Source organism: Aquarana catesbeiana, linkage group LG01 (assembly GCF_042186555.1).
Source record: "Aquarana catesbeiana isolate 2022-GZ linkage group LG01, ASM4218655v1, whole genome shotgun sequence".
NCBI classification, from domain to species: domain Eukaryota; kingdom Metazoa; phylum Chordata; class Amphibia; order Anura; family Ranidae; genus Aquarana; species Aquarana catesbeiana.
The window spans coordinates 945,879,124-946,023,302 of record NC_133324.1 but is presented as its reverse complement, the minus strand read 5'-3'; the positions used below and the strand labels follow the sequence as shown (position 1 = coordinate 946,023,302).

The 144,179-nt window shown below is 44.0% G+C and overlaps 1 protein-coding gene across 2 annotated transcripts; it reads right to left on the bottom strand.

Moving 5' to 3' along the window:
- Positions 1-32,596: 32,596 nt before the first annotated feature.
- On the bottom strand, positions 32,597-110,529 carry LOC141121233 (uncharacterized). 2 transcript variants are annotated; one of them, XM_073611070.1, is made up of 9 exons: positions 110,388-110,529; positions 66,886-67,179; positions 64,856-64,966; positions 60,528-60,605; positions 54,752-54,850; positions 47,201-47,296; positions 45,362-45,478; positions 37,492-37,575; positions 32,597-34,796 (listed from the first exon to the last, which is right to left on the bottom strand). In XM_073611070.1, the coding sequence occupies exons 2-9, from the start codon at positions 67,160-67,162 to the stop codon at positions 34,732-34,734; spliced, it is 927 nt and encodes a 308-aa protein (XP_073467171.1). In that variant the 5' UTR covers positions 67,163-67,179; positions 110,388-110,529; the 3' UTR covers positions 32,597-34,731. The 2 variants fall into 2 exon arrangements, with proteins under 2 accessions (XP_073467171.1, XP_073467170.1); XM_073611069.1 differs by lacking the exon at positions 110,388-110,529 and adding an exon at positions 74,737-74,860.
- Between the last annotated feature and the right edge of the window lie 33,650 nt (positions 110,530-144,179).

Below are 144,179 nucleotides of genomic sequence, written 5' to 3'. Positions count from 1 at the left end.
GTGGTATCCCCATACTCAGGAGAAGCAGCTAAATGTATTTTGGGGTGCAATTCCACATATGCCCATGGCCTGTGTGAGCAATATATCATTTAGTGACAACTTTATGAAAAAAAAAAAAAAAAAAAGTGTCACTTTCCCGCAACTTGTGTCAAAATATAAAATATTCCATGGACTCAATATGCCTCTCAGCAAATAGCTTGGGGTGTCTACTTTCCAAAATGGGGTCATTTTGGGGGGTTTTGTGCCACCTGGGCATTCCATGGCCTCCGAAACTGTGATAGGCAGTGAAGAGTGAAAGCAAAAATTTACACCCTTAGAAATCCTGAAGGCGGTGATTGGTTTTCGGGGCCCCGTATGCGGCTAGGCTCCCAAAAAGTCCCACACATGTGGTATCCCCATACTCAGGAGAAGCAGCTGAATGTATTTTGGGGTGCAATTCCACATAGGCCCATGGCCTGTGTGAGCAATATATCATTTAGTGACAACTTTTTGTAAATATTTTTTTTTTTTTTTGTCATTTTTCAATCACTTGGGACAAAAAAAATAAATATTCAATGGGTTCAACATGCCTCTCAGCAATTTCCTTGGGGTGTCTACTTTCCAAAATGGGGTCATTTGGGGGGGGGTTTGTACTGCCCTGTCATTTTAGCACCTCAAGAAATGACATAGGCAGTCATAAACTAAAAGCTGTGTAAATTCCAGAAAATGTACCCTAGTTTGTAGACGCTATAACTTTTGCGCAAACCAATAAATATACGCTTATTGACATTTTTTTTACCAAGGACATGTGGCCGAATACATTTTGGCCTAAATGTATGACTAAAATTTAGTTTATTGGATTTTTTTTATAACAAAAAGTAGAAAATATCATTTTTTTTTCAAAATTTTCGGTCTTTTTCCGTTTATAGCGCAAAAAATAAAAACCGCAGAGGTGATCAAATACCATCAAAAGAAAGCTCTATTTGTGGGAAGAAAAGGACGCAAATTTCGTTTGGGTGCAGCATTGCATGACCGCGCAATTAGCAGTTAAAGCGACGCAGTGCCAAATTGGAAAAAGACCTCTGGTCCTTAGGCAGCATAATGGTCCGGGGCTCAAGTGGTTAAATATGCATAACATATTGTATACACGACTAAACATAATAATAAAGGCTTACTTCAACCTATAATGTATGAACAAAAGGTTTTTTTTTTCTTCAACCAAGAGGAATATCACTGTATTATATTATAATATATATATATATATATATATATATATATATATATATATATATATATATTTACACACACACATATATCACTAAATAGCACAGACATCTTCAACAATTCTACACATTACTCATCTTTAATAACATTCAGACCCAGAAACATAGATTATCATGTGTATGCAGCCTTTCTTCAAAATTATGTTTATCCTTGAAAATCTAAGGGAGTGTCCAGAGAGAAAACAGGGAAAGAACCCAACACCCAGAGATCAACAAACAGCAGCTACAGGCCTGATATTCCTCCACGCCTTTATCCAGACCCTTTGCCACCATCTGTCTTTCTCGAGACCCCGAATTTTCCCTACCTCACCAAGAATCTCACCACCACCAGAACAGGAAGGACTTTCTGCCGAAGGGATACCTGACACCGTGCATTCCAGGTGTAATATCGGACTACTAAGCTGACTAGAAAAAGAGTGTCCAAATCAAATCTCTTGCGATTCTGCAATGCTCCATACACCCACTCAGCATAAGACATGCAAGGCAGGAAAGGAATATTCAGAGCCCTCCCCACCTTTTTATAGACTTCTATATTGAAAGGGCACTGAAGCAAGAAGTGGTCCATGGTTTCCACTTCACCCTGACACTCCGCTCTTGGACAACCAGGATTGTCCAAAGAGCGGCATTTCACATTCCCCCTCACATAGAGCCTACTGTGGAAAGCGAGCCAGGCCTGGTCCCTAAATTTCAAGGGAATCCGCTCAGAATTTATTAAACGTAAACCCTCCCTCATAATATGACCTGGGCAAACCCTTAAGGCCAGTGGCGCATGAAAGACAGTACCCACGATCTTCTCACCCAGGAGTCTCCTAGGAAGGGACCTGATATCCTCCGCTGTCACATGCCACTGTTTAAGAATTTTCAGGCACAGGGCAACATAAGCCGGGAGCTTACCATGCTTGATCCTTAGGCTTTTCACTGGCCTGTCACTCTCCCAACAGCCCAGAAAAGGTCTAAACCAGATCTGGAAAATACCTACCCATCCAGGCGGTCTCTCTGCTAGCATGTTACCAAAATTGTGTTTCAAAAAACATCAGAGAGAAGAACACAACTTGGTTGACCATCCCTAGGCCACCCTTCCACCTAGATAGGTAAGTCACATTCCGCTTCACAAGATTCAGCCTGTTCCCCCATAATACCGCATTTATCGGCGTATAACACGCACCGGCGTATAACACGCACCCCAATTTAGGAGGGAATTTTAAGGGAGAAAAAACTTTTAGGAGGGAACTTGAAGGGAAAAAAACTTACATTTAAATGCCCATCATTGCAGCCTTCTCAGTGCAGCCTTGCCCCAGTGCAGCCATGTCAGTGCAGCCATGTCAGTGCAGCCTTGCCAGTGCAGCCATGTCAGTGCAGCCTTGCCAGTGCAGCCATGTCAGTGCAACCATGTCAGTGCAGCCATGTCAGTGCAGCCATGTCAGTGCAGCCTTCCCCAGTGTCCATTGCAGCCTTGCCCCAGTCCAGCCTTGCCCCAGTCCAGCCTTGCCCCAGTCCAGCCTTGCCCCAGTCCAGCCTTGCTGAAGCCTCTGAGCTTCAAAATCGCCGACCGCGATTTGAAAATGGCGCCGCCGGCGCCAAAATACACAGAGCCGGTCCTCGGCTCTTCTCGGCGGCTCTCGTTCACGTTCTGCTCCACTCAGACGGTGAGCGGAGCTATCCGAAACTAGCCGAGTATACTCGGCTAAGTTCGGGCGGCGCTCAAGTGAAACCGAAAGTGGCCGAGAAGAGCCGAGGACCGGCACTGTGTATTTTGGCGCCGGCGGCGCCATTTTCAAATCGCGGTCGGCGATTTTTTAGTTCTGACAGGTCAGGATCGCAGGGGATCGGTGTATAACACGCACCCGCGATTTTCCCCTGATTTTAAGGGGAAAAAAGTGCGTGTTATACGCCGATAAATACGGTAATTGGAAGAAACAACTATAAATCCAGGTATAGCAAGACTCTGGCAAGATGCAAACAAAGCTGACATACAGAAAGGTAGGAATCAGGTAGGCCTTAATCAAGTCCACCCTTTCCCTCAAGGAGAGCCACCACCCTTTCCAGCATTTCACCTTGACATCAGCATCATTCAGCCTGGCTTCCCAATTTGACTTACTGTAATCATCAGGGCCAAACTCGATGCCTAATACTTTGACTTTTTGCTGAGGCCTCGGGAAGGTGTCCGGAAGTGCAAAGCTCTCACCTCCCTCGCTCATCCAAAAAACTTTTATCACGGTTGACCTTGGAGCCTGATGCCTCAGAATACTGCTCTAGTAACTGAAACCACCTCCTGCGCCTCCTCTGTCCCAGAGATAAAGACAGAAGCATAGGCTACAACCCTCAAGGGCGGCTCACCAGTAATGCCCACCGACACCACGCACAACGGTCCGCTCTCTAGTCTTCTGATGAAGGGGTCGATTGTGAACACGTATACCAAAGCGCAAAGGGCTCAGTGGACACCCCTGGCGCACCCCCGATCCAACCCCGAAGGGCCGTCCAACCCAACCGTTAACAAGCATGAAGCTCTCTGCCTCTCTGTATAAAGTCTTAAGCCATCCAATAAACCCACCCTTCAGGCCATACTTGTCAAGGAGAAGCCAGAGGTACTCATGATTGACACGATCAAAAGCCTTCGCCTGATCCAGTGCCAGCAAATACTTTCCCCAGCCTTCAGCCCTGCAATGTTCCAGAGCCTCCCGGACAGCTAACACCACTGAAAAAGTGCTTCTGCCCTGGACCGAACAGTGCTGCTGACGAAAAAGCAATCTGTCTGCTACTGACGACAAGCGCCAGAAAATTATCTTCGCCAGAATCTTTCTATCGACATTGAGAAGGCTAATGGGGCGCCAATTCTCAATAATCGAGGGATCCTTGCCTTTTGACAACAGAATCACAGCAGATTGTCTCATGGAGGGAGGGAGCGAACCCTCTTGCAGACAGCCGTTAAATACCTCCACAAGATAAGGTACCAAGCTGGATTTGAATGTCTTATAAAATTCAGCCGTCAATCCATCTGGCCCAGGGGTTTTCTTAATAGCCAGACCATCTATAGCTTTGACTACCTCTTCTGCTGTGATTCCCCCTGTCAAACTTGCAAACGGAATGTTATTTCCCAGACATGGTGTAGAATCCAGAAAACTCGACATCTTTGCCCGATCAAGGTACTTCTCCCCCAGAAGATCCACATAAAAAGACCTCGAGACCTCTAGGATCCCTGACCTGGATTTCGTCAAAGAGCCCGTACTATCCCTTAGCCCAACAACTGTCTTAACTGCTGCGCTTTGTTTGCAGTTCTAATAAGGGTCGGGTGAGTGATATTTCCCGAAGTCCCTTTCCAGAACCAAAGAAGCTTGCCGGTCATACTGATACTTCCTAAGGACAAGTTTCACCTCAGAGATTGCCCCGGAATCTCCACCACTCGAGACAATGCAATCAAGTTTTCTCCGCAGCTGCTGGTAGGCAATGTACTTACCAAGCTGTTTCCTTTTTCCTATGGCCTTGAAAAACCCACTAATCCAGCTTTTGGCAAGCTCCCACCACTCCGAATTACTGCTGCAGAAATCCAGGATGGTTACCTGAGCCTGAAAAAAATCCTCAAAAGATTGTCTTACCTCCTCATCATCCAGCAGAGCCGAATTCATCCTCCAAATACCCTTTCCTTTAAGTGGTATATCTGAAGCATTGAGAATAACAGACAGCAAAAGGTGATCAGAAAACTCCACCATACGACACTCAGGAGCTGAAAAGGAGTCCCCTTTTTAAAAAAAACCTATCTATCCTGCTCTCACAACTGCCTCGCCTAAATGTGTACCCCGTGCTGTCTGGGCAACGCTTAATATGTGCATCTTCCAGACCTGCTTCCCTGACTATCATATTAAGAAAAACGCTATCATATCTCAGGCTGTCAGTGGAGCCTTTCCTGTCTTTGGGCCTAGTAACGGTGTTAAAATCACCTCCAAAGACAACTCCGAGATGTAAAAAGGAAAGGCTTAATCTTTGTAAAGAGGCATTACCTCTCCCATCTAGTTTGTGGTCCATAAATATTTATTAAACGCAGATCATGCCCCTTCACAGAGACGTCCAGGACCATACACCTTCCAATCTCTACCTCGATAACCCGCCGACACGTTACCATGCCAGTAAAAAGTACTGCAACTCCGCTGTAAGGCTCAGCTGCAAGAGACCAGAAGGAGGGCCCACACCTCTACTCCCTCTTTGCCAGGTGGACATCGGCAAGTCTATTTAGCTGGGTCTCTTGCAAAAATAAAATATCAGCATCCATCTCACTGAGCAATAATAAGGCCATATTACGAGCCCTTACAGATTTTATGCTGGCAACATTAATCGTTGCCAACTTTATCGGAGTGGGAACTGCCATCAGGATGATTGAGGTAGGTGTTTCTTAGCCTGAGCTCCCTCCCCCCTTACTGGAGACCTTGACCTCTTTAGAGAACACTCTACCTCATCCTCCTCCATCTGAGATACGGAATTAGAAGACTCCTCCTCCCCCTCAGATAAGGACCCAAACTTGTTTCCCAGCGGTAGATCATCTACCTCTAAGGATGAAACCGAGGAGGCAGAGGTCAGGACTACCTTATTCCTTCTTCTCCCCACCTTGGTCCACTCTCCCTCCTGCCCTGAAGCATTACCCTGAAAAGCCTCATCTACATTATTAGCAGTGGCAACTTCCCCCTTCTTCACCTTAGAACCTCCACTAGAGGTTTTACGCTGCCTTAGGGAAGGCCCTGATGAAGCTGCCACCTCAGATCTGCACGAATCTGCCCCTTTGGCAGCCTCAGCCAATCTGGATGACTTATTTTGGAACAACGGGCACCTGAAACACTGGGGAAGAACACACAACAGAAGTAGGCACAGTAGGGAGCACAGACTGGGGAGCAGACACAATAGGGATCACACCTTCAGGTTGGGAAACTGACACCTGGGGGGGGGGCCTCAGGACTAGCTGAAACAGCTCCACCAACCCCTTGCTGACCCCACGTTCCTGCTCCTCCATCCTCAGAAGTTCTTCCACCACCTCTGGCTGATTATGGAGGGCTTCAGGGCAAAGGCTATAGGGGTGACCTAACTTGTTACAAAGATTACAACAAATCTTTTGCAATATGCCCTGAGCCCTGACAGAGGGAACATTTCTGCACAGAACAATAGCATGAAAAATGCCCCTTTTCACCACAGCGATGACACAACTTTGGTTGCCCTGCATAAAAAGTAATAATCCTGTCACGACCTATAAAGGCAGACGAAGGGATGTGCTTAACAACATTACCCATGACATGCAGTTTTACCAACATCATCCATCCTCCTGTCCAAATCCCCCTATCATCTACAACTTTCCTCAAGGGTGCTTGGACATCAGCATATCTCCCCAACCACACCGCCAGATCCGCAGCAGGAATGGACTCCTTGCGTACCAGAATGGTGACGTTCTTATATACTGGCTGGCGAGAGACTACTTTGGGTGACAAACCTGCCCATTTTGGGGACTCCTTCCACCTCTGCTCATACCTCTCCCAAAAGACATCTAATCCTTCCACCTTGACAAAGGAGAGGTCATACTCATATGACCCAACTGGGCTGATAAGGGCAAAAATCTCCTCCCCTTTAAAACCTATCCCCAGAATACGGTCCACCACATCTCTCCTATTTGGGGGGGGGCCTTCTCCAGTCCACCTCAATTGGACCACATTGCGGCGTTTAAAGGAGCTACCAGATGGTGTCAGATTGGCCTGACCTTCACTCACATCAGTCCTAGTGACCGCAGAATAACTGGCCCTACTCACCCTTGGGACAGGTGCAGCCAGTGCTGCAGCCTAGGAAATAACCGCACTCCTTGCAAAATCCCGCACATCACTTTTAGTTACAGACCCCTCTTTAGAAACAACATTATCCTCAACAGATGGAACAGAGACTTCTGACACAGAAATATCATCTACATTACCCTTGGTAATTCTTACTTCATTACCAGTAACTAAAGGGTTACCAACAGTGGAGATGTCCTTATCAGCACTCTTCACAGCAGAGTCTGCACACCCCTCACTGGCTCTCTGTACACAGGTGGTAGTCTCAGCCAGGAGATGAGCTTGCTCTCCACTGCCCTCTACAGCACCATCTATAGGAATTACAACTCCATTATGTTGTATAGGCAAGTCTTTAACAAAAACAGCTTTTTCAGCCAACCAATGTTTCAAAGGTTTTGGGGGGACATCACTATCCTCTTCTTCATCCTCAGATGATCCAGACACGGCAAACTTGCGACCATGCAAAGGGGATTCCATTTCTGTGATTAACTTTAGGATACCTTCTCCCTTCACAGGCTCAGATGGATCATCTTGCTCCATAGCCTCCTGCTGCGGTGACAAGGGCACAGAACTTCCTTGGCCCGATGACATACTGGCAGTCAAAACACCTGACTGCTGATCACCCGCAGCCTGTGTGCCAGAGCTTTCCCCACTTTCTGCAGGCATACTGATACTTGGCTCAGAATGTAAAGATTTTCCAGCGTGCTGGCCAGAAACACAGTCCAAGCCCTTTGCTTTGCACTGACCTTTCTTTCTTGCACTCTGGTGATGCTTCTCCTCCACTGGACTCTATGGTCCCTCTGCGCATTGTACGGAAGCGATCCTCATTGCCATATTTCTCCTTAAAAGCTCCGCTGGTTTCTTTCAATGCGGCCACCAGCCATTAACGCAGGTCGCATCTGTCTTCTCTTGGAACTGTGAAGCCGGTCATTTGCAATTTTTTTATGTTTGAAGTCAAACTTCAACTTCGCCAGTACTTCCTCCTCCTTGGCAATTCTCGCAATCCTCGCACAAACCTTCTTTCTGTAGGCTGACAGGCTTTCACCTTTAGCTGGGCCATTTCCCAGGTCCTCAAACACTGGTATGGGAGGACCGCTACTCTGGCCATCCGGGGGATCCTCCCCTGGGTCCACCCCAGATTCCTGCATCCACTCTGGGTATAGGGAGTAATCAAGCACCCTGGATCAGTAGGCCTCTCTGGAGCTTAGGAGATCAGCAGTAGTGCAGCCCAGTGGCGTAGCGTGGGGGGTGCAGGGGGTGCCGTGGCCCCGGGCGCGAAATTTAGGGGGGCGCCAGTATGTGTCACTGGCTGCCTCCTCCTAATTCCTCGATCCTGTGTCCCCGGCCCGGCCGCCATGTTAAGTGCCCGGCGCCCTGTAATTGGGCGTATGGGGGTCATGTGAGGCGTTGGGCTGGCCTGTCCTTGATCGCTCCTGAAGTCCCGCCTCCGCACATGACCCCCCATACGCCCAATCACAGGGCGCCGGGCACTGAACATGGCAGCAAGCAGAGCGCAGGGGAGAGAAGAAACAATGTGAGCCGCCGCTGTGTTCTCCTCCTCCTCCGGATCGATGCAGCCAGGATAAGAAGGTGAGTGAGAGTCATGTTACTGGCTGGGGGGGGCGAGAGAGACTATAGGCAGGACAGTATAGTGTAGTATAGTGGTCAGTATAGTGTAGTTTAGTATGGAGGTCAGTGTAGTGTAGTGGTCAGTATGGGGGGCAGTGTAGTGTAGTGTAGTGTAGTGTAGTATAGTATAGTGGTCAGTATAGTGTAGTTTAGTATGGAGGTCAGTGTAGTATAGTGGTCAGTATAATGTAGTATAGTGGACAGTGTAGTATGGTGGTCAGTATAGTGTAGTTTAGTATAGTGGACAGTGTAGTATGGTGGTCAGTATAATGTAGTATAGTGGTCAGTATAGTGGTTAGTGTAGTACAGTATAGTGGTCAGTATAGTGTAGTTTAATATGGAGGTCAGTGTAGTATAGTGGACAGTGTAGTATAGTGGTCAGTGTAGTATGGTTGTCAGTGTAGTATAGTGGTCAGTGTAGTATAGTGGTCAGTATAATGTAGTATAGTGGACAGTGTAGTATGGTGGTCAGTATAGTGTAGTATGGTGGTTAGTATAGTGTAGTATGGTGGACAGTTTAGTATGGTGGTCAGTATAGTGTAGTATAGTGGACAGTGTAGTATAGTGGTCAGTGTAGTATGGTTGTCAGTATAGTATAGTATGGTGGTCAGTGTAGTATAGTGGACAGTGTAGTATGGTGGTCAGTATAGTGTAGTATGGTGGTCAGTGTAGTGTAGTATAGTGGTCAGTGTAGTGTAGTATAGTGGTCAGTGTAGTGTAGTATAGTGGTCAGTGTAGTGTAGTATAGTATAGTGGTCAGTGTAGTGTAGTATAGTGGTCAGTGTAGTGTAGTATAGTGGTCAGTGTAGTGTAGTATAGTATAGTGGTCAGTATAGTGTAGTATAGTGGTCAGTATAGTGTAGTATAGTGGACAGTATAGTGTAGTATGGTGGACAGTGTAGTATTGAGGTCAGTATAGTGTAGTATGGTGGTCAGTATAGTGTAGTATGGTGGTCAGTATAGTGTAGTATGGTGGTCAGTGTAGTGTAGTATGGTGGTCAGTGTAGTTTAGTATGGTGGTCAGTATAGTGTAGTATAGTGGTCAGTGTAGTGTAGTATAGTGGACAGTGTAGTGTAGTATGGTGGACAGTGTAGTATGGTGGACAGTATAGTGTAGGTAGTATGGTGGTCAGTATAGTGTAGTATAGTGGTCAGTGTAGTGTAGTATAGTGTAGTATAGTGGTCAGTGTAGTGTAGTATGGTGGTCAGTATAGTGTAGTATAGTGGACAGTGTAGTGTAGTATGGTGGACAGTGTAGTATGGTGGTCAGTATAGTGTAGTATGGTGGACAGTGTAGTTTAGTATGGTGGTCAGTGTAGTTTAGTATGGTGGTCAGTATAGTGTAGTATGGTGGTCAGTGTAGTGTAGTATGGTGGTCAGTAGGGATGAGCTTCGTGTTCGAGTCGAACCCATGTTCGACTCGAACATCGGCTGTTCGATCGTTCGCCGAATTGCGAACGTTATGGGCCGTTCGCGCTAAATTCGTGTGGCGCGTCACGGCCCATAATTCACTGCGGCATCGCAGTGCATTGCTGGCTGATGATTGGCCAAGCATGCACTATGACCCGCATGCTTGGCCAATCACAGCGCCGTCAGTAGAGAGAGCTGTAATTGGCCAAAGCCAGGGTGGCTTTGGCCAATTATGGCTCAGGGGATTTAGTACACACCCCACACTATATAAGGCCGCCTGCACGGCGGCCCTGTGTAGTGTGTGTTCCGGTGTGCTGAGAGATAGAGAGAGAGAGAGAGAGTGTCATTTGATTTGAGTTAGATAGATTAGGCAGAACAGTCAGTCAGTTAGCTGCACTTACAGTGTATTGTGTATATATATGCATCCCAGGTGTTGCATATATATATATACACTGTATTCAGTTTAGCTAGATCCGTTCCTGTTATCTTCTATCTAGACTATTTACATTTAATGCAGTGCGTCCTGCTCACAGTGTTCAGCTAGATCCGTTCCTGCTATTTACATTTAGTGCAGTGCGTCCTGCTCACAGTGTTCAGCTAGATCCGTTCCTGTTATCTTCTAGACTATTTACATTTAGTGCAGTGCGTCCTGCTCACAGTGTTCAGCTAGATCCGTTCCTGCAATTTACATTTAGTGCAGTGCGTCCTGCTCACAGTGTTCAGCTAGATCCGTTCCTGCTATTTACATTTAGTGCAGTGCGTCCTGCTCACAGTGTTCAGCTAGATCCGTTCCTGCTATTTACATTTAGTGCAGTGCGTCCTGCTCACAGTGTTCAGCTAGATCCGTTCCTGCTATTTACATTTAGTGCAGTGCGTCCTGCTCACAGTGTTCAGCTAGATCCGTTCCTGTTATCTTCTAGACTATTTACATTTAGTGCAGTGCGTCCTGCTCACAGTGTTCAGCTAGATCCGTTCCTGCAATTTACATTTAGTGCAGTGCGTCCTGCTCACAGTGTTCAGCTAGATCCGTTCCTGCTATTTACATTTAGTGCAGTGCGTCCTGCTCACAGTGTTCAGCTAGATCCGTTCCTGCTATTTACATTTAGTGCAGTGCGTCCTGCTCACAGTGTTCAGCTAGATCCGTTCCTGCTATTTACATTTAGTGCAGTGCGTCCTGCTCACAGTGTTCAGCTAGATCCGTTCCTGCTATTTACATTTAGTGCAGTGCGTCCTGCGCACAGTGTTCAGCTAGAGCCGTTCCTGCTATTTACATTTAGTGCAGTGCGTCCTGCTCACAGTGTTCAGCTAGATCCGTTCCTGTTATCTTCTAGACTATTTACATTTAGTGCAGTGCGTCCTGCTCACAGTGTTCAGCTAGATCCGTTCCTGCTATTTACATTTAGTGCAGTGCGTCCTGCTCACAGTGTTCAGCTAGATCCGTTCCTGTTATCTTCTAGACTATTTACATTTAGTGCAGTGCGTCCTGCTCACAGTGTTCAGCTAGATCCGTTCCTGTTATCTTCTAGACTATTTACATTTAGTGCAGTGCGTCCTGCTCACAGTGTTCAGCTAGATCCGTTCCTGCTATTTACATTTAGTGCAGTGCGTCCTGCTCACAGTGTTCAGCTAGATCCGTTCCTGTTAAATTCCTACTGACCGGCAGGCTTGTCTGGTTACAGTATATAAAGCTACCTGAAGAAAATTACAGGTGTTCTATTTGATCCTATTAGTACCACGGTCAGGCAGCTAGACTATTTACATTTAGTACAGTGCGTCCTGCTCACAGTGTTCAGCTAGATCCGTTCCTGTTATCTTCCTACTGACAGGCAGGCTTGTCTGGTTACAGTATATAAAGCTACTTGAAGAAAATTACAGGTGTTCTATCCCAGCTTAGTGCAGCTACAGGCCATTAGTATGTCTGGAAGGCCAAGAAGGAGAGGCAGACAGTCACAAGCCAATAAGAGAGGGCAAGCAGGCTCTGTGTCTAGTGCTGGTCGTGGAGACGGTGCATCCTCATCAGCACGTGGCCATGGGACACGCTTGGCCTTTTTTTCGGCAGCTGGCCATGTTGAGCCGCAACATGCGGAAGACTTGGTCGAGTGGATGACCAAGCCGTCCTCATCCTCCTCATCCTCTCTCACCCATGCCCAGGGTGCTTTGTCTGGCAAAGCAGCGGCCTCTTCCCTCAGCTCAATGTCATCAGTGACTCCTTCCCTAGCTCCACCATGTCCTCATGAGGATTCCCTCGAACTGTTTGACCACAGTGTTGGGAACATGCTCCAGGAGGATGCCCAGCGTTTGGAAGGCTCTGATGACGATACTGAGCTCGATGAAGGCAGTAACATGAGCGCGGACAGAGGGGGTGCCCAAGAAGGACAGCAATCTGGCAGTCATGCTCCCCCTGCTGCAGCATACTGCCAGGTTTGCTCCAGTGATGAGGAGGGAGGGGATGATGAGGTCACTGACTCAACGTGGGTGCCTGATAGGAGAGAGGAGGAGGAGGAGGAGGAGGAGGCGGCAGCACATCACCAACGAGGCAGGATGCCCTCCAGGGGCCAGCCTAAGGGCAGCACATTGACTGCATCACACCCCAAAGCTCCACATGTGCAGGGCGCTGCAGTCTCTGCGCGTTATTCAAAAAGTTCTTTGGTGTGGGCCTTTTTTGAGACGAGTGCATCAGATCGCACCGCTGCTATTTGCAACATATGTCTCAAGCGTATCTCGCGTGGCCAAAATATCTCCCGCTTGGGTACCACATGCTTGACCAGACATATGTTGACCTGCCATGCAGTTCGTTGGCAAGCGTATCTAAAAGACCCACACCAAAGAACAAAGAGGATCTCTCCTTGCTCCTCATCAGCTGAGATTTCCAACCCCACTAGACCTTCAGTCCTCTCTGAGACCTGCAGTGAGAGGAATGAAGGTGTAAAATTAGGTGTGTCACAGCCAAGTACTTGTGGGCAATCTGCTTTTGGTACACCGACGTCAGATTGTACCAGGCAAATTTCCCTGCCCCAGCTGCTGCACCGCCGAAAGAAGTTTGCTCCCAGCCATCCACATGCCCAGCGGTTGAATGCTAGCTTGGCAAAATTGCTAGCACTTCAACTGCTGCCTTTTCAGTTGGTAGACTCTGCCCCCTTCCGTGAGTTTGTGGAATGTGCGGTTCCTCAGTGGCAGGTACCCAAACGCCACTTTTTCTCACGGAAGGCGATTCCGGCTCTCTACCGGCATGTGGAAGGCAATGTCCATGCCTCGCTGGACAGGGCGGTCAGCGGTAAGGTGCATATTACCGCTGACTCATGGTCCAGCAGGCATGGACAGGGACGTTACCTAAGCTTCACGGCGCATTGGGTGACTCTGCTGGCAGCTGGGAAGGATGCAGGACAAGGTGCAGTAGTGTTGGAGGTTGTTCCGCCACCACGCCTCCAAAATGCTGATTGTGACACACCTCTCTCCTCCACCCCCTCCTCTTCTTCTTCCTCCATGGCCTCTTCCTCGGAACCAGCGGTGCTCCGTAGGCGTTCAAGGGGCTACGCAAGTACGCAGGCCAAAAGATGCCATGCGGTGCTTGAGCTGGTGTGCTTGGGGGACAGGAGCCACACTGGGGCAGAGGTTCTGTCAGCTCTGCAGGGGCAGGTTCAGAGGTGGTTGACGCCACGCCAACTTAAGGCAGGAATGGTGGTTTGCGACAATGGCACCAACCTCCTCTCTGCCCTCCGACAGGGACAAATGACCCATGTGCCCTGTTTGGCTCACGTCCTTAACTTGGTGGTGCAGCGGTTCTTGGGCAGGTACCCGGGCTTACAGGATGTCCTGAGGCAGGCCAGGAAAGTCTGTGTGCATTTCCGCCGGTCATATAATGCCAGTGCTCGGCTGACGGACCTCCAAAAGGAGTTTAACCTGCCCAAGAACCGCCTAATCTGTGACATGCCCACCAGGTGGAACTCAACGTTGGCCATGCTGCAGCGGCTGCACACGCAGCAGAGGGCCATCAATGAGTACCTGTGCGACTATGGCACCAGGACAGGGTCAGGGGAGCTTGGTTTTTTTTCCCCACGCCAGTGGGCCATGATCAGGGATGCATGCACTGTCCTGTCACCATTCGAGGAGGCCACGAGGATGGTGAGTAGTGACAGTGCATGCATCAGTGACACTGTCCCCCTTGTCCACCTGTTGGAGCACACGCTGCGTGGAATAATGGACAGGGCACTTGAGGCAGAACAGAGGCAGGAAGAGGAGGACTTCCTTAGCTCTCAAGGCCCCCTTTATCCAGACAGTGTTCCTGCGTGCCCGCCGATCACACAGGAAGAGGACGAGGAGGAAGAGGAGGAGGAGGAAGATTGTGTCAGTATGGAGGTGGAGCCTGGCACTCAGCATCAGCAGCAGTCTTTAAGGGATCAGTCCCAAGAAACACATGGACTTGTACGTGGCTGGGAGGAGGTGGCTGCGGACCATGTCGTTCTTAGTGACCCAGAGGACTCCGGACCGAATGCCTCAGCAAACCTACGCTGCATGGCCTCCCTGATCCTGCAAAGCCTGCGTAAGGATCCTCGTATTCGTGGTATCAAGGAGAAGGACCAATACTGGCTGGCAACCCTCCTTGATCCACGTTACAAGGGTAAGGTTGCGGACCTTATCTTGCCATCGCAGAGGGAGCAGAGGATGAAACATCTTCGGGAGGCCTTGCAGAAAGGTCTGTGCAACGCGTTCCCAGAGACTGGGAGGTTACAAACTCCTGTTTCTGGACAACGTGTTGCTGAGGCTTCGGTCAGTCAAAGAAGGAGCGGTGGAGAAGGTGGCCGTCTGACCGATGCGTTCAGACAATTTTTTGGTCCGCAGCCCCAAGGTATGATCGGTTCCAGCAACCATCGCCAGCGTCTGTTTTACATGGTGCAGGAATACCTAGGGGCAAGATCAGACTTGGACACCTTTCCCACCGAAAATCCTCTGGGTTACTGGGTCTTGAGTATGGATCACTGGCCAGAGCTTGCACAGTATGCAATTGAGCTACTGGCCTGTCCTGCATCCAGCGTTCTTTCGGAACGCACATTCAGTGCTGCTGGAGGCGTGGTAACCGATCACAGGGTGCGTCTGTCCACCGACTCGGTCGATCGGCTGACCTTCATAAAAATGAATGAGTCTTGGATCACCACCAGCTACCAAGCACCTGATGCTGATGTAACCGAATAATTTTTTTTGAAATCTCAGATCCCTTCAAAGACTGCCTATGCTGATGCTGAGTGACTATCCCTGAGTAATTATCCTCTTCCTCCTCAATCATCACGCTGATAGCTTGTAAGAACATTTTTGGTTCTGGGCGCCACCACCAGTGCCTAAGGCACAATTTTTCAGCCCCTGTTTAACAGGGGCGTGTAATTACAATTTTTGATGTAATACTTTGCAGCAGGGCTCGTTCCTGCATTCCAACTAGAGTGTCTGTGAGGGGTTGCAGTGTTGTGGCACCAGCACCAGTGCCTAGGGCCCAATTTTTCTGCCCCTGTCTAACAGGGGCGTGTAATTACAATTTTTGATGCAATACTTTGCAGCAGGGCTCGTTCCTGCGTTCCAACTAGAGTGTCTGTGAGGGGTTGCAGTGTTGTGGCACCAGCACCAGTGCCTAAGGCCCAATTTTTCTGCCCCTGTCTAACAGGGGCGTGTAATTACAATTTTTGATGCAATACTTTGCAGCAGGGCTCGTTCCTGCGTTCCAACTAGAGTGTCTGTGAGGGGTTGCAGTGTTGTGGCACCAGCACCAGTGCCTAAGGCCCAATTTTTCTGCCCCTGTCTAACAGGGGCGTGTAATTACAATTTTTGAAGCAATACTTTGCAGCAGGGCTCGTTCCTGCGTTCCAACTAGAGTGTCTGTGAGGGGTTGCAGTGTTGTGGCACCAGCACCAGTGCCTAAGGCCTAATTTTTCAGCTCCTGTTCAACAGGGGCATGTAATTACAATTCTTGATCTAATATTTCACAGCAGGGCCCTGTGAGGGCTTACAGTGTTGTGGCCACAGCAACACCTAAGGCCCAAATTTCTGCTGAGTATATAGGGCAGGACCCTACTTTCAAACATCTAACTTACAAACGACTCCTACTTGCAAACGGAAGGAGACAACAGGAAGTGAGATGAAATCTACCCCTAGGAAGGGAAATTCTCTCCTGTAAGAGTTAATATGGGAAAACAATTTCTCCTTTCCACTGATGCTTTCCAATCCTTGTTCCACAAAAAAACCCAAATTTTCAAAAAACATTTTTCATTGGGACAAAAAAGTGAGGTGAAATCTTCTGAAGAGGAGGAAAGACAGCAAAACAAATGTCACAGGGGTGATAACCCTTCCCTATGTTTTCCAAAAAGCTTAGAAAAGATTTTTTGGCTGGAGCTAAACACGTTAAAAATGTTCAAAATTACAAACAGATTCTACTTAACAACAAACCTACAGTCCCTGTCTTGTTTGCACCGCCTGTATACTGCTGTTCAGAGTATATAGGGCCTGGTGGCCCCACACCTTTCCTTATTTTAATTTGGGTGCGGGGTTCCCCTTAATATCCATACAAGACCCAAAGGGCCTGGTAATGGACTGGGGGGTACCCATGCCGTTTGTCTCACTGATTTTCATCCATATTGCCATGACCCGACATGACATTAAACCCGCAAGCAGTTTTAAATGAGATTTTTTCCTTTAAAAATGACATTTGGTGCAGGGACTGTTCTAAACATGGGAAACACGCGTCACTTTACAGGCATACTATAGACACCCCCCAGGTACGATATTTAAAGGAATATTTCACTTTTTTTTTTTTACTTTAAGCATCATTAAAATCACTGCTCCCGAAAAAACGGCCGTTTTTAAAAGTTTTTTTTGCATTGATACATGTCCCCTGGGGTAGGACCCGGGTCCCCAAACCCTTTTTAGGACAATACCATGCAAATTAGCCTTTAAAATGAGCACTTTTGATTTCGAACGTTCGAGTCCCATAGACGTCAATGGGGTTCTAACGTTCGTGCGAACTTTCGGTCCGTTCGCGGGTTCTGGTGCGAACCGAACCGGGGGGTGTTCGGCTCATCCCTAGTGGTCAGTATAGTGTAGTATGGTGGTCAGTATAGTGTAGTATGGTGGTCAGTATAGTGTAGTATAGTGGTCAGTGTAGTGTAGTATAGTGGTCAGTGTAGTGTAGTATAGTGGTCAGTATAGTGTAGTATAGTGGTCAGTGTAGTGTAGTATAGTGGTCAGTGTAGTGTAGTATAGTAGTCAGTGTAGTGTAGTATAGTGGTCAGTGTAGTATAGTGGTCAGTGTAGTATAGTGTAGTATAGTGGTCAGTGTAGTATAGTGGTCAGTGTAGTGTAGTATAGTGGTCAGTGTAGTATAGTGTAGTATAGTGGTCAGTGTAGTATAGTATAGTGGTCAGTGTAGTGTAGTATAGTATAGTGGTCAGTATAGTGCAGTATAGTGGTCAGTATAGTGTAGTATAGTGTTTAGTGTAGTGTAGTGTAGTATAGTGGTCAGTGTAGTGTAGTATAGTGTAGTATAGTGTAGTATAGTGGTCAGTGTAGTGTAGTATAGTGTAGTATAGTGGTCAGTGTAGTGTAGTATAGTGTAGTATAATGGTCAGTGAAGTGTAGTATAGTGGACAGTGTAGTGTAGTATAGTGGTCAGTGTAGTGTAGTATAGTGGTCAGTGTAGTGTAGTATAGTGGTCAGTGTAGTGTAGTATAGTGGTCAGTGTAGTGTAGTATAGTGGTCAGTGTAGTATAGTGTAGTATAGTGGTCAGTGTAGTATAGTGTAGTATAGTGGTCAGTGTAGTGTAGTATAGTGGTCAGTGTAGTGTAGTATAGTGGTCAGTGTAGTATAGTGTAGTATAGTGGTCAGTGTAGTGTAGTATGGTGGTCAGTGTAGTATAGTATAGTGGTCAGTGTAGTGCAGTATAGTATAGTGGTCAGTATAGTGCAGTATAGTGGTCAGTATGGTGTAGTATAGTGGTTAGTGTAGTGTAGTGTAGTATAGTGGTCAGTATAGTGTAGTATAGTGGTCAGTGTAGTGTAGTATAGTGTAGTATAGTGGTCAGTGTAGTGTAGTATAGTGTAGTATAGTGGTCAGTGTAGTGTAGTATAGTGTAGTATAGTGGTCAGTGTAGTGTAGTATAGTGTAGTATAGTGGTCAGTGTAGTGTAGTATAGTGGACAGTATAGTGTAGTATAGTGGACAGTATAGTGTAGTATAGTGGACAGTGTAGTGTAGTGGTCAGTATAGGAATCAGGTAGGTCAGTACTATTGTATTTGAAGGGACTCAGGAGTGCTAAAAGTCCGCAGGTTGGGGGGGGGGGCGCAAATTACTTGCCTTGCCCCAGGTGCTGACAACCCACGCTACGCCACTGGTGCAGCCACACCCTTTGCAGCTATAACAGCTTCAACTCTTCTGGGAAGGCCGTCCACAAGGTTTAGGAGTGTGTCTATGGGAATGTTTGACCATGGGATTGCAGGCTGCAATATTCCAATAAAAACAAAAAACACCATAAGAAATGGAGTAAACATGGCCCCGGCACTTTATTGCTTTAAATAATTAACAAAATTAATTGATCAAATCTTTGATCTAAGATATGCATTCGAAGCAATAAATCTGCTCAGTCCTCATGACTCAAGCATAAATTAATCAAAATGATTAACCACTTCCCTACCCAGCCATAGACATATGACGTCCACAGATGGGATCTCCCGGCCGCCTAGGGGGGCGCGTGCTCGGGACCCGGTGCGTGTGCCCGGCGGCCGCGATGTCCGCCGGGCACCCGTGATTGCTCATTGACTGGGCCGGACCGTGGATCTGTGTGTGTAAACACACAGATCCACGTCCTGTCAGTTGTGAGGAGAGCGATCTGTGTTCCCAGAACGGAGGAACACCGATCGGTCTCCTCCCCTTGTGCGTCCCCTCCCCCTACAGTTAGAATCATTCCCTAGGAAACATATTAACCCCTCCCCGCCCCCTACTGGTTAACCCCTTCACTGCCTGTCACATTTACACAGTAATCAATGCAATTTTATAGCATTGATCGCTGTATAAATGTGAATGGCCCCAAAAATGTGTCAAAAGTGTCCGATGTGTCCGCCATAATGTTGCAGTCACGAAAAAAAATCGCGATCGCCGCTAAAAAAATACATAAATTTTTTTTTTTTAAAATGCCATAAATCTATCCCGTATTTTGTAGATGCTATAACTTTTGCGCAAACCAATCAATATACGCTTATTGCGATTTTTTTTTAACCAAAAATATGTAGAAGAATACGTATCGGCCGAAACTGAGGAAAAAATTTGTTTTTTTTAAAAAAAAATTGGGATATTTATTATAGCAAAAAGTAAAAAATATTGTGTTGTCGCTCTTCTTTTGTTTATAGCGCAAAAAATAAAAACCGCAGAGGCGATCAAATACCACCAAAAGAAAGCTCTATTTGTGGGGAAAAAAGGACGTCAATATTTTTTTTGGGTACAACGTTGCACGACCGCGCAATTGTCGTTTAAAGTGCGACAGCGCTAAAAACTAAAAATTGGCCTAGGAAGGAAGGGGGTGAAAATGCCCAGTATTGAACCGGTTAAACAACAGTCCCCCTTAAGACAAGCTGACAATCCTCTTAAAGTGCCAGCGATGAAGTGTGGGAGGGGTGGAAGCTCGCAGTGTTGCTGCCGACCACTCTGGGTGAAGACTGCTGAGAGAAAAACCCCTTTTATAGGGGATTTCAAGATTCTGGAAGGTCCTGGAAAAAAACTAGAACTTTCTTAAAAGGGCAATAAAATAATATAGTTCAACTGAGGCAGAAATTGTTGCCGCCTTAAGCATTAGAAGGCATACTTAAAGGGGCAATCTAAAATACACTGATGCTGAGGCGAAATGCTGTTGCCATTTTAAGCAACAGGAAAGCAGCCGCAAGCCCATGAAAAGTGGGCCCAAATGAACTGAGCCTCCTTTTTCCCATTCTTCCAGAAGCACATTGTGAGGTCAGGCATTGATGTTGGATGAGAAGGCCTAGTTCGCGGTCCCCACTCTAATTTATCCCAAAGGTATTCTATCGGGTTGAGGTCAGGACGCTGTGCAGGCCAGTCAAGTTCCTCCACCCCAAACTCGTTCATCCATGTCTTTATGGACCTTGCTTTGTGCACTGGTCCAAATCATTTGGTGGTGGGGGGATTATGGTGTGGGGTTGTTTTCAGGGGTTGGGCTTGGCCCCTTAGTTCCCGCCGCTTTGTTATTTTTACCTACAGGTAAGAGTATAATAAAGCTTACCTGTAGGTAAAATTAATATCTCCTACATGTGCACCGTTTAGGAGATATTCACCCAGCATGCAGCCGCTGACATCTATGGCGTATGCGCTATGAAGGTCCGGCATACTGGAAGGGCATCGTTCTCAATGCGCATTCCTTTGTGCGATGACTTTTGACGTGTATTTGGATTTAGAGTTTGGACTGGATTAGGTTAGTGACCATTGACCAGGGCTTGTTAATACCTGCTGACAATGCAGAAAAACACACTGGAGGAGATTTTACTAAAACTGGAGCACTCAGAATCTGGCAATGGTAACTAATCAGCTTCCAATTTCAGCTTGTTCAATGAGGCTTTGACAATCAGGCCTTGTTCACATTGGGGCGATTTGTCATGCGATTTGACAAGTCAAATTGCATGATAAGTCACAGCCTATAGCTGGCAATGGCACCGTTCCAATGGGTGCAACGCCGAATTTTTGATGCCCCACCGATTGCAAAAGTAGTTCCTATACAACTTTTTGGCAATTTTGGATGCAACTTCAACAGACATCTGTGCATGAAGTCGCACAAATCTCTTTTAAGTCACACCTGAAGTTGCACTAAAATGCAGCTTTGAAATTGTGCGATTTCAGATGAAGTTGCACAATTTCAAACAATTTCGGTCAGTGTGAATGAGGGCTAAAATCTGGAAGATGGTTGGTTACCATGCACAGTTACACCAGATTCTGTGTGCTCCAGTTTTGGTAAATCTCCCCCATTACATGCATTTTAATGCACTGCTATTGACTTCTATAGGACTCCCAAAGCAAAACATGCAGAAAAAAATGGACATATACTTTTCAAAACCTACTGAGATGGGTATACACTATTTTTAACGCGTTACAAAGTGTGCGCTAAAGCGGAACTTCAGTCCCCCCCCTTTTGGCACTAAGATTACTGGGCATGTGCAAATGTGCCAAAGGGCTTTTCCCGGCTTTTGGTTCCTGGCAGAGCTCTTTGGTGCATCTTCACATGTGCAAAGACATGGAAGGTCTAGTGCATAAGTAGCACCCTCTACCAATAGGTAGGTGCTAGTATGGGATTTTACTAGTGAGACAGTCGGCACAGGTAAATTTAGGCAGGCCTATGCTGCAAGCTAGGCCTGTGTGTTTTGATCTGGGAGCTGGGAGTGGTTAGAGTAGCAGTGGGTGTGACCACCTGTGCTCTAGTTCTGAGGCGCCTCCCTTGCTTCCAGGGAGAATGTTCTGGAAGAGGGGCTGGGCTTAGAACTGGAGTGGCAGGCAGCTCATATGGGAGCCCTGGCCAATCCCCAACTGGTATTGGCAGGGGGCAGGCCTCCCATATAAGCTGAGGTAACAATGCCACTGAGGGGAGTTGTCGGCCGGATGAAGTGGAGAATGGAGTACTATACAGCAGCAGGAGGGAGCCAGTTCACACATCTCCGTGCGAATTGCACAGGAGTCCTGTGTGTCTCCTGGTCCATTTCAAGTCCGAATTCAGACCAAAATTTGGCTTAAAATCGGACCTGAAACAGCGAACAGGGACGCACCAGACCCCCTGCTGTGACCCGGAGCGTGCTGCGCTGAGAACCCATCCCTAGGGAGAGGCTCCCTTTAAACTCTTTCCCATACATACAGAAACCCCTAGGTTTGATCTAAATATCTAATGTCTTGCATGACATGTAGTACAACATTAGCTGTCATGGGTAACCCTGTCGTATGACTCTTGAATTATGACTGTTGTAATTTTTGTATGCCACAAAGAATTTTGAACAAATACAGTATCTCACAAAAGTGAGTACACCCCTCACATTTTTGTAAATATTTTATTCTATCTTTTCATGTGACAACACTGAAGAAATGACACTTTGCTACAATGTAAAGTAGTGAGTGTACAGCTTGTATAACGGTGTAAATTTGATGTCCCCTCAAAATAACTCAACACACAGCCATTAATGTCTAAACCTCTGGCAACAAAAGTGAGTACACCCCTAAGTGAAAATTTCCAAATTGGGCCCAATTAGCCATTTTCCCTTCCCAGTGTCATGTGACTTGTTTGTGTTACACGGTCTCAGGTGTGAATGGGGAGCAGGTGTGTTAAATTTGTTGTTATCGTTCTTAGTCTCCCATACTGGTCCCTGGAAGTTCAACATGGCACCTCATGGCAAAGAACTCTCCGAGGATCTGAAAAAAAAAGAATTGTTGCTCTACATAAAGATGGCCTAGGCTATAAGAAGATTGCCAAGACCCTGAAACTGAGCTGCAGCACGGTGGCCAAGACCACACAGCGGTTTAACAGGACAGGTTCCACTCAGAACAGGCCTCGCCATGGTCGACTAAAGAGGTAGCGTGCACGTGATCACCATCATATCCAGAGGTTGTCTTTGGGAAATAGACGTATGAGTGCTGCCAGCATTGCTGCAGAGGTTGAAGGGGTGGGGAGTCAGCCTGTCAGTGCTCAGACAATGCGCCATACACTGCATCAAATTGCTCTGCATGGCTGTCATCCCAGAAGAAAGCCTCTTCTAAAGATGATGCACAAGAAATCCTGCAAACAGTTTGCTGAAGACAAGCAGACTAAGGACATGGATTACTGGAACCATGTTCTGTGGTCTGATGACCAACTTATTTGGTTCAGATGGTGTCAAGGGTGTGTGGCAGCAACCAGGTGAGGAGTACAAAGACAAGTGTGTCTTGCCTACTGTCAAGCATGGTGGTGGGAGTGTCATGGTCTGGGGCTGCATGAGTGCTGCCTGCACTGGGGAGCTACAGATCATTGAGGGAACCATGAATGCCAACATGTACTGTGACATACTGAAGCAGAGCATGATCTCCTCCCTTCGGAGACTGGGCCGCAGGGCTGTATTCCAACATGATCAAACATATCTCCAAGATGACCACTGCTTTGCTAAAGAAGCTGAGGGTAAAGGTGATGGACTGGCCAAGCATGTCTCCAGACCTAAACCCTATTGAGCATCTGTGGGGCATCCTCAAATGGAAGGTGGAGAAGCACAAGGTCTCTAACATCCACCAGCTCCGTGATGTCGCCATGGAGGAGTGGAAGAGGACTTCAGTGCCAACCTGTGAAGCTCTGGTGAACTCCATGCCCAAGAGGGTTAAGGCAGTGCTGGAAAATTATGGTGGCCACACAAAATATTGACACTTTGGGCATCAATTGGGACATTTTCACTTAGGGGTGTACTCACTTTTGTTGCCAGCAGTTTAGACATTAATGGCTGTGTGTTGAGTTATTTTGAGGGGACAGCAAATTTACACTGTTATACAAGCTGTACACTCACTACTTTACATTGTAGCAATGTGTCATTTCTTCAGTGTTGTCACATGAAAAGATAGAATAAAATATTTACAAAAATGTGAGGGATGTACTCACTTTTGTGAGATACTGTATGCCAACTAAGTCCATCCAACAGGTAAAACAAAGTGATTTATATGCAATATCAAACAATATGGGGATTATTATTCTCCAAAGTTGCATTATTCTTTATTATCAATTAATTCATTATCAATTAATTTGCTGCAAATATGAATAAAGATGTACCTTTAATGTCATCTACCTTTCTCATATTCCTCGGTAATGATCTATATCGCTACCCGCGGAAAATCCACTTAATAGAGTTACTGCAGGTGGAGTGGGTGTTGGAGTTGCAGTGGTTGCACTTGCTGTCATGTGGAGACAGAGCCCTGTCAGCAGAGTTGGTGGTGCCTTTCAGAGACTACAAGAACCAAAAAGGGTATGTGCCCCAAAGGGGATATTATGGGCAGTACATCACCAGGAAATAAATGCATGGTGCAGAGATAGAGTACAACATTATTTAAAAAGATTATCACAAAGTTTTTATTGTTTACAAAAGTATGCAAAATATATACAACATAAAGTCAATATAAGATCAAAATGATAGAAGAGACAACAAACAATTGTATTCTAACTGCTAGAGTGTTGTAATAGATCATTCCAGTAGGTACAATAGTCAACTCACTGGAGTGAGAATACAACAACACATAACACTCTACATGTTTCGGAATAGCATAGAAAGATTCAGTTCTTTTTATAGTGTATATTTCCTTCCTCGAGAGTTTCAAAGAAGCAGTTTTGACATGTTTCTAAAAGGGAAAAAATATATATAGGTATGTGTGAATAAATATGTTTCACACCAGCATGTAACATGAAATAGTTTCATCTGAACTCCAGTGAGTTGACTATTGTACCTACTGGAATGATCTATTACAACACTATAGCAGTTAGAATACAATTGTTTGTTGTCTCTTCTATCCTTTTGATCTTATATTGACTTTATGTTGTATATATTTTGCATACTTTTGTAAACAATAAAAACTTTGTGATAATCTTTTTAAATAATATTGTTGTACTCTATCTCTGCACCATACATTTATTTCCTGGTGATGTACTGCCCATAATATCCCCTTTGGGGCACATACCCTTTTTGGTTCTCTTCCTTATATATGGGATGTGGCAGAGATCCCCGGAAATACTCGAACACTGGTTCCTCCCTATTTCTTTATCTCCTTTCAGAGACTACATCCCTTGCCAAGGGACTGGGGGAGCCGGGACAGTTATGTAGGCTTGGGAGACCGAGAGAGGGTCCAGGAAGTTTGGAGGACTCTGAGATAGTGAGTGAATCTGGGTGGGCTGTTTGAGATCAGAGGTAGACTTGTGCAGCGAGGGACTGCAAACCGAGGCTAAGTACGTTGGAAAAGTCAGTGTTCTAGCTAACAGTCGGGCTGCCAAACAATAGCCAGGTCGATTTGCATTTTTTTGCTACTGTCATTATTTAGATTTGGCCGATGAAGGACCCCTGCGTGGGCTACCTAGTTTTGTTTGACTTTGTTTTGCCTTTTCTTTAAAAAAAAAAAAAGTGGGCTACCCAGCCTTTAACCACTTCCTGGACCTTTGTCGTTCCAGGTTGATGTCACATAACATCCTCCTGGAACGCGCCTTGTACGCGCCCCTAGGGCCGTGCTGTGTTGCAATCTGTCACTGGCTGTGTCCACCTGACACAGCAGATGAAGGATCCATGATGATTTGGGGAACCATGTCATCTGCTAGTGTTTCATCAAGTTCAAAGTCAGAGCAGCCCTCTACCAATTCTAGAGCACTTCATGCTTCCCTCTGCTGACCAGCTTTATGGAGATGCTGATTTCATTTTCCAGCAGGACTTGGCATTTGCCCACACTGCCAAAAGGACCAATACCTGGTTTAATGATCATGGTATCACTGTGCTTGATTGGCCAGCAAACTCGCCTGACCAAAACCCCATAGAGAATCTGTGGGGTATTGTCAAGAGGAAGATGAGAGACACCAGAGCCAACAATGCAGACAAGCTTAAGGCCACTATCAAAGCAACCTGGGCTTCCATTACACCTCAGCAGTGCCACAGGCTGATCGCCTTCATGCCATGCCGCATTCATGCAGTAATTCATGCAAAAGGAGCCCCGACCAAGTATTGAGTGTAGAGAATAGGGCGCTCTGGATAACAAGGAGACTTTAACAAATAGTACATGACTGGCTCTTGAAATGTGATTAATGCACCACAGCAGAACTTCAAAAGAGGGAAGCACACTCTATATGAAAGAAAAAAAAATCAGAGAAGGCACTTACAAGATGGAAGTGAAAAACAGGCATATCAACAAATCCATAATGTCCAGCGGGAACTTCCACCTGCAGCTGTCTTTACTCCCAGGAGGCTTCCCGCTGGACATTATGGATTCATTGATATGCCTGTTTTTCACTTTCATCTTGAAAGTGTTTTTAACCCTTCCTTGTCCTAAAATTGTTTTATTAGTTCACTTAGAAGCGCCTTCTTCTTTGCTTTTTTTGAAGTATCGAGTGCATACTATACTGTACAGGGACATACTTTTCACTAAGCCAACATTTCTGTATTAAAAATTCTTTTTTTTATTGGTCTTACGTAATAGTCTTTTCTGAGACACTGAATTTTGGGTTTTCACTAGCTGTAAGCCATAATCATCAAAATTAAATCAAAGAAATGCTTGAAATATATCACTCTGTGTGTAAAGCATCTATATACAGTGCCTTGCAAAAGTATTCACCCCCCCTTGGCATTTTTCGTGTTTTGTTGCCTCACAACCTGGAATTAACATGGATTGTTTGAGGATTTGCATCATTTAATTTACAGAGCCCACAACTTTGAAGAGGTTTTTTTTTTTTATTGTGAATTAAACAACAAATAGGACAAAATAACAGAAAAAAGTCAATGTGCATAACTATTCACCCCCCTAAAGTCAATACTTTGTAGAGACACCTTTTGCGGCTATCACAGTTCCAAGTCGCTTTGAATAAGTCTCTATGAGCTTGCCACATCTTACCACTGGGATTTTTGCCCATTCCTCCTTGCAAAACAGCTCCAGCTCCTTCAAGTTGGATGGTTTGCCCTTGTGAACAGCAATCTTTAAGTCTGACCACAGATTTTATATTGGACTGAGGTCTGGGCTTTGACTAGGCCATTCCAACACATTTACATGTTTCCCCTTAAACCACTCTAGTGTTGGTTTAGCAGTGTGTTTGGGGTCATTGTCCTGATGGAAGGTGAACCTTCATCCTAGCCTCAAATTACACACAATGTGGTACAGGTTTTGCTCAAGAATATCCCTGTATTTAGCACCATCCATCTTTCCCTCAACTCTGACTAGTTTCCCAGTCCCGACTGCTGAAAAACATCCCCACAGCATGATGCTGCCACCACCATGTTTCACAGTGGGGATGGTGTTCTTTGGGTGATGTGATGTGTTGGGTTTGCACCAGACATAGCATTTTCTTTGATGGCCAAAAAGTTCAATCTTAGTCCCATCAGACCAGAGCACCTTCCTCCATACATTTTGGGAGTCTCCCACATGCCTTTTCACAAACCCAAAACGTGCCATTTTGTTTTTTGCTGAAAGTAACGGCTTTCTTCTGGCCACTCTGCCATAAAGCCCAACTCTATGGAGCGTCATCCTATGTACAGTTACTCCAGTCTCTGCTGTGGAACTCTGCAGCTCCTCTAGGGTTACCTTAGGTCTCTGTGCTGCCTCTCTGATTAATGCCCTCCTTGCCCGCTCCGTGAGTTTTGGTGTGCGGCCGTCTCTTGGCAGGTTTGCTGTTGTGCCATGTTCTTTCCATTTGGTTATGATAGATTTGATGGTGCTCCTAGGGATCATCAAAGATTTGGTTATTTATTTATAACCTAACCCTGACTTGTACTTCTCAACAACATTGTCCCTTACTTGTTTGGAGAGTTCCTTGGTCTTCATGGCAGTGTTTGGTTAGTGGTGCCTCTTGCTTAGGTGTTACAGCCTCTGGGGCCTTTCAAAAAGGTGTGTCTATGTAATGACAGATCATGTGACACTTAGATTGCACACAGGTGGACATCATTTCACTAATTATGTGACTTCTGAAGGTAATTGGTTGCACCAGAGCTTTTTATGGGCTTCATAACAAAGGGGGTGAATACATACGCACATGCCAATTATCAGTTTTTTATTTCTGAAAAATTGTTTTATGTATATATTTTTATAATTTTACTTCACCAACTTAGACTATTGTGTTCTGATCCATCACATATAATTCAGATTAAAAAAACATTGAACTAAAGGCTGTAATGTAACAAAATAGGTAAAAAGCCAAGGGGGGTGAATACTTTTGCAAGGCACTGTAAAATATATGAGTTTCACTTTTTGAATTGAATTACTAAAATAAATTTAACTTTTTGATGATATTCTAATTTTACTGATTCACAAAAGTTTTAGCAGAATATTAAAATGTTAAAAGAAAAAAAAAAACACTATCTCTGAGGGAAAGGGGGGGGGGGGGGGTGGAGATTGTGTTTTGTTTTTTTAACGTTCTAACATTCTGCTAAAACTTTTGTGAAATCAGATACCCCGGAAGCTTGTCCTGAAAAATTGTTAGTGCAAATAAAAAAAGTATCACGGACAGCACTCAATTTTCTCTGTCACAATTGCACTAATACAGCTACAATTACCTCAAGGATTTTTTTCACCAAAAAAATGGAGCAGAATACATTTTGGCCTAAATTCATGAAGAAAGATTATTTATTTGCAAAATAAATGAAGAAAAAAACGCTTATTTTTTTTTTTCATTTTTGGTCTTTCTTCATTTATTTAGAAAAAAATTGACGTCCTTTTTTCCCCACAAATGGTGGTATTTGATCACCTCTGCGGTTTTTATTGTTTGCGCTATAAACAAAAAAAGAGCGACAATTTTGAAAAAAAGCAATATTTTTTGCTATAATAAATATCCCCCAAAAATATATTAAAAAAAACATTTTTTTTTCTTCAGTTTAGGCCGATATGTATTCTTCTACATATTTTTGGTAAAAAAAAAAAAAAAAAAATTGCAATAAGCGTATACTGATTGGTTTGCGCAAAAGTTCTAGCGTCTACAAAATAGAGGATAGTTTTATGGCATTTTTATTATTACTATTTTTTTTTATTAGTAATGGTGGGGATCTGCGATTTTTATCATGACTGCGACATTATCGGACACTTTTGACACTATTTTGGGACCATTGTCATTTATACAGCCATCAGTGCTATAAAAATGCACTGATTACTGTGTAGATGACACTGGCAGGGAAGGGGTTAACACTAGGGGGCGATCAAGGGGTTAAGTGTGTCCTAGGGAGTGATTCTAACTGTGGGGGGGATGGTCTACCTAGGACATGACAGCGATCACTGCTCCCGATGGCAAGGAGCAGTAGATCTCTGTCATGTCACAAGGCAGAACGGGGAAATGCCTTGTTTACATAGGCATCTCCCCGTTCTGCCGCTCCGTGACACGATCGCGGTACGCCGGCGGACGTTGAGTCCGCGGGACCCGCGGGAAAGTTCACGCTGTACGCGGCGGGCGCGCGCCTGCTAGCCCCGCCAATTAAAGGGGACATACAGGTACGCCCATTTGCGTTAAATACCACTAAAAGAAAGAAATCTTGTGGGGAAAAAATGATAAAAATGTCATATGGGTACAGTTTTACATGACCGCGAAATTGTCATTCAAAGTGCGACAGCACTGAAAGCTGAAAATTGTTCTGGGCAGGAGGGGGGTGGGGGGGGCGGGGAGTACCCGGTATTGAAGCGGTTAAACACAGTTCGGAGTGATGTGAACTCCCATGAAAAACGCATCTACCATTGAGCTAAAACACCCCTAGTTTACACTGTAATGTGGTCAGGATGCATACACTGGGATCAATACACTACTCTTACATTTTTTTATCTGAGTGTTGCGCTGCATTCACACTACAGCTCCTGAACTATTATTGGGGCGGCATGCGTCCCGCGGGTTGCCGCGACTACAGCACACTTTAATGGCGCTTCTGCTTCTTGCTCTGCAGTTGGACACAGCACGAGTTCATCAGCAGGCTTGCAGCCAATGATTTTGGCTGTAAACCTGCTGATGGGTGTGACCAATCACAGCACAGATCTGTGTGTGTGTTAGTAAGCACAACCCAGATCTGCTCTTTCTTTCTCCCTGATTTCACTCACTGTTCAGAGCTGAAATCAGGAACCAAAGCCTTGTGAGTACATTCAGCACGCATACACTTGTTAGGCACACCATTAACCCTTTGATTGCCCTCGTGTCACCCAGCCAGTGTCGTCTGTTCTGCCTCCAGCAGGGATAATTATTAAAGTATAACTAAAGGCCAAACTTCTTTTTTTTTTCGTTTTGGATGAAGTGCAGAGAGATTAGAACGATTGACGGATTTTATTGCTGTCTGTGTCACCATTAAGGAGATTCACTCTCTCTATTTGTCCTGTTTACCATTATAATTCAAAATGAAAGGAGAAAAAAATTCCAAATTTTGAGTTGTCCCCAGAAAACTTATAGAGGGACAATCTTCCAATGGGGACTCTAGTTCTGGTGATCTAGGTGTCTCCAAGGAATTCCCTTAACTCGCAGGGATTTCCTCTCACTTGCTGTTTGGCTATGGGACAGGTAGTAAAGGGAAATCTCCACAATGGGACACAGATGCCCCCCCCCCCCCCAAAAAAAACTGACACGGGTTATAATCCTCCCTTGCTCTATCCAAAATCCAACAAAAAACATTGCTGTTCTGCCTGCAATATTAAATTCGGCCACTAGATGGACCCAGTGACACATACGGTTTTGCAGAAAGTAGAAACTGTTCAGCTTTAACCACTTTGATACCGGGCACTTTCCCCCCTTCCTGCCCAATTTTCAGCCTTCAGCGCTGTCACATTTTGAATGACAATTGCGCGGTCATGCAACACAAAATGTTTACAATCCCCCCCCCACAAACAGAGCTTTCTTTTGGTGGTATTTGATCACCTCTGGGTTCTTTATTTTTTGCACTACAAATAAAAAAAATATTGAAAATGTTGAAAAAAAAAAGTTTTTCTTCGTTTTCTGTTACAAAACTTTGTAAAAAAGTCATTTTTCTCCTTCACTGATTAGTACTGATGAGGCAGTATTGATTGGCACTGATGATGAGGCACTTATATGCAGCACTAATAGGCGGCACTGATAAGCAGCATTGATGGGCACTGATATACAGCACTGATGGGCACTCATAGGTGGCACTGATATACAGCACTGATGGGCACTCATAGGTGGCACTGATATACAGCACTGATGGGCACTCATAGGTGGCACTGATGGGCAATCATAGGCGGCACTGATGGACACTTAAAGGCAGCACTGATCAGGAGGCACTGGCAGGCATCACTGATGGGCACAGGGTGCCATCCCTAATGGGCACTGATTGGCAACTCTGGTGGGCTCCACTGGGCTTACCTGGTGGTCATGGTTGGGCATCACTGGTGGCCATGGGTTGGCATCCTCAGGGGAGCTGCACTGATAATCAGCGCACACCCCCCCTGTCAGGAGAGAAGCCAGTCGGCTCTCCTCTACTCGCACTTGTCAGTGCTAGTAGAGGAAAAGACGATACATGTTTTTTCCTGTTTACACTGTGATTGGACACAGCTGATCGTGTGATAAAGAGCCTACATCATAGGCTCTTTACCTATATTGGAGATGAGGTGTGTCAGACTGACACACCACACCACCGATCGCCATGCTGCATGCCCCCCACGGGTGCGCGATCGCGGCTTATCTTGCTGGACATCATATGACGCCCAGTTAGTATATCAGAACCGCTTTCTGCCCGTCATTCTGCTATATTCTGTGGGAAGTGGTTAATAAAAGTTCCCATTATCATTCAGTCTAAGAAAAGGAAACAGGTGCATCCTGGGAGCTCAGACTCCATCTTAGAAACTGAAAGAAGCAACCAGTTATCAGAGCACATGTTGGACTCAAACTTGCATCGTCTGCATTCCCTAAACGCAGAATCGCTGGCGCCATCTACAACCTAGGTCGGGGGGTCAGCAACCTGTAGATCGCAGACAGGTGACTGGTAGATCGCGGTCTGGGCTTGCTGACCTGCCATTCCAGAGCATCAAACAGTCCAATTCAGAGGAACTGTAAAGTTGGAGGGGTAGTAGGGAGCAAGAATTACATAACCCTTGCCTCCACTGTAGTGCCGGCTCCTGTCCCATGCGGAGTGATACCAACTGCACTCCACCTCTAATCCCAGCTAGAGGTCTCCAGAGTGGTGCCAGCAGCAGGAAAGAAGAGATCTTCAGGTCAGTGTGAAGCAATACACCGGGCATAATAGTATAGGGCTGCTTTCACACTGATGTGCTGTGGCTTACCCACACCGTGGGTGCAGTGCAGTGTACCTGCAGCTTTTCTGCGGGTTTGCTGCTCTTAGCTATAGACTTCTATTATCTATATCCTGCTGTTTTACAACCCCCAACTTTGTTTGAATGAGCCCTAAGCATGCCGCTTCATGAATGCAACTAAGGGCTCATTCACAAGTGCAGCAAGTACGGCTGCTCCTCTGAAAAGTGATCCAAGTGTGTGTTGACAGGTGGTGACGTGGCTGTGACGCAACACGTAGGGGTGTGAGCCCTAAAAAAGAAAAACCCAGTGGTGATCAAATACCACCAAAAGAAAGCTCTATTTGTGTGGAATAAAATTATATAAATGTAATTTGGGTACATTGTTGAATGACAGTGCAATTGCCAGTTAAAGTAGCACAGTTCTGGATAGCAGAAAAAGATAAAAATCCTGGTCATGAAGGGGGTAAAACCTTCCAGAAGTCAAGTGCAACAGAGGACAGAGTGGTTAGCTGGAAAAAGAGGGTTAACATTAAAAAAAAACACAAAAAACAAAACAAAAATTGAAATCTTTCAAAAGCGTATTTATTTAACAAATGTAAAATTCACAGTTATAATAAATACAGTAAAAAGGCAACAGTCATTTAGCTCATAAACCCTTTCCTAAAGCTAAAAATATAAAAAAAAGGCAGTAAGAATGTGGGGTTTACATCAAGTGTCTACCAGGTCAAGGGCTATAAGGTAACAAAATATAAAATAAAACAAATGACAGAAGTAAATAAACATAAATTAAGTTAGAATAATAAATTAAAGTTAAATAAGTAAAACAAAATATTTTCATACGTAGCAATTGACCTGGGTTTTTCCTGGACAGTCTCGCTTTTTTTTGGAGTTTTGTGACATCTGTGTCCTGGGATTAAAGGCCAAGGCATGGGGAGGGGGGGCAGGAGGAGAATTAAATAACGGATATTAAATAAAGCTGCCCCTTCTCCACCCCTCCTCTACACAAATAGGCCCTTTTTTCTGCCTATTTAACTTTTTTATGTAAAGTCTCCGGCCTGCCCTCCCCAAGCAAGTCACTCGCCTAGACGAATGATCTGCACAGTTGACAAAAGATATCTCCCATGGGACTTTGTTGCAGCAATAGAAATCACACAATTACAAGTTGGTGTATAAAAAGTAGAAAAACTTTTATTGGACAACAGGTCCTCACCTTAATCCATTTCTACAATGTACATATACTGCAGGGATAAGTGGAATTATTAAAATAACCACCAAGTCAATCCAACGCGTTTCAACTTGTAAAAAGTCTTCATCAGGGAATAAGGACATGGAGGCAGTCAAAGATATGAACATGACTGGATGTCCAGACTGTCAGACAATGGCTCAGTTGGGTCTCAGCCCAACCCAGACCTCAAGCTCCACAGAAGATCAATGGCTATCAAGGAGAAGGCAACAGAGGTGGCTTGTTCCCATTCACTAATGGAAGAGTAAGAGGCCACAAAACATATATGTATAAGGCTGGATGGTAGACAACCGCAGCAAAAGGAGAGCAATCTCTTTTAAAGCCATCCAGCATGGGTTGACAGTATAGACTCTACTGGCTCCACATGACAGATGTAAATAAACATAAATTAAGTTAGAATAATAAATTAAAGTTAAATAAGTAAAGCAAAATATCTTCATACTTAGCAATTGACCTGGGTTTATTTCGTCTTGATTTTTTTGGTGTTTTGTGACATCTGTGTCCTGGGCTGTGTCCTGGAAATGAAAGGCCAAGGCATGGGGAGGAGGGGGGCAGGAGGAGCATTGGAATAATGGATATTAAATAAAGTTACACCTTCTCCACCCCTCCACTACACAAATAGGCCCTTTTTTCTGCTTATTTAACTTTTATGTAAAGTCTCTGGCCTCCCCCCCCCCCCTCAAGCAAGTCACTCGCCTAGACCAGTGTTTCTCAACTCCAGTCCTCAAGACGCACCAGCAGGTCATGTTTTCAGGCTGTCCATTATTTTGCACAGGTGATTTGATCAGTTTCACTGCCTTAGTAATTACCACAGTCGTTTCATCTGAGGGAAATCCTGAAAACATGACCTGTCGGGGCGCCTTGAGGACTGGAGTTGAGAAACACTGGCCTAGACGAATGATCCACACAGTGCTTGCTGTGCCCTCTTGGATATGCACATCACATATTCCAGCAAATTTAATCCTTCATTCACAAAGGAGGAGAGGGGGCGAGTCTAGGAGTCGGGAGGCCCACCGGTTCTTTCGGGCTCAGCCACTGATAACGTCACAAAGAACATGAAGGTATGGGACCGAGCAGTGGCAGAAGACAAAAGGATCTCAGTGGGACAATGCCGGATCTGCTAGGTGGGTGAGCTTTGCAGAACACACCACCCGGTAAGCAGGGGTACAAAAAAGAAAAGAAATGGGGTGGGGTGGGGTGAAGATCCACTTTAAATTTCCCAGAGGGCCCTCTAGTGGCTACTTTCCCCAATGCGTCACTACCTGCAACCTCTCACCAGCTATGGGAATGCAGAGGAAGAGAGTCTGGAGACCCTCACCGAACACAAGAGGATCCTGTAGGTGGGCACAGGAAACTTGCAGTAAGATGCCGGGGGGGGGGGGGGGATTCAGGTGGACTAATATAAGGATTTTCTTCTTTTGACCCTCCGAGTCCTCCTCCACTGATGTCATTTCATAACGGACCTCCAGCATCCAATGTGGACTCTTCACTCGTGTTAGCATTCCTTTTCTTCCAGCCTAAGCAACAAAATACATAAAGATATTAAATGTTAAAGTGGAACTCCAAGAGGTTTGCTGCATAGATTAGACATGTGCACTGACAAAAAATTTGTTTTTTTGCTTTTTTCGGAAATTTGAAAAATCTGAAAAAAAGAAAGAAAATCAGTAAATTCGAAATAACTAACTAATAATGAATAATAAATTATAGGTATTGGAATTTTCTTTCAAATTTAGCTGTGAATGTAACGAATACAAATTTATCTTTAGTTACAATCTATCCGAAATAACGAATGCCGCATCTAAACAAATGGAATGGAACAAATTAATAATAAATAATAATAATAAAAAGGTTTTATTATTATTATTGTTAATTATTATTAGATCGTTACGTCGTTCCATTTGTTTAGCTGCGGCATTCGTTATTTCAGATAATACGTAACTTTGGATAAATTCGTACTCGTTACGTTCAATAACAGCCAACTTTGAAAGGAAATTCCAATACCTATAATTTAATATTTATTATTAGTTAGTTATTTCAGATTTTCGGGTTTTTTGAATTTTCAGATTTTCATTCTTTTGAATTTTCAGATTTTCATTCTTTTGAATTTTCAGATTTTCATTCTTATTTTTGGATTTTCAAATTTTAAAATTTTCACATTTTGGAATTTCCGAAATTTTGGAATTTCCAATTTCCGAATTTCTGCATTTCCAATTTCCGAATTTTCCAATTTCTTAAATTTAGAATTTTAGAATTTCCAAATTCCTGAAATTCCGAAATTTGAAAATTCGGAAATTGAAAAATTCGGAAATTTCGGAATTAACGTATTTGTCAAAATTCGTTAAAAAACGAATTCGGAACTAAACGAATTGCACATGTCTAGTACAGATACGTTTTCTATAACGATGGTTATCATTCATACTGGATATTACTGTCAGCCCTGAACTTCTGGCATTGCGGCTCTCATATATTGAAGAGAGACTGGTCGTTTACCCTTCCTTTCCCTGTATCCATTCGCAGAACACCTTGTATTCTTTCACAAAATACAAAGATTTCTATGAATGGACAAGGGAAGAGGGAAGGGAGGGTAAATGGCAGGATCTTTCCTTGTCTCTTAAGAGAATGTTTTGTATTTTGTGATTAGAATTAAAGGCAATTTCTTAGTGGACAAGGGAAGAGGAAAGGTAGGGTAAATGACAGGATCTTGCCTTGTCTATTAAGAGAATGTCGTCTATATTGGGAACAGAATTCATGACAATTTGTGAATGGACAAGGGTAAAGAAAGGTAAGGGTAACTGACAGAATCTCCCCTTGTCTATAAAGAGAACAAAGAAATTATTCATCACAGCAAAATAGTGTTCCTAAAACAAAGAGAACATCTGGTTAACAGTACTCAAGATGATTTGTGAATTGGCAGGGGAAGAGGAAAGGGAAGGTAAACCATAGAATCTCCTCTTGTCTCTTCAGTATTTTGTGAACAGAATCCAAAGAAGAGGAAAGGGAGGCTAAACAACAGGATCTACCCATGTCCATTCACAGAACACCTTCTAATCTTTCACAAAATACAAAGCTTTCTGTGAATGGACAAGGGAAGAGGGACGGGAGGATAAATGGCAGGATCTTTCCTTGTGTATTAAGAGAATGTTTTGTACTTTGTGAACAGAATTAAAGGCAATTTCTGAGTGGACAAGGGTAAGGGTAACTGACAGGATCTTGCCTTGTCTAATAGAACAAAAAAATAATTTGCTCTGCCAAACAAAGAGAACATCCGGTTAATAGTGCTCAAGGTGATTTATGAATTGACAAGGGAAGAGGAAAGGGAGGGTAAACCATAGCATTCTGAGAATGTCTAGTAGCTTGTCAATAGGATTCAAGGCGATTTGTAAATAGACAAGAAAAGATGAAAGGGAGGATAAATCCCAGTACCTTCCCTTATCTATTCACAGAACATCTTGTATTTTGTGAACAGAAATCAAGAATTTTTGATTGGACAAGGGTAAAGAATGACCAGGGTAAAGGACATGATCTTCCCTTGTCTAACGAAGAACTTATTCACACACCAAAATAGTGTTCCTAAAACAAAGAGAACATCCGGTTAATAGTGCTCAAGGTGATTTGTGAATTGACAAGGGAAGAGGAAAGGGGAGGTAAACCATAGAATCTCCTCTTGTCTCTTCAGAGAGACTCTAGTATTTTGTGAACATAATTCCAAAGAAGAGGAAAGGAAGGGTAAACAATAGGATCTACCCTTGTCACAGAACACCTTGTAATCTTTCACAAAATATAAAGCTTTCTGTGAATGGAATAGGGTAGCGGGAAGGGAAGGTAAATGGCAGGACCTTGCTTTGTCTATTAAGATAACTTCTTCTATTTTGGGAACCAAATTCAATATAATTTGTATTGAGAAGAGAAGAAGCAAGGGAAGGTAAATGACAGGATCTCCCCCTTGTCTATTCTGAGAATGTCTAGTAGCTTGTAAGCAAAATTCAAGACGATTTGTGAATAGACAAGGAAAGATGAAATGGTGGATAAACTATAGGATCTTCGCTTGTCTATTCACAGAACATCTTGTATTTTGTGACTATAATTCAAGACAGTTTCTGAATGGACAAGGGTAAAGGAAGGTAAGGGTAAATGACAAGATCTCCCCTTGTCTAATAAAACAAAGAAATAATTGTGCCAAAATAGTGTTCCTAAAACAAATACAGTACTTACGCCATAGAATGAAGATCCCGATTTTCAAAATCACAAGCACTGGAGGGAAGGCAATCAGGGCCCAAAGAGTGACATTTGCCGTGTCTGGAAAACAGATATCATGACTATTGATTAAGAAATCACGATGATGATCTTTTAGTATTTTTATTGCTGCTGAACCCGGCCAAGATTTAAGTTAGCAAAAATCTGCCTACCAGCTAGAGCTACACGATTTTGGATACATTTTTTTTTTTGCTTAGGATAAAGATCACCATTCTCTGCGTAATCTTTTACATTATACCAAATAATTTCAGCTAGCTTTACTGTTTTTTTTTTTCATTTTTATTAATTGAAGTATATTTTCTCCCAAAAAATTGCGTTTGAAAGGCACGAATACAGTGTGACATAAAATATTGCAACGACCGCCATTTTATTCTCTAGGGTCTCTGCTAAAAAAAAAAAATTAAAAAATGTAATATATATATATATATATATATATATATATATATATATATATATATATAATGTTTGGGGGTTCTAAGTCATTTTCTAGCAAACAAATACTGATTTTTAATTTGCAAACAACAAATATCAGAAAAAGGCCTGGTCCTAAATCACTTGCCGACCAGCGCACGACTATGTACGTCAGCTGGGCAAATGGGAGTACAGGTACGTCTCCTTTAAATCACGCCATTGTGTGCGCGCGCCCGCCGCATACTCCATGACCGTGCCTGCGGGTCCCGTGGACTCGCTGTTCGCCAGGGGCCGGCGATCATGTCACGGAGTGGCAGAATGGGGAGATGCCTTTGTAAACTAGGGATTTCCCTGTTCTGCCGAGTGACAGGACAGAGATCACTGCTCCCTGTCATCAGGAGCAGTGATCTCCGTCATGTTGTAGTGAGCCCATACTCTCACAGTTAGAATCACTCCCTAGGACACACACAACCCCTTGATTGCCCCTAGTGTTTAACCCCTTCCCTGCCAGTGTCATTTACACAGTAATCAGTGCATTTTTATAGCACTGATCGCTGTATGTCAATGGTTCCAAAATAGTGTCCAATGTGTCCGCCACAATGTCGCAGTCACGATAAAAAATGCAGATCGCCGCCATTACTAAAAAAAAAAAATAATAAAAATGCCATAAATCTATCCCCTATTTTGTAGACTGTGATAACTTTTATGCAAACCAATCAATATATGCTTATTGTGATTTTTTTAAACAAAAATATGTAGAAGAATACAGTAGGTGACCGCGATATTGTGTCAATCTCGCCGCTGTTATCGGCGAGATTTGACACCTGCGAGCCCCATCACGGGAGCCAGCGCCGAGCTGGCTCGCTCATCGGGAAAGGAAAACTGTTTTTTCCTTTCCCGATGAACGACAAGCATTGCTGACAGGTGTCTGGTTTGAATCATGAGGGGGAACACCGGCCAAATTTTAAATTAAAAAACGACTAGGTTCCCCCTCCAAGAGCATACCAGGCCCTTAGGTTTGGTATGGATTTTAAGGGGAACCCCCTACGCCGAAAAAATGGTGTGGGGGTTCCCCCCAAAATCCATACCAGACCCTTATCCAAGCAAGCAGCCCGGCTGATCAGGAAGGGGGGTGGGGACGAGCGAGCGCCCCCCCCTCCTTAACCGTACCAGGCCGCATGCCCTCAACATGGGGGGGTGGGTGCTTTGGGGCAGGAGGGCGGCCTGCGGCCCCCCCCACCCCCAGGCACCTTGTCCCCATGTTGATGAGGACAAGGGCCTCTTCCCGACAACCCTAGCCATTGGTTGTCTGGGTCTGCGGGTGGGGGCTTATCAGAATCGGGTAGCCCCCTTTAATTTAATAAGGGGGCCCCCAGATCCCGGCCCCCCCACCCTCTTCACCATTCACTTGGGGGAAAAAGTGTCAATAAAAAAAACACACTAAACAGGTTTTTAAAGTAAAGTAAAAAACCCAAAAAAGGGTTAATGCTGCGCTAGAAAAGTGTATATTGAAAAGTGAGTTGTAAAAGCCGCCAGCACTAAAAGTCTAATACTAAACTCCAATACATTAAAAAACAAAATAAGTGCAGCGCTGAAACTAAATATGAGTTGTATATCATACTAAAAATAACCATAAAGAGTGATTGACCCACCAAAAATAAATGAAGAAAAATATAAGAAATAAAAAACAAGTATCCCATAGAAGACAAAGACAGATGTCTCACCATATACAACAAGTGAAAAAATAAAAAAATAAAAAATTATATGTAAGGAGGTGAATTAAGTCCCAGTTATAAACAATGCAAAAACTCAAAAAAGTCCATAAACAAGGTGAGTTGATGACCAGAGTGCATATGTTCAGAGGAAATGTGACATAGGTGAGTCCATCATCCTAAGTGATTCACACCCAAGTGAGATATGAGGCTCCTTACCAGCTCGAGGTGACCACCATAACAGTGATCTCACCAGGCATTTGGGAAATTATCAGGTCACCCACAAACCTATACCGATATTCACAGTTGTAAACGTGGTACTCAAAAGACAAAAACAAGAAAGGCTCCCATAGTGTAAAATTGCAATATAGTGTGGTTTATTGAGCTAAAGGATTGCACTTACAAGCATCTTCATCCATTAACAGCGTGTAGCCAAACATAAGGATCGCGGCGTCTCCACGAGCTTCCGCCTGCTTACTGTGTATGTCCCATCAATCACAGAGAAAAACGTAATGACGTCAGCGTCACAGGCTCCTCCCTACGCGTTTCGTCACGATAGGACGTCGTCTGGGGATTGGCCGAGAATAAGATTCTTGTAAGTGCAATCCTTTAGCTCAATAAACCACACTATATTGCAATTTTACACTATGGGAGCCTTTCTTGTTTTTGTCTTTTGAGTACCACGTTTACAACTGTGAATATCGGCATAGGTTTGTGGGTGACCTGATAATTTCCCAAATGCCTGGTGAGACCACTGTTATGGTGGTCACCTCGAGCTGGTAAGGAGCCTCATATCTCACTTGGGTGTAAATCTCTTTGGATGCTGGACTCACTTATGTCACATTTCCTCTGAACATATGCACTCTGGTCATCAACTCACCTTGTTTATGGACTTTTTTGAGCTTTTGCATTGTTTATAACTGGGACTTAATTCACCTCCTTACATATAATTTTTTATTTTTTTATTTTTTCACTTGTTGTATATGGTGAGACATCTGTCTTTGTCTTCTATGGGAGACTTGTTTTTTATTTCTTATATTTTTCTTCATTTATTTTTGGTGGGTCAATCACTCTTTATGGTTATTTTTAGTATGATATACAACTCATATTTAGTTTCAGCGCTGCACTTATTTTGTTTTTTGAGGTTTTTAAAGTAATTTATTAGGCAGCTCCAGGGGTTCTTCTTCCGACTTTGGGGGTCTCTTCCGACTTCGCGGGAGAAGAACCGGACACCGGGAGAAGAGGCCGGAGAGAGCGGAGAAGTCGGAAAAAGACCCCCGGAGCTACCTAATAAATTACTTTAAAAACCTGTCTAGTGTGTTTTTTTTATTGACACTTTTTCCCCCAGGTGAATGGGTAGGGGTACGATGTACCCCATACTCATTCACATAGGGTGGGGGGGGCCGGGATCTGGGGGCCCCCTTATTAAAGGGGGGCTCCCGGAATCCGATAAGCCCTCCGCCCGCAGACCCCGACAACCAACGGCCAGGGTTGTCGGGAAGAGGCCCTTGTCCTCATCAACATTGGGACAAGGTGCTTTGGGGTGGGGGGGCCGCAGGGCGCCCCCCTGCCCCAAAGCACCCACCCCCCATGTTGAGGGCATGCGGCCTGGTACGGTTCAGAAGGGGGGGGGCACTTGCTCGTCCCCACCCCCTTCCTGACCGGCCGGGCTGCATGATCGGTTAAGGGTCTGGTATGGATTCTGGGGGGGACCCCCACACCGTTTTTTCGGTGTAGGGGGTTCCCCTTCAAATCCATACCAGACCTAAGGGCCTGGTTTACTCTTGGAGGGGGAACCCATGCCTGGTTTTTATTTAAAATTTGGCGCGGTGTTCCCCCTCATGATTAACACCAGACACTGTCAGCAGTGCTTGTCGCTCATCGGGAAAGGAAAAAACACATTCTCGCAGTCAGGTACTGTACATATCGGCCTAAACTGAGAAAGAAATTAGTCTTTTTATATATTTTTGGGGATATTTATTATAGCAAAAAATATTGCTTTTTTTTCAAAATTGTCGCTTTTATTTTGTTTATAGCACAAAAAATAAAAACCGCAGAGGTGATCAAATACCACCAAAAGAAAGCTCTATTTGTGGGAAAAAAAGGACTTCAATTTTTTTTCGGTACAACGTCACATGACCGCGCAATTGTCAGTGCCGAATCGCAAAAAGTGCTCTGGTCAGGAAGGGGGTAAAATCTTCTGGGGCTGAAGCGGTTAATCACTTGCCGACCAGCCACAGTACATATACTGCAGCAGGTCAGCTCTATTGCGCGAAACAACGTATCTGTATGACATTTTGTGAAATAGACAGCGGGGGGCGCCAATCAGCGGGTCCGGTGGACATGATGTCCGCCGGCCATCCACAAACTCTTAAACAAGGCAGATCCCCGTTTTGACAGGGAAGAACACAGTGATCTTGTGTTCCTGCTAAGCAGAAACACCGATCTCTGTGTTCATCCAGTCAGTCCATCCCCCACACAGTTAGCAAGCACCCCCTAAGGAATCAGTTAACCCTATGATCGCCCCTGATGTTAACCCCTTCACTGCCAGAGTCATTAGTACAGTGACAGTACATATTTTTAGCACTGATTACTGTATTAGTGTCACTTAGATATGTGCAATTAGTTTAGTTCCGAATTTGTTTAACGAATTTAAACAAATTCGTTAATTTGGAAATATCCGAATTAACGAAAACACGTTTAACAAATTTTTCAGAATATTCGAAAATTCGTAAATTCTAAAATCCGAAAATAAGAAAGTTATTCTTTTGAATTTTCAGATTTTTCTGGAGGCGATCAGCGATTTTTAGCAGGACTGCGACATTGCGGTGGACAAATCTGACACCTGACACTTTTGACACTTTTTTGGGAACCAGTAACACTAGACACGTGCACTGCCGAAAAATGTGTTCGTTTTCGTTTCATTCGTTTTTTTTGTTTTTTTTTTTCCTTCGGGTCATTCGTTGTGATCGCAAGTCTTAAATTCATAAATGCAAAAATCTGAAAATAAGAAAGAAAATCTGAAAATTCTAAAGAATAACTAACTATTATTAACTAACTATTAAATTATAGGTATTGGAATTGGTATTTCCTCTCAAATCTGGCTGTTAGTGAACGTAGCGAATACGAATTTATCGGAAGTTACGAATTATCTGAAATAACGAATGCCGCATCTAAACAAATGGAACGTAACAAATTAATAATAAATAACAGTAATAATAAAAACTTTATTATTATTATTATTATTATTATATACTATTGATTTGTTCCCTTCCATTTGTTTAGATGCGGCATTCGTTATTTCGGATATTTTGTAACTTCCGATAAATTCGTATTCGCTACGTTCACTAACAGCCAGATTTAAAAAGAAATTCCAATACCTATAATTTAAATAGTTAATTAATATTAGTTATTCTTTAGAATTTTCAGATTTTCTTTCTTATTTTCAGATTTTCGAATTTATGAATTTATGAATTGCGATCATAATGAATGACCCGAAACCCCCCCCCCCCCCCCAAAAAAAATGAATGAAATGAAAACGAACACATTTTTCAGCAGTGCACATGTCTAGTGTCACTGGTTCCCAAAAAAGTGTTAAAAGTGTCGGATAGGTGTCAGATTTGTCCGCCGCAATGTCGCAGTCCTGCTATAAATCTCTGATCGCCTCCATTGCTAGTTAAAAAAAAAAAAAAAAAAAAAAAAAAAAAAGGCCAGAAAAATATCCCATCGTTTGTAGAGGCGATAACTTTTGTGCAAACCAATCAATATACGCTTATTGGGTTTTTCTTTTACCAAACACATGTAGCAGAATACATATTGGCCTAAATTGATCAAGAAACTCTTTTTTTTTTTTATTTTATTGTAGGTGTTTTATAGCAGAAAGAAGTTAAAAAATATTGTTTTGGGTTTTTTTTTCAAAATTGTCGCTCTTTTCTTGTCTATAGCTCAAAAAATAAAAACCGCAGAGGTGATTAAATACCACCAAAAGAAAGCTCAATTTTTTTGGGAAAAAAAAAGACATCAATTTTGGGTACAGCGTCGTACGACCGCGCAATTGTCAGTTAAAGCGACGCAGTGCCGTATCGCAAAAAATGGCCTGGTCATAAAGGGGGTAAAACCTTCCGGGGCTAAAGTGGTTAAGTGTTTAAAAATGACCTCATTTGCAGACCGAAGTTCATCTCTTTGATCACTAAAAGAACCGAATGATACAATGTTTCTTTTTATCTCTCAGTGCTGAGCAATGTTGTGATAAACTTTGTCAGCTTTTTTTTTTTTTTTTTTTTTTGACAGCTGTGAGCAGAGAAAGGCTCTGCACTTGTTACATAGAATTGTGGAAATGCTGGATTAAGATCGTGAGGGGGTTGAATTAGGATTTTTTTAACGATTATTCGTGCAGCTCTACTACCAGCCTTTTAGACATCTGCAAACACTCTATAGGGCTAGTTTAGGAAAAAAACAAAATAATCTAACATATGGGGTGACAACCTTGGCCAGGATTTCATTGCTATCTGTGTTCCCATGAGAAAGAGGTCCCCTCACTTCCTGTCCAGTTAATGAATATTAAAGTTGTGGTAACCCTTCCATACACCCAGTGAAGTGACTGGTCTCAGGGGATACACAGAGATGAAACAAATCCTCCTACGTAAGTTGTACCTGTTTATCTGCAGCAATCTTTCCCCTAAATCAGGGATATGCAATTAGCGGACCTCCAGCTGTTGCAAAACTACAAGTCCCATCATGCCTCTGCCTCTGGGTGTCATGCTTGTGGCTGTCAGAGTCTTGATATGCCTCATGGGACTTGTAGTTCTACAACAGCTGAAAGTCCGCTAATTGCATATCCCTGCCCTAAATCCTCTCAAAGTGCAGAATTTACACAGGACCTCTCAGGTCTGTAAAGCAGGGGGCGGGGAGCTGATGTTACACTCAGTGTGGAGAGTTCTGAGAGCTGATTGGAGGGAAGGGACACAACCCCCGTTCACACAGGAACAGAGCTGAGGCTATCAATCAGCTGGAGCTCCCTCCCCTGTCACCATGTTTCTCTTGGTGTCAGGAAAACTTGTCAGAAGTGACTCATGCTGATAGCAGAGGAAGGAGGCAGCAGACAGAAATGACACTCAGTGCTCTGGACTGTGACAAGTACACACTATAGAGGGATATGCTTTGTTCATATCTGAGGTTTACCACCACTTTCAGTTGGCCATATATAGTTTACAATTCAGCAGCTTCAGCAGGGACTGGCCAAATTTAGAACCATGTATGGGCAGGCTGGTTGTACACATCTACCCATCAACTTGCGTACAACCAGCCTGTCTGTTTTTTCCCCAAACAATCAGCACCGCCGGCTATAGCTGGAGACACTGATCATTGTATTCTGACGGTGGGGAATGTTCCCTACAATATCACAGCAGCAGGGATTCCCCCATCCACATTGTATGTATGGATGGGGGAAGAAGATCATTTTTTTTTCATTCAACCAGCTGGTTAAACAAAAGAAAATGAACCATGTATAGTAGACAGAACAGGAAGAGGGATAAGTCTCCTTTATGGGTACACAGGAAGCACTTAAAATGGGAAATTCCAGCCATGTGCCACTCTATCCAATACTAGAAAAAGGGGTTCTGGTCGAAGTAAGCCTTTAATTACATTTCACCCATCAACTGAAATTGTTCCCACATCCCTTGTGGAAAGTTGAAAGTTCTACTTACACACAGAGAAATACAAGAAGTATATGCAAAACGGAAATGCCAGCGACTGCGCCCACCCCAGAACATAGCAGCATCGGGCCAGATATTTCTTCACAAGATTCATGTTTCCTCCATCACCTGGAAAATAATATTTGTACTAAGCCTAGATAGACAGATATGATAGATAGACAGATATGATAGATAGACAGGAATGATAGATAGACAGGAATGATAGATAGACAGGAATGATAGATAGACAGAATGATAGATAGACAGAATGATAGATAGACAGATAGACAGATAGATACTGTAGATACAGTGCCTTGAAAAAGTATTTACACCCCTTCCACATTTTGTCATGTTACAACCAAATATGTAGTGAATTGGAAGGAAAATGATAAATGGTTTTCAACATTTTTTTTTTACAAATAAATATGTGAAACGTGTGGTGTGTATTTGTATTCAGCCCCCTTTACTCTGATACCCCCAATTAAAACCTAGTGGAACCAATTGCCTTCAGAAGTCACCTAAATAGAGTCCACCTGTGTGTAATTTAATCTCAGTATAAATACAGCTGTTCTGTCAAGCCCTCAGTGGTTTGCTAGAGAAGCCTAGTGAACAAAAGCATCATGAAGGCCAAGGAACAGACCAGACAGGTCAAAGATAAAGTTGTGGAGAAGTTTCAAGCAGGGTTAGGTTATAAAAAAAAAAATATCCCAAGCTTTGAACATCTCACAGAGCACTGTTCAATTCAATCAAACCCGATAATGGAAAGAGTATGGCACAACTGCAAACCTACCAAGACATGGCCGTCCACCTAAACTGACCGGCCGGGCAAGGAGAACATTCATCAGAGAAGCAGCCAAGAGGTCCATGGTAACTCTGGAGGAGCTGCAGAGATCCACAGCTCAGGTGGGAGAATCTGTCCACAGGACAACTATTAGTCGTGCACTCCACAAATCTGACCTTTATGGAAGAGTGGCAAGAAGAAAGCTATTGTTGGAAGAAAGCCATAAGAAGTCCCGTTTGTAGTTTGCGAGAAGCCATGTGGGGGACACAGCAAACATGTGGAAGAAGGTTCTCTGGTCAGATGAAACCAAAATTGAACTTTTTGGCCTAAAAGCAAAACACTATGTGTGCCGGAAAACTAACACTGCACATCACCCTGAACACACCGACCTCACCGTGAAACATGGTGGTGGCAGCATCAGATTGTGGGGATGCTTTTCTTCAGCAGGGACAGGGAAGCTGGTCAGAGCTGATGGAAGGATGGATGGAGACAAATACAGGGCAATCTTAGAAGAAAACTTGTTAGAGTCTGCAAAAGACTTGATACTGGGGCGGAGGTTCACCTTCCAGCAGGACAACGACCCTAAACATACAGCCAGAGCTACAATGGAATGGTTTAGATCAAAGCATAATCATGTGTTAGAATGGCCCAGTCACAGTCCAGACCTAAATCCAATTGAGAATCTGTGGCAAGACTTGAAAATTGCTGTTCACAGACGCTCTCCATCCAATCGGACAGAGCTTGAGATATTTTGCAAAGAAGAATGGGCAAAAATGTCACTCTCTAGAAGCTGGTAGAGACATCCCCAAAAAGACTTGTAGTAGTAATTGCAAAGAAAGGTGGTTCTACAAAGTATTGACTCCGGGGGGCGCCATACAAATGTACACCACACTTTTCATATGTTTATTTCTAAAACATTTTGAAAACCATTTTCATTTTCCTTCCACTTGACAATTATGAGCCAGTTTGTGTTGGTCTATCACATGAAATCCCAATAAAATACATTTACGTTTTTGTTTGTAACATGACAAAATGTGGAAGATTTTGATAGATAGATATTGGTAACTCACATTTCCATGCAAAATATATCCAAACACCAGTAAAAAACATTTCCATTACTGTAAATGATGTAGCAGCTATGAACCATTTTGTTTCATATATATCCCCTGGAGAGAGAGAGAGAGACATTACAGTTACCTTGTGCTTAGAGGCCACCTTATGCAACTGACAAGAGCTATACAGAGGATATTATACCGTTCACATCAGTCTCCACACCAGAGGAGCTTAGACTCTAATGTCTTAGATTTTAGATTTTTATATAAGATTGTATTTTGAAAAAAGGCTGCATGCATGGATTTAATGTGTAATGGTTTCTTAACCTGATGGTGTGTTTAGGCGGAAGTTAGGGCTTTGTTTAGGTTGGTATATTTTATTTTCTTTATGTTTTTGCTATGCTGATGTAAGCTATTTTTGTTTATATATTTTTATTTATTTTGTATATATGTAATTATGTTTTTATTATGTTTGTAAGATTTTTAATATACACAAATTTACACTCTAATGTCCTCCCACCGTCACACACTATTATTATACATTTACATAGCTCTGACATATACAGAGAACAATGAGCCAGTCACATCAGTATCTGTACCAGAGGAGCTTCTCCATCAGGGGGTGCTGTTCTGCAGGGTGCTGTTGGCTCATTCTGCTTTGGTCTCAGCTGGGAGAAGCTGCAAGCCTGGGACTTCTCCTAGAGGCTTTTCCCCAGCAAGCATGGACCATGATGAGGAAGACGAAGGTGGAGGCTCTCCAGAGGCACCGAGGCGTACACCATGTGCTCAAGCTGCATTGGATCCTGGGCTTGTCCCTATGCAAGGAGAGTCCATACCATACTTCCAGGATAGAGTGGCGAAGAGACTTTGCCACATTACTAAGGAGGAACAGAAGCTTGCTGTCCTGAAAGAAGATCTCAGGAAAAAGAAATCCCTGCATAGTAAGTCTGGAAGTAGTAAGAGGGAAGTATCCAAGCTGAAGTCTCTGGAGGAGGCATTGAAAAAGCCTCTCTGAAACAAAGCAGCGGTGTGTTCAAGTATGAGAAGTATGAGAATGAGGAGAGATTCCAACAGATGAAGGAGAGTGCCTGCGTGAGTACAAGCCAGAGGGTGGATACCACAGCAATGGTGACAATATGGATGCAGGGTAAGAAAGTGGCTTCACATGGTGGCCCCAGTACTACCCCTGACTCAGGATCTGTTGCACCTGAGTCACTATCGGCCCCCCTCCATTCCTAGCAGCCTAGGTCATCTCAGGAGGAGGTTGAGGAAAATGGAAGATTGCTGCAGGCCATAACAGAAAAAGAATCTCCCTTGAGTGGCACCGACTCATCAGATTAAGATCTTGGTAAAGGAGTGCTTGCTGAAAATCTCAGTGTGTGGAGGACTTTCCTGAGATTGCTGCTACAAAGAAAGAGATCACACCTGCCAACAGATCCTTGCAATCGGCAGGGAATGCAGGAGGAGGTGGCATGTATCCAGACAGAGAAGTTTTTACTGGCTACGAGAAGCAGTCTCACATTGACAATAAGACTACAGTGCAGGAATGTTGTATGAACATTGAAACTGCAGAGCAGGAGTGCCGTATAAATGCTAAAATAGCTGTTTTTTTTTTTCTAAACGGAAGACTTTACTTGATGACGGGACTGATCGTAACTGTGGTACTTCTGGGAGTATGGTGAGCGGGACTGCTGTGCTGGAGGGGAGGAGGGAGGATCAGGTGGTGGGTAATTTACCAAATCAGATTTCAGCCAGTTAATATTCCTATGCAGCCAGTTAATGTGTCATCTGTCCCAGTTAGGAACTATGCTAAGGCTGTGTTGGGACAAAGTCATGCTACTGGTGGAAGGGATCCAGTTGTGGGACTTTCACCTAACGCACCTTCCTCCATTAAACGCAGAAATGTGGTACAGCTCAGGTGTGAAGGAGGAGATATTCCAACTATCAGGAGGGTGGTTGTGGATAAGATCCTAGCCATGGGATTTAAGGCGGTGGATTTTTATGCTCTTATCAGTCCGGTTGGTTCCTATGAATATGACTTGTCATTTGTGCATCCAGAGTTCACTAGATCTGTTTTGGCAGCGGTTTGAGCACATATATAGGAGCCAGCCGGACTGGAAGGGACTTGTCCCAAGGTAATCTCACGACAGCCCTTGATAAAAAAATCTGACTATCCTGACAAGGAATGAGTCTATACCCCCCGAGGATTTATTGGTCTGGTTGAGGAGGTTTGCTGAAACGTCGTGTACCCTAAAAAGATTATGGATGATAGAGGAATCTGGACAGGTGGGTGGTTGGTGTCAATAAGGTTGTGAGTGTATGAAAATGTGGTCAAGTATTTGCCCTCCTCTGCCTTTATTGGTAGTGATAGTATTATTGTCTTCTACCCTGGTCAACCTAAACTGTGCCATAAATGTGGAGCCAAGGGACATTTCTCCTCTTCCTGTCCAAAACAGATGTGCTCTTTGTGTCAGGAACTGGGGCATCTGGCAAGGGACTGTAACATCATTAAATGTAACCTATGTGATAAGGTTGGTCACTCTTATAGCCAGTGCCCTAAGGCTTTGTACAATAAGCCATTGCTAGTGGAGGAATTTTCTGTCTTGATAGAGAAGAGTCTGGGTTGGCAGTTTCAGGGCTGGGCTCAGGCCTTCCTTTTCTGAGCTGGCCGCTCAGGTGTCGGCTAATTGCCAGCTCCTATCTCTCCACAGTGACTCACCTGTTGATGATATCCTGCTCGTCAGTCCTGCTTACTTAAGCCGTCCAGCCCAGATGATCTCTGCCTTCGCCTTGATCAACATCACAGAGACTTTCCCCTGCGCTCCTGTTAACCACTAAGCCACCGCCCACCGTCATATGACGGCGGGACGAGACTTCTGTTGTTCTGGGCGGACGTCATATGACATGATCGCCCTCCCGAGCCACTAGGGGACCCGGTGCGCGTGCCCGGCGGCCGCGATGTCCACCGGGCACCCGCGATTGCTGGGTAACAGAGCAGGACCGTGGATCTGTGCATGTAAACACAGATCCACGTCCTGTCAGAGAGGAGAGGAGACCGATGGCGTGTCCCTTGTACATAGGGACACCGATTGGTCACCTCCCCCAATCAGTCCCCTCCCCCCACAGTTAGAATCACCTCCTTAGGTCATACATTAACCCCTCGAGCGCCCCCTAGTGTTAACCCCTTCCCTGCCAGTCACATTTACACAGTAATCAATGCAATTTTATAGCATTGATCGCTGTATAAATGTGAATGGTCCCAAAAATGTGTCAAAAGTGTCCGATATGTCCGCCGCAATATCGCAGTCACAATAAAAATCGCAGATCGCCGCCATTACTAGTAAAAAATAAATAAATAAATAAAAATGCTATAAATCTATCCCCTATTTTGTAGACGCTATAACTTTTGCGCAAACCAATCAATATACGCTTATCGCGATTTTTTTTACCAAAAATATGTAGAAGAATATATATCGGCCTAAACTGAGGAAAAAATTTGTTAAAAAAAAAAAAATTGGATATTTATTATAGCAAAAAGTAAAAAAATATTGTGTTTTTTTCAAAATTGTCGTTCTTCTTTTGTTTATAGCGCAAAAAATAAAAACCGCAGAGGTGATCAAATACCACCAAAAGAAAGCTCTATTTGTGGGGAAAAAATGATAAAAATTTCATTAGGGTGCAGTGTAACATGACCGCGCAATTGTCATTCAAAGTGCGACAGCGCTGAAAACTTAAAAATGGCTTGGGCAGGAAGGGGGTGAAAGTGCCCTGTATTGTGGTGGTTAAAGACTTGCTTGGCTGACATTTTCTGGTTCCAGATTCTGCTTGCTGTTCCACTATGCTCCTATCTGTTCCGGTTACCGAACTTTGGCTATGTTTTGACTACGCTTGTTCTATTTACTTTTATTATTAAACTAGTGTGATTTAACTGTCTCGGTCTGATTCATGGTTTCTGACAGGCGGAGGTTGTACTAGGGGATCCTAGTGTCTCTGTCTCTTCATAATCTGTGTCTGTGAGGCCCTCTGTGGTGTCAGTGTCCCCCCAGTCTGTGGTTCCCCAGTCAGTGTCCAAAAGTGCGGTTTTCAAGTCTGTGTCTGCACCTATTGTTTCTCCTAAAGTAGTGGAGGGTATTGGACCAGCATGTATGGTTGTACCAACTCCTCCTCCTTGGCTTGGCAGAAGTGCAGCTGGAGGTCAGCAGACACTGGGGGGTGGAGTGGGTGATGAATTGGATGATGGTGAGGGGAAGGTGAAAAGGAAATGAGGGAGGCTGGTGCATAATGTAAAGTGAATGATGTGGAAGTCGGGGTGGAAGATGTGGAATTTGGGGTGAAAGATGTGGAAGTCGGGGGGGGGGTTGGGGGTTGGTGAGGGTATCAAATACGTTTGAGGCGTTTTCTGAGGTGGAGGGTTCATCTTCTGAGGAGTCGGTGACTTCTATGGAGGAGGGATCGCAGAGAATATTAAAACGTGTAGGGTTTCCGAGTAGCGAGGGGGGTGAGCAAGCTAAGAAACGTGTATCTAAAGCATCCTGATGGCAGGTAAATCTTAAAATGTTTCTTAGCCTGGATTGTGTTTAAGTTGAGGTTCAGAGTTTGTAGTCTTTTTTGTTTCTTTCTATGTTATCTTGTCAGGAAACTGTTTTCTTTACTTGCTGATGTAAGCACGCTTGTTTTTGTTTAGTTAATATTACATTATATTATTATTGTTTAGTTAATATTTATTTTTTATGTAAATATGTTTTTATTAATAAGTTGTATGTTTGTATGATTTTTTTAATAAACAAAATTTACACTCTAATGTCCTCACTTCTTCCACAAAATATATTAATTAATGGCAGGGAAGGTGGGAGCCATTGCTCTTAGACCCCTTTCACACTGGGGGGCTTTTCAGGCGTTTTAGCCCTAAAAATAGCTCTTGTAAAGAGCCTGAAAAGCGCCTCTCATGTCTCCCCAGTGTGAAAACCTGAGTGCTTTCACACTGGGGCGGTGTGCTTGCAGGACGGTAAAAAAAGTCCTGCAAGCAGCATCTTTGGGGCGGTGCGGGAGCAGTATATACACCGCTCCTCCACCGCCCCAACAGCGGTAAAGCGGCGCTAACACTAGCGCCGCTTTACCGCTACCGCCCACACCGCCCCAGTGTGAAAGGGCTCTTACAACTTTTGTTGTTCTTGAGATATATATATAATATGCTTTTCCCCACCAAGGCAGGTAAGTTTCGACTGGAAAACATATCGGAATGAGCCTGGAGACCACTACATGATCATTCTTTCATTCAAGATACTCTCTTTGAGAAATGCTTCACCTATTTAAGTTTCTTTTGCTTTGCCTTATTATCTTGTTAAAATTATGGTAAAAAGTAACAGTGCCCCCCCCCATGCCAATATCTTTCTTTTGCCTTTGATTGTTAATATACATAGTGACTTTCATGTAGTGGTGTGGCTAGGGGGTGGCTAATGGGGCTATAGCCTGAAATCTAGGGCCCATAGCCCCGAGTCTCATACCGGGTGCAGCGATGTGCTCTGGAAATTTTTTTTTTACAAGAGCAGTGGCTGGAGCCACCTACTCCATTGATAGGCTTTGCAGTGCAGCACCCGCACTCAGAGGGCAGGGCTATCCAGTGCGGGCGAACTGAAGGCTGAAGAAGTGAACTAACCCCTGCCTGCAGTCACTACCAAGCCTTACACAGACACACTGTGCTTCACCAGCTGCAGTAAGTAGGCACCTGCTAGTAAAAGAAATGAGGCATGCTTTCCTCTCTCTCCACAGCCCATGTCATCTCCTTTACCATGTTCGCAGCCCATGTTCTCTTCTACCATGTCCACAGCCCATGATCTCCTGTACCATGTCCACAGCCAATGTCATCTCCTGTACCATGTCCGCACAGCCCATGATCTCCTGTACCATGTCCACAGCCCATGATCTCTGTACCATGTCCACAGCCCATGATCTCCTGTACCGTGTCCACAGCCCATGATCTCCTGTAACATGTCCACAGCCTATGTCATCTCCTGTACCATGTCCACAGCCCATGATCTCCTGTACCATATCCGCACAGCCCATGATCCCCTGTACCATGTCCGCACAGCCCATGATCTCCTGTACCATGTCCGCACAGCCCATGATCCCCTGTACCATGTCCGCACAGCCCATGATCTCCTGTACCATGTCCGCACAGCCCATGATCTCCTGTACCATGTCCGCACAGCCCATGATCTCCTGTACTATATCCACAGCCCATGATTTCTGTACCATTTCCACAGCCCATGCTATCTCCTGTACCATGTCCACAACCCATGTCATCTCCTGTACCATGTCCACAGCCCATGCTATCTCCTGTACCATGTCCACAGCCCATGTCATCTCCTGTACCATGTCCACAGCCCATGCTATCTCATGTACCATGTCCACAGCCCATGATCTCTGTACCATGTCCACAGCCCATGATCTCTGTACCATGTCCACAGCCCATGATCTCCTGTACCATGTTCACAGCCAGTCCACATGTCTCTTAGGAGGCTTATATTTAATGCTAGAGGAGTAACAGCTGTGGGGAACCTTAAGGGGTGGCTCTCTGGGGACCCTGAAGTAAGGGGGGCTCTCTGGGGACCCTGAAGTAAGGGGGGCTCTCTGGGGACCCTGAAGTAAGGGGGGCTCTCTGGGGACCCTGAAGTAAGGGGGGCTCTCTGGGGACCCTGAAGTAAGGGGGGCTCTCTGGGGACCCTGAAGTAAAGGGGGCTCTCTGGGGACCCTGATGTAAGGGGAAGCTCTCTGGGGACCCTGGTGTAAGGGGAGGCTCTCGGGGGACCCTGATGTAAGGGGAGGTTCTCTGGGGACCCTGATGTAAGTAGGGAGGCTCTCTGGGGACCCTAGTGTAAGGGGGGGCTCTCTGAGGACCGTAGTATTAGGGGGGCTCACTGGGGACCCTGATGTAAGGAGGGGCTCTCTGGGGACCCTGATGTAAGTAGGGAGGCTCTCTGGGGACCCTAGTGTAAGGGGGGGGCTCTCTGGGGACCGTAGTATTAGGGAGGCTCACTGGGGACCCTGATGTAAGGAGGGGCTCTCTGGGGACCCTGATGTAAGTAGGGAGGCTCTCTGGGGACCCTAGTGTAAGAGGGGGACTCTCTGAGGACTCTGACCCTGATGTAAGGAGGGGCTCTCTGGGGACCCTGATGTAAGTAGGGAGGCCATCTGGGGACCCTAATGTAATAAGGGGAGCTCTGGGGACTCTGATGTAACAAACCATGGGATCTGCACTCTGCATCTCAGATATGTAACGATATTGTATATATATATATATATATATATATATATACACACATACATATACACACACACACATATATACATGCACACATATATTATATACATCTGTATGCCTGTCCAAGCGTATAACTTTCTTTACTTCGCTGCTATGGGTTCTACCCCTAGATCTTTTGTAGACCTAACAATGACCATGCTTTCATGAATATTTATACAATCTAGTTGTCCAGAAGATGGGTGCCTTCATTAAATATGAATTCCGAAGACATTCTGCAGTCTAATAAATGGCGTTTTTGGTCTACTCACCACAACAGGCCAGTGAGATGAGGCTGATGATCTGGAAGACCAGAGAAAAGACTTTAATGGAGATACAAGCGGTGTTTATCCAGTTCCAATCCTGTTTACCTAAAGGTAACAAGACAAAGATTCATTCTAACACACCTATTTTATAAAATACTATTAATATAAAAATGTATTATAGTCTACTTTTTTTTTAAAGTGAACCTCTACTTACAATTGTATCAATTATTGATCCTCCAAAATAAACTTTATTGAGAAGTCAAGTCACCCATAAAACAGATACAGCTTACGCATTTCAAACGAAGGCCCTTTTGGCTGAAACGCGTAAACTATATCTCTTTTATGGGTGACTTGTCTCTTTAATAAAGTTTATGTCAGAGGATCATTTTGAGCAATAGCTTTTTTTGTATTCTTGGTCTAGATGCAGTTTGGCAAAAGGACTGTTACTGGGAACCAGTAGGGTAGAGTGGAGTAGAGTAGAGCGTGAGCTGGATGTGGGGTTAGAGCCTCAGTCCCTCTGTCATTTGTATCTATTATGTTGAGCTAAGGGAAGTCTTTACATAAATATGTATTGCCTCCAACAGAACAGGGCTTTTTTTAGCTACCAAAGGAATGGTATCTCCATGCATCCAGTCCTGAGATATACACAGCTCTGCCACACAGCACAGTGAAAAATAGCAAGGTCCCCTCCCTGCCCCCAGCCTGTGACTGGACAGTGAGCAGCAGGATATTAATGAGGTCACTTTGTGCTCTCCATCTATCACTGTAAAGGTCAGGTTTGGAAATCAGTAACTATTGCAGTAGAGAGGCTCCCACTGACCAGAAGGATAGGTACAGTATCAGGTTACCCTGGCAGATGACACGGGCTCACCCGAGGTGCGGGGTCTAAACACTAACCAGTGCTCACCAGAGCTCCTGATGGTGGAGGTGGGTTTTGCTGCATGTTAGTACCAGGTCGCGGTCCTTTATAGGGATACACTTATATATCGGCTGGCGAAAATTATCGGCTGAAAATAGGGCTTTCAGGATTTTGCCGATAGAAAAAAAAAAGCTGTCAATATTGGCATGCTGCGTCCCATTGACTTCAATGTAAAATCATGTATCATTGACTTCAATGCAAAATCACGTCCTATTGACTTCAATGCAAAAACGCCCCCTAGTGACTTCAATGCAAAATTGTTTTTTATTGATGTCACAGACCTAGCCGGGACAGAGGCTGTTGGAGAGGACTGTATGCAAGCCTGTTGCCCACCGATTATGGGCCCTAGCATTTGGGGGAATGGTGCTCTCTGTGAGCTGTATGCCTGGGGACCCTGGGGTTGGTGTTACTATGGATTCAGCTCCATGTCCCCCCAAAACACACAGACTCTGGAACCCTTTATATGCCATATTAGAATGGTGACTGATTTATACCATTGGGACTCGTACTGTTAAATGCTAATGTCATCAATTCTGCTATAATGTGTTTAGTGTGGCTCTAAGAGTCTTTTCACCCATTGTTGTTTATGTTAATTGAGAGAGCTGATCACATTAGCCACCAGCACTGGCTAATAGACGAATGGTCTGGGCTGAGGAGGGGGGAGATTGTTGTTTGTATTGTTAGTTGTAATTATCTCCAGCTATTGTGTTTATATTAATGTGTGAAGCTCGGTGCCCACAAGACTGTCATCTGGTCTGGATACATTTTGTAGTAAATTAGCTCATGTTAATTAGGTTAGCTTTGAGTCATCCCTGCTGTATAAAGGTCTGTGAAATCTCAAAATAAAAGTTAGTTCTGAGGTACTCCAAGACTGGTGTTGCCTAGTTCTTGGGGGTTCCTATAGCCAGATCCATTGGACTCGTGTTCCAGAACTTAGGAAGCGGTATATGACGGAAGCACTGAAGCGGAGTGTGGGGCGTTCCGTGACATTGGTGGCAAGCAGCGGGAAAGCTTCCTGAAGTCTGAAGTCTGGGACATCCAAACCTCCAACTGGATCCAAGATCAGCATAGCAGACTTCAGTCACCCCAGCGGAGATATGGACCTGGCATCAGAATTCCCGGGGCTGCTGCGGATCATCCTTTCAACGTACACCAGGACTGTGTCTGAGGATGAATACCTGGAGCTCAGGCAGCTGATTCGGGTGGAGCTCTGGATTGCAGCCCTCCATCTCGCTGGTATAAAACAGGGCAAGTGCTTTCCAACCCAAGAGCAACGGGCCAGTGACCAACGGGCATTGCGGATGGCATTCCTGGGAGAGCAGCCCCAGGAGCAATGGGTGACTGAGTTGGACAGGTTGGTCCAGCAGGAGATAGAGCTGGACAATCGTTATCGGGCTCTGCAATGGCACGCAGAGGAGGGATATTTAGGGGAGACAACAAAATGCTCTCCGGAGGGATATGACTTTGGCGGCCCTGGATTGCTGTGGGAGAACCTTACAGATCTTTTTATGTTTGGCGATGAGGGGGAACCTGACCTTGAGGACATGAGAGACTATAGAGAGTCTATGCTCTGTCTTGCAGGGGTCTCAGAGCTCAAAACTGATCTGGACCATTTGCTAAGGAAGGAACAGCATCTGGAAAGGGCATACAGGAAACTGCTAGAACAAGTTCAGCAGCATGCCAGAGGATCGGCAGTGGAAAATCCGGAGATTGCCGTCCCCAAACCTGAAGTGCTGACAACAGGGCAGAGCTCTGCTAACCTCTGTCCAGAAATGATAGCATCTTCTGGGTTCCATGGACAGGAGATGGTGAACCTCTATTCCCAGACATCAGTTGCAGAGACATGGGATTTGATAGACTTTTCTGCTGAGGAAGAACAACCTGATGAGCCTCCAGCAGAAGAGCTGCTATCAGGGCCAAAGTTCACTGTGTTCTGCCCAGCACCAACAGTGGCTTCGGCCTTCCTGAGAGAAGAGGTAGTCGGCCTTTCTCCCACAACACTGACAGGGACATGTGATTTTCTGCCAGCAGCATCTATGGAGTTAAAACAAACTTCTCCAGCTGAAGATCTGGTAACTGAACAGAGGGTCCAAGACCTCTGTCCCACACTTTTACCACTTCCAGAGACTGGGGATTTAATAGACATTTCTGTAGAGGAGGAACCACCTAGCAAACCCCCAGCAGAAGTGCTGGTAACCGGACAGAGGGTCCAAGACCTCTGCCCCACACCTGCAGCAATTGTGGAGGCTCAGGGTGAGAAGATGGCAATCACTTCCCAGCAGCAGATACAGGGGGAGAAGGGAGAGGAGGTGTGTGTTGTCCCTCCCCAACAGTTGGCCAGGGTGGAGGAAGTGGGCTTTCCTCCCCAGCAAAGATCCGTGTACCTGGGAGACAGTACCATCGACATGTCGTCCCAGCAGCCAGATGAGGGAATGGAAAAGGAAGCAGCCGGCTCACCTCCCCAATGGCAGCTACACAGTTTGGGAGGGGAGGAAGCCAGCTGCCTGCCCCAACAGTTAGCTGGAGCAGAGGATGCGGAGTCCCCAGCAGAAGTGCTGGCAACAGGGCAGAGTGCTACCAACCTCTGCCCAGCACCGGCAACAACTACAGAGTTCCAGGGAGGCGGGGCAGTCGGCCTCCCTCTCCAACAGTTAGCCGGAACAGATGGTGTGGGGTTTCCAGCAGAAGGGCTGGCAACAGGGCCGAGGACTGCTGGACTCTGCCCTCAACTAACAGAGGATGGATTTCCTGTGAAGGTGGATGGGACTTCAGTCTCCACCTGTATACCCCAGGGATGCTGGGCAGTGGGCCCAGATCCCCAACAGCATGACAGAGTGAGCCCAGTCACCCTGTCTTCTCTTCAGCGGCAGAAAGGATTCCAGGGAGAAGAGCCAGTCCAGGCCTCTCCCCAGCGGCAGATATGTTCTCTGAGAGAGGTAGAGGTTGGCTGGGTGAGTGATACTCTGTTTGGAACAATTTATTTGGGGTACGGTGTGGGTACAGGCAGTAGAGGACTGGAGCTGTTTACTAACTTCGGAGTCAACCCGTCTGGGGTCTCCTCCTGTGTTAGTCTCCTGCCGAAAGGGGAGAAATGTCACAGACCTAGCCGGGACAGAGGCTGTTGGAGAGGACTGTATGCAAGCCTGTTGCCCACCGATTATGGGCCCTAGCATTTGGGGGAATGGTGCTCTCTGTGAGCTGTATGCCTGGGGACCCTGGGGTTGGTGTTACTATGGATTCAGCTCCATGTCCCCCCAAAACACACAGACTCTGGAACCCTTTATATGCCATATTAGAATGGTGACTGATTTATACCATTGGGACTCGTACTGTTAAATGCTAATGTCATCAATTCTGCTATAATGTGTTTAGTGTGGCTCTAAGAGTCTTTTCACCCATTGTTGTTTATGTTAATTGAGAGAGCTGATCACATTAGCCACCAGCACTGGCTAATAGACGAATGGTCTGGGCTGAGGAGGGGGGAGATTGTTGTTTGTATTGTTAGTTGTAATTATCTCCAGCTATTGTGTTTATATTAATGTGTGAAGCTCGGTGCCCACAAGACTGTCATCTGGTCTGGATACATTTTTTAGTAAATTAGCTCATGTTAATTAGGTTAGCTTTGAGTCATCCCTGCTGTATAAAGGTCTGTGAAATCTCAAAATAAAAGTTAGTTCTGATGTACTCCAAGACTGGTGTTGCCTAGTTCTTGGGGGTTCCTATAGCCAGATCCATTGGACTCGTGTTCCAGAACTTAGGAAGCGGTATATGACGGAAGCACTCAAGCGGAGTGTGGGGCGTTCCGTGACAATTGACTTCAAAGAAAAATCTCATACCATTGAATTCAAAGCTAAAAAAGCCCCCTAGTGACTTAAATACAAAATTGCGCCCCAATGACCACAATGCAAAATCGTGTCCCATTGACTTCAATGCAAAAACGCCTCCTATTGACTTTAATGCAAAATCGTGTCCCATTGACTTCAATGCAAAGACGTCAGCCACATTAATTAAATTATTATTATTATTTTTTTTTTAAACTGTCTGTTTCGATGCATCCTGAATTTTCGGTTTCGGCACTGGAATTTTCATTTTGGTGCACCACCAACCCTTTGGGATTGCCCACCAGGAGGTGGGCAAGCCAGGGTCCAGTAGCAGATATGGATGGCAGCAGGAGTGACAAGAGCGAGATATTGGCTGGAGAGAGCACAATAATCTAGCAAACAGGAAGTACAAACACATTGCTAAAATAGGATGTTCATGGGAGGAGTAAAAAGTTCAAGGGTCAAAAGAAACAAGGTTCAAAGCAAGATCATTGGCAGGCACAGCAGAGGTCACAGGTTCAGACGCTCCTGACAGTCAGTATGTTTGTTGTGAGCACATGTGCATGCAAGGCCCCCTGATTGGCTCTAAATGCTAATCAAGGTCACAGTGGGAAAGGATTAGAGCCTCTCTCAGGTTTTTATTGCTGTTTGTGTTTTTTTTACTGGGCAGATTTTTTCATTTATTCCAGGTAAAAAGTGAAAACCGTATTTTATGAAAAAGAAATAAAGAAATTGCAGTTGTTTACTATACGCGGTTCTTTATCAGTGCCTCACTGTTAGGGATTAGATCTACCTTGAAGTGAATAAGCATAATCCACACATATAGTAAGTCTTTTAACCTTTGTAACAACTGTGAAGCATGGTGTGAAAATGATAAGTTGGGGGGAGGGGTAAGAAAATGCCTGGGAGTGACTTGTTCACAAATTAAATTTGAGAATTAAGGGGACGGGAGGGTTTACTTTTTCCACATGAAGTACAAAAAAAAATCTAATACACAAGTAGTCCTAAAACAGAGAAATATAATGTTTTATGTTCCTCTTACCCAAGAAAAAGGCAACAACCTTCTGTGTGGGAGAAACAGTCTCACCATGAGTCCAGCGTTTTTTCTTCGCGGTTTTAGCTGAAATACAGGAAAGCGGGTTACAGGCCAGTACTATAGCAAAAGCAAAATATATTGAGTCAGATTCATTTTTTTTTAATTTGTATATTATTTATTCAAGTTTTAAGCTACTTGTTGTAAATGAATCCCGGAGCACTGTGGTTTAGCTAAAGACACAGCAGGTGCTTTCTTTCAGGCATTCTGTCTCTGATTAAAACCTCAGATGAAGCTGTATGGAGTAAAGACAGGTAAGCAGCGGCGGCTGGTGGGTTCTTCTTTGGGGGGGCAGCAAACAAACACCCCACCCTGGCAGCATGGCGGCAATGAAACAGAACCCCCCGCAGTCCAGCACTTACCCGGTCGTGAGGCGGGGCTGTGGTCTCCTCTTCTGGGGTGCGGGCAGTGGTCGCCACGGCTCCGGTGTCCGCTCCTCCAGCTTCTTTCACCACGTGTCTCCTCTTCCGCCAAAGCGCTAGGCATCTAATAGGATCTCCTGACGCTTTGGCCAATCGGGAAACAGGTCTCACAGACCTGCCTCCTGATTGTCGGGGAGGAACTTTAGTGTGATAATAGCGAAAATTAATTTGCTTATTGTCACACAACTGGGTGGGCTCGCAGTGCAATGCTCTGTGCTCCGAGCCAGCCCTTTTTTGAAGCCTGTTAGAGCCTCTGGCTCCAATCAGGTGCTTAAAAAAAAAACACCACGCCCCGCATTGGAATCCATGGTGCGGCACCACTGATATGTAGATCAGGGGGCTGGACGCATAGATAGGGGAGGCGGCGCCTGTGTGCCCTCTATGGATGGGTCGCCACTGCAGGTAAGGGTCTAATCACATGTGTAATCTTATTATGAATTACTGAGATCTAGCAAAAGCAGGAGGTAAGGTGGATTGGAAAATCTATTAAAAAGGAGACAAGAGTGCCACCTGCTGGCTGAAAGGGAGCATACAAAGCTTTCATATCCAATATTTCATATTTACTCACTTTTTTTGTAAATTATATTTTTTAAAGTCCTGATCATAATGACACCATCAAGCTTCTAATTCACTCCCTGGTCATCTCTCGCCTCAACTACTGCAACTCCCTCCCCATTGGATTACCTTTACATAGACTATCCCCCCTTCAGTCCATAATGAATGCCGCTGCAAGACTCATCCACCTTACCAACCATTCAGTATCCTCCACCCCTCTCTGCCAATCCCTCCACTGGCCTCCACTCACCCAACGAATAAAATTCAAAGTACTAACAATAATTTACAAAGCCATCCATAACTCTGCCCCCAGCTACATCACTAACCTAGTCCCAAAATACCAACCAAGCCACTGTCTTCAGTCATCCCAAGACCTCCTGCTCCCTAGCTCCCTTGTCACCTCCTCCCATGCTCGCCTCCAGGATTTCTTCAGAGCTTCTCCCATCCTTTGGAACTCCCTACCCAAATCTATCCGACTGTCCCCTAATCTATCTCCATCTTTAGGCGATCCCTGAAAACCCTTCTCTTCAAAGAAGCCTATCCTGCTTCTAACTAACACGGTTTTGCTTCCTCCATCGGCTCATCCCCCCACAGCTATTAACTTTTGTATCAATTGACCCTTCCTTTTTAGATTGTAAGCTCCAACGAGCAGGGCTCTCTGATTCCTCTTGTACCAAATTGTAATGTAACTGTAATGTCTGCCCTCGTTATTATGATTACTATACAGGATTTATATAGCGCCAACAGTTTACGCAGTGCTTTGCAACATGAGGGCAGACAGTACACATACACTTATGTTGTAAAGCGCAGCGCAAACTGTTGGCGCTATATAAAACCTGTATAGTAATAATAATAGTAATCATTAAAAAAAAAAAAAAATATGAAGATATGTAGAAAAAAATTGCAATTTCTTAAAGCTGCATTCTACTTTTTTCAACCCTAATATTTTAAGCTTTCACTTGGCTAAATGCCTTATTAAGGCCGGGTTCACACATGCGGCAGGTTCTACCACCCACTAAGAAGCTTTTTATTGGGCGGTAGAGTAAGGGCTTCCATGCATTCAGGAGGGGATCTTGCCACATCCTGAATGTTTTTTTTTTTTGTTGAGCGGCTATTTTCTATTTGCTTGCGATTATGGCATGGTCCCATTGACTTCCATGGGCAAGTTATAGAGGGGCTCAATTGTCCCAAAAAAAAAAAAAACCCCAGCTGAGTTCTTCCTCTTGATGCTGAATGAACCGATGAGAGCACATCTGCTGAATATTGACCAGACTGCTGAGAGGCCAGACCAGCAGACTGCAGTAATCGCAGCTGCACTGTTACCGCAAGGAGACCAGAGCATCCTCTCACCCTGTACCTCCCACTTCTAAATTTTTAGAGGTATTCTGTGGGAGAGGCTAAGGAGGCCCCCCTTTCTACAGCAATAGTTCACAGCCGCACCACAGGGACTGGTGAGAGGGCACTGCCCATTGTTCACACTGCTAGCAGATACTGAGTTACTTGAGGCGAGTCATTGAGTATACTTCATCCTTTCACTTATACTGCATGCTTGTTTACTAAACTGTTGTTAAATGCACCAACTCTTCTTAAAGGGCCCCAACGATAGCAGGCAGAAGAAAAACATAAAGGACTTCCCCTCCCATAAAACCATTCTGCAAATCCCCTTTGTTGCCTTCTCCCCCTTCCTTCATTTCGATGTAAACCTAAAATACTGTACAAGAGTCAAAGTGGAACTGTTTTCTAGTTTTAGAGTAGGTGAGAGTTTATTCTTGTGTCTATTCACCTGAACTGAGTGTGTTAAAAAAAAAAAAATCAAATTATAGTATATCCACCTAATAGAAGTAGAAACAAAATCTCCCAATGGGAACATCTGATCTGGTAACAACAGTCAAAGGTGGGTTTTCCTATTTCTGTTGGGAATTTTGTTGTTTCTCCAGGATAGGAATTGAGAATAAAGCTCCCCAGTGGAGACACAATAATACCAGAAAGAACTTCTAATAACCATCCCCTACTCAATCCAAAGCTATGCAAAAGATCTGACTGAAGATCCACTATAACCACTTGAAGATTTTGAATGCAAGAGAGAAATTCTAAAAAATATTTTTTAGGAGCCATCTTGTCCAGCTCCTCTCCCCCTGCTGCCCTGCCTCCCCCATTGTGTCACCTTTGTAAAATAATGCCCCGTATACACGGTCAGATTTTCTGACGGAAAATGTGTTATAGGACCTTGTTGTCGGAAATTCCGACCATGTGTAGGCTCCATCACACATTTTCCATCGGATTTTCCGACACACAAAGTTTGAGAGCTTGCTATAAAATTTTCCGACAACAAAATCCGTTGTCGGAATTTCCGATCGTGTGTACACAAATCCGACGGACAAAGTGCCACGCATGCTCAGAATAAATAAAGAGATGAAAGCTATTGGCCACTGCCCCGTTTATAGTCCCGACGTACGTGTTTTATGTCACTGCGTTCAGAATGATCGGATTTTCCGACAACTTTGTGTGACCGTGTGTATGCAAGACAAGTTTGAGCCAACATCCGTTGGAAAAAATCCTAGGATTTTGTTGTCAGAATATCCGAACAAAGTCCGACCGTGTGTACGGGGCATAACACTTGCAGACAGTCTTGACGTGTCATTGAGTAAGTATAATTAATCAATGCATTGTTTCAATTTTGCTATTTCATTCATATGTAAATCACATTTCTGATTTAAATATGACATTAGTTAAAAAACCTACAAGCAAAAAACAGGTAAAAATAAAAAAATAAAATGTATTCCTATTTAACCACTTATTATGCTTATCCTTAGGTAACCCTAATCAAACCTAATTAACTTCTTCCGCCTCTTTTCCCCTTAGCTTTTTTATTATTATTATTTTTTCTTTTCTGATTATCTTTTTTTATTTCTATTTTTTCATTATTATTTAATCATTTTTATTTTTTTTCAGTGTCATGTAAAAAATTAAAAAAGTGCAAAGACCTTTGTATCAGAAACATAATTTGTGTGTAATTTTAAATGGAACAAAATATTGAATAAAATATATACTTTTATTTTGTATTTAAAGCATTTTTTTTAAGACTAGTTAAAATAGAAAAAAAAATGTTGTCTTTTTGTCTATTGATAACAAGACAATAATGCCCAAAAAAGCTAGTTTGTCCCAAAAAACAATGTGCGTGTTATCTAAAGTAATGACAGTTATAGCTGAATAATCAAGCCCATAATGAAGGTGTAATAATTGCTCTGGGGTGTACAGGTACGAGAGATGAAGTGGTGAAGAGCGATTGACCAAACTCACCCAAAATGATGAAGATAAGGCAGATAATCGGATCCATTGAGAAGCCAAGAGACAAGAGCCCCGAGGTACATTCTTTAGAGGTGTATTCTTTAGTGGTGTATTCAGATGTGTCTGTAACAATTAGGAAAGATAAAGTTGCATACCCCAATCAGTACATAATATTCTCATATAAGCAGCGGCCTGGGTCCAATGTAACCTGTCATTAAAGTTGATGTAGATTCTATATGTGTATCTATAGAGAAAGAAGAACTCCCCATGAATGACCACTTCCTGTCTGGGCCGTTTTTTTGGCACTTTTTGTTTCCATGTAACAAACAGTAATTTTTTTTTCTTAGAACTCACAAACTTTATATAAATTTTTTTTTAAAGCAGAGGCCCTAGAGAATAAATTGGTGGGTTTTGCAATTTGTTACGTCACACAGTATTTGCGCAGTGGTTTTTCAAACACAATTCTTTGGGAAAAAATACACTGTTTTTAATTTTAATTAAAAAAAAAACAAAAAACAAAAAAAACACAATACATATACATCTGAAAAGTTAAATGTTTTGACAGTACAAAAAAATCATCCTCATTTTTTCAATTTACTATAGTAATAGAGTAATACTATATAGGTGACAAATGCTGTGATAAGCCTTTAAATATATAGGGTGACACTATGTACTTTCAGCGCTGTCACACTTTGAATGACAATTGCGCGGTCATGTAACACTGTACCCAGACACACACAAATAGAGCTTTCTTTTGGTGGTATTTAATCACCACTGAGGTTTTTATTTTTTGCTAAACAAACAAAACAAAAAAAGAAAATTTTGAAACAAAAAAACGTTTTTCATAGTTTGTGAAAACATTTTGCAAACAGGTAATTTTTCTCCTTCACTGATATGCGCTGATGAGGTGGCACTGATGAGCACTGATGAGGTGGCACTGATGTGCACTGATAAGTGGCACTGATGAGCACTGATAAGTGGCACTGATGAGCACTGATAGGTGGCACTGATGAGCACTGATGAGGCGGCACTGATGAGGCGGCATTGATAGGTGGCACTGATGAGGCGGCACTGATGAGGCGGCACTGATAGGTGGCACTGATGAGCACTGATGAGGTGGCACTGATGAGGCGGCACTGATGAGGCGGCACTGATGAGGTGGCACTGATAGGTGGCACTGATGAGGCAGCACTGATAGGCAGCACTGATGGGCACTAATTGGCAGCACTGATGGGCACTGGATAGGTGACACTGATAGGCAGCACTGATAGGTGACACTGATGAGGCACTGATTGGCAGCGCTGGTGGGCAATGATTCGCAGCGCTGATGGGCACTGATTGGCAGCACTGATGGGCACTGTATAGGTGACACTGATAGGCAGCACAGATAGGTGACACTGATGATGAGGCACTGATAGGCTCTAATTGGCAGCACTGATTGGCAGCACTGATGGGCACTGATAGGTGCCACTTGTGGGCATTGATTAGCAGCACTGGTGGGCAATGTTGGGACCAATGTTGGTTATCAGCTTTCTTCTCCTCTCCTCATGCTGTCAGCGTGAGGAAAGGAAAGCTGGTAACCGGCTTCAATTTACATCCTGTGATCAGCTGTCATTGGCCGACAGCTGATCACGTGGTAAAGGGACACTGTGATTTGCCCTTTACCCTGATCTGTGATCAGCGGAGTCCAAAGGACTTGGCAATCAGAGTGCATCGTCCACGCGCCATGGGGGGTGCGTGGGCACAGAAGGATGTCCATGTACACCCTCCCGGAATTGTACGCCTGCACTGCAGCCATCTTTTGGCTATAGCATGGGCAGGAACTGGTTAAAATATTTTAGAAGCCACTTTCTTTTTTTCTTTGGTCTTAGTCCTATTGCCAAGATTTTACAATACGGGGGGAGATTTTACACACACGGGCCCTCAGCACTTCTGTGGATGAGGTTTTATACACAAGGCTGGAAAGGAATGGAGCAATCACTGAAATGCATATTGACACCATAACACACCAAGGATCCTACTATGTCATCTCAGGAACTTACCAGGAACATGGACTTCGAAATCCATCCTGATTTTATGTTCAATTCCATCGAATGTGAAATTATGAGCGTCCGCCTCTGAGAAATTCTTTAATGTGAATGTGCAGTTCTTGCGGTCAAACTGAAGGCGATTGTTATAACCCCTAAAACCCTGTAGAAAGGAATCATGGAAGTTGCCGATATGAGTTCCTCCACCATGAATATCGAAAATCTGTTCTTGGCATAACTGTGAGAGATGAAAGTGAAGATCGGAGCCGTATTGCCCGGAGATCTGCTTCATCAATGAGTCTGCAACACCTAGAGAACAAAATAAAGTCATTATAGAAGATGATCATTGTATGTAAGATGGAAGCCAACTAAGACCTGGTTCACACTGGCAGGGCTGTGGATAAGGGGGTACCACCAGTCCTCCTGAAAGGGGCCAGGCAGCTGGTTTAATGGCACAGTGGAGGGGGGGATTACAGGACCCAATCCCCTGTATGGCTCTCTCTGCAGCACCTGAAAGCTGGATTCTTCTCCTCTCCCTCCTGTCAGCTTTCAGCTGCTGCAGAGAGAGCCATACAGGGCATCTCCAGTAATCATCCCCTTATTGCCAAACCAATCACCTTCCCACTGCACCATACGTTTCCTCCTGCCACCCAGGCCCCTCTGTGTGCCCCGCCCCGGCAGTGCTGCTGGCTTCCCTCCTCTACTTTTGGCAGCTACAAGCACACAATAGGATCCTTCAAGATGGAGAGTTGGGGAAGGATCCAATAAATATGTCATATTTACCAGCCCCTCCCTTTCCTGAATGAACACAATGAGTGATCGGTACTGATCACTCACTGTGTTCACTCATAACTGAAGCATAGTAAAATGTATTTGGGGGGGGTTCCAGTGCTGGCAATAGAACCGTTCTAATCGGTGCGACTCAAATCGCAACGACTTTGAAAAACTTTTCCTGCACTACATTCTTGGGATTTCATTGCAACATGCATAGACTTCTGTTAAATGAAGTCAATCTGCTCTGTGGTTTTCTGCTGCTGTAGCCCATCCGCTTCAAGGTTCGATGTGTTGTGCATTCAGAGATGGTATTCTGTATACCTTGGGTGTAACGAGTGGCTATTTGAGTTATGCCGTATACACACGAGCAGACTTCTCATTGGACTGTACTCCAAAGGACTTTTCGACGGAGTTCCGACGAAACGGACTTGCCTACACCCGATCACACCAAAGTCCGATCGTTTTGAACGTGATGATGTAGGACTGGACTATTTATTATTGTCATATCGGTCCCTGTGGACCTGTTTCCTGTGATAAATAAAAAATTTGAAATCAAAGTTCAATAGCCAGTAGCCAATAGCTGCCCTTGCATCGTTTTCGGTCTGTCGGACTAGCATACAGACGAACGTTTTTTTTTCGATAGGAATCGCGTCCGTCGGAAAGATTTGAAACATGTTCTATTTCTAGGTCCGTCTGATTTTTCGACAGAAAAGGTCCAATGAAGCCCACACACGATTCCTTTGGACCTTTTCTGCCGGAAAGTCCGGTCGTGTGTACGCGGCATTACTGCTGCCTTTCTGTCATCTGGAACCAGTCTGCAAATTCTCCTCTGACCTCAACAAGGCATTTTCCTCCACACAACTGCCGCTCACTGGATATTTTCTCTCCCCCCCCACCATTCTCTGTAAAACTTAAAATCCCATTAGATCGATTAAAATACTCAGACCAGCCCCGTGCTCCCCCACTCACCAGAGACAATCACCCACTCACCAGAGACAATGGGGGTGATTGTCTCTGGTGAGTGGGGGAGCACGGGGGGGGGCGAGCACTTCAAGTCACCGTTTGAAATGAACACAGAAGTCACTGCTTAATGTTCCTGAGTCTGAAAAACTGCACATTTATTGAACTTTGCTTATTACACCATCTGGCTAGAAAAACTCTCTGGTTTTTAATTGGATATTACGTTTTAAGAGGCTTACTAATACCTGCTGATATATACAAAAGACTGAAAAAATCTCATGTATGATTTTTATGGGATTTGTAATTTACTGTAATTTCGCTAGAGGTCAAACTATTGACATATTGATTAATATTTCTGGGAGCCATATACTTGTTTTGGCATTGACACTTAATATTTAATATATGTGTTTTCACTTAAAATGAAATTGGTCCCTTAGGGGGGCGCCATACTGTCACAAAACTTTAGAACTCTGGGGTTAATTTTATTTAAAACATTTTTTACAAATTTACTCTCAACTCTACACATTATTGATATAATTTTGAACACACGAGGCACTTCTTTTCACTGTTTTTTTCACTGGTTTATTAGATTGTTCAACCTTAAAGGAGTTTCACCTAACTTTTTGTTTTTTTACACATATGGTCATTTTTCCTTCTTTTGACCACACTGATGTACACAGTTATCTTTAGTTTCTATATGTATATACTTCACTGAACACAGCTTGTAGTATATGGATTTCATACCCACAATTAATTAATTAATGTGAAACAGGGCAGCGCCATTTCTTTTCCCAAACCATCTATTATACCTACTAAATTAGACCCCTCGGGGAACTAATTAGGGAGAGGCAGCAGCTCTCATACTGTCCAAAGCGCGGATTCTCTTACTTATATTAGCAATTTGTGTTACCAAGCAATTGAACGGGTGTACTTAATAAAGTGGACGGTGAGCGCGTATTCTTATATTGGTCCAAGCTGGTCCAGTGTAACTTTGCAATAATAACCAAACCAAGAATTCAGCTTGGATAGCCGAGTGAAGTCCCCCTTGACCTTTGCAGCCTTACACATTCAAAAGGAAACTAGATTATGAAGCAATGCCGTTGGTTGGGGAATGCTCAACTGCCACGTTGCCTTATACTATGAGGAAACAGGAAAGAAATATTTAAGTAGTAGAATAAAACGTTTGCTCAGCTGGACTGTGGCTCATATCTCTCTCTCTCTCTCTCTCTCTGTAAAGTGGATTTGACCCTTTTGGATTATTTGAATGGATCTGCATTGTATCTCAGTCTTTCCTTGAATACACAAGTTTGGCTCTACTCTTCACTTTATGGCGATATGGATTTTACCCCAAACATGGAAAACATGGCTTGCTGGAACTTGTACTACCACCGGACTCGTCACCATCTGGATGAAAAGGATTTTCTTTATTGTATAGAGGAAACTTTATTTTTCTTTACAAGAATGGACAAAATTCACTGTAAGCTGTGTTTAATATGGGGGTATGTATTAGTCCTTTTAAATGATGCATTGATCGATGTTCATATCAGCCCCAGGTTGGCACACAGCAAATATTGATAGGAATATACCTTTTTTATATTTTATAATGACTATTTGCTTTTACAAGAGAGAAATTAAGTTATATTTTTGTAACATTTACTGTATACAGTATGTGTTCTACCCTCCTGGGGTGTGTATATATATATATATATATATATATATATATATACACACACACACAGGACTTTTTTTCTCAGAGAATTGGTGCAGGAACTCCCCCTGTCTGAGTCACCCCTTGCCTCTGCCCCCCTACCCACCTCTGACCACCGTCCCTTGATTCCACTCCCACTTCCACTACCCACCTACCAGTACTGCCCCTTTTAGAGAATACAGAACCAAGAATCATTTTGTGGTGCCAAATCATTTGTATGGAACATGTTGATGATAAAAAGAAAAGCAGTAAAATAGATCCCCTGCAGTCAGCAACAATAGAATCCCAGCAATAGATCCCCCACACAACAATAGACTCCCCCAGCAACAATGGACTCCACCCTAACAATAGATTCCTTGCAGCAACAGTGAACCACCCACAACTAAATATCACACCCAGTAACAAAATATCCACCCAAGCAACATTAGACCCCCCCAGCAGCAACAACAGATCTCCCAGCAGCCAGCGTCAATAGATCCTCCAGCTGCCAGTAAAAATAGACCTCTCCCCCAACAGTAGATCCCTTCCAGCAACATAAGACCCCCCCAGCAACAATAGATTACCCATCAGCAACAATAGAACCTCACACAAAATCAAATCCCCACCAGTGACAATAGACCCCCCAGCAGCCAACATCAATAGACCCTCCAGCACACCCCATTCTTTTACATACATTCAGTGCTGGAGGTGCCGGAACTGCGTTCCCCCGCGTTCCCGCTGAAAAAAAAGCCATATATATATATATATATATATATATATATATATATATATATATATATATATATATATATATATATATATATATATATATATATATATATATATGTGTGTGTGTGTGTAGGTGTATACCATTCTGTTTTATGACATCAGCAAAGTGCTTACTGTATACCTCCCAACTTTTTGAGATGGGAATGAGGGACACCTATCAGCAAAAGTATGCAGGCATAGGACATACCCCTTGCCACGCCCCCTTAAAGGAGAATTGTACAAAAAAACAGGATTGGTTAAACCCACAAGTGCTTTTTTTTTACCACTACTATTCCTTTATGTTGGCTTCTGGAGTTTTCAAATGCAGCAATTTAGAAATCAGATGAAAGGCTTAGTGCTGAAAAACACTTTTTGATAAATAAAAAGTGCATTTTATATACATCTATATAGATCAGAACAAAATGAGGAACAAATGAAGAGGAAAGAGGGACAGAGGGACAATATTCCCAAATCAGGGACAGTTGGGAGCTATGGTTACCGGGGTAATAAATAAGGAAAGGAGGGAGAAATACAAGTATAAGTTGTATAGCATTGATACACACTGTAAATTAATTGGTTAATTAAATTAATTAATTGGTTATTATTATAATAGCCACTTGTGCACATTATTTTGCAGTAAAAAAAAAGGAAATGAGACACATGGGACTTGTGTATCTGTAACATTGGCAGCTCTTGTTACAAAAGTATCTGAAACCAACATCCCACAATATTCCATATACTCTAGAAAACTTTTATAAGGCTGGAGGCCAATTATATACAGTTTTAGGCCACTTATATAGAGCCATTTAACAAACCGTACTTCCAGAGCCTCTGGTTTATAGACCAGATGCATCCTAAATATAGAGCCATTTATCCAACTGTCCATCCAGAGCCTCTGGTTTATAGACATATACATTCTAAATATAGAGCCATTTTTCCAACTGTCCATCCAGAGCCTCTGGTTTATAGACCAGATACATCCTAAATATAGAGCCATTTATCCACAATACAATACAAAGGTTTCCCAGCCTTTATACCAGTTAGCCAACAGAAAAAAAAAACACATTCTACATTGTTACAACAATTTATATTACACAGTAAAGCCTTCTTAAAAATGTACAGTGAAACCTCGGATTGCGAGTAACGCTTTTACGAGCGTTTTGCAATACAAGCTATTAAAGAAAAAAAAAAAAATCCTGACTCGATTTGCGAGCATAGTCTTGCAAGACGAGCAGGATTCCAGCCGCTGGGGTGTGCAGAAACGCATTTGGCCAGAGGAGCGGGGGGGGGGGGGCGCCGGTGGCGCTCTGAGACACTTGGAGACACTCCTTTCTCGAGTGTCTCCAAACGTCTCCATGTGTCTCCGGCGCCCCCCGCACCTCTGGCCACATGCGGTACTGCATACACTGGCGCCCCAACCCCCCCCCCCCCGCACCTCTGGCAGCATACAGTACTGCATACACCAGCAGTCACTGTGGAACAAATTATTTGAGTTTCCATTGATTCCTATGGGGATACTCGCTTTGATATACGAGTGCTTTGGATTACAAGCATGCCTCTGGAACGGATTATGCTCGTAATCCAAGGTACTACTGTATTCACATGTATCATTCCATCACATATTGCAAAAATAATATATATATTAGTTCAGTGAATAGATCAGAGAATTAACAGAGTATATGTTAAAATATATTTTTTATTATAAATCATTTAAAATCACAGCGATTAAAGGTTGAATCAATAGTTAATTATCACAGCAACAATCATATATAATCATCTGCCTTTCCCCTTAACATTCAGAATTTTCTTAATATACAAATGTATATGTGGATCTAACAGAGACCACTTATTCGTAGCTGCTCTTCCAATAGGGTAGATGTCAGATTCTCATTGTAGCCGAACATTTCGCATACAAACTCTGCTTCCTCAAGCAGAAAGCAACGGAAATCGAAAAGGAAATCTGCGGCTTCTGAAAAGAACCCAAATATAACATTCCCTCCCCCATGGGACTGCAAGGAGGATGAACAAGAAAAGTTAGATCTTCTGCATGAAATATCTCACGTGTATTTTACATTTTTTGACCAATTTAGATTTTAGAATTTAGATCAGGTATATTATTCGTCACCACTAGGTGTCACTCGGGATCCTTCGTATATAGAACATACACAGTTCTTAGATAAACTGCATGTAGAATAAACAGAAAAAGCTAAATGCAGTTTTGTCTTTTGATATAAAGAGCGAAAGCCCAAGCCCACCTCTATCCATCACATACATCCAGTAGATATATAGGGGATCAGACCACGTCCTGTTCATTTAGGCGATGGAACACCTGCCCGTCTGTCCTACGGTTCCTCTAGAGGGGGCAGGAGTTCCTCGAGCTGTGGCTGATTGAACTCTCATTTATTGGTGCCTACCTAGTTCCTGGGCCAACACCACTTTTCAGAATAAGCTTCATGACACCAATCATCATTTTAGCTGTCTTCAAGGGGGCATTTTTTTTCACTGGCCACCAAAATATTGGTGTTTTTTTTTTTTTTTTGCCACATTTTCCCAATTAGTTAGTTTAAACCCCCTGAGATTCTCTGAGATCTCAAAATTCTTTTTAAGGTTCTTCTAGGGCTAAAAGGTTGAGAAAGTCTGGGTTACGGTGATAAAGGATCAAAGTAATTAAAAATAAGAGGTTTTTGTTGCATACATTTGCAAGTCTACTTTGAGGCCACATTGCCTTGTCTAGACCCTTTTGTATAGCGTGGTCCTTAACTGTAGTCTAACAGAGCTCCTATATAGCATCCAATATATTGAGGGCAAGTACGGCTGGAGGTAACCCATTCCTCTTTATAGGCGAGATCCCAACACTTGAAAAAAGTTTAAAACAGTTTATATTCTTAACCAATAACACCACAAAGCTAGTATTCCATTCCCTGGTCATCTCTTGCCACAACAGTTGTAACTCCTTCCTTGTTGGGCTACTTCTACATAGGCTATCCCCCTTTAATCCATCGTGAATGCTGCTGCCAGACTCATCTACCCTACCAAACGTTCAGTGTCTGCCACCCCTCTCTGCCAATCCCTTTGTTAGCTTCCAGTTACCCAACAAATTAAATATCAACAGCCTTCATAGCTATCCACATCACCAACCTAATGTCAAAATGTCACCCAAGCCGCCCTCTCCGCTCCAGACAAGACCTTGTGCTCTCCAGCTCCATTGTCACCTGCTCCCATGCTCAGCTCTGGGAATTCTCCTGACCCTCCTCCATCCTCTGGAACCCTCTACCCCAACCTGTTTGGCTATATCCTACTCTATTCACCTTTTAGGTGACACCTGAAGACTTATTTCTTTAGCGTGACCTATCCCATCCCACCTCTTACTAATAAACTGTACTTTTATTTCTTCATCAGATCATCCCTAACAGTTATTACCTTTTTCCACTATATAAATCCCGTATAATAATATAGTGCAGAGATCAGATTATGCACTAATTGAAGTGACAGAACCAGCATGATCACATCACAGTGGTGTTCAGTAGGTTGCCACATGCTAAAGCAATTCTTCTCAAACAAGCGTAGTAAAACACAATGAGAACAGATTGCATCAGTCAAGAAAGATTACAAACTACAGAAAAAAAAATACTACTAATAATAAAAAGTTCAGAAAAGTAAAATAAAGAATGACTTACTGGACATCATGGCGAGCAGGATTGTTGGCAATAACATTTTGGCAAGGAACTCTGAACGCAATCAGGTCCTCTGTGGTATGCGTGGTAGCTGTTGGGCTTCTTGTTCATGAATGAGCTGTTTATACTGTATATAGCAGCTCCTCCCTTTCCCTCCCCCCTCCGACAAGGCTTATGAATCATTGTTTATTGAAATCCTTTTTTACACACATTCCTCTCCCTCTGGCCCGTACGGCCATATATACCTATACAGTATGTGTTGCAAAATTGTCATTTATATATGTGCATGCATGCAGCGGCAAGGGTGTACGTTAAGATTTTTTTTTTCGTTTTCTGTATTTTCCTATATTATATTCTCTTAAGCACTTTTCTGTTTTTTTTTTTCACTTAACGTCATTATTTGGATGAAAAGCTCCATATATGATAGCATATACGTAGAGATAGGTACTCTTTACAGAGTCACAAGTGGTCTCTTGGACCCCCAATGCCCCCTCTTCATTTCCTCCAGCCAGGTTGAGCACATACCATGCTTGATCAGCTGTTTTCTTGACTAAATCTGTTGGGGTCTGATAGTCTTAAAAATGGAAGTGCTAAGAGCTGAGCGCTTCTAGGTTCATCTAAGGGGCACTGGTAAATTAATATTTATTGTCTCCCCTCCAATGTCTATCCTAACAATGCCAATGGACCTTCTGAGTTCCTGGAGGGGCACCAGGACTCCTGGTTTCCATCAGGAGTGGCAGCATTGCAGTCAGTCAGGAGATTGCTCTCCTGATTGGTGCTGGTTTTTATGGTGAGCTGAGGGCTGAGGTGAGACGTTTGAGCAGTGGGGTGCAGGGGAACCCCCCCTGCACAATCCACCCCCCCCTAGCCTGCATGTGTGTGGCCGTGCACTGTACAGGGGGGGGGGCGCCGGACCAACAGGTCTCCACCAGGTCTGTCAACCCCTTACAAGCACGTGACTAGAACCAGAGTCCCCAATTGGCCTGTTTAATTTTGTTATTGGAGCACAGAGCGCTGCCCCCAAACCTTCCCACCCTGCAATACCAGCAAATCAACACTTGCCGTCAGCTTCCGGCTCCCCGTGCAGGCCAATCAGGACAGGAGGCCGAAAACACAGAACTGGCAAAGAAGAACGGCTCACCACAAAAGCCATGGCACCGGGCACCAGGGGAACTGTGACCACTAGAGGGCCCTGCCCGTAGGGTGAGTGTGGACCTGGCGGGACCCGCCTGCACCCCCCCAAAATCCTCCAGCCCCAGCCGCCACTGTGTTTGAGCAATATGTCGCTGTGCCTAACTAAGCTGATCCCCCTAAGCCAAGAAAGTCTTTTGTATCCTTGTGACACTTCCAATCTGCTTCCTGCCAGTGTCCTTTAAGTGCTCAGTCTCAGAGTCCACCATTTCTCTTGAGCTTTAGTCTCTGTGCCTCCTAAATCCTAGTGTTCTCCCTGCCTTATTAGCAGCCTCTGCCTCAAGTGTCTCCTGTGCCTCAAGGTTACCTGCATTCTTCTGTGTGCCTCCATGCCACCCTTTGCACCTTTGTGCGCCATTGTGTCTTCAGAATTCCCTCAGCATCCCCAGATGTGCCCCAGTTCTCCCAGGTGTCTCTAGTGTACCACAATTTACCACCATGATTGTGAATCCATGCAGCCCCTAATCCGAACACATGGAGAGAGAGAAAACATTACACCGGAGCCGATATCGCCGCTATCACCGCTGGGGTCGTGGCAATTCTGATACTATTTCTGGGTTTATTGGTTTTCCTCTACATCAGATTTAAAATAGGGAGCCAGTGTGAATACTTCAATTCAACATTACAGAAATTACCCTGGACGCTTTGTAGGATTGTGGTGGAGAGGATATCGTGACCGTGATACCCCATGTAGCTTGCCCCTTTTTTGGGGTTGGTGGATCCGGGGAGCCATTGGGAACATCTTAAACCAACAATACGGAAACCACCTGAATGCCCTACATGATCGTGGTGGAGAGTTGACCGTGATCGAGATACCCTATGCTGTTTGCCCCTTTTGGGGTTGTTGGATTCGGTGAGTGGGGACCCAAAAGGGGGAGCACAAAAGTCACAGAAACCACCTGAGAGCACTCTTGTCACGGTTTTCTCTTGCTAAGAAAATTCCCTGAAACACTGTGTTTGAAGAGTTTTACCACTTTAAGGACTATGATTATTACTAATGGTTTTATATTTGCACTAATTAGGGTAAGGTGCAATCACCTGTTCACTGGACTCTGATCACCAATGTGAAAATATTTGGCACTATTTAAGGCAGATTACATTATATAGTAATATTTGCACCGGATAGGTAGAGCACATATATGTTTTCTACGTTTGAATTTTTTATGGTTATGGATTGGATTATACTTATTTCACTTGGGGCGATGTATGGTGCAGACCTATCATAGATGTAGGGGTCTCAGCACACATCCTTTACATACAAGGCATTTTTGTATCTGCACATAATACTGAAGATTGCTCTCGTTTAATTAATTTAATTTATTTGTTGTATATATAATTTTTGTTAGTATCAGGTACCTTACTAGGTTGATGATTGGGGGATATCACCTTTGGATTTAATTTAACCCACCAGACAACCCGTCCCCCTCCCTTACATTATCCCTAAACCCCGTAGGGAGCGCCACACCCCTTTTAATTTATATCTCAAGAAAGTCTTTTGTATCCTTGTGACACTTCCAGTCTGCTTCCTGCCAGTGTCCTTTAAGTGCTCAGTCTCAGAGTCCACCATTTCTCTTGAGCTTTAGTCTCTGTGCCTCCTAAATCCTAGTGTTCTCCCTGCCTTATTAGCGGCCTCTGCCTCAAGTGTCTCCTGTGCCTCAAGGTTACCTGCATTCTTCTGTGTGCCTCCATGCCACCCTTTGCACCTTTGTGCGCCATTGTGTCTTCAGAATTCCCTCAGCATCCCCAGATGTGCCCCAGTTCTCCCAGGTGTCTCTAGTGTACCACAATTTACCACCATGATTGTGAATCCATGCAGCCCCTGGGATGCTCTGCATTTGGCTGGGGTGCTACATTCCTCCATCTGTCCTCTCTTCTCTACCCTCAGGAATGCTCCTGTCATTTCCTAAACTGTCTCTCTCCCCCTGTGGAAATGGACTAACTGGCGTAGGGTCAGGGGGCCTGTGCTCCAGTGGGCACCTAGAAAGGAGGGAAGGCAGGAATGGCATATACAGGAACCGATCCCCTTCATTTCCCCCCTGCAGCCTCTGAAAACCTGTTTCTCCTCTCACTGTCCACTGCTGTACTGACTGACACCATCCACTGCCCTACTGACAGCATCCACTGCCCTACTGACATGTACACTGCCCTACTGACTGACATTGTCCACTGCTCTATTGATACTGTCCACTGTCCTACTGAAAAACTCTCCACTGTCCTACTGACACAGCCCACTTTCCTACTGACACCACCATGCCCTACTGACACCTTTTACTGCCTACTGACACCATCCACTTCCCTACTGACACCACCCACTGCCCTACTGACATGTACACTGCCCTACTGACTGACACTGTCCACTGCCCTACTGAAACTCTCCGCTGTCTTACTGACACCACCCACTGCCCTACTGACACTGTCCACTGTCCTACTGCAAAACTCTCCACTGTCCTTCTTACACTGTCCACTGCCCTACTGAAACTCTCCACTTCCCTACTGACGCCACCCACTTTCCTACTGACACCGCCCACTTCCCTACAGATACCGTCCACTGTCCTACTGACACCGTCCACTGCCCTACTGAAACTCTCCACTTCCCTACTGATACCGCCCACTTTCCTACTGACACCGCCCACTTCCCTACAGATACCGTCCACTGTCATACTGACACCATCCACTGCCCTACTGAAAGTCTCCACTGACCTACTGAAACCATCCACTGCTCTACTGACACTGCTCATGCCCTAATGACACCGTCCACTGCCCTACTGACACTTTTTACTGCCTACTGACACCGTCCACTGCCCTACTGACACCTTTTACTGCCTACTGACACCATCCACTTCCCTACTGACAATGTCCACTGCTTCACTGACTGACATTGTCCACTTTTAATGTAGGCTAGATTTATATTTTTACAGTGACATTTAGTTTTATTATATTCTTCTACGTTTTCTTTAATATTTATCTAGGCCTTGCTAGGTAATTTCTTTAAAAAAAAAAAAGGGGGGGGGGGGTGCTGAGCCCCAGTGATTGTTGATCCCTTTTCTGTTCAGGTAGATCTCCACCTCTCAAAGGTTGCTCGCCCCTTCACCCGGGTAATCAAAAGAATTGGAGAGTTATGTCAAAATGTGGACAGTTTCTCCAAAAACCCTCTCAATATGTCATTAAAGTGTGTGGATGTTTGAGGGATGTCCTGTTGTGAAAGAGCTACAGGCAGTAGTGCATAGGTCCCATGAAAAAGTGGAAATGACATGGAGAGATCTCAGTGTTTTGTGTTAACATTAAGTCTACATGGACTCGGAGTGTTAGCAACTCTAACTTTGAGGAGTCTCCACAGTGGGAGCACATGTATTCTGATGGATAGGTGAAGGGCAGATGATTGGAGGGAGCTCAATCCTCCTTAAAGGCGCAGGAGCACACTGAACACCCAGCACATTGCACAATGGCAGCAAAGGTGTCAGTGCATTGCCTGACCAATATGTCAACAATACAAAAAAAGCTCACTGCCCCCACCTATAAGTGGTCTTCACAGCAAGGAGCACTGGAAGGGCAAACGCATGTCAAATAAAACCAAAGAATTTTCAAACTCAACTTACCCACCAGCCTGCGACCAACCGAATTAACCCGTCTATGGAATGGCACCTTTAAAGTGACACAGAGCGGTAGGCCACACGGCTGGTGCATAGATTCAGGTGCGACAAGCCACAAGACTAGCGATGAGACCTTCTTCACAAACATTGATTACACTGCAAAAGACAAAGTTTTCCCAGCAAACAGGAAAAGCATCACTGCAGAAGGTAAAGGCCAGGGCTTCCTGAACTGCATTACACCACAAGGAGGTCACCACAGTATTCTTGTAAAGCAGTGGCGTCTCCAGCTTTCATATTTGGGGGGCACATGGGGGGACAGGGACAAAAGTAGGGGGGCAACTATAAAATGCAATTATATATATATATATATATATATATATATATATATATATATATATATATATATATACGATCCCACAACGGCCCTTTCACATGTTCTGCAGTGAGCTCCCTTCCTACTGTATACTGTATTGGGCACCCCCCCAGGGTGGCAGAAAACAAGAGATATATGTCACCAGCATACCAAGAAAATATAAGGGTCCAAAGCAGTGGGAGAACTATCAGGGTTGCAAAGGTTGTCTTGCCACCGGGCCCTGGTGTTCTGCCACTGTGGGGTTCCCCAGTGTAAAAATGTGGAGAGGGTGTAAAAACCTTCTCCTCTCAGACACGTGTTATGTCAACAGTGTCTTAGGCGTTTTGTTCAAAAGTTCAGTAGCCAGGCTGTCTTAAAACAAAGTGTGAGTTTATTTGGTCACACTTGGCAACAACTTGAAAATATATACAAAGTTAAATTCTTCTTACAGCTAGATGTAGCAAAACAAAAATAATAGGAACAAAATCTTGTATCAAGAATGTTCAAGAGATATCTCAGCTCCGTTTGTGCTTTTCTATGTCAGAGAGATGTCCACTCTAGCAGCTGTTTGTGAGGTAGGCTGTATTTAGGCCTAATGTAAACGAAATGTCTTCTGTAGAGTAAGAATGCGTGTGTTCTTCTTTGTGTATGTGAAAAAGTAATGACGTCCTTCTGTGTGTGTGTGTAGGACATGTGTTGTGTGTATGATGTGTGTCGTGTGTGTGTAGTAAAGTGTGTGCGCCCTGAAGTGAAGTGTCACTCTGTTTTTATACTATTTCAAATCAACTAGTCAGCAGACTAAAGTCATAGCCATATACGGCTAGAACTAAAAATGAAATGATCATATTCGTGATTATTCTAAATATTCTCTTTGCCAACAGCTGACACGTCTCTTAAACTTCTTTGATTGTCAGTAACACACAACAGATTCTTATAAAAAACTAAAGGTGAATGACCTTTCCAAATGGCCAAATTCTTGTAATGGATATCTTTTAAACTACAGAAATGCAATTCTGTACCAAATCTTACAAATGCATATTAAACTATAATTGGATACATATATAAATATATACTACTTCACACAAACTCAATCTAACTAACTAATTAAATAACTATATCAAATAACTAACTATATTATGGATAATATGTTTTTACCTTTAAAAAGATCTTTACAATAAAGTTTATGACAGTTATACTGAGTATATTCTTATCTGTGAAATCACTGACCTACTAACCTTAGTCATTAACTCAGCACATGTAGAACAACTGTTACAAAAATGACATGCACACAACCTAGCTATTTCAAGATATGTCTTATGCTGAGCTGAGTGAGCTTTTTCAAAGTCAAAGCATAAAAGGGAACCCAGACTGCATACTTACAGATCTTGATTATAAAGCCGAATTAATATAATTATTCTACAATCCCCCCTGAATATAATTTATTATATTAACTAAATCACGCACACTCCATTTGTGGCCCTTTCATACACATTTTGAATCAGTTGCTCCAGATGTACCACAGCTCATCATAGGATCAGATAAGCCACTAAAAATACCTGTCATAATTTTTTCACCTTTTTTCATTTCTTCCTTAATCAATTTATAAAATTGTTTCATTCTAACCATAATACAGATTTGAAATAAAATACATAATATCATGATAATAAATATAATAACTATAGGATGCAATAATATATTTCCGGCAGCTGTTGTCACTGAGGTATTTCCTCAAACTAAAACATTCCTGCTGATTACATCCTACCCATTTAGTTCTTATTTTTACCAATTATTTTTATTATTTATTACCAATTCTTTAGAAACAAAAAGTATAATTCCAATGTACCTTAAAAATAACAAAATAATCTTTCCAATTGATATCTCAGTTGACATCTCTGTTGGCATCCCTGGTACCTTCAGATCTATAATTCTTAACCATAATTTTAGCTACTGGAATAAATTAGGAACCATACTCATTAGAAGTAGAAATCTCATTCAAGACATCATTTCTATTTAAATTTAGCAAAGGCCTAGCCATGTTTTGTGAACAAACTTCTGAAATACCTGTACCTGTTTGCAAAGTTTGCAACCACACTTCTTTCTATACAACAGATTATATCAAAATAACGGAGTATGCTGATCTCAAAAGACATCCTGTCATTAACTCAAAAAGTTAACAAACCTAATGTTTAAAAAAATAATAAAGTTTTTAAACTAAGACTATAACAGGTAAATAAGTCACCCAATCTTTACCTTATTCTTGAATCATCTTACCCTATTTAGACTTTATAATACTATTCATACGTTCTACAATACCTGAGTATTTAAGATGATAAGAAACAAAAACTTTACTAAATACCTAAAATTGCATACATATGCTGCAAAATTTTAAATCATAATCTGATTCCATGGTTTGAAATCCAACCCCAATGGAATATGACATAAGTTCACAACAACTTAGCTTTTGTTAAAAATATTATTTTCTAGAATAACCTCAATTAATTTATCAAAAAGAAACATTAACTAAAAAAAACAACATCCTTGTATCCTCCTGAAGCAGGTGGAAAAAAACTAATGTAATCAATCTATAAAGATTTGCCAAATTCCTCAATACTTTGTAGTATCAGGTTACTCTTTCCTATTGGATTGCTCTATAAACAAATAAAACACTATTCAGAAGTTTGATGACAAAGTGTTCTAAAATGAGTAGTTCAGAATTTCTTTCATTAGCTTAAACAAAAAAAAAAATCAATCAATCAGTCAGTCAGTCAGGTACCTGGATATGCAAAAAGAAATATTTTCATTTAAAAATAACTCTATCCATTATTGTTGGAACCAATTATTATTTTTTTTTTTTTTTTACAATAAATTTTATCTCCATAATCAATCTGTACTGACTCCAAGACAAAATTTCATAGTCCCCCTCTTTATCCTGTGACTAATATTAAATCTTGTAAAAGAATAATCTTACCAGATTATTGTATTTTTTCCTTTACACTGACAATTTAGGTTGGGCTTTCCCAAATATTCTATTTCTGAAAGAAATTTGATCATGTTGAAATTTCTTTTCAGAACTAAAAACATTCCTCTCATACAGTATGATTGAATGAGCCACACATGCCTGTCACTCTGACTGCTAAACACATGGCAGTCTAAAGTTCAGCTTTTAATGCAGACACTTACAGAAAGTTTAATATTGTCATTCCATTGTGCCAATATTTGGATCCATCTATAGAAGCACAAGAAATTCTTTCCCAATAAATGTTCACTAAAAGTTGACAAAGTGACTTTTTCCTTCATTTATACAACTGTGGTTCTATCCCTCACACTGCATCTATTTAATCCCCATGTATTTTTAAATACCACTACAACTGATCTTTTTAACATCCAATTGCCACTAGACAAAGCTGTGTGCATTGACACCTCCTGTTTTCTTTGTAATAACACCTTTAGCGTAACATAAGATGTTTTTCAAAACAAATGGTGCAAAACCCACAATGTCTCTGATCTGTAGCATTGGACAATGTTTTTTTTTTTCCAATGAAATTGTCTCATCACCCACATACACTTGAATGTAAAATGGCTGAGAGAGATCTCTATATTAATCAAAAAATACTAAATTAATAAGGGCTTTTTTTAGATCTTCAAATTATTTTATATAAGTTCTCTCTTGTAATTAAAAATATTTGCCCTACATTAAGCCTATATAATTCATTAAAATTTACTCAGACAGATACTCTGTCTACAAAAATCTCAATGAACTCTTAAGAAAAGTTATTAAGACCCAAAAAATCTTATTTTTTAAAAACAATTACTTTAATAAGTAATAATACCTTTTAAAAATGTATTTTTTCTCATCCATGAACCCTCTTCCAGATATTTGGAAGACTTTGATCCACAGAAGTGAAAACTGTCATGACATGATGACTAGTCTGTGTAACTTGATCTGCATTTCTCTGTTGGCAATACACTCCTCGCATGTCACAAACTCTTCAGAGAATGATCTGTTACAATCAGTTTAGCTTTCATGCTTTGTATACAATACACTGTACAATTCGGTAACAATCTAGTTTTTCGTTTTTAAAATGTTTAACCTTTTTACCACTTTTTAAACATATTTTGTTTGTACATCTGCCAAAAATCATGTACACTACGTTATATGACTTTTCTGATTATAGTAATGACAAAAAAATTGTTTAGAGGACAATCTCGTGAAACTCACAGATTGGGTCAAGCCCAAAAACTGCGATTGGCCATATCCCCGAGAAAACTCCTCCCTCAATCAAAGTCCTTACTTTTACCAGAAATACTCATTTACAAAGACTTTTAACAATTGTTTATTTTTACAATTTTTTTTAGATTGAACAAAACTTTCATATTTTAATATTTTCTCTGGGTAGCCTTAAGTAAATTAGAACAATCTACTACTTTTAATTTAATAACCAAATCTAAGTTTGGAATTTTTGTAAAAATTGTTCAATCCTTAACTTATTATTTCCTACAACCAAATCTATAGGATTTTTGTAAGGCACTAAACACCATGTTATTTTCCATAATCTCAATTTCATACAGTTCTTTCCACAATCTTAAGCAATACTTTTTCTCTGAAAACTTTTTTCTGCCCCCTATATATATGTTTTAAAATGACCACGTGTAATAACACACATTTCTGTTTTTCAGGGCTAAAATATTCATAAACATTTACATGCAGCATTAAACTTAGTTTCCATGTTAAATAACTTCTTTACACTCTGGCATTAATTAATTACCTTACTACTGCATGTATTCCTGTATTCCATATATATGGAATGTATCAATTTCCCGATGATACAGGAAAATACTTCTGAGCCTTGAGATGTTAACCATCCCATGTTACCCTATTATATATAAACAAACACACTCACCCCTTGTTAGTATGATAGTCCTTGTATACTTAAAAAAAAACAAGAGATGAATAATGTCCTTTAAATTTGTTGTTCGTTGCCTTTTCTTTCGTTTGTTGCTTTTTCTTTCTTTTGTTGCGTTTTCTTTCTTTCGTTGCTTCTTCTTTCCTTTGTTGCCTTTTCTTGGAAGAATCATTTTCTTGTAGCTTTTTGCCTTGTTCCTTGTATTGTGTGCTGTAGTGTGCTTTAGTGTGCTTCAGTGTACTTGCCTGTTGATTTTTCTTTGCCTGTTTCTTGGACTTTCCATCTTCAAACATCAAAATCCGACTTTCATCTTCGCTTACCAAATAGTACATACATCTGCCTGTTGCACCTCAATGGTAGCTTTTTCAAATAACGTGAAGTCTCAGTTCCTTGGCAGAAATCTTCACGTACGTAACGTTACGTTTTCACAAAGTCTTGGATTTCCAACCATAGCTTGAAGCATACCGTCCAAATGGCCTTGTCAATTAACTTCATAGGCTGGGTCTTCCTTTTTTTTTTTTTCTTCAAAGTTACAAACTTTGGCTAGAGGTGAGAAAACAGACATAGAAAAACTCACCCGCGACTTTTATTGAACTGTTGTCCACATCTGACGCAAACGCCTCCGTCTAGGTTCTTTACTTAGTTTCTTCTTGGAGCTGCTTGTTCCTCCATATTTGATTATCAGAAGCCATATCTTATTTAGAAGAATTTCTCGTCTTTAGCTGGCTCAGTTCCTTGACCTTTCATCCTTGTTTGATGGAACACAAACGCCTCTTTCTAGGTTCTTTGATCGTTTTTTCCCGAGACTTGATCAATCATGAAAATGTGTGAGTCTCCCCCCTTTGTCAAGGAGCAGGGAAAAAAACTGGACTGGCTGGCAATCGCCAATGTAAAAATGTGGAGAGGGTGTAAAAACCTTCTCCTCTCAGACACGTGTTATGTCAACAGTGTCTTAGGCGTTTTGTTCAAAAGTTCAGTAGCCAGGCTGTCTTAAAACAAAGTGTGAGTTTATTTGGTCACACTTGGCAACAACTTGAAAATATATACAAAGTTAAATTCTTCTTACAGCTAGATGTAGCAAAACAAAAATAATAGGAACAAAATCTTGTATCAAGAATGTTCAAGAGATATCTCAGCTCCGTTTGTGCTTTTCTATGTCAGAGAGATGTCCACTCTAGCAGCTGTTTGTGAGGTAGGCTGTATTTAGGTCTAATGTAAACGAAATGTCTTCTGTAGAGTAAGAATGCGTGTGTTCTTCTTTGTGTATGTGAAAAAGTAATGACGTCCTTCTGTGTGTGTGTGTAGGACATGTGTTGTGTGTATGATGTGTGTCGTGTGTGTGTAGTAAAGTGTGTGCGCCCTGAAGTGAAGTGTCACTCTGTTTTTATACTATTTCAAATCAACTAGTCAGCAGACTAAAGTCATAGCCATATACGGCTAGAACTAAAAATGAAATGATCATATTCGTGATTATTCTAAATATTCTCTTTGCCAACAGCCAGTGGCGTAGCGTGGGTTGTCAGCACCCGGGGCAAGGCAAGTAATTTGCGCCCCCCCCCCCAACCTGTGGACTTTTAGCTATCCCTGAGTCCCTTCAAATACAATAGTACTGACCTACCGGATTCCTATACTGACCACTACACTGAGAACTACACTGTCCACTACACTACATTGTCCACTACACTGACCACTATACTATACTGACCACTATACTACACTGACCACTACACTGACCACCATACTACACTACACTGTCCACTATACTACACTACACTTGACCACTATACTACACTACACTGTCCACTATACTACATTATACTGACCACCATACTACACTGACCACCATACTACACTGACCACCATACTACACTGACCACCATACTACACTACACTGTCCACTATACTACATTACACTGTCCATTATACTACACTACATTGACCACCATACTACACTATACTGACCACCATACTACACTGTCCACTATACTACACTATACTGACCACCATACTACACTGTCCACTATACTACACTGTTCACTATACTACATTATACTGACCACCATACTACACTGACCACCATACTACACTGACCACTACACTACACTGACCACTACACTACACTGACCACCATACTACACTGACCACCATACTACACTGACCACCATACTACACTGACCACCATACTACACTGTCCACCACACTACACTGTCCACCACACTAACCACTACACTGACCACTATACTACACTGTCCACCATACTACACTGACCACCATACTACACTACACTGACCACTATACTACACTGACCACCATACTACACTGACCACCATACTACACTGACCACCATACTACACTGACCACACTACACTGACCACTATACTACACTATACTGACCACCATACTACACTGACCACTACACTAACCACTACACTACACTGACCACCATACTACGCTGACCACCATACTACGCTGTCCACTACACTATACGATACTGACCACCATACTACACTGTCCACCATACTACACTGTCCACTACACTAACCACTACACTGACCACCATACTACACTGACCACCATACTACACTGACCACCATACTACACTGACCACTATACTATACTACACTATACTGTCCACCATACTACACTGTCCACCATACTACACTAACCACTACACTGACCACTATACTACACTGACCACCATACTACACTGTCCACTACACTAACCACTACACTAACCACTACACTGTCCACTACACTACACTATACTGACCAGCATACTACACTGTCCACTATACTGACCACCATACTACACTGTCCACTACACTATACTACACTATACTGTCCACCATACTACACTAACCACTACACTACACTGTCCACCATACTACACTACACCATACTGACCACTATACTATACTACACTAACCACTATACTCAGGCCCAGATTAAGAGCATCATGGGCCTGGTGCTAAGGATGTTGGTGGGCCTTTTTATGAAAATAAATAAAATGAAAACGCAAACAATTTTTTGTGAAATTTAAATTAAAGAGAGAGAGGGGGGGAGAGAGAGAGAGAGAGGGGGGGGAAGAGAGAGAGAGGGGGGGAAGAGAGAGAGAGAGAGAGAGAGAGAGAGAGAGAGAGAGAGGGGGGGGAGGAGAGAGAGAGAGAGAGAGAGAGAGAGGGGGGGGGGAGGAGAGAGAGAGAGAGAGAGGGGGGAGGAGGGAGAGAGAGAGAGAGAGGGGGGGAGGAGAGAGAGAGAGAGAGAGAGAGAGAGAGAGGGGGGGGAGGAGAGAGAGAGAGAGAGGGGGGGAGGAGAGAGAGAGGGGGGGGGAGGAGAGAGAGAGGGGGGGGAGGAGAGAGAGAGGGGGGGGGAGGAGAGAGAGAGGGGGGGGGAGGAGAGAGAGAGAGAGAGAGAGAGAGAGAGAGAGAGAGAGAGAGAGAGAGAGAGAGAGAGAACAGGGTGAAAGAGAGGGGATGAGAGAGAGAGGGGGGTGGGAGTGAGGGGGTGAGTCTGTAGGGGGCACAGCATAGTACATTACACAGGAGGGGGGGTTATAGCACAGTACATCACATGGTTGGCACAACACATTACATGGTGGATACATGGATACAGCACATTTAATGGCGGGCACAGCACATTACGCGGTTGGCACTGCCCAATACAGCACATTACAAGGTAGGCACAGTACATTATATGGTGAGCACAGCACATGACATGGTTGGTACTGCACAACACAACACATTTCATGGTGGGCACTGCATGACACAGCACATTACATGGTGGGTACAGCGCATTACATGGGGGGCACTGCATGACACAGCACATTACATGGTGGGTACAGCGCATTACATGGGGGGCACTGCATGACACAGCACATTACATGGTGGGTACAGCGCATTACATGGTGGGCACTGCATGGCACAGCACATGACGTGGTGGGCACAGCGCATTACATGGTGGGCACTGAATGGCACATAACATTACATGGTGGGCACAACACATTACATGGTGGGCACTGCATGGCATAGCACGTTTCATGGTGGGAAATGCAACTGCACATTACATGTTAGGAACTGCACATGACATGGTGGGCACTGCAAGGCACAGCATGACATCGTGGGCACTGCACATCACATGAAGGGCAATGCAATGCACAGCACATGACATTGTTCAGCACAGCGCATTACATGGTGGGCACTGCAATGTACAGCAAATGACATACTGGACACAGCACATTACATGTTAGGAACTGCACATGACATGGTGGGCACTGTTGAACAGCACAGCACATTACACAGTGGGCACAACACACTACATGCTGGGCACAGCACATGGCAGGGTGGGCACAGCATAGCACATGACATGGTGGGAAGTGCACATGACATGGTGGGCGCTGCACATTACACGGTGGGCACTGCATATTACATGGTGAGATCACTGTATGGCACAGCACATGACATGGTGGACACTGCAAATTACATAGCGGGCATTGCACATTACATGGTGGGCAATGCAAGGCACAGCACATGACATGGTGGGCACTGCAAGGCACAGCATGACATAGTGGGCACTGCACATCACATGAAGGGCAATGCAATGCACAGCACATGACATGGTCAGCACAGCGCATTACATGGTGGGCACTGCAATGTACAGCAAATGACATACTGGACACATCACATTACATGGGGGGCACTTCAAGGCACATGACATGACATGGTGGGCACAGCACATTACATGGGGACACTGCAATGCACATGACATGGTGGGCACAGCACATTACATAGGGGCACTGCAATGCACATGACAGGACATGGTGGGCACAGCACATTACATGGGGGGCACTGCAAGGCACATGACATGGTGGGCACAGCGCATTACATGGGGACACTGCAAGGCACATGACAGGACATGGTGGGCACAGCACATTACATGGGGGGCACTGCAATGCACATGACATGGTGGGCACAGCACATTACATGGGGGGCACTGCAATGCACATGACATGGTGGGCACAGCACATTACATAGGGGCACAGCACATTACATGGGGGGCACTGCAATGCACATAACAGGACATGGTGGGCACAGCACATTACATGGGGGGCACTGCAATGCACATGACAGGACATGGTGGGCACAGCACATTACATGGGGGGCACTGCAATGCACATGACATGACATGGTGGGCACAGCACATTACATAGTGGGCACTGCAAGGCACATGACATGGTGGGCACAGCACATTACATGGGGGGCACTGCAAGGCACATGACATGACATGGTGGGCACAGCACTTTACATAGTGGGCACTGCAATGCACATGACAGGACATGGTGGGCACAGCACATTACATGGGGGGCACTGCAAGGCACATGACATGACATGGTGGGCACAGAACATTACATGGGGGGCACTGCAAGGCACATGACATGACATGGTGGGCACAGCACATTACATGGGGACACTGCAAGGCACAAGAGAGCACATTACATGGGGGGGAGCAGCAGTCTGTCCCCTAGCACAATAATTACACAACATCCCCCTAACAAATGTACTGACCTTATCATAACAGCATGGGAGATGTCCTTCCTCCCGGGCTCCTGCTGGTTAGAACATCAGGCCTGGAGCCCTGACTATACTGTCCACTACACTGCCCCCCATAGTGACACTACACTGACCTCCATACTATACTACACTACACTGTCCTGCCTACAGTCTCTCTCTCTCGCCCCCCTCCCTCCCCCTCCCAGTAACATGACTCTCACTTACCTTCTTATCCTGGCTGCATGGATCCGGATGAGGAGGAGAACACAGCGGCGGCTCTGCTTGCTGCCATGTTCAGTATCCAGCGCCCTGTGATTGGGTGTATGGGGGTCATGTGCGGAGGCGGGGCGCCTCACATGACCCCCATACACCCAATCACAGGGCGCCGGACACTTAACATGGCGGCCGGAGCCCGGGGACACAAAATTAGAAATTAGGAGGAGGCAGCCAGTGACACACACTGGCGCCCCCCTAAATATTGCGCCCGGGGCCACGGCACCCCCTGCACCCCCCACGCTACGCCACTGCCAACAGCTGACACGTCTCTTAAACCTCTTTGATTGTCAGTAACACACAACAGATTCTTATAAAAAACTAAAGGTGAATGACCTTTCCAAATGGCCAAATTCTTGTAATGGATATCTTTTAAACTACAGAAATGCAATTCTGTACCAAATCTTACAAATGCATATTAAACTATAATTGGATACATATATAAATATATACTACTTCACACAAACTCAATCTAACTAACTAATTAAATAACTATATCAAATAACTAACTATATTATGGATAATATGTTTTTATCTTTAAAAAGATCTTTACAATAAAGTTTATGACAGTTATACTGAGTATATTCTATCTGTGAAATCACTGACCTACTAACCTTAGTCATTAACTCAGCACATGTAGAACAACTGTTACAAAAATGACATGCACACAACCTAGCTATTTCAAGATATGTCTTATGCTGAGCTGAGTGAGCTTTTTCAAAGTCAAAGCATAAAAGGGAACCCAGACTGCATACTTACAGATCTTGATTATAAAGCCGAATTAATATAATTATTCTACACCCAGCCTCCTTTTGCTGTCCTGCCCCTGCTATTGACAGCTCTGGTTTGGCATATCTTCGAATTTACAGGCTAGTTCTCCTGTCCTAAGGACGGGAGAAATCAGTCTGTTTTTTCAGTAACTGAGAGTCCTGGTGGAGTCCTTCCTGCAACTTCCTCTTCTCCCTGCCAATGAGGATGCAGGGGAAGGAGCAGATCTGGTGGCAGTGGTTGTGTGAGCGCTCGCATTATGCTGTGTCAGCGAACAGAGGGAGGGGGGAGGAATCACCCGCAGGAGCTGACTGGGAATGCTCTCCCTCTTAGACATTGCCTTTTTGTAAAAAGAAAATATTTTTTTTTAAATTGGGGGGGGCACATGGTGGGGCACAGTATATTGTTGGGGGGGGGGGTCAGGGCCCCCTCTGCCCCCCCCCCCCCCCCCCCCCTAGGGATGCCATTGTTGTAAAGAAAGTGCTGTGTGTTCCAGAATTAGAAGGCAGCCTTCTATCAGTGAAAAGTCTTGTAACAAAAGTCTCACAGTTAAGTTCCAGGATGATGAATGCACAATTCACAATAATAAGTGATTCCTCGCTAAGGGAGAAAAACTGGATGGATAAAAACATGCTCATCACCACAGACCAGCAAGCCAATATAGTCTATAATGACCTACACAGCAAATGTATTCACTTAAGGCACAAGCTGGTGGGGCACAGAAGTCCAGAAGCTATACAGGACATTATAAAGAGAGGCTTATCAGAAGATCTGACAATAGCGCCTTGCAAAGTGCTCATGAAATTGAAGTGCTGTATAGAAACAGAAGCCACACATGCTCCCCTTCCATAGGCGTCTCATAGAAAAACCACCCACGGAATAGTACACCAGACAACCAAACCATACACTCCTTAACAAAACGGTGTAGCAGAAAGGAAAAATCGCACTCCTATAGAAATGGGCAGGTGCATGTTGTTGGATGCCAACCTACCTCACAAGTAGGGCTGGGGAAAAAAACGATTTAAATCTTGAATCGAGTTGAGAGGTCAAATCGATTCAAAATTTAAACAAATCGATTTGTTTAGATTTTTTTTTTTCACCGCGCAGGTCCTGAGGAGCTGCAGGCAGGAAATTTTAGGCGAAGCCGTGATTTCGGCCTAGTCCGCGGCTTCGGCCTAGTCCACGAGGCTGGGCGTCGCGGACTAGGCCGAAGCCGTGGCCTCACCTAAAATCTCCTGCCTTCAGCTCCCCAGGACCGGCGCTGACACCGCGCCAGTCCTAAGGAGCTGCGGGCAGGAGTTTTTAGGTGATGCTTCGGCCTAGTCCGCGGCATTCGGCCAAGGCCGCGGCCTTGCCTAAAAACTCCTCAGGACCGGCGTGGTGTCCAAAAAAAAAAAAAAAAACTCGATTCGAATCGTGAATCGAGTTTTTTTTTTTAAGAAAATCGCAGATTTGTTTTTTTTTTTTTTTTTTTTTAGAATATCGCCCATCTCTACTCACAAGTACTGGGGAGAAGCAGTCATGACCGAAACCTACCTACAGAACAGACTACCCTCAAGAGCCATTAAAGGCCATTAAAAGCACTCAATTGGCTGCACTACATGTGTCTCATGGGACATTTTAGCGTTTTGAGGGTTGTGTGTTTTTTACTGTGCATTTTGCAGAATTTGATAAAAAAAAAAAAAAAGTGAACTTAGCCTTTAAGTTTAATCTTGCATAGATCTTTCATTTGGCATTTTGAAATGTGCAGGAGATGAGATAACAGTCTATGTCGATGAGCTGACAGAGCTGTCGTATTAAACAGGAGAAGTTTGCCTTGGGTTCTGTAAAGTTCATCATACACTATACAATCTAATTGTACAATCTCCTTTATATCTACCATCAACTATGTAGCATAAGGGCCTGCCCGATTGGATACAGAGTGATTGTCTAGATAGGTGTTTCCTCCTATTATATGAATTTGGTAAATCTGAAGGAGATTGTACAATCAGATTGTATAATGTATGGCCACCTTTTATACACCTAAAATGACTAGTTGCGCTTTCAGTGCCATTAATTGTTAACAACACACCAAACACAGAAGCAAACACACATTTTGCCATGTGAAAAGAACTGAGGGGCAAATGCTGCAAAACGCACGGTAAAAAACACACAAACCCACAAAATGCCAAAATGTCCCATGAGCCACATGTAGTGCAGCCAATTGGAATAAATCAGCAGGCTGCCCTATGCGTGTCACCAGAAAAACGAGCCACAAAACGTGCGCTCCCCACTATGCTAGATGTGAATGGGTCCTGAAAGTGAAATTGGTGCGATAACACAAGAACAATGAGGCTCCATTCACGTCTGTGCGTTTGCGGTGCATACTAGCTCATTATGCCTTTTCCCTTGCAGGTGTATAAAAAAAAAAAAAAAAAAAAAGACAGCGGGTATACAACCGCTTTAAACCAGTATAAAAAAAGAACACATTTCTCAAGAGGGGAAGTGGTTCTAATTCTAAAACCATTGAGTGAGTTTAGTATCACTATAAATCAAAGCAACAATCAAAACAATTCTATATCTTTCACCTCCACTGAAAAGGATACTGAAATGATTAACAACCCAAATTGTGACTCAAGTGATTTTGAAATATAACCGACGCTCTGCCACAAAACATCCGTTTAAAAATAAATAAATAAAAATTGCTCAGATAATACAGTCAGAAAGTAAAAAAAAAATACCCTGATCAAGGTGTTCTTTATTTTGAGGGGTTAAAAAACAGGGAGTCAGATAAGGGAAGGCCCCAGGACAATAATTCCACCATGGTGAGGGACATGCACAAATATAACAGGGTGGCAATCGGGCACATCAAAGGATAAGTCCAGAGGCACAGGGCACAGTGAGTAGCAGGCCACAATCCAGTACAGCAAAGTCCAAGGACACAAGGTGGCAATTTAGTACAGCAGGGACTTAGTCCAGGGTCACAGGGCACAATCTGGGCACAGTGAATAGCAGGCCACAATCACAGTCCAGGGTCACAGGGCACAATCTGGGCACAGTGAATAGCAGGCCACAATCACAGTCCAGGGTCAGAGGGCAACAATCTGGGCACAGTGAGTAGCAGGCCACAATCACAGTCCAGGGTCAGAGGGCAACAATCTGGGCACAGTGAGTAGCAGGCCACAATCAGAGTCCAGGGTCACAGGGCAAAAATCTGGGCACATTGAGTAGCATTTTTATCATTGCATTTTTATTATTATTATTATTTTTTTTTTTTTTTTACTTGCAATGGCGGCAATCTGCGATTTTTATGGTGGATACATCGGACACTTTTGACACATTTTTGGGACCATTGGCATTTATACACGATCAATGCTATAAAAATGCACTGTTACTGGCAGGGAAGGGGTTAACACTAGGGGACGATCAAGGGGTTAACTGTGTTACCTCTGTGTGTTCTAACTGAAGGGGGGAGAGGACTGTCCAGGGGAGATGACAGATCGCTGTTCATACTTTGTATGAACACACAATCTATCTCTTCTCCCCTCAGAGAACCGGGATCTCGTCGTTTCGCCCAGCTGTGCCATTCTGTAGCAGTAAAACTGCTGCGGCTGGTCGGCAGGTGGTTAAGCATTTAAAAAAAGATTTTTTTTGGTTGTTATAAGTTTGGAAGGTAGTTTGCCGTTCAAATCACAGAGGATCATATGTCTCTATAGGTTTGGGACCTTTCAGTTGTATGATTGACTGAATGCATTAAACAAGGCCTACATAGACTCTACAGGTGGCAGACTGACCTCAGACATGGGTTGCTCATGTGGGGGACTTGGAAGTTCTAAGGACAGTGTGTTAATAAAACTGTCTGAGGTTTCCTATAACTACAAAAACCAGATCCCTCCTCTGATCTCAGCTGAACACAGGCCAAACCCAGCAGCTGTGTATTCGACAAACCTCAAACACTCAATAATGAATTGTCTGAACAAATTAATGGGGTGGGCAACTACATGGCAAATGAGGTTCAATGTAGAAAAATGTAAAATAATGCATTTGGGTGGCAAAAACATGAATGCAATCTATACACTGGGGGGAGAACCTCTGGGGGAATCTAGGATGGAAAAGGACCTGGGGGTCCTAGTAGATGATAGGCTCAGCAATGGCATGCAATACCAAGCTGCTGCTAACAAAGCAAACAGAATATTGGCATGCATTAAAAAGGGGATCAACTCCAGAGATAAAATGATAATTCTCCCGCTCTACAAGACTCTGGTCCGGCCGCACCTGGAGTATGCTGTCCAGTTCTGGGCACCAGTCCTCAGGAAGGATGTACTTGAAATGGAGCGAGTACAAAGAAGGGCAACAAAGCTAATAAAGGGTCTGGAGGATCTTAGTTATGAGGAAAGGTTGCGAGCACTGAACTTATTCTCTCTGGAGAAGAGACGCTTGAGAGGGGATATAATTTCCATATACAAATACTGTACTGGTGACCCCACAATAGAGATAAAACTTTTCCGGGGAAGGGAGTTTAATAAGACACATGGCTACTCATTAAAATTAGAAGAAAATAGGTTTAACCTTAAACTGCGTAGAGGGTTCTTTACTGTAAGAGCGGCAAGGATGTGGAATTCCCTTCCACAGGCGGTGGTCTCAGCGGGGAGCATTGATAGCTTCAAGAAACTATTAGATAATCACCTGAATGACCGCAATATACAGGGATATGTAATGTAATACTGACACATAATCACACTTATAGGTTGGACTTGTGTCTTTTTTCAACCTCACCTACTATGTAACTATGTAATGGTACTAAGTATGAATTCCTTGTCAACAAATCACATAACCATGACCGGGAACTTCTGTACATCAGTGGGTCTGAGATAAGACAGAGAGCAGAGCTAGAGAACAGAGACTGGTGCCCTGGTGCTGGTGGCCTAAGAAAAAATCTGCCATCTCTGTGAAAAATCTGGCAAGTTCCCAGGTATGCACGTGGGGAGGCGCAGCATGGCGCAGCAGCAGTAAACACTTGAGGACCAGATGCAATAACAGAACTGCATTGTAGTTACAGGCAGTCCCCGAGTTACGAACGGGTTAGAGACTGCCGATTTGTACTTAAGTCGGATTTGTTTGTAAGTCGGTAGCGCATGCGCAGAACAGCAGAGACGTCATTTTTCGATGTTCTGTCAAGTAGCCGCGCATGCGCAGACGTTGTTTTCCAATGTGCCTGTCGTCGAAAAGTGGCCGCGCATGCACAGAACGTCACGCCGCCTCTTGTTCGTAAGTAGGAGTCATTCGCAAGTCAGAGGTTCGTAACTTGGGGACCTCCTGTATAAGTCTGCACAAATACAACTACCCTGTGGTGAAAACAGCCCACACGGGAGCACTCAACGGATGTTACAGAGCAAGTGTCGGATGCTTCAACAGCGTCTGTCACGAAGGATAAATGCTGCCTAGCCAGTTTCCCTACTTGTCAGGAACCTCTCTCTACCACTATTACTGTCCCTGTCACAGGGGTGACCTGCCCTATACTACCCACACATGGAATGCATGCCAAGCCTGGGAGCCAGGTCCTTAAGTAGGCTCTGCCTGACCCAGGATGGCTGCCAGAGTCACATAGGGTGACAGCATCCAATCGGATAGCTCCCACAGTGACTGAGGAAACCATAGAGAAAACATGTTCCCCTTGACTTCTCCTCCAACTCCAATTTGGCTACAGTTGAGCGCCATCTTAAGTGGAGAGAATGGACTTGACCTGCCTACATGCACATTACATAACCCAGTGTTCAGCCAGAAGAACCCCCAAATCCTTTCCAGTGACTTTAAGACACCTTGGTTGCCATATCTCTGTTTCTCTAATAATCACACATGAGTGGTTCTACAGTACATTGATTGGCCTGTATATAAGCTGTGCATTAACTGATCCACAAATCAGCATGGTATTGATTATGTATTTAATATTCATAGTCACAGTGATATGATTTGAAGATTTTGGAGGATGTTAAATAAGTATTTATGAGTATTGCTACTGCAGTGGAAAACGCCGGGTTCAGCAATGGGTAACACACATGGTAAACATCCTTTTTTTGAAAAATATGTATACCAATGTCAAGGTTGCCTCAGCAAATTTGAAAGATTATGGGCACCATGGCTTGATACTCCAGGTATTAGCCCCCGAGAACTGGTTCAGATGCATGATGCAGTGTCTGGCCAGGCCTGAACAGGCATAATGGGGAAGTTTTATCTGACTGCAATATATAGCATGGTGTTATATACTGACGACTAAACTGTTTGTATTGGCAAGGTAAATGCTAATGTCGTAATATCTAATACAATATGTCCTATGATGTTTTGGAAATTGTTACAGGATACCTCGATGTCAATTCACCCAGTTAAACCAGTGGTTAAAGCGGTTGTATACCAGCTGTCTTTATTTTTTTTTTTCTACACCTGCAAGGGAAAAGGCTTATTGAGCTAGTATGCACCGCATACTAGCTCATTATGAGATACTTACCTTAGAACGAGGCGCCGGCATCTCCCCTGGTCCACGCCGAGGGAGCTGACATCTCCCCTCGGCGTGTCTTCCGGGTATCGCGGCTCCGGCGCTGTGAGTGGCAAGTGACTTCTGCTCGGCAAGCTCCAGAGTTTGCCGGGCTGTCAGCCGAGAATCCCCTGTGCGCATGTGCCTCTGCAGTCAGCGGCTCATTGCGAGGGGAATATCTCCTAAACCTTACAGGTTTAGGAGATATTTTTTTTACCTACAGGTATGCCTTATTATAGGCTTACCTGTAGGTAAAAGTTAAAAATAAAGGTATACAACCACTTTAATGTGTGCAAAAAAAAAAAAAATGAACAAATTTCTGTAGAGAGAAAGTGGTTGTAATTCTGAAACCAGAGTTTAGTATCACTATAAGTCGAAGCAACAATCAATACAATTCTTTAATTTTCACCTCCACTGACACGGATACTGAAATGATTATGAACCAAAATTGCAACTCAAGTGGTTTTGAAATATTACTGACGCTCTGCCACAAAACATCCGTTAAAAAAGAATAAGAATTGCTCAGAGAATACAGTCAGAAAGAAAAAAAAAAATGACAGTCATGTACTCCTGTCATTCCCTATTCATTTCCAGTAATCTGTAGAGATGGAGCCCATTTTACGTCTGTGATGGGTTACTTTGCTCTAATATATGACTCAGCACAGCACACATCACATGCGTTTCCTCATTCAATTGGCATTTGTTTTGAGTGTGTGACGGAGGTGTGGGTGGAACAGAACACACGTGGAGATCCAGAAAGATTTTAGGGCCCCTAATCAAGGGGGGGTGTAAAAACAGGGAGTCAGATAAGGGAAGGCCCCAGGACAATAATTCCACCACCGTGAGGGACATGCAAAAGTACAACAGGGTGGCAATAGGGCACATCAAGGGATAAGTCCAGAGGCACAGGGCACAGTGAGTAGCAGGCCACAATCCAGTACAGCAAAGTCCAAGGACACAGGGTAGCGATTTAGTACTGCAGGGACTTAGTCCAGGGTCACAGGGCACAATCTGGGCACAGTGAGTAGCAGGCCACAATCACAGTCCAGGGTCACAGGGTACAATCTGGGCACAGTGAGTAGCAGGCCACAATCACAGTCCAGGGTCATAGGGCAACAATCTGGGCACTTTGAATTCAGCCACACACTTCCTGGTGCTAAGTCATCTGGCTCGATCCTCAAGCAGGATACAATAATTTTTGCACTTCTTACTGAGGGCAGCCTAATGTCCTACCCCCTGTGGGGACACAGGAACTCGCAAACCAAATAATGCAGATAAGTTGACTTCACTACAAGCTGCATCTAGACTAGAGTCTGTCAATTTCAAAAAGCAAAAAGAAAATCAATTATTTCTGACCTCCGTTACAAAGTGGCACACACACACTAGGGCAATGCAGCTCTGGCGTACTACCCTGCATTGTGAAAACATTGTTGATCCTCGTTGGATCCTCAGCAGCACGTAGGAGAATCCTGTGAAGAAGTCAACGTGACAAAACATGTCGGAGGTGTGGCTGTACGGCAAACTATCATCTATGATTAACGTGTGACGTGTTGTGCTGAGCTGTGTGTGCTGTCCACGGGTCGGCGGAGATCTCCTACGCGCTGCTGATGATCCAACGAGGGGATGAGGGTGAGGTTAACACTGCATCCCGGGTCCGCCGTGACCATTATACAACACTACAGCCGTGTCACATGAAGTTACTCGTTCATGCCTTGTTTTTAATTTTAAAGTGTGAGTACAATAATTTAGGGTTTGGGAGCGCATGTTAAAAAATGTTTATACGTTATCACACTATGGGAAGCATTATTATTTTTTTCATGTGGATATGATTGATGAGCACTGTTGCTGATTGAAGGACTTCATTGGCTGCAAACATGGTCTCATTTGCTTTCGTTAGCCCCTGGGAGGCTATATTTCTGCTTATGGGCCGAGCATGAGAATGCAAGGCAAATCTTTCCGGTGAGTGCGGCTCCATAAGAGTGGATCACGGTCATGGATGGTGTGGTGGAAGACGATTTACTGCATGAAAAAAAATGAATAAAAACCAAGCGCTGATGTGGATAGATATGTATGATATAAATAAATTGTGCTTAAAAATATATATATACCAATATAGTTAGTGCTATGAAAAAAATCAGTAAATTAAAGCTGCTATCAATATAGGGTGATCAGATAACCAAACAAATAGTACTAAGTATAAAATTGATGCGCTTTAAATAAATATTGCACAATATGCTGCTGCGACTAAGCTTAAATCCAGGAATAAAAAATGCATACATGTGAATAAAATAAATAAATAATTATGGTGCTAATACATGTGTTAAAATTGCCAAAATGAATCTTCAAATTGGTGATGTGACGGTGAGTATAAATAAAATAATAATGACACTCTGAGTACAATGTCCAGGCAGAGATAAATAGTGGGAGAAAGTAAAAATAATTAAACAGTTCCTTCCCTTAATCCAGATTGATTGACTCACTGGGTTAGATCGTTTGTATCAGGATATTTAGTTTTTCTTGCATCCCACTTCAGCCATTATACTGCTGGTGATTCGGCTCTCAGGATAAAGGTTTTATGCAAAGCAAGCAAAGAAAAAATAGATCATTGTGCAGTGAACTTACTAGATAGTGCACAAGCAAAACAGGGACAAGAGATACACTCACAAACTCCCGGTCTATTAGAAGCATTCAAATAAGCAGATTGCAGTCAGCCGCTGTGGACGAGGTTTCCCATAGAGAAACAGCTGCTGTTAACCTTCAGGTGTATTGCAGCACTAATTATTTTTACTTTCTCCCACTATTTATCTCTGCCTGGACATTGTACTCAGAGTGTCATTATTATTTTATTTATACTCACCGTCACATCACCAATTTGAAGATTTATTTTGGCAATTTTAACACATGTATTAGCACCATAATTATTTATTTATTTTATTCACATGTATGCATTTTTTATTCCTGGATTTAAGCTTAGTCGCAGCAGCATATTGTGCACTATTTATTTAAAGCGCATCAATTTTATACTTATTACTGCATGAAAAATTACTTCATTCACTTCATTTGACACTGAATATCTTGCATGGACTTTGTTTCATCTATTTTACATTTTTTTCACTATACTATTCATTTTTATGAACTATTGTCACTAGTTATATATTTTTAACTATTTACTTTTATATCACTATGTGATTATTTAGATCCCCACCTGCAAAAGGGGAGGGTTCATTGGATTTTCACTATATTTATATATTATCTTAAGTGAGTAGGTTATCAATTTTCCTATTCATTGTACACTGATTTACTTTTACACTATGTTCAATTTAATCTGCTAGTTAGTGCCACTACTTCTATTGGAAAACGTTTATTTCATTTTTATTTTTATACTAGTTGGCAGCTTTAATCATCACCATTTATTATTTGTTTGATTTTATCCATAAGCGCAGTGGGGGGTTATCTTAGTGCCTTGGTGCGCGGCAATTGAACACCAATTTCTATTGTGAAAACAATGTTGCATGTCTGTTTTTTTGTCCCCTTTTCTGAGAACGGTGACACAACTCCTGATATGAGACACGACGTCCATTAATGCAATACACAAAAACAGCAAAGTGGGAATGGGTCCTCCAAGTCTATCAAGTGACATGTGACAAAACAACTCTAACTTTGGCCAGAAAAGGTGTTTATTTTATTTTTGTCTGTGACCCTCTTTGGGAATATTTTACCTCCCTCTCTGTTCATGTGATGCCCATACAAGAAATGTAGGGAGCCGCTCTCACCATGGCGGTCTAGCCTTTTTCCTTTTTATTAAGAAATAGGATTTTTGTACTGATCGTATAATCCTTTTTTTGGAGTTCATTGAGGGACACACCTTGATAATATTAAGCAGCATAATTAAACTGCTGCCTACAAGAGAAATGGCCAATCCAATGTAGCGCACCCCCCCCCCCCCCAAAAGGAGCCACTGGTGAACTTCATTCCTTTTCCCTAGTCAAAGTGCACACAACCGGGTACACAGCATTTTCTCCACTCTTCCACTGGTTCAATTAAACAGTCATAGGATGTCTTTTTGTTGTTTTATTGGAACATTGAACGTGAATGGGGTAACAGGAGGATTGGATACCCCAAACTGGTGAACTGAACTATTTGAAGGCTCTTCTCATTGGGAAGCACAAAAAGTTTCAAATAATTTCTACTGCTGACAGGTGACTGACATTTTCCAAAAGACTGAGAACCACATACAGTCACTAATTTCCAGCACTTAGGTCACCTACTCACAATGCCACGGGATCACCGATTGCCTACTTCCAATATCCACCAGGCACTCTTCGGTGAGGAAGATGTACACTCACACCACCATAGGTCAGCTGGACCCTTTTCCCCAGCTTCTTCCTGGCTCTCTCCAGTGAGCTTCTCCAGGCCCAAACCAACACCAGAACTAGGCTTTGCAAATAAGGTCCCCTGCTAAGGCTCCAGCTGGGACCTCAATATCTTCTAGATGGTGCCTCCAGTGACCATGCTCTAAGGACAGAGCACCAGGGGTTCCTCCAGCAGGAAATGGACCAGGGAACTCTCTCACCCCTGCCTCAGGCCTCAGTTAATTTATGAAAAGAAAGGAGATTAAGGTCTGGTGTGACCCCTCTGACACCTCCATCCCTAATAGTGCACAAAAAAACAAGAAAAATAGCCCTGGGACTTTAGATGAGGTGAGAGAGGTTTAGCCAATGTCCACAGCGAACACTGAGACAAAATCAGTTTATTTGTTTCAAAATGTTATGTAACGGAGCGGCAACAACAATTATTGTTACCCGGCATAATAGCCAATGTACACAACACAGATGAAGTTAATTTATGGGGTTTTCCAGTCCAGCCATCTACTGGGCACACCTCCCCAGGGATTGGCTGGAGTCCCATAAACATTCAGGCTGCCCACTCTGCTCTTACTCCCACTGTGATTCTAGAAACCTTTAGGATACAGGGCTTGTGTTGGAGACCACGCTGGACTGACTGGATATGTCACTGGTCCTGAGTGGGAATTCTTGTGGGCAAAAGGAAGAAATGTCTTCCAGTGCATTGTGCCCAGTGATGGATGGTGGCGATGGGCCCTCTCGGAGATTGGGCTGCTGCCTTTTCTGTTCGACCTTAAGGTCATTTCAGCATGTAGACTTAGATAAAAAAAGTAAGGAGTGCCATTGTCCAGAGAAATGTGAATTCTAAAATATGGTTCATGGACCTTTAATAAAAATTAGCAACATGTGCATCAAACCAACACTTAATCAGATCAGCAGCCTGTGAGACACAGAGTAGGCCAGAATAATCAACCCCTGCTTCACTGATTACAGAGCAGCTAGACTAAATTTACCTAACAGCCTACACTTTTCTAGGAGGGTGCTACACTAAGAATTCTAATTCCTCCTGCATTGTTCAATGGACAAGAAAGAAAATAGGATTTTTGTATTTACTGTAAAATCATTTTCATTGCATTTTTATTATTATTTTTTTTTTTTACTTGTAATGGCGGCGATCTGCGATTTTTATCGGGACTGCGACATTATGGCGGACACATCAGACACTTTTGACACATTTTTGGGACCATTGGCATTTATACAGGGATCAGTGCTATAAAAATGCACTGATTACTGTAAAAATGTCACTGGTAGAGAAGGGGTTAACACTAGGGGGCGATCAAGGGGTTAAATGTGTTCCCTCTCTGTGTTCTAACTGAAGGGGGGAGGGGACTGTCCAGGGGAGATGACAGATCGCTGTTCATACTTTGTATGAACACACAATCTATCTCTTCTCCCCTCAGAGAACTGGGATCTGTGTGTTTACACACACAGATCCCGATTCTCACTGTGTCACGAGCGATCGCAGGAGCCCGGCGGTCATCGCGCCTGCCTCTAGTGGCCACAGGGCACAGCGACGTAACTTAACGTCGTTTCGCCCAGCCATGCCATTCTGCCGCAGTAAAACTGCTCTGGTCGGCAGGTGGTTAAGCATTTAAAAAAAAGATTTTGTTTGGTTGTTATAAGTTTGGAAGGTAGTTTGCCGTTCAAGTCACAGAGGATCATATGGTCTCTATAGGTTTGGGACCTTTCAGTTGTATGATTGGCTGAATGCATTAAACAAGGCCTACATAGACTCTACAGGTGGCAGACTGACCTCAGACATGGGTTGCTCATGTGGGGGACTTGGAAGTTCTAAGGACAGTGTGTTTCTAAAACTGTCTGAGGTTTCCTTTAACCACAAAAACCAGATCCCTCCTCTGATCTCGGCTGAACACAGGCCAAACCCAGCAGCTGTGTATTCGACAAACCTCAAACACTCGATAATGAATTGTCTGAACAAATTAATGGGGTGGGCAACTACATGGCAAATGAGGTTTAATGTAGAAAATTGTAAAATAATGCATTCGGGTGGCAAAAATATGAATGCAATCTATACACTGGGGGGAGAACCTCTGGGGAAATCTAGGATGGAAAAGGACCTGGGGGTCCTAGTAGATGATAGATGAAAGAATATTGGCATGCATTAAAAAGGGGATCAACTCCAGAGATAAAACGATAATTCTCCCACTCTACAAGACTCTGGTCCGGCTGCACCTGGAGTATGCTGTCCAGTTCTGGGCACCAGTCCTCAGGAAGGATGTACTGGAAATGGAGCGAGTACAAAGAAGGGCAACAAAGCTAATAAAGGGTCTGGAGGATCTTAGTTACGAGGAAAGGTTGCAAGCACTGAACTTATTCTCTCTGGAGAAGAGACGCTTGAGAGGGGATATAATTTAATATAATTTAAATTTATAAATACCGTACTGGTGACCCCACAATAGAGATAAAACTTTTTCGTGGAAGGGAGTTTAATAAGACACGTGGCCAATCATTAAAATTAGAAGAAAAGAGGTTTAACCTTAAACTGCGTAGAGGGTTCTTTACTGTAAGAGCGACAAGGATGTGGAATTCCCTTCCACAAGCGGTGGTCTCAGCGGGGGGCATCAATAGTTTCAAGATTAGATAAGCACCTGAATGACCACAACATACAGGGATATACAATGTAATACTGACATATAAGCACACACATAGGTTGGACTTAATGGACTTGTCTTTTTTCAACTTCACCTACTATGTAACTATGTAATGGTACTAAGTGTGAATTCCTTGTCAACAAACCACATAACCATGACTGGGAACCTCTGTACATCAGTGGGTCTGAGATAAGACAGAGAGCAGAGCTAGAGAACAGAGACTGGTGCCCTGGTGCTGGTGGCCTAAGAAAAAATCTGCCATCTTTGTGAAAAATCTGGCAAGTTCCCAGGTATGCACATGGGGAGGCGCAGCATGGCGCGGCAGCAGTAAACACTTGAGGACCAGATGCAATAACAGAACTGCATTGTAGTTATAAGTCTGCACAAATACAACTATCCTGTGGTGAAAACAGCCCACCCGGGAGCACTCAACGGATGTTACAGAGCAAGTGTCGGATGCTTTGACAGCGTCTGTCACGAAGAATAAATGCTGCCTAGCCAGTTTCCCTACTTGTCAGGAACCTCTCTCTACCACTATTACTGTCCCTGTCACAGGGGTGACCTGCCCTATACTACCCACATATGGAATGCATGCCAAGCCTGGGAGCCAGGTCCTTATGTAGGCTCTGCCTGACCCAGGATGGCTGCCAGAGTCACATAGGGTGACAGCATCCAATCAGGTAGCTCCCACAGTGACCGAGGAAACCATAGAGAAACCATGTTCCCCTTGACTTCTCCTCCAACTGCAATTCGGCTACAGTTGAGCGCCATCTTAAGTGGAGAAAATGGACTTGACCTGCCTACATGCACATTACATACCCCAGTGTTCAGCCAGAAGAACCCCCAAATCCTTTCCAGTGACTTTAAGCCACCTTGGTTGCCATATCTCTGTTTCTCTAATAATCACACATGAGTGTTTCTACAGTACATTGATTGGCCTGTATATAAGCTGTGCATTAACTGATCCATAAATGAGCATCATATTGATTATGTATTAATTATTCATAGTCACAGTGATATGATTTGACGATTTTGGTGGATGTTAAATAAGTATTTATGAGTATTGCTACTGCAGTGGAAAACGCCGGGTTCAGCAATGGGTAACACACATGGTAAACACCCTTTTTTGAAAAATATGTATACCAATGTCGAGGTTGCCTCAGCAAATTTGAAAGATTATGGGCACCATGGCTTGATACTCCAGGTTTTAGCCCCCGAGAACTGGTTCAGATGCATGATGCAGTGTCTGGCCAGGCCTGAACAGGCATAATGGGGAAGTTTTATCTGACTGCAATATATAGCATGGTGTTATATACTGAGGACTAAACTGTTTGTATTGGCAAGGTAAATGCTAATGTTGTAATATCTAATACAATGTGTCCTATGATGTTTTGGAAATTGTTACAGGATACCTCGATGTCAATTCTACTTTATTGTCATCACCTTGTAATTGGTTGTGCTATTTCTAATAAAAACCGGTTTGATTTAAGAAAAAAAAAAAAAAGCTATTTATGTCTGCTGTAACATTTTTGGTAAATGTTTTCTGTACATCTCTACTGAACTGACACTGTTGTAACATTTTTGGTAAATGTCTTCTGTACATCTCTACTGAACTGACACTGCTGTAACATTTTTGGTAAATGTCTTCTGCTGCCATATCTTTAAACTTCTACATTTAATGCTAGCTCTATAACAAACACACTGCAATAGCAATATTACTGGTGATTGATTCTCAACCAGATTTGGCTTGAGTGATCAAGAGAGGTAATTAACTTTACGACCCTAGCCTGTGTCTGTAGCTAGTCTGGTATTGGCCATGTCCTCTCCCATATTCAGGTGTCTCAAATCAGACCCAATAATCGTTTCCAGTGACTTTAAGACACATTGGTTGCCATATCTCTGACCAACTGAGAAATGCATGCCTGCTCAGTCTCCCTATAAATTTAAAGCAGCCTATGGGGTGGTGCAGACAGGGGCAAGGCTCTGCGCAGACATCATGGCTCTGTCCAGAGTGGCTCTGTCAAGAGTGATGCGCAGTTTTACCGACGCAGTTTAACTAAAGCTGGATGAAGATACAACAAGAACTCTGCTCCTCTCTGCAAGACGACAAGCAAACCAGCTTTTGACATTTATTTTATATTTTATATAAAGTCAGTTTCCCACTCTCTATCCACTAACATGCTCCTTATTCTCTTCCTTCTCACATTGGTGTCTTCTATCCTCAAATTATCTTTACTCTACCCCTCCTCTCTTCCCTGCAACATGCACATATCACCCTCACTCCTACCCTCTCCCTACTATGGCACCCATTATGTCCTGCATTTGCTGCACCCACATGCTGACATAAAGACCAGGACCACTAGACACGTGCGCTCATGCACATCCCACTCCCATCTTGCCTTCCTCACCCTCCTCCTTCTCCAAGTCTCAGGTGACATTTCTCCTAATCCTGGTCTGCCATTTTCCAACTGCAGGCCACATATCCAATACCCCTCCCCCCTCTAGCAACCACCGCAATCCACTCAGTTTAATTTCTATTCCCCTGCTTCCTCAAAGCAGTCCACCAATCTCATGCGGCCTTTGGAACGCCCGCTCCATCTGTAACAAGCTAACATCTGTACATGACCTCTTCATCTTTCATGGCTTTAACATACTCCCCATAACAGAAACCTGGCTTCAAAATTTTGACTCAGCTTCTCCTGCTGCCCTCTCCCATGGTGGTCTCCATTGGACTCACTGCCCAGACCCAACAGACAGAAAGGAGGTGGAGTTGGCTTCCTTCTTTCCCCACAAAGCACCTTCCAAGTCCTTCCTGTCCCTCCCTCCCTATCCCTCTCTTCTTTCGAGATGCACTGTATTCGTCTGTTTTCTCCCATTTCTCTGAGGATTGCAGCAATTTATCGGCCTCCTGGACCGGTATCGCGCTTTCTTGATGACTTTGCTGCCTGGCTACCCTACTTTCTCTCCTCTGAAATACCCACTATCATTCTTGGTGACTTCAACATTCCTTTCAATGTTAACAGCCAAAAGCACTAATACGGCTACAATCAAATCAAGTATAATGTTAACAGCTCAACTACAGCTAAACTTCTCGACTTAACCTCATCTTTTGACCTAACCCAATGGACACATACTTCCACTCACTCAAATGGAAATACCCTTGATCTTGTATTCTCCCATCTCTGCAACCCTGGCAACCTCACCAACACCCCCTTTCCTCTCTCTGATCACAACCTCATTATTTTCATTGTATCCTTGCCTCCAACCACCCATCCCTCCAAGCAGCAAACAATTACTTGTAGAAACCTTCACCACTTGAACCCTTCTCTTCTCTATTCTGCTACTGACCACCTATATGACATAATCTCTCCCCTGTCCTGTCCTGACCTGGCCACCTCTGTCTACAACAGTTCACTCTCAATCATCACTAGATGCACTTGCTCCTCTAACCACACGCAGAATCAGGCCCCGACCGTTACAACCCTGGCAAACTGACAACACTAGAAATCTCAAGAAACATTGCAGTGCTCTTGAACGACTGTGGCATAAAACCAAATGCCTGCAAGACTTCACCCTATGTAAATCTGCCCTTCTAAAATACAATTCCTGCCTCCATGCTGCCAAACAAGCCTACTTTGTCTCTCTTATTAATTACTTGTCATCCAGTCCCCGTCGGCTCTTCTCAACCTTCAACTCTCTGCTTCGTCCCCCATCCCCTCTACTAACTAACTCACTCACTGCCCAAGAGATTGCCAATCACTTCAAAGACAAGATGATGGAATTTGTGAGGACACCTCCACTGTGTGTACATCTTCCCCGCCCAACATACCTTGCCTAACAGCACATTCAACACTCCCCTCTTTTGAATCGGAGATTCTGCTCTATCCTGGTTCTCTGCCTATTTATCACAGCGCTCCATCAGTGTCACCTACAACTCTGTCTCCTCCTCTCCTTTGCCCCTTTCTGTGGGGGTCCCCTAAGGCTTGGTTCTTGGACCCCTTCTCTTCTCTATCTACACCTCCTCCCTTGGTCACTTGATAAATGCCCATGGCTTCCAATACGACTTATACGCTGATGACACCCAAATCTATCTGTCTACTCCTCACCTCACTCCTTCAGTCTCCTCTTGCATTACTAACTTACTAACTGACATATCAGCATGGATGTCTCACCACTTCCTTAAACTAAATCTCTCTAAAACTGAGCTATTAATATTCCCCCCCGCCCGTGCCCCCCTCCATGACTTGTCCATCAAAATCAACAATGCAACCATCAGTCCCTCCCCTCACGCCAGGGTACTAGGTGTAATCCTAGACTCTGACTTGTCATTTCAGCCTCAAATCCAATCGTTGTCAAAAGTTTGTAGAATTCACCTCCGTAACATCTCTAAAATTCGCCCCTTTTTAACAAATTAAACCACCAAGCTCCTCATTCACTCCCTCGTTATCTTTCACCTTGGCTATTGCAACTCCCTTCTCATTGGCCTGCCTCTCCATAGGCTATCCCCTCTTCAGTCTATCATGAATGCTGAGGGGGTTCAATGTGGAAACAGGCTGCATTTGGTGGGACTCAGGCTAGGCTGCATTTGGTGGACACAGGCTGTATTCGGTGGGACACAGGCTGCATTTGGTGGACACAGGCTGCATGTGGTGGACACAGGCTGCATTTGGTGGGACACAGGCTGCATGTAAGGACGGACTCCGCTGGGGACACCTGATGGCGTCTGGTGGCAGGCGATGTGGCTAGTGACACGCTCAGGGCTCCCACTGATTCTGCATTATGGTGAGTTGAATGATTTCATTTTATATAACAATGTAAAAATAGAAATAATGCGCTTCAATCATCCTGACACCATAACAACCATGGTGCCGGGATGATTGAAGTGCTAACACCGGGTGTTTGGAATATCTTTACCTGCTGATTGTTAAACTTTCTAGAATACACATATTTCTATTGTTGTTATTGTGTAGGATCTGGGCCTGCTGTCCCTCCATCCCCCTCTCCCTCTCCCTCCATCCCCCTCTCCCTCTCCCTCCATCCCTCGTTCATCTCAGACGCTAACCACACCACCTTAGAGCCACGCCCACTATTTTGCTGAAACCATGCCCATTTTCACCAAGTGGGAGGGGTCAAAAAGGAAGGGCGGGGTCTGGCACCCCCCCATCCTAAAGCTTGGCACCCCCCCATCCTAAAACTTCACCAGCCGCCACTGCCCCATTGGAAGATTTCCCCTCTATTCATTTTCTGGGGACAATCCAAAATTTGGGATTTTCTTTTTACTTTCACTTTCAATGATAATGGTAAACAGAACACAAAGAGAGGGAGAATCTCTTTAACAGTGACACAGACAGCAAGAAAAACTGACAGGGGGTCTAATCCCTCTCCACTCTATTAAAAAAAAAAAAAAAAAAAGTTTGCCTTTAGTTATACTTTAAGACAGCCCAATGAAAAATAGAAAATATGCATTGTGCTGTACTGCAATGCACTGATCAGAGGTCATGACTTACCATGTACCAATTTGCCTTATGTCCTATGAGTTCAGTTCCCACCAATGTGCTGTGTTGGTGTGAAAAAAAGTTGGGTCCGAAGTCCATCTGCAGCAGAAAATGTTTGTGAACTACGCAATGTTGATTCAAAGCCAACACTGACGTCCCACAAGACTTTGGCAGGAAAATATTGTTCCTCCCACATTCCTTTTCCACTTTTATTCTGCTGTATGTAATTGTTCCACAATTTACCACCAACAGTATTAAAGGGAAACTACAGTTTGTGCTCTGTAAGCTGAGGAGTAAGCTTCCTGCCCAGGCCAATTTTCAGCTTTTCATCGTTGTCATAGTTTGAATGACAATTGGACGGTCATGCTACACTGTACCCAAATGAAATTGTTATAATTTTTTTTTCACACAAATAGAGATTTCTTTTGGTGTTATTTAATCACTGCTGGGGTTTTTATTTTTTGCTAAATAGACAAAAAAGACCGAAAATTTTGAAAAAAAAAACAGCTTTCATAGTTTGTTATAAAACTTTGCAAACAGGTAATGGCGGCACCGGTGGGCACTGGTGAGGTGGCACTGGTGGGCACTGATGAGGTGGCGCTGATGGGCACTAATAGGTGGCACTGATAGGTGGCACTGATGGGTGGCACTGATGGGCACTGGTAGGTGACACTGATAGGCAGCACTGATGATGAGGCACTGATGGCACTGATTGGCAGCACTAATCGGCACTGATGGGTGGCACTGGTGGGCATTGATAGGTGGCACTGGTAGGTGGCACTGGTGGGCACTGATGGGCAGCACTGATTTGCACTGGTAGGTAACACTGGTGTGCGCTGGCAGGTGGCACTGGTGGGCACAGATGAGGGGGCGGTGCCTCTCCCTGTTCGGAAAAGATGTCCCTCTGACAGAAGCAGGTGATCAGTTTTTTTTTTCTCTTCGTGGGAGCGTAGGAAAAAAGTGTGAGAAAAAAAAAAAAGAGAACTGGCTCTGTTTACATCACGTGATCAGCTGTCATTGGCTGACAGCTGATCACGTGGTATGGGGTCAGGATCGGCCCCTTACTCCGATCTGCGATCACCCGAGTCTCATTGACTCGCTGATCACAGAGCGCGCTGCTCATGCACGGGAGGACGTACATGAACGCCCTCTCCCAGCAATTTAGGCCTGCGCTGTAGCCAGCTTTCGGCTATAGCGCAACGCAGAAGGGGTTAACAAAAAATCCTAGCCTTACCTACTCTAGCACACTAGAGCAGTGAAGGCGAACCTTGGCACCCCAGATGTTTTGGAACTACATTTCCCAAGATGCTCAACTACACTGCAGTGCCATCACTGCACTAGTGGGTGCTACACTTGCCAAGTGTACAGTCTATTTGCCTTTAGTAAATCCACTAGGAATGGAATTATCAACACTCTAACTTTCCCATGGAGGGCCACGGCACTGACAATGGCTACTTAAGCCCTTGCTAGCAGCAGAGGATGCACTAAACCTTAATTCATAACACAGCCCAATACCTGGCATCCATAAGAGTGCAATTTCCCATGAGTCAGGCCTGATGGGTTATACTTCCTAAGGTGTGTGATCTCTACGACAACCGGAAGTGACGTTTGCGGGTCACCGACAGCTGTGAATACCAGGAAGAAGCTAGTGCGGCGGTTCGTTTGAGGCTGATGCCTTCCTACACCATGCCATCGGTGACAATGCTACGGTTTGCCTTTTAATGCTCTATTATTATCTTTTGCTAGTACGTATAGCCTGTAAGGGGGGGGGGGGTTGGCTTCAATAAATTAAGTTAAACAGGATTACGCTATGTGGCTTTTTCATCTTCTCACATGACCCTTGTTTACTGGAGCCTTCCATACCCAATAAGAATACTAGCAGAGCAGGTGGATATTCCTGAGAAGTGGCAACAAATGATGTGTTTGTGACCCTTGATTTTTTTCAAATCTCTGGTGAGTTTAACCTAGGGTTGCCACCTTTTCTTCAAGCCAAACCCGGACATTTTAGTGGTACACGGCACTGCGCTTGCTTAACTCAACCCATTCACTTGAATGGGGCTGCGCTGCAACCGTGTGCAATGCACATGGCTAAAGCACAGTGGCATGGGTTTTTAGGGGTTAAAAACAGGTGGTGAGGAGGCAACATAATGCTTCTTCACCACCTGTAAAATACCTTCAAAACATGATCCACTATGGATCACTCTTCAGAGTGCCCTGCGACTCCGTTTACACTTGTGGTTGGGGGGACAGTAAAAATTAGAGGTTGAGCTGTGTTTTTACTGCTACCCAACCATTCCCCTCAAGCTGAAAAGGCAACAGAGGGGGATGTATACCTGCCACAGCCAAAATGTTTTGCATCACAGTGCAACAAAACATGTCTGCACTGTTGGGTTCAGCGAGCAGTATTGACTGCCGAATGTGGCCCATTCAAGTGAATGGGGGATCCCCGCATCCATGTGCAATGCATTAAATGGTGGGGCAATGCTGTGGGGTTTAAACAGGTGGTAAGGAGGTGATATAACACCTCCTCCCTGCCTGACAAATGCAGGAGGCAGGGAGGGAGCAGAGTGACAGGAGGGGGCAGGCAGTGTGACAGGAGGGGGGCAGGATGACAGGACGGGGGCAGGCAGTGTGACGGGGGGGGCAGAGTGACAGGAGGGGGGCAAGCAGTGTGACAGGTGGGGGCAGAGTGACAGGAGAGGGCAGGATGACAGGAGAGGGCAGGCAGTGTGACAGGAGGGGGGCAGGCAGTGTGACAGTAGGGGGGCAGGCAGTGTGACAGGAGGGGGGCAGGATGACAGGAGGGGGGCAGGCAGTGTGACAGGAGGGGGCAGAGTGACAGCAGGGGGGCAGGCAGTGTGACAGGAGGGGGCAGAGTGACAGGAGGGGGCAGAGTGACAGGAGGGGGCAGAGTGACAGGAGGGGGGCAGGATGACAGGAGTGGGGCAGAGTGACAGGAGGGGGGCAGAGTTACAGGAGGGGGCAGGATGACAGGAGGGGGCAGGGTGACAGGAGGGGGGCAGGGTGACAGGAGGGGGGCAGAGTGACAGGAGGGGGCAGGGTGACAGGAGGGGGGCAGAGTGACAGGAGGGGGGCAGAGTGACAGGAGGGGAGCAGGGTGACAGGAGGGGGGCAGAGTGAAAGGAGGGGGGCAGGATGACAGGAGGGGGGCAGAGTGACAGGAGGGGGGCAGAGTGACACGAGGGGAGCAGGGTGACAGGAGGGGGGCAGAGTGACAGGAGGGGGGCAGAGTGACAGGAGGGGAGCAGGGTGACAGGAGGGGGGCAGAGTGACAGCAGGGGAGCAGGATGACAGGAGGGGGGCAGAGTGAAAGGAGGGGGGCAGGATGACAGGAGGGGGGCAGAGTGACAGGAGGGGGGCAGAGTGACACGAGGGGAGCAGGGTGACAGGAGGGGGGCAGAGTGACAGGAGGGGGGCAGAGTGACAGGAGGGGAGCAGGGTGACAGGAGGGGGGCAGAGTGACAGGAGGGGAGCAGGATGACAGGAGGGGGGCAGGCAGTGTGACAGGAGGGGGCAGAGTGACAAGAGGGGGGCAGGATGACAGGAGAGAGGCAGGATGACAGGAAGGGGGGCAGGCAGTGTGACAGGAGGGGGCAGAGTGACAGGAGGGGGGCAGGATGACAGAAGGGGGGCAGGCAGTGTGACAAGAGGGGGCAGAGTGACAGGAGGGGGCAGAGTGACAGGAGGGGGGCAGGCAGTGTGACAGGAGGGGGCAGAGTGACAGGAGGGGGGCAGGATGACAGAAGGGGGGCAGGCAGTGTGACAAGAGGGGGCAGAGTGACAGGAGGGGGCAGAGTGACAGGAGGGGGGCAGGCAGTGTGACAGGAGGGGGCAGAGTGACAGGAGGGGGGTTGACAGAGTGACAGAAGGGGCAGGATGATAGGAGGACCTGTGAAGTGGACACACTATTCTATGCAGGACACTGTATTATGCTGGCACTGGGCCTGACTCCCGATCATCACATACAACACAGAGGTGATAGCAAAGAATCCTAAGAATTCCCCCTCTCCCCCCTCCCTCCTCGGTTCAGTTTTTCTTACCCAGCCAAGTATTGTGGCTGTAGCTGATTATGCGGCTGGTCTCCTGCATGGTCTGTTCACGGTCAAATGTCTGTGTGATAAATGACATGCTGATCGGCCGATCATGGAGCTCCCATCCCCGATCCAGCATGCTCCTCCAATTCTTCACTGACACCCGAACACTGACAGGGCACTGTTGGTCAGACTATTTCTTCTATAGCGGTCTCCTCCTCTGTAAAGTTTTCCAGGGTTCGAGTGCCCTCACTCTCAGTGTCTGCCGGGCACCTTTTCTCCTCCTGTAGGATCCTGTGCATTGCCTGAGAAAGGATCGTCAGGATACTATAGAAGCAGCGTTGGGACTGATTAAATTGTCCAAACTGCTGTATTAGCATAAGAACCTCTTCCTGAAAACCTATTAATGTTCCTGCCCCGGCCCCCAGCTGAACACATGGAGCCCTGAGCCACAGTGTGGTATGGATAATTTGTCCGGGTTCCAGGCGGCAGGAGACCCGGACATGTGATTCAAAATTACTCTAAACCCGTACTGTCCGGGTGAATCCCGGACAGGTGGCAACCCTAGTTTAACCCCAAAGGGGCGAGTTTCTTCTCACGCGGGGACAAGCCTGGGTGTGTGGTGCACGAATATAAGAACTTTTATCACCTATAAGGAATTCGATTCACTCACCTAAACCACTTCATTGGACTTTTTTTTCACTTATATGAGCAATTATATAAGAGCGTGTCATATGTAGACGGATTGACATGAGCCCTGCTATGGTAGTTGGAAGTTGTATGACATTTCAGACTTTTTAATTGCCATTGGTTTTATGTGTGGTTTATATTGACGAGGTAAATGCTAATGTTGTAATATCTAATACAATGTGTCCTATGATGTTGGAAATTGTTACAGGATACGTCAATGTCAATTCTACTTTATTGTCATCGCCTTGTAATTGGTTGTGTTATTTCTAATAAAAACCGGTTTGATTTAAAAAAAAAAAAACTATTTACTGTCCCAATATTTATTACTTCCAAAAGTTTACATTTGGTGTGTATATATCAGTTTGGACATTATTTATGGTGTTCAAAATGTATTCATTATGTGCCAAAAGGTATTTAACACCTTCATCCTAGGATCATTGTATAGAAAAGTTAATATTAGTGGCTGTATAAACTTTAATGGTACTCATATGGACAACAACACATGAAAAGTCTAAAAACATTTTTTATCATAATATCAATCAGATAAAAAGGTATACATGATATTGTGCCATAACAAACACACTAAAACCTCTTTCTTTTAGATGGATAATTATATAGTGATACAAATAGCTGAATCTTATGGTCTATCACATAGAGCTTATTCTCATCTTTTAAGAAAAATACAATCCACAAGAGTAATGGGGAGTAGAGAGCATCAGGCTTTGTGATACCAGATCGACAAATGTAACACATAAACTGGCATAAAAACAAACTTTTATTGAAGAATATTAAAATATCCCCTGTAAGTATTGATCAGGGAAATTGCTGAACACTTAAATATACATTACATTTTACGAATTGTATTTTGTTAAAAAAAATTGGGGCTGATACCTACCATTGGTATGCTTTTTTAGCTGCATTTGGGATATATATTTATATTTTTTGCATCTTCTCAGCATGTTTTGCGGTAATAACAGCTTCTTCAGGATTATTTTAGAGAGCAAAATTATCGCTAAGAAGACAATAGTAAAAGTAATAAAGAAGATAGAGTACAATGTATACACTTTGTATGGTTGGACATAGAGGTCCAGGTATTATAGTTGCATAGAAGCTTACCCATCACCCAAGGAGGATGAAAGCCTGTAGAGCGCCAAAAGGCACATTTCTCCCCCCGTGTGTATGAGAGCACTAGAACAGGGGGCATAAAAGTCCTGCCTATCAAATATATAAAGAAATAAATGAGACCTAGAATACTGTATATGCCTATAAGACCAAAACCTAAACTTTGAGTTATGGTGCACACCGTATCGCAGCAAGGGCTCCAAAAATTCTACAGATAACTTTGACTGAGATGGTCATTAAAGGTGGCTCAGGGTTCCTAAATTAAGGCGTATCCATAACAATCGATTGTTATAACAATGGTACCACAGCATCTAAAAATATAGTACTGTATATACAGTCGCATCCAATAAAATTAGATCATCAAAAAGTTAATATATTTCAGTAATTCAATTCAAAAAGTGAAACTCATATAAAGATGTGTTACACACAAAGTGATATATTTCAAGCATTTCTTGGACCTCATGTAACTTGGATTCTGTGCCTCTCCACTCTTCCTTCAGACTCTGGGACCTTAATTTCCAAATGAAATGTTTTTTTTTTCTACATTATAGGGAGTCGATAGATATCCCTATGAAGATAATTTACAGACATTCGAAACATGTTGGATTTCCCTACCCATATATTTTTTTATATACAGGTACTCCTCACTTAACGACCAGGTTCCGTTCCAACGACCAGGTCGTTAAACGAATTGATTGTTAAATGAGGAATCACAAGTAATCAATATTTTATATTCTTAACTACTGTACTGAACTGTATTGTGATAAAAAGGTCTAAACACTAAAGTCCAGCTCAATAACGTTGTTTTAATTTGCATAAGTACAGAACACAAACGAAAATTCTGTACTGTAAAATACAATGATGTATATACGCGACGTTAGAGTGGGGAGAGCCGGTCGTAAGTCTGAGGAGTCGTTAAACGGGTAAGTCGTTAAATGAGGAGTATCTGTAACCTGTTTCTGGTTCTATTGGTTGCCATGTAAAAGTCCCAAAAGAGATGTATTGGATTGGAGTGGAACCATCAACTTTTCCATGGAGGGTCGTGCCACAAACACCGACTCCTCCAGCCCTTACTAGCAGCAGGGGGTGAACATGACCTTAGTTCTTTACAAAGTCCAAATACCTGTCATCAATAAGAGTGCAATTCCCATAAGTGAGGCTTGAGTGCTCACCAGCAGTGCTCTGTTAGTCGCTCTCCAGCTCAGTGGTAATGCAATCTCTGGACATAATATTTGGGTTTCCTCTCAATACCTATTCCCAAAAGTGTGATCCCAGGTCCCATAATAGCAGAGACGCTCATATGGAGGAATACCTCCAAACTGCTGCCTCCCCAAAGCCCCACCCCCTTCCCCTACATACCCTAGACAAGATGGGCAGGGGAAGCCACTAGAGACTGGCAGCAATGAAGGCAGAAAGTCAACTAAAAGGACTAATACACCGTGACAAGTCCACCTAATGCTGTTTCCTGTAATGGTGTGACAACAATGTTGCACTACTCCGGAATTCAAAGCAGAGTTATCACTTTGTATGCTGTGCATGCTTGCACTACAGATGTTGCAGGGGGCAACTGCTGCCTGTAGCTTGTAAGTCAGCATCTAGCCCACCTAGTCCTGCCCACTGCTCTCTGGATTGGCAGCACTGCTTTTGTTGCTGAATTCCCCCCCCCCCCCCCCACTGTGAGCTGCAGTGTCTGGGAGGGGGAGAATGTGAGATGCAAATAATGGAGAATTTGCCAGAGAAGGTAAGGGATGTTTTTGTTAAGGCTGCATTCACACCTGAGCGTTTTCAGCTCATAAAACGCTCGTAAAATGCCTGAAAAATGCCCAACAAGCAAAATCCTATTCATTTCAATGGCACCTGTTCACATCTGAGCGTTTTGTCACCTGAAGCAAAATGCCTGAAAAACACCCTAAGCTCAAAAAAGAACATGAGCTTCTTTGGGGCAGATTGCAGGTGTTTTTCTGCCTTTTGCATTGGTGACCTGAACAAAATCGCGGCAAAGTCGCAGTAAAGACGCGGCAAAAACGTAGTAACGCGCGACTTTGAAACGTTCAAGTGTGAATGCAGCCTTAATGTAGAAGTTTAATACTAAAATATCTAAATCTACAGGCATCCACGATCTAACACTAACCTATCTAGCCCTGTAAAGAAGAAATCAGTATACTGTATGAATTCTTTTACATATTTTTGGCAAAAAATAAATAAAAAAATCGCAATAAGCGTGTATTGATTGGTTTGCACAAAAATTATAGCGTCGACAAAATAGGGGATATATTTATGGCATTTTTATTATAATTTTTTTTTTTTAATAGTAATGGCATCGATCAGCGAATTTAAGCGGGGCTGCGACATTGCAGCGGACAGATCGGACACTTTTGGCACTTTTTTGGGACCATTGACATTTATACAGCGATCAGAGCTAAAAATAGCCATTGATTACCGTATAAATGTCACTGGCAGGGAAGGGGTTAACACTAGGGGGCGATCAAGGGGCTAAGTGTTCCTTAGGGAGGTGTTTCTAACTGGGGGGGCAGTGTAGTGACTGGAGGAGGAGATTGATTGCCGTTCCTAATCATTATCTGTCTCTCCTCCCCTGACAGAACGGAGATCTGTCTGTTTACATTGACAGATCTCCGTTCTGTCTCTGACAGGAGCGATCGCGGGTGGCCGGCAGGCAACTATTACATCACTTCCAGGGGTCATAGCTGTCATTAACCACTTCAGCCCCGGAAGGATTTACCCCCTTCCTGACCAGAGCACTTTTTGCGATTCGGCACTGCGTTGCTTTATCTGACAATTGCGCGGTCGTGCGATGTTGCACCCAAACAAAATTTTTTCCCACAAATAGAGCTTTCTTTTGGTGGTATTTGATCACCTCTGTGGTTTTTATTTTTTACGCTATAAACAAAAAAAGAGCAACGATTTTTAAAATAACGCATTATATTTTACTTTTTGCTATAATAAATATACCCAAAAAATATATAAAAAAGTTTAGGCCGATATGTATTCTTCTACATATTTTTGGTAAAAAAATCACAATAAACGTTTATTGATTGGTTTATAGCGTTTACAAAATAGGGGATAGATTTATGGCATTTTCATGAATAATGTTTTTTTCTTTATTAGTAATGGGGGCGATCAGCGTTTTTTATCGTGACTGCGACATTATGGCAGACACATCGGACACTTTTGGCGCTATTTTTGGACCATTCACATTTATACAGCGATTGGTGCGATTAAAAATGCACTGATTACTGTGTAAATGTGACTGGCAGTGAAGGGGTTAACACTAGGTGGCGCTGTAGGGGTTAAGTGTGTCCTAGGGAGTGATTCTAACTGTGGGGGGGAGGGGCTACGTGTTACACATCCCGATTACAGGGAGCGGTGATCAGTGTCCTGTCACTAGGCAGAACGGGCAAATGCTTGTTTACATCAGCATTTCCCTGTTCTATCTCTCCGTGAGACGATTGCGGGTATCCCCGTGGACATCGAGTCCGCGGGACCCGCGGTCTGACTCACGGAGCTCGTGGCGGGCACGCCTGCCATACAGACCTTGCGAGATCACGTACATTAACGTGATTTCGTGCAGCGGAGCCAACCTGCCGAAGTAAAATTGTGGTGGCTGGTCCGCAAGCGGTTAATCAGCTGGTGTAGCTGTTGATGCAGCTATGCAAACACAATCTGTGTTAGATTGTCTACATTGGAGGGCAGTAGAGACATTGGGAGTCTAACTGCTTAAGGACCGCCCCACGTCCATATACTGCGGTAGGCAAGCGCAAAATCACGTACCTGTATGGGATTTCGATCTTCAGCTCTTGGGCGCGGGCACGCGTCACCAGAAGCCCCGCTCCCACTGTAATTAGACACAGCGGGGTCATCGCGGCTGCCGGGACCCGCTGATCATTCACAGGAGAGGCATTGGGGACGGTCTGCCTATGTAAACAAGGCAGACTGCTGTTCTGTAAGGGAGGAAAAAGGAGATCTTGTGTTTCTGCAGAAACACGAATCTCTATTTTCCTCCAGTCACAGCATTCCCCCCACAGTTAGAAAGCACCCCCTAGGGACACACTAAACCCTTTGATTGACCCTGATATTAACCCCTTCCCTGACAGTGTCATTTATGCAGTGATAGTTTATATATACAATCAGGTCCATAAATATTGGGACATCGACACAATTCTAATCTTTTTGGCTCTATACACCACCACAATGGATTTGAAATGAAACGAACAACATCCTATGGACAGATGAGACCAAGATCAACTTGTACCAGAGTGATGGGAAGAGAAGAGTATGGAGAAGGAAAGGAACTGCTCATGATCCAAAACATACCACCTCATCAGTGAAGCATGGTGGTGGTAGTGTCATGGCGTGGCATGTATGGCTGCCAATGGAACTGGTTCTCTTGTATTTATTGATGATGTGACTGCTGACAAAAGCAGCAGGATGAATTCTGAAGTGTTTTGGGCAATGTTATCTGCTCATATTCAGCAAAATGCTTCAGAACTCATTGGACGGCTCTTCACAGTGCAGATGGACAATGACCCGAAGCATACTGCGAAAGCAACCAAAGAGTTTTTTAAGGGAAAGAAGTGGAATGTTATGCAATGGCCAAGTCAATCACCTGACCTGAACCTGATTGAGCATGCATTTCACTTGCTGAAGACAAAACTGAAGGGAAAATGCCCCAAGAACAAGCAGGAACTGAAGACAGTTGCAGTAGAGGCCTGGCAGAGCATCACCAGGGATGAAATCCAGCGTCTGGTGATGTCTGTGCGTTCCAGACTTCAGGCTGTAATTGACTGCAAAGGATTTGCAACCAAGTATTAAAAAGTGAAAGTTTGATGGATGATTGTTAATCTGTCCCGTTACTTTTGGTCCCTTAACAAGTGGGAGGAACGTATACAAACTGTTGTAATTCCTACACCGTTCACCTGATTTGGATGTAAATACCCTCAAATTAAAGCTGAAAGTCTGCAGTTAAAGTACATCTTGTTCGTTTCATTTCAAATCCATTGTGGTGGTGTATAGAGCCAAAAAGATTAGAATTGTGTCGATGGCCCAATATTTATGGACCTGACTTTATATAATATATACATTATATTCATTGAAAAACCAATGTTCTTATTAATCAAGAAATATTGTAGTATAAAGAACTTATATTTATATATATATATATATATATATATATATATATATATATATATATATATATATATATATATATATATATATATATAATGTACACACATTTTTTCATCTTAAGAAATGTGAAACCTTTCTTCTCCATACTGTATGTGATGGGGGGAGGTGAGAGCTAATTACTACCATATTTTAGTTCTCCAACGAGAAGCGCAGACTATTATTAAAGTGTATATAGTTCTATATATTTCACTTTTCCATATCTAGAAGACATATATATATATATATATATATACAGTGGGGCAAAAAAGTATTTAGTCAGCCACCAATTTTGCAAGTTCTCCCGCTTAAAAAGATGAGAGAGGCCTGTAATTGTCATCATAGATATACCTCAACTATGAGAGACAAAATGTGGAAACAAATCCAGACAATCACATTGTCTGATTTTTGAAAGAATTTTTTGCAAATTATGGTGGAAAATAAGTATTTGGTCAATATCAAAAGTTCATCTCAATACTTTGTTATATATCCTTTGTTGGCAATGACAGAGGTCAAACGTTTTCTGTAAGTCTTCACAAGGTTGTCACACACTGTTGCTGGTATGTTGGCCCATTTCTCCATGCAGATCTCATCTAGAGCAGTGATGTTTTGGGGCTGTCGCTGGGCATCACGGACTTTCAACTCCCTCCAAAGGTTTTCTATGGGGTTGAGATATGGAGACTGGCTAGGCCACTCCAGGACCTTGCAATTATTCTTACGAAGCCACCCCTCCATTACCCGGGTGGTGTGTTTGGGATCATTGTCATGCTGAAGGACCCAACCACGTTTCACCTTCAATGCCCTTGTTGATGGGAGGAGGTTTGCACTCAAAATCTCACGATACATGGCCCCATTCATTCTTTAATGTACAAGGATCAGTTGTCCTATTCCCTTTGCAGAGATACAGCCCCAAAGCATGATGTTGCCACCCCCATGCTTCACAGTAGGTATGGTGTTCTTTGGTTGCAACTCAACATTCTCTCTCCTCCAAACACGACGAGTTTTGTTTCTACCAAACAGTTTTACTTTGGTTTCATCTGACCATATGAAATTCTCCCAATCCTCTTCTGAATCATCCAAATGCTCTCTAGCAAACCTCAGACGGGCCTGGACATCTACTGGCTTAAGCAGGGGGACATGTCTGGCACTGCAGGATCTGAGTCCCTGGTGGCGTAGTGTGTTACTGATGGTAGCCTTTGTTACGTTGGTCCCAGCTCTCTGCAGGTCATTCACTAGGTCCCCCCCGTGTGGTTCTGGGATTTTTTCTCACCGTTCTTGTGATCATTTTGACCCCACGGGGTGAGATCTTGCATGGAGCCCCAGATCGAGGGAGATTATCAGTGGTCTTGTATGTCTTCCATTTTCTAATTATTGCTCCCACAGTTGATTTCTTCACACCAAGCTGCTTGCCTATTGCAGATTCAGTCTTCCCAGCCTGGTGCAGGTCTACAATTTTGTTTCTGGTGTCCTTCGACAGCTCTTTGGTCTTCACCATAGTGGCGTTTGGAGTGTGACTGTTTGAGGTTGTGGACAGGTGTCTTTTATACTGATAACAAGTTCAAACAGGTGCCATTAATACAGGTAATGAGTGGAGGACAGAGGAGCCTCCTAAAGAAGAAGATACAGGTCTGTGAGAGCCAGAAATCTTGCTTGTTTGTAGGTGACCAAATACTTATTTTCCACCATAATTTGCAAATAAATTCTTTCAAAAATCAGACATGTGATTGTCTGGATTTGTTTCCACATTTTGTCTCTCATAGTTGAGGTATACCTATGATGACAATTACAGGCCTCTCATCTTTTTAAGTGGGAGAGCTTGCACAATTGGTGGCTGACTAAATACTTTTTTGCCCCACTGTATATATATATATATATATATATATATATATATATATATATATATATATATACACATACATACAACTCAATCATTCTATAAAGACGCAATCCATTCATTCATTTGTTAATATTTGTTAATTGATAAATATTAGCTATTAAATTAAAGAAAACGTCTGACAACAGGTTGCCAGTTTAGAGTTACACAGGAGGTCTGGTGTTAGAATTATTGCTCTCGCTATATTGTTAGCGAGGATACCTCACATGTGCAGTGCGATCACCGTTTACATATACAAGCAGGACTGACAGAGTGCGTTCGCCTTTGTGCATGAGCAGGGTGGGACAGGTTCGCTTTAAAAAAATATATATATATTTATATTATTCATTTTATTTGTATTTATTTTTTTTTTTACACTTAACTTTTAACTTTTTTTTTTTTATTATTTATTTTATTGCTATCAGAAGGGATGAACAACATCCCTTCTGATAGCATGGGCACTGACAGGTCCTCTTTTTGGAGAGATCTTGGGTATATTATGCCTCGTTTCCACCGAGCGGATCGGTTCGGGTCGGATCGGTTTGGACGGCCTAGAATGGTCCGGCCTATTCAGGCGAGCGTTTCCACTGCAAGTCGGACCGACAGGGGCCATACGTGGGTTTAGAAAAAATGCCTAGCATGGCGTCACACGTCCACCAATCAGTGTAATGTATCGTAGCCCCGCCCTAACCGAACCGTTCCATTTTCTATGGCCCCACATCTGAAGCAGGACCCTGAATGGAACGGTTCGGTTCGGTTGTATGGGCCACTTTCATAATGGAAACACCCAAAATAGCGTACCGAACCGAACCGATCCGCTCAGTGGAAACGAGGCATTTGACCTTGGATCTCTCCTCTTCCCTCCAAAGCATCAGGTTAAATAAAGCTTGGTTTGATCTGATTATTGTACAGCCTGGTAAAGGCTTTTTACATGAAACCAAAACAGGAAGTGATGAAATCCTTGTTGCTTCCGGTTTCTAATGTCACACAGTGGGAGGAATGACATCTATTCCTCTTACTGTGCCTCAGAACCCGGATACCGACAGTCCCATCCTTGTCAGGCGGTGGGGGCGAGATATTGCCCTTCCAATCCAGTGAGGAACAGGTACAGCGCTGGTTAGCAAGTGGTTAACCAATTCCGGACCAGCCGCCGCAGTTATACCATAGCTCCCAACTGTCCCTGATTTCGAGGGACTGTCCCTAATTTAGAGCAATGTCCCTCTGTCCCTCACTCCCCCTCATTTGTCCCTCATTTTGGTCTGATCTATATAGTTTAGGCTTACCTATAGGCAAATGTCAGCAGAAGAAGTTTACTTCTTCTTGAATATTTGATCTAAAGCTGGTACTTTTTTTTTTTTGGATTAGCCAGTTGGCTGATGAAAAAATCCAAACTGTGTCCCCCATCTAAACATTTGAGGCGGATGAAAGAATCCTCCCCACTAAACTTTTGTATTCTAACAGCGGGGACTGCATAGCCATCAGAATACACTGATCAGTGTTGCAGCTGATTGGATCAAAGCCCATTTGAGAGCAGACGTTCTTATGGCCCGTAGACGCGGTCGGATTTTCCGATGGAAAATGTCCGATCGGAGCGTGTTGTTGGAAATTCCGACCGTGTGTGGGCTCCGTCGGACATTTTCCATCGGATTTTACGACACACAAAGTTTGAGAGCAGGAGATAAAATTTTCCGACAACAAAATCCGTTGTCGGAAATTCCGATCGTGTGTACACAAGTCCGACGGACAAAGTGCCACGCATGCTCAGAATAAATAAAGAGATGAAAGCTATTGGCCACTGCCCCGTTTATAGTCCCGACGTACGTGTTTTACGTCACCGCGTTCAGAACGATCGGATTTTCAGTCAACTTTGTGTGACCGTGTGTATGCAAGACAAGTTTGAGCCAACATCGGTCGGAAAAAATCCTAGGATTTTGTTGTCAGAATATCCGAACAAAGTCCGACCGTGTGTACGGGGCATTAGACTGACTGCTGCTGAACAGGAACGGTCACAGACTGATGTGAATGTACAATATACACTTGCCAGCCACTTTATTAGGTACACCTGTTCAAATGCTTGGTAACACAAATTGCTAATCAGCCAATCACATGGCAGCAACTCAATGCATGTAGGCATCTAGACGTGGTGAAGATGATTTGCTGAAGTTCAAACCGAGCATCAGAATGGAGAAGAAAGGGTATATAAGTGACTTTGAACGTGGCATGGTTGTTGGTGCTGGACGCGCTGATCTGAGTATTTCAAAAACTGCTGATCTACTGGGATTTTCACACACAACCATCTCTCGGGTTTACAGAGAATGGTCCGAAAAAGAGAAAATATCCAGTGAGCGGAGGTTGTGTGGAGGAAAATGCCTTGTTCAGGTCAGAGGAGAATGGGCAAATTGGTTCCAGATGATAGAAAGGCAACAGTAACTCAAATAACCACTCCTTACATCCAAGGTATGCAGAATACAATCTCTGAACACATCGATCCTTGAGGCAGATGGGCTACAGCAGCAGAAGACCAAACCGGGTACCACTCCTGTCGGCTAAGAACAGCAAACTGAGGCTAAAATTCGCACAGGATCACCAAAATTGGACAATAAAAGATTGGAAACACAGTGCCTGGTCTGATGAGTCTTCAGCTGCGACATTCAGACAGGAATCTCAAACTGGTGGCCCTTCAGCTGTTGCGGTACTACAAGTGCCATCATGCCTCTGCCTTTGGGAGTCATGCTTGTTAGCCTTGCAATGCCTCATGGGACTTGTAGTTTCACAACAGCTGGAGGGCCGCCAGTTTGAGACCCCTGAGATAGTAGGTCAGAATTTGGTGTAAACACCATGAAAGCATGGATCCATCCTGCCTTGTATCACCGGCTCAGGCTGGTGGTGGTGGTGTAATGGTGTGGGGGATATTTTCTTGGCACACTTTGGGCCCCTTAGTACAAATTGAACATCATTTAAACTCCACGGCCTATCTGAGTATTGTTGCTGACCATGTCCATCCCTTTATAACTACAGTGTACTCATCTTCTGATGGCTCCTTTCCTCAGGATAATGCACCATGTCACAAAGCTCCAATCATCTCACCACTGGACAATGAGGTCCCTGTACTCCAATGGTCTACACAATCACCAGATCTCACCACACTCACCAGATCTCACCACTGGACAATGAGGTCACTGTACTCCAATGGCCTCCACACTCACCAGATCTGTATGTGTAAAGTGCTGCATACATTGATGGTGCTATATAAGACCTCTAATAAATAAAATTAGATAATTTAATGGACCGCCCTGCGGAACTGGCCGAATTTCGATCCATCTATGGTCAGCTAACTTTCTGTCTTAATCGACAATTGATTATTTGGTTAGTCTGTTACAAATGCTTTGTGGGTAAGATCTACAGTGCCTTCATATTCATACCCCTTGAAATTTTCCACATTTTGTCATGTTACAATCAAAAACGTAAATGTATTTTATTGGGATTTTATGTGATAGACCAACACAAAGTCGCACATAATTGTGAAGTGGAAGTAAATGGTTTTCCAACATTTTTTACAAATAAATATGTGAAAAGTGTGGGGGGGCATTTGTATTCAGCCCCCTTTACTCTGATACCCCAAACTAAAATCTAGTGGAACCAATTGCCTTCAGAAGTCACCTAATTAGTAGAGTCCATCTGTGTGTATTTTAATGTCAGTATCCATACAGTTGTTCTGTGAAGCCCTCAGAGGTTTGTTAGAGAACCTTAGTGAACAAACAGTATCATGAAGGCCAAGGAACACACCAGACAGGTCAGGGATGAAGTTGTGGAGAAGTGTAAAGCAGGGTTAGGTTATAAAAAAATATCCCAAGCTTTGAACATCTCACGGAGCTCTGTTCAATCCATCATCCGAAAATAGAGTATGGCACAGTGGCGGCCCGTCCATTTGGGGCGCCAGGCATCCGGCCCCCTAATTGGCCAATAAAATACATTTACGTTTTTGGTTGTAACATGACAAAATATGGAAAATTTCACGGGGTATGGATACTTTTTCAAGGCACCGTAATGAATAAAACTAAACAATGTTGACTTGAGGGGTATCCAGTTGTTTTCGGGGTTCAGGAAAGATTCTGCCTACCACTGAACTTCATAGACAATGGGCTTTTCCCACCTGAGTGACTGTGAGAAATTACTTGGAAAGACAAGAGAAGACAAGGTAATGTTTACTTGTATTGCATGGTAACTAGGTAACTTTGCTGGGATTTAATAGTTGTGTTGAACAGGTTGTTGGCATTATCTCTGCTTTCAGAAAGCTGCTTCTAGTTTGGAAGAAGAAAAAGCAGAGGTGGTGTGAGGTGTGAGGTGTGGTGGTGTGATCCAATCACTCCTTATCATTGGCTGCACAAGTGGGGTGACTATTACATACTTCTTATGTAGTTTACTGTCATGGCAGAGAATCCCTGTGTATTAATAATTACATTAGCATGGCAGTATACGTTTTATATATGTGTTTTATATGTTTATGTATGTTTATTATATGTACAGTTGTGTTCATAAGTTTACATACCCTGGCAGAATTTATGATTTCTTGGCCATTTTTCAGAGAATATGAATGATAACACAAAAACTTTTCTTTCACTCATGGTTAGTGTTTGGCTGAAGCCATTTATTATCAATCAACTGTATTTACTCTTTTTAACCACTTGCTTATTGGGCACTTAAACCCCCCTCCTATCCAGACCAATTTTCAGCTTTCAGCGCTGACGCACTTTGAATGACAATTGCGCGGTCATACAACACTGTACCCATATGAAATTTTTATCATTTTTTCACCACTAATAGAGCTTTCTTTTGGTGGTATTTGATCACCTCTGTAGTTTTTACTTTTTGTTAAAAAAATGTAAAAAACCGAATTTAAAAAAAAAAAAAAATTATTTTTTTATATTTTGTTATAAAAAATTTAAAACAGGTCATTTTTCTCCCTTATTGATGTACGCTGATGAGGCGATGGGCACTGATAGGCGGCAGTGATGGGCACTGATGGGTGGCAGTGATGGGCAGCACTGGCAGGTGGCACTGATTGGCACTACAGGTGGGCATTGATAGGTGGCACTTGTGGGCATTAATAGGTGGCACTTGTTGGCATTGATAGGTGGCACTTGTGGGCACTGTTAGGTGGCACTGTGGGCACTATTAGGTGGCACTGTGGGCAGTGTTAGGTGGCACTTTTAGGTGGCACTGATGAGGCAGATGTGCCTCTTCCACTTGGGGACCGATGTCCCTGACATCCGAGCCAGTGATCGGCTTTTTTTTCTACTCGCACTGTCAGCGTGAGTAAAAAAAAAAAAACGATTACCGATCTTTTGTTTACATCATGTGATCAGCTGTCATTGGCTGACAGCTGATCACATGGTAAGGGGCCGGGACCGGCCCTTTACTCGGATCGGTGATCAACTGAGTCTCAGTGACTCGGTGATCACAGCGCACCCGGCGCGCGCCCCATTGACTCCTCTCCAAATGTAGTGTTTATGGTTGTGGCCAAAAAGCTCAATTTTGGTCACATCACTCCATTTTCCACTTCTTGATTAGAGTTTGAACACTGCTGATTGGCATTCTCAATTCCTTGGATATCTTTTTATATCCCTTTCCTGTTTTATACAATTCAACTACCCTTTTCCCGCAGATCCAATTCTTTTTCTTCCCCCCTGACTCAGAATCCAGAAACGTCAGTGCAGCACTGGATGAAAGATGCAAGGGTCTGTCAGGAGTCCAGAAACTCATTGACCTTTTATTTTTTAACAAACAAAGGTGCTTTATTGTTGTCATAAAGGGTGATAGACAGCATATCAATTGATATAGTATAGAACACTGCATGGTGAATATACATGTGCATATACAAAATGAGAGATGTGGGGTAATCACTATATACAGTAACTAGATGACATCCATGAGTACATAATGCATAAGATCTGGGTACCAGCAAGTGTAGTTCAGATTCCTATACTACATTGATCACAATGGAGTAATCTCTATTGAACACCTAGGTGGAGGTCCAGGGGGACCACACCTTCTCGTATTTCCACTGACAGCCCTGATTAATGTACGTGATTCTATACATAGGTAGGGCAGCCTCAATCTGTGCCTTCCAGGAGGAGAGAGATGGGGGGGGGGGGGGGCAGACGTGATCCATTTGAGGAGAATCTCTTTCTTTGCATAAAATAAAAGGTAGGAAATGAATAGTTTGGAGTGATGAGAGCGTTGTGCATCCTCGTGAACCCCCAATAGGGCCAGCTCCGGCAGTATTGGGAGGGACAATTGTAGTCTTGAATTTATGACACTGAATATCTCCGACCAGTAGGTCAAAACGATGGGGCAGTCCCAAAACTTATGGAAGAATGTGCCTATATGCTTTTACATCTAGGGCATACAGGGTCTTTGTCCGGAAATATTTGATGGAGCTTTTGGGGTGTAGTAGATTTTATGTAAAAATTTCATCTGGATGAGCTTGTCATTGGAGGAAATCACCAGTTTGGGACCGTATTTGAGACAGTCCTCCCACCCCTCCCTGTCCAGTGAGGGTACAGTATCTCACAAAAGTGAGTACACCCCTCACATTTTTGTAAATATTTTATTATATCTTTTCATGTGACAACACTGAAGAAATGACTCTTTGCTACAATGTAAAGTAGTGAGTGTACAGCTTGTATAACAGTGAAAATTTGCTGTCCCCTCAAAATAACACACAGCCATTAACGTCGAAACCACTGGCAACAAAAGTGAGTACACCCCTAAGTGAAAATGTCCAAATTGGGACCAAAGTGTCAATATTTTGTGTGGCCACCATTATTTTCCAGCACTGCCTTAACCCTCTTGGGCATGGAGTTTAACAGAGCTTCACAGGTTGCCACTGGAGTCCTCTTCCACTCCATGTTGACATCACGGAGCTGGTGGATGTTAGAGACCTTGCGCTCCTCCACCTTCCGTTTGAGGATGCCCCACAGATGCTCAATAGGGTTTAGGTCTGGAGACATGCTTGGCCTGTCCATCCCCTTTACCTTCAGCTTCTTTAGCAAGACAGTGGTCGTCTTGGAGGTGTGTTTGGGGTCGCTATCATGTTGGAATACTGCCCTGTGGCCCAGTCTCCAAAGGTAAGGGATCATGCTCTGCTCGGAATGTCAAAGTATGTGTTGGCATTCATGGTTCCCTCAATGAACTGTAGCTCCCCAGTGCCGGCAGCACTCATGCAGCCCCAGACCATGACATTCCCACCACCATGCTTTACTATGTGCAAGACACACTTGTCTTTTTACTCCTCACCTGGTTGCCGCCACACAAGCTTGATACCCTCTGAACCAAATAAGTTTATCTTGGTCTCGTCAGACCACAGGACATGGTTCCAATAATCAATGTCCTTAGTCTGTATGTCTTCAGCAAACTGTTTGCAGGCTTTCTTGTGCATAGTCTTTAGAAGAGGTTTCCTTCTGGGATGACAGCACAATTTGATGCAGTGTGCGGCGTATGGTCTGAGCACTGACAGGCTGACCCCCCACCCCTTCAACCTCTGCAGCAATGCTGGCAGCACTCATACGTCTATTTCCCAAAGACAACCTCTGGATATGACGCTGAGCACGTGCACTCAACTTCTTTGGTGGACCATGGCGAGGCCTGTTCTGTGTGGAACCTGTCCTGTTAAACCGCTGTACGGTCTTGGCCACCGTGCTGCAGCTCAGTTTCAGGGTCTTGGCAATCTTCTTGTAGCCTAGGCCATCTTTATGTAGAGCAACAATTCTTTTTTTCATATCCTCAGAGAGTTCTTTGCCATGAGGTGCCATGTTGAACTTCCGGTGACCAGTATGAGGTAGTGAGAGCGATAACACCAAATTTAACACACCTGCTCCCCATTCACACCTGAGACCTTGTAACACTAATGAGTCACATGACACCAGAGAGGGAAATGGCTAATTGGTCCCAATTTGGACATTTTCACTTAGGGCTGTACTCACTTTTGCTGCCAGTGGTTTAGACATTAATGACATTAATGGCTGCGCGTTGAGTTATTTTGAGGGGACAGCAAATTTACACTGTTATACAAGCTGTACACTCACTACTTTACATGGTAACAAAGTGTCATTTCTTCAGTGCTGTCACATGAAAATATATAATAAAATATTTACAAAAATGTGAGGGGTGTACTCGCTTTTGTGAGATACTGTATATCTGAGGCTGCATGAAGACATGGGTGTCACAGAAGCATTCAAGGTGCCTATTAGTCATAGGAGCACACACAATACTGTGGAGGCACTGGAAAGCACAGGGTTTTTTGTGAGGTCACTGGCGTCATGCACATTGTAGCAAAATGTGAGGGGTGTACTCACTTTTGTGAGATACTGTATATCCCTATGCCATGTGTCTCTCTAACTTGGAGGAGTCAGTACCCAGGAGTGAACCGTATAAGGTGGAGAGGGGTTTAGTAAGGTCTCCTGGGGCCAGAAGTTTCTCAATGAGTTCAGCCTGGAGGAAAGGCAAGCGAGAAAACTGGGCCCCAGCAGCATGCCGTAGCTGCAAGTATCGGAACCGCATCCAATGGGGAAAATCATACTTGTTCAGCAAGTCTGTGAGCTTTATCAAAATAGCCTGGGGCATGACTTGACCAAAAGTCGTAATTTCATACCTGGCCCACATGGTACGGAATGGAATGGTACAGAAGTGTGGTAGGTTAGGATTTCCCCACAGTGGATGCGCTGGTGACCATTGGTCAGGCCATATAAAACGCCGCCAAGTAGCTGTCCATACTCTCCATGTCACCCCTCATAGGCCCCGGAGTCACCTCATATGCCGCTGGTCCCCTATAGGTAAAGTTGGAGAGCTCAGGCAGTGATCCCAAGCAGGTCGCCTCCAGACAGACCGCCACATTGGATTTGAAGCCCTGGAACCACCATTGAACCGTCACCAGCACTGTGGCCCAGTAGTAAATTTGTAAGTTAGGGAGGGCTAGTACCCCCCAGGTAAGCAGGCAGCCACAGTGTGGAGCGAGCCAATCTGGGGACTGCTCCAATCCAAATATAGGAGCCCACACATTTATAAATCTCCTTAAAGAATCCAGGGCACACCTGATCAAAATTGCCAGGGACAAGGCGAACAGACTGGGGGAGAGCAGGCATCCCTGCCACGTACCACAGAAGAGGGCAAGCGGTTCCGATAGCCAATTGTTCATACGGACCCGTGATCTGGGTGCACGATATAGTAGCTGGATGCCGTGAATGAACTTTGGGCCGAACCCAAAGCGACGCAGGACCTCCTACAAATTGGACCATTCGATAGAATTGCATGCCTTTTTGTCGTCTAATGAGGCAATTACCCTGGTACCTGTCCGAGATAAAGCTACTCCATTAGACACAGCGAAACGCATTGACGTCACAAGGCTGTCCTGTCCCAAGACGTTGCAAGTGTGGAGTGAGCCGTGAGCTGAGAATGGAGAGATTATGATCGTCTCGAGCTACGGCAGTGGCAGTGGTTATGACTGTACGTGATAACCTGCAAGGAGTGGAATGGATACAAGTATACATCAGCTGCTGCGGTAAAGGGTGTTGAAAAAAAATTGCCTTCCCCCATCTGACACTATTTGAGTGATAACATATGAATCGTATACGGAAGCCGCCGCTATGCTACAGACATCACTGACCTTGAGCGGGGTTGTAATGTATTGTCAAAAATGCTAAACATTTGCTCATACCTCCAAAGTTTATTTGCCCGTCCATGTGCTCTCCTAACACACGTCATTGAGTGATATTGGTATTATGGCCAACATTTTGGTTTGCTAAAGCCGAATATCAGTGAACTAGTTGCCATTGCGACCAATGATACCTTTAGCGTTTTTGAAGTGCATTGAAAAAGGATTGGACTTTTAACACTATATGAATGATTTGAAGATTGTTATAGACAAGTGCAGCCTAGACGGAATTTTCCTGTGCTTTTTCTGTCCATTATTTTTCCAGCGCTATCTAAAGGATGAATATATTGTTTGACATTGCCGGCCCTACTAGTTATTTTTACAAACAATGAACACATGATTTTTTCTTGTTTATTTTTTCCTCAATGATAAGCATACTACCTACCTTCATTTTTCTCCTCCCCACTCCACAGCTGAATTAGCCCATTGCTAACCACTTACTGATTGATTGAAATAGGGAACATATTTGATCCCACTCCATCAAATTAAAATGATAGTTACCATGTGGTGACAATGGACTAAAGCAATACATCCGGACTTGTTCAGTGGTAAATGTATTGTTTTATGTTTGTCCTGTGTGTCCAATTTGTCTGTAGTAATTCAATTCAATGTCTGATTGTATTCATTCAGTTTTAAGGTACTGCACTTTTATAGTATGATCTTTTTGATACATTTAAACTGTTAAAGAAATAATGATTTCAAAGCTTGATCCAATCTATCTTGATCAATAATTTGTTGCTAATAGTAACCCCTTTTTAGCCCGTCCTTACCGGGCTAACCTTTTCTTTTTATACCCTGGTACCTGGGTTGTCATGTGTGAAGTATTTAGACAGAGTCATCTAATATTAATGTCAGTCCCTTTGCCCGGCATAAATCCAGTTTGATCCATGTCAACCAAGTCTTCAATCGCCTGGGACAGCCGATTGGCTAGGATCTTTGCAAAGATCTTGGCATCCACATTTAGTAGGGAGATAGGCCTGTAAGATGAACAGTTCTAGGGATCTTTGCCAGGCTTGGGGACCAGCACAATTATAGCCTCATTCATTGAGTCAGGTAGGGCCTCTAGGGATTCGAGGTCAGAGAGCAGTGTCGTCAATTTAGGAGCTAGAAGTTCCATAAAGTTGGTGTAAAATTCGGAAGGTAGGCTTTCCTACCCTGAAGACTTCCCATAGCCAGTTGCACCTCCTCCAGGGTGACATCCACCTCCAGCCTCTCTCTGTCCTCAATGGCTAAAACAGGGAAGGACAGAGGGTCTAAGAGAGAGGAGAGATCAGAGTCTGAATAATCTACCCAGGAGGTGTACAACTCAATAAAAAATTCCCTAAAGCTGCCATTGATGTTGGAGGGTGTTGTAAGCAGCCGGTCCTGTCCATCCCTAATAGAGCCAATGGGAGTAGAAGGGATATTGCCCCTAGCTAAACACGCAAGGAGTTTCCTATTTTTCCCCCCCAAATTCAAAGACCAGCTTGGCTGAGCATAGGAGAGCCTTGTCCGTTTGGGCAACCCTGGCAGTGGAAAGATTCCTCAGCGCCTGTTGCCATGCTCGGTAGTGGCCATCATCCCGATTAGAGACAAAGTCCGCCTCAAGTTTGGTTGCCCTCTCCTCCAGCTCTTCCAAAGATCGGGCCTTCTCCCTCTTAATGTGGAAATATTTTCCCCCCTAGCCCAGGATTTAAAGGAGTCCCAGAGTACCGAAGGGGAGGCTGAGTCTGTATTGTCCAGAAATTGCAGTGAGAGGTTCCTGCAGTTGCTCATCATTCGCCCAGAATCTGGAAATCTCCAGAGACGGGACTCGGGGGGGGGGGGGGAGTTAGCGCTAGAGAAAAGCATAGTGGTGCATGGTCAGAGATTCCTCTGGTATGCACAGATATATCCTGAACACAGTGCAATGCTGGGCCAGAGGCAAAAGCCAAATCAATTCTGGACAAGGTCATATAGGTGGAGGAATGACAAGTATATTCCCTTAACGTAGGGTGCATGTGTCTCCAGACATCGGTGAGGGCAAAACTGTCAGCCCATTGGCGGAAGTCAAGAGAGTCACGAGCCGAGGTGCTCAGCCTGTCCAGGTCCGCAGAAGGGACCTTATTGAAATCTCCTAAAGAAAAACTAGATTGGTATCGAGCTGAACCACAGTTTGCATAATTCATGCAGGACCTGGGCCGATGATATATCCCGAAAAACAAAGAAATGTGTAGCGCTAATATGAAACAACCATATATTGCATGCTGTGAAAGGCAATTGACTCCTCAGATGCAACAATCATAGATAAAAAACATGAAAATATTTTTTGGAAATTAAAATTATAAAAGTCCTAAAAGTCCTCAAGAAATGAGTCTTGCAAGGTAGTAGTGATCCTCAATATACATATGACTTCATATTGCACTTATCTAAATGTGAAGAAAAAGATAATTCAAAGGTGCATCCCCAACCACAGAAGGCTTACTGGAACCTTTGGACCCAATAAACCTACGTTCAATCGGGTCAAACAGGCTTATGGTCATCAACAGCCAGCTGATGGGCTTCGGTGGATAGAGAAACGAGGTCCAAGAATGGTGCCTGGAACGGTAGGCCTCAAGGGTGATGTCCTCAGTGTAGGTGGTTAAATAAACAAGGAAAAACAAAGAAAGGCCACATAGTGTAATCCCGTATAAAAAATCCTTGACTATTTTATTGAAAAGGAAATACACTCACATGTAGAAAAACAGCGCTGTATGGATAGAATAGCGGCAGTGGTGTCCTACCCGACGCGTTTCGTCTCCTTGGACGTCTTCTTGCTATTTGGGCAGCGCAGAATTATTTGTATTTATTCGATGATATATCCCGACCAAAACAATATTCCTATCATAGATATTAGCATGTATGATGATGTATCTACCCTCCCTGTCGGTCTTAACTTCCATAGGCCGGAATAGCAGGGATTTCCGAATTAGGATGCTGACCCCACGAGCGTAGGTGGAGTAGATGATATGGTAGTTCAGGCCCACCCATGCTTTTTTAAGGCAAACTGTTTTTTGACCCTGGAGATGGGTCTCCTGTAGGATACAGATTTATGGGTTATGCTTTTGGAGGAAACGGAATACCAGGGAGCGCTTAACCACGGAGTTAAGGCACCTTACATTCCATGATATTATCACCAATTGAGACATCTGGAGTAAGGAAAGGGAATTTTAACAGGGGGACAACGCTCGCAGGGGTAGCAACCCAGCCCTGGATGTGGTTGGTCCAGCATTACATACAATTCTATACCAGAATTACCTGAGCACATGCAAAATAAAGCACCTGTAACAACAAAAAAAGTTACCAACCCCGACAGAAATCCTACCCCCCCACCCCGCATCCCCCACCCCAACAAAGGAATGCTTAAGTCCCCAAACATCATACGTTCATAGGTGTGCGCAGCCTATTGCATTAGGGTGTGCACCCCAAAGATCAAACACACATGTGTGTGTGTGCATGTGTATATATGCTGACGGTGTCAATAGAGCAGTGAATGGTGTCATAAGGGCAGAGATTGGTGTCAGTAGTTTTTATTTTTATTATTTTATATTCATTTTTACAAATGTATTTTTTTATTAATATTTTACAATTTTTTTTTAGGAGAAAAAAGGATAATATTTTTTTTATTTGGTGAAGTATCAGGGTTCTAAACAGGGGGAATATGCGCCACACTGGGTGATTAGGGTGTGCCCAGGCACACCTGGCACACCCTGTGCGCACACCTATGCATACGTTCCAATGCTAGGGGGCGTGAACCAGTGGGTGTATTCTCGCAATGGAGTTGGTCTGTCCGTACAGTTCTGTAGAGGCTCCACGGCATAGGGAGAAATCGCTGATCTGTGGAGGGCTTCACCTGTGATGGAAAAAAAAGCAGTCCAACAGGAATGAAGTGAAGGAGGATGTAGGAGGCACCCTTACAAATGGGAAATGATTAGTAGTTGTATAGCGTAGCAAAAAATGAAACAACCCCATACATGTATAGTAGGGAGAGTGTGCGGGAACAATGCGCTGCAGCAGCAGACAGCAGTTCTGATTCTGAATACCAAGTCATGCAGTTCCTGAGGTAGGCCACTAGAGTCCGGCAGTGGCTTGGTAATAGAGCCAAGGGAGACACTTTCAGATTGAGTCCGCACTATTGTAGGTAATAGGGTGATCCTGTGTGTGGTACATAAAACACGGTGGTCAACCTCCCAGCAAAAGCTTGTCAGGACAGCGCTGGCAGCAACAGTGGGGTTAAACCTTGCGGCAAGAGTTCACCTGGATATACCAGGGGCACATAACTTAAACACGTTACAAACAGGCAGTTTATAACAGGCACAACAGGTGCAATGATATAAAAACGTAAACACAAACGATATAAAAAATATCAGATACCTGGGGTGTCAGTCAGCTAAGGAGGGAGCAATGCAGCACACAGAGGTAGAGCTCAGATCAGACAGGACACCATCCTTCAGCAATGCGGGGGTAGAGATTCCAGCCATACAGATGCATCTCTGGGGGAGGTAAAGAATCTCGTTGTTTCGCCATCTTGGACCCGCAGACGTGCAGTGAAGAGAACACTGTATCTAATACCCTTGACACACATGGCTGCTTTAACTTGATCAAATGAGCGTCTCAATTTATGTGTTTCAACTGAGTAATCTGGGAAAATGAGGATCCTGTTGTTCTGGTATGCTAGTTCTCCTTGCATCCTGGCTGCCCTAAGCACCTCTTCTCTGTCCCTAAATTTCAGGAATTTGAGTATAAAGGTGCGGGGTGGTGTCCCCTGCGGACCGGGCTTAGGTGGAATACGGTGACATAGCAACAAAAAAATGCAGCGCGCCGCACCGAAAAAACGGGCATGGTTTACGTGAATTAGTGGGTGTGGTTTATATGGGCGTGGTTCAAATGGGGTGTGGTTAGAGTCTGAGATGAATGAGAGATGGAGAAAGAAAGGGGAAAAGGGGGAGGGAGGGAGAGAGAAGGAAGGAAAGAGGGATGGAGGGACAGCAGGCCCAGATCCTATACCACAATAGAAATGTGTATTCCAGAGTTTAATAAATCAGCAGATAAAGATACTCCAAACACCTGGTGTTAGTGCTTCAATCATCCCAGCACCATGGTTGTTGTGGTGTCAGGATGATTGAAGTGCATTATTACTATTATTGCATTGTAATATAGACTGAAATCATTCAACTCACTATAATCCAGAATCAGTGGGACCCCTGAGTGTGTCACCTGCCACGTCGCATGCCATCAGGTGCCCCCAGCAGAGTCCGTCCTTGCATCAGGTGCCCCCAGCAGAGTCTGTCCTTAAATCAGGTGCCCCCAGCAGAGTCTGTCCATACATCAGGTGCCCCCAGCAGAGTCTGTCCTTATATCAGGTGCCCCCAGGAGAGTCCGTCCTTACATCAGGTGCCCCCCAACAGAGTCCGTCTTTACATCAGGTGCCCCCAGAAGCAGAGGCCCTCCTTACAGATCTATGTCCCTGGCAGCGGAGCCCCTCCTTACTTCTGGTGTCTCCAGCAGCGGAGTCCCCCTTTACATCTGGTGTCCCCAGCAGCGGAGCCCTCCTTTACATCTGCTGTCCCCAGCAGCGGAGCCATCCTTTATATTTGGTGTCCCTGGCAGTGGAGCACTTCTTTATACCTGGTGTCCCCAGCAGCGGAGCCCTCCTTTACATCTGGTGTCCCCCAGCAGCGGAGCCCTCCTTTACATCTGGTGTCCCCCAGCAGCGGAGCCCTCCTTACACATCTGTGTCCCCCAGCAACAGAGCCGTCCTTACTTCAGTGTCCCCAGCAGCTGGCAGCAGTGGAGCCCTCCTTACAGAGCAATCTGTGTCACCAAGCAACAGAGCCCGCCTTACTTTAGTGTCCCTGGCAGCTGCAGCGGAGCCCTCCTTACAGAGCAATCTGTGTCCCCCAGCAACAGAGCTCTCCTTATTTCAGTGTCCCTGGCAGCAGCCACGGAGTCCTCCTTACAGAGCGATCTGTGTCCCCCAGCAGCGTGGCAGCTACAGTTCCCGGCAGTTTCCGGTTTTCTCGTGTGTGTTCAGTGGAGAAGCTGATTGGCTGCCCTTCCCCTCCCCACTGAACACAAGGGGAAATAATCCTCCTGATGGTGGCGGCGGCCATCTTTTTGTAGCCCACTGGCCGTTTTTTCCTAAAACATTCCTGATTTTCCCGGGACAAAGGCAAAATGCCGGGAAATTAATCGGGACGAGCTCCAATCAGGATGAGGCAGGGCAGTGTACGGAGGTCAGCAGGTTGCAGGGCAGTGTGCAGAGGTCAGCAGGTTGCAGGGCAGTGTACAGAGGTCAGCAGGTTGCAGGGCAGTGTACATCAGCAGTGTTGACATGTGTGCCAGTGCCACTGGGACCCCTGTCAGGAAATGGTGTTTTGACCAAAGTAAGAGGGATTACTAGCTCACTGACTCACCAGTAGGGTGTGGTTATGCCTCATAAATGCAGGTAAACAAAGGGGGGAGACCAATAGCGTCCCTAGGGGGGGTCCAGAGGGGGCCCTGACCCCCCCCCCCAACATTATGCTGTGCCCCACCATGTGCCCCCCCCCCCCCATAAAAATTTTTTTTTTTTTTACAAAAAATCAAAGTCTAAGAGGGAGAGAGTCCCCAGTCAGCTCCTGCGGGTGATTCCTTCTCCCTCCCTTTGCTTGCTGACACTGCATAATGCGAGCGCTCACACAACCACAGCCGCCCAATCTGCTCCTTCCCCCGCATCCTCATTGGCAGGGAGAAGAGCGAGTTGCAGGAAGGACTCCACCAGGACTCTCAGTTACTGAAAAAACAGACTGATTTCTCCCATCCTTAGGACAGGTGAACCAGTCTGTAAATTCCAAGAGATACCAGACCAGAGCAGTCAATAGCAGGGGCAGGACAGCAAGAGGAGGCTGGGAAACCCCACAGTGGCAGAACACCAGGGCCCGGAGGCAAGACAACCTTTGCAACCCTGATAGTTCTCCCACTGCTTTGGATCCTTATATTTTCTTGGTATGCTGGTGACATATATCTCTTGTTTTCTGCCACCCTGGGGGGGACCCCAATACAGTAGGAAGGGAGCTCACTGCAGAACATGTGAAAGGGCTGTTGTGGGGTCGTAATAAAGGGCCCCAGTATATATATATCTATATCTATATCTATATATCTATATATCTATATATGCATTTTATAGTTGCCCCCCTACTTTTGTCCCTGTCCCCCCATGTGCCCCCCCTAAATATGAAAGCTGGAGACGCCACTGGGGGAGACAATGGTAAGAGACACACTGTCAAAATGGTAGGCAAAATTCACCATGTAGTGTAATGTACGAAAAGTTTATAATTAAAAAGTACAAAAAATAGTGGAAGAATCCACATATAAAACACCTTCCAAATTAGAGAAATTACACATAACACACAAAAAAACATAATTAAAAACAATCCAGATTGTTGGCCAGTGTACTGGAGGATTTCTGAAATATGCTGATGGTAATTGAATTAACAAGTGTGTGTGTGTATAGCAGCAAACAGTGAAATAAGTTAGCCAATTCAAAAGATGGTTCAATTGGAAAAATACATTGGTGGGTAGCAGTATACAATCAATAATAATATCAGCAAGAGTACCCAAGATTGGCTGTAATGAATTAACAGAGGGTTCCTTCCCTATTGGTGAGCCGTATGCATCTGCAATAGAATAGCATGTATCCAAGATCACTAGGGGAATGTTCTGAACATGGATAAATGGTAGTTCTAATTTAAATAGCACTGGCGGTGAATCCAATTGAGGAACAAGTAGAGGTGCATTTGTATTTATTAACCATGAGATCCCTTTGTGGTCAAAAGTTCATGAATTATTGGAACGGCATGGAGCAAAATAATCGTGGGAACTATTGATTGTTGGTAGATGGGTAAGATAGAGACCATAGATGTCTATATTTCACAGAGTCAGTTATCAGTAAATCTCTTCACCTTAATGGACAGTTTCCACCATTTGCAAGAACTGTGTTACTTCCGATAACCAATATAACATGTACATGTGAAGTACTTATGCGCTACTATAAGTGTAAATGATACGAGTAATAAAGTGCTTAAAACAAAAGATAAATATAAAGCTGCTGAACTTCTGTAGTGTTGCCAGCACCAATGAGTAAATATAAAATGTAGTGAAGCAGCGCTAAAAAACTCTAAAGCATTATTTAAATATAAAGTGCTAATAATATGCAAATATTTCACTTCCCAATGTGCAAAACAGTGCAATACAATGACATAAAAAAATGGGCCAACAGATAAATACTAGGATGAGTGATCCAATAGTAAAGTGTATCCAAAGTATCAAAAAGTAATAAACAATAGTCTCTTTGAGTGCATACATAAAAATATGTCCATAATGGGGATGGTATTGACACAGCCCCAAATGATCCCCAATGGCTCAAAAGTGATATGGTCCAGACATATTTAGACAGAATAAAGGTGGATAAAGCACCTCGACCAGATGGCATCCACCGACCGGTCCTAAAAGAATTGAGCTCTGTCATTTCAAGGCCATTGTTTCTAATATTTAAGAACTCGTTAATGACGGGAATAGTACACTGGATAGGCGAAGGGCCAATGTGGTGCCTATATTTAAAAAAGGGATCAAAGTCTTTACCAAGTAACTACAGACCTGTTAGTTTAACTTCTATAGTCGGGAAGATAATAGAGAGTTTAATAAAAGACCACATAGATGAGTTCTTGCTGGAAAAAAATATTTTAAGCAACAGACAGCATGGATTCATGAAAGACAGAAGTTGTCAAACAAACCTGATTTCTTTTTATGAGGAGGTAAGTAAAACCTTGGACAGAGGGGTGGCTGTGGACGTGGTATACTTGGATTTTGCAAAAGTGTTTGATACAGTTCCGCACACACGGCTCATGTGTAAAGTAAAGTCTACAGGCTTGGAAATATCAGTTTGTAAACAGATAGAAAACTGACTAAAAGACTGAATTCAGAGAGTAGTGGTTAATGACTCTTACTCTGATTGGTCTAAGGTTATCAGTGGTGTACCCCAAAGTTCAGTGTTGGGACCCTTACTTTTCAATATCTTTATAAATGATATTGGGTCTGGGATCAAAAGTAACATTTCTGTCTTTGCAGATGACACCGAGCTATGTAGTGGAATAACGTCCTTACAGGATGTCTCCAACTTACAAACTGACCTCAATGCACTCTCTAATTGGGCAACTAAGTGGCGGATGAGGTTTAATGTTGATGAATGTAAAGTTATGCACTTGGGGGCTAAGAATATGCATGCGTCATACATACTAGGGGGAGTACAACTGGGGGAATCAATGGTGGAGAAGGATCTTGGTGTTTTGGTAGATCATAAGCTTAATAATAGCATGCAATGCCAAACTGCAGTTTCCAAAGCGAGCACAGTCCTTTCTTGTATTGAGAGGTATGGACTCCAGAGAGAGAGATATCATTTTTCTCCTGTACAAATCATTAGTAAGACCTCATCTGGAATATGCAGTTCAGTTTTGGGCACCAGTTCTCAAAAAGGATATCGGGGAACTGGAGAAAGTGCAGAGAAGGGCAACCAAACTGATAAGAGGCACGGAGGAGATCAGCTATGAGGAAAGATTAGAGGAACTGAATTTATTCGCTCTTGAGAAGAGGAGATTAAGGGGATATGATCAACATGTACAAATACATAAGTGGTCCATATAGTGAACTTGGTGTTGAGTTATTCACTTTAAGGTCATCACAGAGGACAGGGGGCACTCTTTATGTCTAGAGGAAAAAAGATTTAATCTCCAAATACGGAAAGATTTCTTCACAGTAAGAGCTGTGAAAATATGGAATAGACTCCCGCCAGAGGTGGTTCTGGCCAGCTCAGTAGATTGCTTTAAAAAAAGGCCTGGATTCTTTCCTAAATGTACATAATATAATATAACTGGGTACTATTATTTATAGGTAAAGTTGATCCAAGGAAAATTCGATTTGGGGAACGGGGGATCAGGAAGGAATTTTTTTCCCCCTGCTGTAGAAATTTGGATCATGCTTTGCTTGAGTTTTTTGCCTTCCTCTGGATTAACTGTGGGTGAAGGATTGTGTATATGGGATTGTATTTTTTTTTTGGTTGAACTAGATGGACTTGTGTCTTTTTTCAACTTGACTATGTAACCAAGGCTACAATTCACACAGGTTTACCAAAATTGGACAGTAGAAGATTAGAAAAACACTATCTGGTCTTATGAGTCTTGATATAGACAGCTGTGACATTCAGATGGTCGGGTCAGAATTTGGTGTAAATAACATGAAAGCATGGATCCATCCTGCCTTGTATCACCAGTTCAGGCTGGTGGTGGTGGTGTAATGGTGTGGGGGATATTTTCTTGGCACACTTTGGGCCCCCTAGTACCAATTGAGCATTGTTTAACCAGTAGCCGCCTGCCCACCGTCATATGACGGCGGCACAGAACGCGCGGGGGTGCGCACCGTGGCGATCATGGCCGCACCGCGTTGCTAGGACACGGTGCAACACCGATCTGTGTAAAGAGTCGCGTCCGCGGTTCTTTAACCATGTGATCGGCTGTGTCCAATTACAGCCGGTCACATGTAAACACAGAGATGCCGGAAATCGTCTCTCCTCGCCTCACTCTGAGAGAGTTCCTAGCAGAGGAGAGCCGATCAGCGGCATCTCCTCACAGGGGGACAGCTAGGGAAGTAATCAGGGCACTGATCATCAGTGCCCTGATTACAATATATAAATAAAGTGCCACAAATAAAAAAAAACATGCCCACCAATGCCAGCATACAGTGCCCACCAATGCCAGTGATCAGAGCCCACCAGTGGCAGCAATCAGTGCCCACACTGCCCACAAGTGCCACAAATCAGTGCCCATTAGCCATGCCAGTCAGTGCTTGCAATTAGTGCCGCCTATCAGTGCTGCCCATCACTGCTGTCCATCAATGCCCATCTGTGTCGCCCATCAGTGCCACCCATCAATGCCCATCAGTGCCCATCTGTACCGCCTATCCATGCTGCCTATTAGTGCCCATCAATGCCACATATCAGTGCCACCTATCAGTGCCCATAAGTGTTGCATATTAGTGCCTCCTCATCAGTGCCACCTCATCAGTGCCCATAAGTGCTGCCTCATCAGTGCCCATAAGTGCCACCTCATCAATGCCCACCAGTTCAGCCTATCAGTGCCCATCAG

Bases quoted from the DNA above. Each gene is read 5' to 3' on its own strand.
- LOC141121233 (XM_073611069.1), bottom strand. From the start codon at position 74,773: ATGTTATTGCCAACAATCCTGCTCGCCATGATGTCCA. The intron at 67,180-74,736 runs GTAAGTCATTCT...TTTGTTCTCTAG, and splicing joins CCTGCTCGCCATGATGTCCA to GTGTTGCAGACTCATTGATG. The intron at 45,479-47,200 runs GTGAGTTACCAA...ATTATTTTCCAG, and splicing joins GATATATTTTGCATGGAAAT to GTGATGGAGGAAACATGAAT.